Consider the following 121631-nt stretch of genomic DNA (forward strand, 5'->3'; position numbering starts at 1 on the left):
TGTGATGATAGAACTTCCCGCGCTGCTGAAGACCCGTCTCCGAAGGTGAAAGGCTGATCCTGTCACTGCTTCCCCAGTCACAAAAGCTGTAAGGCTGGCTTTCACGGTGGACTGTCCCCAGGCCGAAAATTGGGTGGTGACAAAGGCACGCACAGTAGGTTGTAAACCGAGCACTCCGTTATGCGCTGAGCGCTATCCCCAAACTGCATCCTGTACCAGGAAAGTCCACATCCAGCCACAGTGTGTGGGAGCAGTAGCATCTTCCAGGCAAAACCAGACAGCCTGGCGGAGGGTGGTGACTGCAGAAGCTTATCACTGACCCCGAGGCATAGACTTGCAAAGAATTAACATCCCCCCTACCCCGCCTTGCCCGACTCTGGCCCCATCGCCCCTTTTGATAGCCAATGAGGAAAAAGGCAAAGCAGCTCTTGAATTAAGATGGTAGTGATGTCTGTTCACTCCACATCTGCTTCACCTTCTTTAGAAAGGTCGGGGGAAGTGTCAGAATACTTGCTTTTTTGGGGAAAGAGTCAAAATATAGTAAAATAGGGTCTCTGCCGCCAAGAGCTCTCCGTTCAGGGGACAGACATGCAAACAAAGACTGAGTTACAAGCCGCTCAGAGGGGTAGATTCTAACCATGGTAGTCCGTTCTGAAGCATTATAGGAAACGTATTGCTTTGAGAAAAAGAAAAATGCCCAATTGCTCAGTCTTAATTGTTTCAACAAGCATGGGATGTCCACACACTCCGAAATTCTCTCTCTCTCTCTCTCTCTCTCTCTCTCTCTCTCTCTCTCCCTTTCTTTCTCTGTTTTTAACAAATTGCTATTTTAGGCCAGGTAATGTTTCCTTTTCCTCCATCTCAGCTCAGGGTGAAATTTCTAATACAGACAGCTTCAGTTGAACTTTATTAGATTAAATTACATTTGCTAACAATTTGTGACATTTATTTTCTAGACATGTGCACCAATTTTTGACTTCCTTTAGCGTAAAGCTAATAAAATCCTATATTCAATAACTTAAATCAGATTTATCTCCCAGGGAAAAATTAACAGCTGTGCCACTGGAAACCTCTCTCCTCAGTTCAATGATAAGTTACCTCTAGAAATGCCAAGCGTTTTCAGACCTGGAAATAGTTGCAAGAAAAGGTGGACCCCTGTTCACGTGAGCTGAGCTCCTTTCGTGAAGGTCTAAGAGTTAAACTCAGAGCAGCTCTCAGTTTGGGGGTTCTGATTTGCATATTAATGCCCTTAGTAGTTTTACCTCCATCTCCTTTATTTTACAATAAGTGATTTAGTTACAACACAGGATTCTGATAGCAGGAGCCACTCCCCACCTCCACAAAGCTTGTGGGAGCCTAGTTCCCCGACCAGGGGAGTCCTAACCACTGCACCACCAGGGAATTCCCAGTAGGAGCTTTGAGTGCATCTTGTATTTTGCTGACTTACCACTGAAACATACAGTTGCTCTGAGCCTATGGGACCTGGGCCAGCACAATGCAAATAGAGACGCGAAATGAGTAATGAGAACGGAAGGATAATGCTGCTATTATGCCCGCCTACTTTGTCTGGGGGTGGGGCTGGGGGAGGCGAGAGTAGGCAAGCGGGGAGGAGGGGATAGAGGAGGCCCGTGGCATTTATTGCGCTGCAGTCACCCTCTCGTAGGCCGGGTTTGTCTTGTTTCATAATGATGCGACACGGACTTCCCTGGCGGCGTGGTGGAGAAGACTCCATGCTCCCAATTCAGGAGGCCCAGGCTCGATCCCCAGTCGGAGAACTAGATCCCACCTGCATGCCGCAACTAAGAGTTCACATGCCACAACCGAGGAGCCTGAGTGCCGCAACTAAGGAGCTGGTGAGCCGCAACTAAGGAGCCCGCCTGCTGCAACCAAGACCTGGTGCAACCAAATAAATAAATAAATATTAAACAACAACAACAAAAAATGATGTGACAGGTGAAGTGGCAGAATGAAGGCGCAGGTACCATCCTCACCGTCATTAGCCCTGTGCTGAGGGCACCTGGGCACCTGCAGCATGACGGCTTCTCTCAACGAGCCAAGGAAAAGCAACAGAACGCGTTGGGTACCTTGGGCGGATGTACCAAGCGCACTGGGGTGGGGTCAGGGGAGCGGCAGGGACACAGCTGTGGTCATGGGGCTGCTGAGCAGGGCTGCCACCCAACACAGACGGTTGTAGGATCAGGGATTTAGGTGACAAAACTGCAAACGGAGTTGCTGGCACTTCCCATTCTGCATTTCATGACAATGCTGGAATCCTGTCCCGTGGCTGGAACAGCAAGACAGCTGTGGCTGTCGTTTTCTTGGTCTGAATGCAGCGAGTTCAATCTATTGAAAGTAATGATAGCCTGGGACTTGGCCTGTGGGAATCTGTTCATCCAATAACCTCTGAATCCATGCTGGTGTGGCCCAGAATCCTACGGCAAAGTGTCCTACGACCCACGTGTGCTGGGCCTGAGAGCAGGTTGGGGTCCCTTCTCCAGCAGGGACACAACCCCAGACTCTTTATCGCTCTGGGCAGTGGTTTCAGAGTCAAGCCAAGTGTCTATTTGCTTAAAGCATCTCATGGGTGGACTCACGTCTCTCCCGTTTTTCAGTGGTTGGTGAACCGAAGCAGTCTTAGGACCCGTAATCCCATCACTATCGGCCTCAGACTAAGTACAATAATCAAAGGCTGCCTCTTGCCCGCTCTGGAGAGAGCACTCCTGCTTGGGGCCCTTCCCAGGGGTGTGTTCCGTGGACGTTCTCTCCCCGATGTTCCCTAGCACGTGGTTTAGCATCTACACTTAGGTATACGTGGAAACTTACCATATAGTTCGTGGCAGATTCTGGGGCAAGCAGGTGGGCTTTTAGACGCTTCACCTTGGGCAAAAGAACCTTTCTGGGCGTTGGCTTCCTTATTGGTGAAATGACAACACTAGTTTCTTCCTGATTTGGCTGTCGAGAGGTTGTAAATGAGAAAACACACGTAAAGCACTTAGCACGTTGGTAGCTGGGAAACAGCTCTGTACTCTGACATCCAGTATCGAACTTTTCTTGGGAACCAATGACATCTCTCCTGGCCCTCTCTCTGGGGCCAGTGGACTTGGAGGAACAGAGTGACGACCCCTGGGATCTTGGGACGAAGGGTGGGCGATGGAGGCAGTTTCCTGAGGCTTCATGGAGAACGGCTCAAGGCCACCATGCTCTCAGCTTGTGGCAGCTGAGTTCAAGCCTGACGACACAGCCTTCGCAGAGCAGTTGCCAAGGAACAAAGTAATCCTGTGACAGAAACACTGCCGGGGGTTTCGGTTTGCAGGTGGAAACGGTTTTGGGTGGTGACAAGTTTTATTACGAGCATTCCTGGTCTCCCTGAAACAACCGTGTGAGAAGACAAGTTATGTAGGACAAAACCGCAGACCCAGCCTGGCAACAGAAAACATGCACTGTGTTTCCTTGATATTGATCCACAGATGTATGGGATTAAAAAAAACAGTCCCACCAAGCCCAAGCCTGCACACTTAAGCTGATCCATAGCCTGCCATTCGGCAAGATGACTTTTGCTGATAAGTTGATTTCTTGGGAAGTCCTGGGAGTGGCCCTTGGCTGTACCCCCACTCGCCAGGCGACCACAGATGAGCGAGGTCACCACCACCTTCCTCAGGGGGGGGATGCGAAGTGAATCAACCCACATTAGCACAGAGTCGCCCAGGGACTGCCTGCCCCCCTTCCTTATGGCCGGGAAGGAGCAGCTCCCGTACTGCCCTCTAAGGAGCTGCTGTGTCGGAACGGATAGAGCTCAGGGGTTAGGAGGAGAGGACCGTGCGTTTCACGTGGGTATTCAGTAAAGGGCTGTAGTGTGATGTTAGTAATGTAGTGATTTCTGTACTCAAAAGCCAGTGGCCCTTTGGTTAACAATTTCCGGTGATTATGTGACGCAATAGAGTACCCGTCATGGCCACAGAAAGCATTTAAATCCCATTGGGTCAAAAAGAATTCCTAATGACATGGAAATAGTGATTCTTAAGAAGATCTACTGTGATCACGTGGCTTAACGTTCTCTGCAAGTCAAGTATGGCTGTCATGCACACACATAAACTATGCACTGACAAGGGCGGGCGCTCCTCAAATAAACTCACAGGATCTTATTGCAAACTTTATATCATTCAAGGACGGAAGCTTTCCACAGAGACATGTACAATTATAATGAAAAAAAATAAAGTTACAATGAAAGTTACACCTGAAACGAATATTATGTCAACTCTACTTTGCTAAAAATAAAATAATAATGAAAGTCAAAAAGAAAACAGATGCAAACTTGATTTTACAAAATTTGACAATCGAAAGAATAAGGTACCATCAAGACGTTTAGTCAGTTACAAGCCACTTTAGAAAAATGCTGTTTCGAGGACAGCAGAAATGTTAGCAGGTAGTCAGTGCAGGGGCCCTAAGTAACTTGGAGACTGTGGGGAGATGAGCACAGGCTGCAGAAGGTTCTGGAGAAGAACCTGTGTAGGGTGCTCTCCCGGGGGACTAGTGTCTGCCAGGAGCCACGGCCTCCCCTCGAGGTGAGGGCGCTCTGAGTGGGTCTCGCTGATGTGTGAAGGGCTGGGGGACACATGGAAGGTCCTCACCCTCCAGAGTGCAATGAGGTCTGGGAACCCAGGGTCCCGGCCCCGCTCCCAGCCCCATCCCCGTGGCTGTGCGTGTACGGGGGGCCCCAGCACCGTGGTGGGTAAGGAGCGGTGGGCACAGGGAGACCAGGGCAGGGAGCGTCCTTGTCACTTCACCTTTCCTCAGAGTGAGCATGACGCGTTTCCTCCAACTAGGGGAAGAGTCTTCTACAGACCAAACGTAGCTGGACAAGACATCTAGGCCACTTCTGGCTGCACAATCTGAGAGATGTACTCGAGCTGCTGAAATGTCAGCATTTGCAGAGGTGAAGAGTTGGAGAATTTGAAATCAAAGATGTCCTAGAAAACCAGTCAGGGTGACAGGTGAGCCAGTGTGTCCTGTGGCCAGACGGTCACCGAGCCAACAACGTTTGCATCTGCCAGCCTCGGTACCGAGTTCAGCATGACAAGAGCTGCAGGCTCTTGTGAGCCCATGGGGAGAACCATCGATTACCAGGATCTGCATTTGTTTTCAGGAAAAGCCCAGAAACTACACAAGAATTTGTCCAGTTTCAACGTTAGTCTAGTTTGGCCACCCAACTTCCATCACAGGTGCAGCCTTTACACCTGGAAGACAAGACCAGCCAGGTCTCAACCAGGGGGTGAACTTCACCTTTGAAGCTGGGAGACACAAGGCTACAGTTAGACCCCCTGTCAGTCTCTGAAACAAGATTGAGAATTGGGCCTCTGACAGTTCCACAGGGAGGGCCCAGGAAAAATGTGGGTAAAGAGGTGACGGGCGGCCTCTAGTGGCCACTGACGGCCAAGTTTCACAGCAGATCCCTGGGAGAAAAGGTACTTTGAACCTCCTGCAATACAACAGCTGTTATGAGAATATAAAATAAAGCAATCAGGAAGAAGAAAATGTCTGTAACTATATCTTCACTATTTTGCCAAAGAAAAACCTCAGATTAGTAGATAGTCGTCCTGAAATAAAAACAGTTTAGGCGGATTCTTTTGAGGATGTATTTATTAAGTTCTAAAACCTTGAATAACTTATTTTAAAAATTCAAACTGAAAAAACAACTAGGAAAACCAGAAATTTCAACAACTTTCAAAGAGAGCTGTGGGTGTCCTTTTTAGTTATTATTATTATTTTGCCAAAAGAAAGGCGAGCTAATATTTTAGAAAGCTTCAGCAACTGGTGAACTTCACCTTGGTCTCCACTTTATGTCTTTGACTCCATGAAAATGTCTTTTCAAAGCAGTATTATCTGCCCACGGAGAATTTAAACAGGAATCGTCGTCATTTTCTTCCAGTTTCTGGACACAAACGTGTTTTGCTCAGGGAGGCATTTCAGGAAAGTGTTCTGCAGAGCCCACGACCCACCTCCCTGCTCCCCACGTCCCCAGAAGCGGGACACCTCCAGACCCTAAGGCAGGCGGACACCGAGCGGGGCCCCCGCGGCCCTGGTGAGGCTGAAGTTCAGGAGGTGCCCTCACTACATCCTGCAGAGCCCCCCCCGCCCCCCGAGCTACCCCCGTGCCCAGAGTAAGGCCTGGGGGCGAGGGGGTGAACGCCCCAGGCGCCAGCTGGCCGAGAATCCCTGAGTCACACGGTACCTTGAGCTCCTCCTGTCTCCTGTGATAGAAGAGCATCAGCTGTTTCTGGTCCTCGCTGCTCATGATGGGTTCCCGCGCTGGAGCTCCCTGCCCCCTCTGAAAAGACGGGGGGACAGCAAATTGCGGACTGAGGCGTTCTTAGAAGGATGACCCAGGAAGTTACAGCTCACGCCTTACAATTGCCTTTGCCGACTGCTAAAGATAAACAGGTCATGCATTTCTGATCATCCGCAGTGAAGCATGAGGGGAGTTTCGTTCTGGCCCTGGGCCCTCACGGTGGAGGCTGGGTGGTGCCGTGTTGGTCCCAGCCATTCCCAAGTCAGCCACTGCAGGTCCAGCGAGGGAGAGGTAGAGATAATCGTGGGGGGGACCCTGTTGCCCCCAAACTAGAGAGAGATGATTTAGGAGAGAGCACGTAACAAAGCAGCCTGCAGGTATACGGCTCCACACGGAGTTCTTACGGGTCTCCAGCCCTCCGCCTCATTCACAGACCATCAGCACTTAGAAAAACTTGAGATCAGTGCTCTGGGCTGGATTTTTCATTTCAAGAAACATTTTTAGTTATGTGTAAGTCCCATTTTTAAAGTCGAAATGAACGCAGCATACTCTCCTTTCCCCCCCAGTTAAAACAAACTCCAGATACTGTCAATCGATCCATATTTCCTTCATGTTTTTGTTGCCCCATAAAGAGGACAGTTTGACTTTAAACCTGGACGGGCAGGATTAAAGTGTCTGCACAAGAGTTTAAATCTTTCAGATTTAATGTAAAGTTTTATCAGTTTGCAAGTAAGTAAAAAATAGTGACATGTTAAAGTACTTACCCGCTGAATCTTGACAATAATTTTGGTTTTTTCATTCTTTCCCACGTAGTCCGAAAGCTTCTTGGTTCGTCTTAGCTCCTTCGCTGCCCACCACAACTGTGCCTCTGATTCTGTGATGACACTGAGTGCTGCCTGGGTTCACAGTAAGAACCAGCTTTAACGTAGTCAGGACACGGCCAAGGGTGTGGCCCGGCCCTGGGGGCAGGGAGCCTGGCCAATGCCCCTCCCAGCATAGGAAGTGGGACAGGCTTCCAGCACCCTGCCCTCCCCTGCCCTCCCCCACCCCGGGCAGCACTAACGCCCCCTACTCAAAGCCCTCGCTCATTTCAGCACCTTCCCTGTTAGTTTCAACTCATGCCCTGACTCAGGTAACTTCTGGGAAGTGGCGGGTATCCGATCTCATTTGCACCCTCATCCATGATATAAGGTCCGTCTTAGATGAATTTTTAGGTTACTGCCAGGGAAGAATACGGGGATCCTGCTGGGTGTTTAAATACAAAAGCCTCTGACTTACGATGGGTCGATTTATGACTTTTTGACTATATGATGGTGTGAAAGTGATATGCATTCAGTAGAAACCATACTTTAAACTTTGACTTTTGATTTCTTCTCGGCCTAGTGTTGTAGAGTATGAGACCTTCTCGTGATGCCGGGCAGCGGCAGTAACTTGTGGTCGCCAGAGTAATCAACCGATACAACTGTCCGTACCAGACGACAGTTCTGTTTTTCACTTTCAGTACAGTATTCAATAAATCACACTATTATAAAATGGGCTTTGTGTTAGATGATTTTGCCCAACTGTTGGCTAATGTAAGTGTTCTGAGCACGTTTCAGGTGGGCTAGGCTAAGCTATGATATTTGGTAGGTTAAATGTATTAAATGCATTTTCAACTTATAATATTTTCAACTTACGCTGGGATTGTTGGGACATAACCCCATCATAAATTGAGGAAGAGCTGTATAGGTATAATGGGGCTGTTCGTTTGCTTCTGCATATCCTGCCTATTTAAGATGGCTCAGAGAAAAAGATACTGTGCCATAGGATAAGGAATGAAAAAATGAGAAATGAGAAAATGAGAAAAACAAAGGAAAGTGGAACATAAAGCTAAGAAAATAATAAGGAGCAAGAGGTAAGGCTAGGGGCTTCCCTGGTGGCACAGTGGTTAGGACTCCGCCTGCCAATGCAGGGGACACGGGTTCGAGCCCTGGTCCGGGAGGATCCCACATGCCACGGAGCAACTAAGCCTGTGTGCCACAACTACTGAGCCTGTGCTCTAGAGCCCGCGAACCGCAACTACTGAAGCCCACATGCCTAGAGCCCGTGCTCCACAACAAGAGAAACCACTGCAATGGGAAGCCCGTGCACCACGACAAAGAGTAGCCCCTGCTCGCCACAACTAGAGCAAGCCCACGTGCAGCAACGAAGACCCAACGCAGCCAAGAATGAATGAATGAATGAATGAATGAATGAATGTATTGGGGGAAAAAAAAAGAGATAAGGCTAGAACACAAAATTCCATGCAAAGGGACCAATACGTTTGGGTAGAAATAGGCACAAATTAGGGTTTTGGCTTCCCAGTGGTCAAAGAAAATGGGAATGTTTTCAGTTACTCCCTTGTCTCTTGCCACCCTTGTGTGTGGGGGCCAAGCCCTCAACCAGGAGCACGTCCTCGGGGTCCTCCCCTGAATTCACAACTCTGCTCTGAAGCCTAGTCTAGCAAAATGGAAAGCTGTGTATGAAGCAACAAACTACATCAGCAGAGAAAGGTCAAATCCGAGGGGCTTCTGCTCTTTGGGGGCTGGGGGAGGGAATGACCTCACCTGGAAGAAACCCCAAGAGCCACATACCTGACTCCCCGACAGATCTTCTTTATTTTCAAATTCCATCCGGATAGGATCGTATGGCGGCAACCCCATGGGATAAACGATCATCACTGCACCTCGAAGCTGGTCCAAGGCGTCCTTCACCATCTCCATGGTAACGCAGACATTGGCTTCCACGTGTTTCTGAAAGTGATTACAGGCATTGTTATTTATGATGAGGCTGATCAATTCAACAAATATCAATCAAGTTCTTGTACAAGACTCGTGCCAGATACTCCAGAGCAACAGAAAGAATCAGATGGTGCTCGGCTACCAAAGAGACTACAGTCTATTTCCGGGGCTGAGCCATGGCCACCATGACCTACGTTATAAAGCAGGATATGAGCGACACCAAGAGGGATAGAGTGCAGAGGACACTCTGAGGGGAGGAATCCAGGTCCAGCGGTACAGATGTGAGAGGGCATCAGGAAACAGGGCAGAGGGGACGGCACCTCAGGGAACAGAGTGCTTCAGCACAAGCAATGGCAAAGAAAAGCAAGTAACAGCCAGCAGCCCACGCAGCTCGGGGAAGGGAAGACATGGCTGGCCGGCCAGGCCGGAGCCTGTTTGGGGATGGCCGTGAACGCCAGGCTGAGGAGTTGGCATTGACAGTGAGGCGATGGGCAGCGAGTGGCCTCTCCGGGAAGAAGTGGTGACGCTGCGAGACTCATCTTGCAGTGGTTGTAGAATGGGCCCAGGCGGGGGCAGACCATGTAGCAGGCTCTGAAGAGTGCAGAGAAAGGGGTGACGTGATCGAGAGTGTATCTGGTCTCTGTCCCGTTCCTGGCGCAGAGCTTCAAAAATCCTTGGCATTTCCTGAGTGGTAGGGTTGTCATTATCCTAACCAGCCCTCTTTGACCAGACCTGGGCTCATGCCGACGAGGTGATCCATGTGAACCTGTGGATAGTTTGGGGAGGGGTGGCCGCCCCAGGAAGCCCAAGCTGGACTAGCAGGTTGGAGCTTTCAGACGCCCTCCCCGCGCCCCCATCATCACCACCTCTGGAGAAGGGGATCGGAGAGGAGCTCAGTCACGTGGCCACTGAGTTAACCAATCAGGTCCACACAATGAAACCCTGATAAAAATTCTGGACATTGAAGCTCAGTGGAGCCCCTGGATGGAGAGCACACGGAAGGTGTGTGCCCGGGAAGGTGAGTGCCCGGGGTCCACGGAGGAGGAGAGGCCGTGGAGGTTCTGCACCCCCTGCCCCTGGCTCTACCTTTGCTCTATGGGTCTCTCCCATCCGGCGGTTTCTGAGTTGTATGCTTTGTAACAAAACTTTGTAACAAAGCAGGAAATACACCAGTTGCACCGTGTTCAGTGAGTCATTCAAGCGAATTACTGAACCTGAAGCGGGGGTGGGTGGGAACCTCCAAATCTGCAGCCAAGTCAGACAGAGTGCAGGTCACCTGGTGCCTGAAGTCGGGCAAGTCTGGCTGGGGACCTCACCCTTTAGCTTGCGGGGTCCGTGCCAGCTCTGGGTAGTTGGTGTCAGAGCTGAGTTGCAGGACCCCCCAGCTGGTGTCTGAACACAAAGGCTATCAGGGGAGCCTTAAATAAAGTGGTGACCATGGAAATGAAAGGAGGGGTTGGATTTAAGATGTATCTTAAATCCATGGGAGTGGACGGTACAGGACCAGACTTAAGGCCTACGGGTGACAGAGAGGAAGTGACGAAGGTGACACTGAGCCTGGATAACCGAGCCAGCAGTGGCTCTTAGCAGAAATGGAAAGTCTGCAGGAAGTGCTTCCTCTTGGGTAAAGAACACAGGGCAGAGGAATCAATGAGTTCAGGTCTAGAAAACTGGAGTTTGAAGTGCTGGTTGGACTTTCAGATAGAACCTTCTAGAAACCAGCTGGAAACTCAGGTTGCAAGTAAAGGAGGATGCTGGGGTAGAGGACAGAGATTTGAGAGTTATCTGCGGAGAGTGGAACCTGTATTTGGCAGAGAGGATAAAATGCCGAGGAAAAAAGAACAGAAAGAAAAGAGAAGAGAGTCGGGGTAAAGTACTTTGAATAACACCAAATTTAAGAGGCAAGAGTCAGAGAAAACAGCCACCAGGAAGCCGGGAGGGAACCAGGATAGAGGAGGCTCATGTGTGTGGTCGAAAGACAGAGAGGGGTCCAGGAGTCAGACGGGAAAAGCCCCTGGATTTGCAGGAGGGGGGTCACTGCTGGCCCTGAGGAGGCCAGTTCTGTGGCAGAAGGAAACAGAGGCCAGGTTCTGAGAAACCCGGGGGGATCTGGCCCGAGGATCTGGGGGCCTCTCCTTCGGGAAAGCTCCTAGGGGTGGGAAGATGGGGGAGGCGAGTGTTGGGGGGGCAGGTGGAAGGTTAAGCTGCAGAGGATTGATTTCAGGCTAAGGAAAGAGGCCCGAGTGTGCTTACAGAGTAGATGCTGCCATAGGACGGGAGAGACTAAAGGCATTATGCCTCCTGGGTTTCTAGAAGGGGGGATGCAGACCAGCTGGAGTGGGGGGCGGCAGCGGAAGTGGGAGAGCCCAGGGGCAGGAGACACTGGCCAGAGTTTCGAGAGAAGAACGAGAGAGATGCAGGAAGAGACAGTTTGCAGGGGGGACGGAAACGCGAGGGCTTGTGCCAGACGGCCTCGACCTCACTGCCAAGGCAGGAGGCAGATCTGCCACGGAGGAGGTGAGAGGGCAGGAGCCCAAGGAGAGGAAGCGTCTGAGACAGGCTGGGAGAGGGCCAGCGGGCCCGCAGTCCCCATGAGGTCAGAGCTTGCTCAGCACAGGAGGTCAGGCCAGGAGCACAGGCCACGCAGAGACCCAGAGCCAGGAAGAGGCCACCTCGGGCCCCGCTGGGCTGGGAGGCAAGGTAGGGGAGAGGGGTTATCGGGAACCCTCGGCACGCTGACAAGGGGCTGGGGGGCAATGGAGGGGGCAGGGAAGGATGGATGATCCTGCACTAGGAGGGCGACATCAGGGCTCACACCTGAGACGGAACCGCTCTGGGTAACTGTGAGTTATAACCTGACCGAGCTGTAGGCGAGTGACACGGAAGGGAGATGAAAATCCTTGCTTCCGAGGAAATGCAGGAGTCCCGTGAGCTGGTACAACACGGATCATCAGCGTGGATGCGCAAGGCCGGGGGGACAGGGGGCCAGGCAGCACCCTTGGCCTGAAGCTGATGCACCCCAGGGAGGAAGGCAGAATGCCCTGGAGGCCCAGATTGAAACTCTCTAAACCTACGTTCTCATCTGTAAGGCAGAGGTAATATTCCTGCATTACCTACTCCCAGGGCGGCTTATGAAATTGTTTCCAAGTCATAAATCCCCATAAAATACATCAGGCCTTCCCATGAGGGGCACATGCCGTAGGGACGGTGTGAAGATCTACCGGATCCGGGGTCACCGGAGGGAAGCTGTCCCACTCAGAGGGCTCCACCCCCCACTACCAATATATGCAGAAAGGGGGCGCCACGGGGTCATTTTCTACAAAAACTCCAGTGTCAAGGGCGGCGATTCCCCACCAGATGCCATGGTTGGGTGACAGAGAAACTCACGGTGTGGCCTCAGGATGACAGAGATTCCCCGCTGTCCTGGTCTCCCACTCACAGCAGAGGGTGGGTCCCAGGAAGAGGGGTGGCATGGACACCATCGTCCCAGCCCAAGGAGCCCCAGTTTCGATATTCCACCATCTTCCACTCTCCCTCTGAGGAACCTGAGTGATGGAGGCGGAGTCCCAGGCCCAGGGCCAAGGGACTGGTCACAGTGGGGCTGCTGGGACCTGAACTCTTCCTTCCCTGCTTGCCCAGTGGGTGCTGACCCATAGGGCTAAGTGCCCCCCGCAGGGCAGGGTCTAGGGAGGCGAGAGCGACGCCAGCTGCATTTTGGAAGCAGCGTGGAAGGGCCCCGGGTGAGAAGTGAGGCCTGGCCACCCAGGAGCTCTGCAACTTTGGGCAAATCGCTGCAGCAAAGCGACTGGAGCCCCTGGGAAACCTCTCTCTCTCAACTATGACATGACTATATAAAAATACACACAGGCAAAGGGAGGAAGTGATACAAATGAATAGGAAGGATATCCACAGAAGAGCAGGGAGTGAAGGGGGCGGAGCAGGGTCCAGGCCACTGTTCTCCTAACGTGCTCGGAGATGTGTCCATTTGACTAGATGTTACTAGCTATTATCTATGCTTTTAAAAAAAGGTTCTGCAGTCAAATGCATTTTGCAAACGCTGGATCGAACCGAAGCCTTCCTTGTAGGCTTTCCCAGAGTCTTTCCTATATTAACAGGCAGAAGCACAGCCTTTCCTGAAGCACTTCAAGGACTAGTTAAGAGCTTGAAGAATTGGGGAAATGTTGGTTTGGAAATGACAGTTATGCCCAGTGCATCGAGAGGAACGGAAGAAAAAGCAGTTATCCAGTGAGAAGGCCTGCAGTGGCGGGTGGGAACAACTGGTATCAGCAACACATAAGGAAAAGCGACTGATAAAAACATTCAATTCGTGAAAAATCCTTCAATTATTCTCCTCCAGACTCACAGTATATGCATGTCAATGGTATGTTTCTCCTTCAGTGAAATACTTTTTGTGTCAATACTTAAGACAGTTACAAAAAGCTAATTCGTAATAAACACATGCTGGGTCAGTCAGGTATCTGTAGATCCAGCGTGTGGTTACAATGCTCGCATCTCCCCATTCCACTTTCATTAGTTCTTAAGGGATACAAACTACAACACGTAAAATAGACAAGCAATAAGGATTTACTCTATAGCACAGGAACTTATATTTAATATCCTGCAATAACCTAAAATAGAATATAATCGGAAAAAGCCACAACTGAATCACTACGCGGTGCACCTGACACTAACACAATATTGTAAATCAACTATACTTCAACTCAAAAAAAAAGTTAAGGAAACAAAATCATATATGCATCCATTCATATGTGAACCACATGTACATAAGCCAATGACCATTTCTGTCAGACCTGAAAGAACTGGGAGGATTGAGGACAACTGTCACAGTTATGAGAAGGAAAAGCTAGGGCTCACCCCAAACAGGCTTGTTTCCCCTGCCTCTGGAAGGAGGAAGGAAGGAGGGAGGGAGGGGGAGGGAGGGAGAGAGAAAAGAAAGAAAGAAAGAAAGAAAGAGAGAAAGAAAGAAAGAAAGAGAAAGAGAGAAAGAAAGAGAAAGAAAGAGAAAAGGAAAGAGAGAAAAGGAAAGAGAGAGGGAGAGGGAGGGAGGAAGAGAGAGAGAGAGAGAGAAAAGAAAGAGAGAGAAAGAAAGAGAAAGGAAGAGAAAGAGAGAGAAAGGAAGAAAAAGAAAGAAAAAGAAAGAAGGAAAGAGAGAAAAGGCCCTTGCCTCCGGAAGGAGGGAGGGAGAGAGAGAGAGAGAGAAAAGAAAGAAAGAGAAAGGAAGAAAAGAAAGAAAAAGAAAGAAAGAAAGAAAGAAAGAAAGAAAGAAAGAAAGAAAGAAAGAAAGAAAGAGAGAAAGAGAGAAAGAGAGAAAAGGAAAGAGAGAGGGAGAGGGAGGGAAGGAGGGAGGGAGGAAAGGAAAGGAAAGAAAGGCTTCATTTAAAAAGCTAACCTTAGATATTATTGCTTTGGCTTCTTCTATAGTCTTCTTTAAAACTTGCTTCATCTTTTCATTTGGAGCTATAAAAACAAAAAAGGGAAGGGGGAGAGAGACAGCCATCTTTAAAACTCTTCTTAAACATCTTAATCTCTTCTGTCTGAGTCAGGGAGGAAGTGAGATGAGAGAAAGTACAAGAATGGAATTCAGATGAGCGATACAGGAAAGCTGGCTGTAAGAAATTAGGTAAAAATCTTTCAAGCTTCATATTCTTAATAAATAACATAGCCATTGAAAATACCAGAAATATAAAAGTGTATTAAAATAAGAGTGATTAAGACAATCTTGGTTTAAAGATGAATAATGAACTGGTAAAAATAAACTGTTAACTGTTCTTACGAGTACCATTGTTTTTTTCATTGATGCAATTCCTCCTAAAAGCAAAAGGTCTCTCCAAATTGAGAATGGGTTTAGGTATGAAAAGATGTGGAAGACAACCAGCTATTTTCTAGGTTAAAATTCAAAAGAAATAATACTAGAAATTCCTATTATCTTCAATACTAAAAAAAAAATTTCTGAGCATGCAAAGGCCTTAAAGGGACACTTTATTTCTTTTGCTCCTAAATAGTGTTTTAACGGCATAGTAGATACTTAGGTGTTTGTTAACTGATCAATTATAGTCTTTTATTTTATCTTATTTTTTTTAAAGAATCCATGATAAACTTTATTTATTTATTTATTTGGCTGCATTGGGTCTTCGTTGCTGCGCGCGGGCTTTCTCTAGTTGCAGCGAGTTTGGTCTACTCTTCGTTGTGGTGCGTGGGCTTCTCATTGCAGTGGCTTCTCTTGTTGTAGAGCACGGGCTCTAGGCACGTGGGCTTCAGTAGTTGTGGCACATGGGCTCAGTAGTTGTGGCTCGCAGGCTGTAGAGCGCAGGCTTAGTAGTTGTGGTGCACGGGCTTAGTTGCTCCATGGCACGTGGGATCTTCCAGGATCAGGACTCGAACCCGTGTCCCCTGCATTGGCAGGCGGACTGGTAACCACTGTGTCACCAGGGAAGTCCCAATTATAGCCTTTTTTTGTTGTTGTTGTTGGGTTTTTTTTGCCATACGCGGGCCTCTTACTGTTGTGGCCTCTCCCGTTGCGGAGCACAGGCTCCGGACGCGCAGGCTCAGTGGCCATGGCTCACGGGCCCAGCCGCTCTGCGGCATGTGGGATCTTCCCGGACCGGGGCACGAACCCGTGTCCCCTGCATCGGCAGGCGGACTCTCAACCACTGCGCCACCAGGGAAGCCCCTATAGTCTTTTAAATGGAGGTTTTTATGCAGATTAAAAGGGATAAGAAGCTATGAAAATGGGTTATCATCCCTTTTTCCTTCCAATTCCACACAAACAACCATATACTAAAACAAGAGGAATTTCTTCAGTGTTCTGGTGTGTCCTAAGCTGCTTTGTACAAAAGAGAGACACGTCCTCAATTCGAGTGGAGATAGTTGGGCTGACATTTATTTCCTCCTTCCACACAGAATCTCTAAATAAACCCTGATCTGCAAACTATAACAAAACACACCCTTCAGTACATTATCAATGATTATCCCCTCAAACTATTAGGTCGAACCACATGAAAATGCCAATTTTCAATCACTTGTTGCCTACAAAAATGGTCATTTCTTATGGTTCATCTATCACATTTAAAAGCTAGCTGCAACTTACAGCAAGAAGACAGATGCCTTCTTTTCCACCTAATTCATTCTGGATTAGTGTTTTACAAGTAGTTATATGGTGCAGTATTTTATAAGTTTGTATATAAATACTGAGGTCAATTTTTTAACTTAAAGAACTGCTTTCGTACTTATTGCTATACTCAGGCATGCAGAGAGAAGAAAAATGCTGAATTACCTTGTCCATTCCTTCGTCCAATATCATCCTTTTTAAACACTGAACCCGCACTGGGGACACACTTTTCACCCCATTCATCCTTTAATTTCAAATCTTCAATCTGGTCATCAGTCAGTCCTTGCATATTGGGAGGGAGAAATACGCCATGTTCTGCTAATTCTTCCATTTCTTAAAAACAAGAGAAAGTTAGACAATATGTATGGTAGTCATCATCATAACACCTTACACCTCATTGGAATGTAAGCTCCCCAGTGGTTGGGGGTCTTGCCCATTGGCTATTTAACAAACACTTTGATGCCACGTGCTATGTGCCAGACCTGTCCTTGACCTCTGACAAATGCTCACCAATTTGTCCTAGGTCAACCGAAGCAGAGAGTCTGGGTGTTTACCCACCGTTCACAGGCTACAGGTTCTGTGCTCTAACCCTCTGTGCTACGTTATACTTCCCGGCACTCAGGAGGCACAAATTCAAATTCATTGACAGTCTGAATACGCATCCACATAGGGCGTTATGGTTTTCCAAGCGCGTTCACATAGCTTATCTCATTTAATTTAACCTTGAGAGGCAGGCCAGACCGTTATCAACATCCCCATCTTCCCTAATTCGCAGCTGTATCACCTGAGGCTTGCTCTGGTCACACTTCAACTACTGTATATAAAACTTTATATAAATACTTTATAAAGGATTTATGTACATCTGATCATTGGGGAGGGTATAAGGCAGCTCACGCCCTTCCACAGTGGCAGAGACAAGACCTTGACGTTCTAGTATCATGTTCGCTATTCAAATGCATGCTTTATATTTTTCCTGTTCCATATATATTCACCCCAAAACGAATCCACATTTCAACCTTGAAAAACTGTCTTTCTTTCTTTCTTCTCTTTCCTTCTCTCTCTCCCTTCTTTCTTTCCATGAAAGAGGTACGTGGAGCTAAGTCTTCCCATAGCACTGTGTGAAGACACCAGATGGCCTGTAATAATACAATACTATGGAACAAATGGTGGAACTTAATGGGCTATTTATGGGATACTTATTGTCTCTCTCCCCACCAGACTGTAAGTATCTGGGGGTCAAGGAGCTGGTCTCATTCATCCCTGTCTTCGGTGGGCATAGCACTGGGGCCTGCCTGAACCATGGCTGATAACAAGGACTGTAGACTAAATGAACGGGTTGTTGTTTTTTTTTGGCCATGCCCCATGACATGTAGGATCTTAGTTCCCCAACCAGGGATCGAACCCGCGCCCCCTGCAGTGGAAGCGCAGAATCTTAACTACTGGACCACCATGGAAGTCCCAAATGAATGGGTTTTAAGTTCACTAACATGCCTGAACAATCAGCACCACATTTCAATGGATAATTTCATAGAAAAAGAAGTTGAGGCCCTTTTCTCCCCAAATGCTTTCATTTTAAAATAACACTTAATCGAGCTTGTTTTGGAGTCAGTAAATTTTACTAAGACACTATACGTATGACCCATAAAGGTAGAAACCATGACCCTTAAGGAGTTCTCCATGGTACAAAAATCACGTGGTATAATTACAGACACAATCACACCCTGGACCACACCTGGAGTAGCATCCTGTCAAGTACTGCGCTGCGTAATGTGGCAGTTACTAGCTGCACGTGGCTACTTGGATTTAAGTTGAAATGCAGTGAAATAAAAAACGCACTTTCTTGGTGGTGCTCAACGGCCCCCTGTGCTTAGTGGATACCTTACTGGACAGCACAACCTGGGAACATTTTCCATCGCGGTGGAAAGCTCCCTTGGACGGCACTGCTCCAGAGTGTCGAGGGGACGGTGACCAAAACACTGTAACAGGAGAATCAGGCTTTGCTTCCTGGAGAAGGGAACACCAAGAGAGGCAAGAACACCGAGGCTCTCTCACTGTTTCTCACCTCTGAAGGCCATCCCAAAGCGCGGGGGCGGGGGGGGGGGCTCACCACCGGAAACTGCGCTACCTCCGAAGTCTCAAAATAGGAAATTCACTTGTAAAAAAATGGCCCAGTGGGGCTTCCCTGGTGGCGCAGTGGTTGAGAGTCCGCCTGCCGATGCAGGGGACGCGGGTTCGTGCCCCGGTCCGGGAGGGTCCCAGGTGCCGCAGAGCGGCTGGGCCCGTGAGCCATGACCGCTGAGACTGTGCTCCGCAGCGGGAGAGGCCACAACAGTGAAAGGCCCGCGTACCGCAAAAAAAAAATTAAATTAAAAAAAAAATTTTTAAAAGAGCCCAGTGGTCGTGCCACCTCTCACACTTGTTGAAATCCACTACACCGGCTCTTGGGCCCAAGCTTCCGGCTCCCTCCTGTGCCTCTTGCCTCCTCGGTACAGGGTCTATTTCGGTTTGCTCACAGCGCCCCATTCCCGGCTCCCAGACCCTGGGGTGCGCCCTCCCCGCCGGCTCCGGGAGCCTCTCCTCGCGGTCCACCAGCTCTTGAAGCATCTCTGGCGAGCCCCGCTGTCCCATTTCAAGCCCGGCTGCCGCATATCTTTGCAAATCTTCACAAACTTGACCCTCGGCCCAAGCCTGCCCGAGAAAGTGTCCCGCCCAACTTCGTCCCAGATGGCCCGGTTTCTTCTTCCCTTCCGGGGCCCTCGCGGTCCGGGCCCCCACCCCAACCCAGCCGGCAAACTCGCCGCGCCGCCGGGCCGCACCTGAGCAGACGCGCTGCACCTTGAGCCGCGCGTTGTAGACCCGGGCCACCTGCACCGTGAGCTCCTCCAGCTCCGTGCTCCCCGGCGCCTGCAGCAGGAACTGGCTCTCGTCGCCCCGCTTCACGTGCAGCAGAACCATGGTGGCTCCGGAGGTCCCGCCGAGGCGGCGAGAAGGCCTGGGATGAGCGGCGAACAGCGACGACCGACCGACTAACTGCCGCTGGGGGGCTCCGGGGCTCGCGCTGCTGGGGGAACGGCACTCGCTCCCGGAAGTGGCTGTTGCCAGGAGCAACAAAGAAACTGTCTGAGGGCCGGCGCTCAAGGTCAGACCCCGAGGCTGCGGAAGCTATGGTGCGCGGAGACCCCGCCCTCCACTCCTGGGAGCAGGTGCTGCCGAGCAACGATCCACGCAGTCCGGGAGGGCCTCCGGGGCCCGTCCGCACCCGCCGAGCCGTATTCGCCGAGCCCTGCTCCCGGAAGTGGCGTCGGGGCAACCCTCAAACAGACCAGCCGGCGGAGTGGAGCGCTGGCCGCCCAGTCGGCTCGCCTGGGGCCCAAGATTCCACCCAGGGAGATGGGTGGGTGGGAAAGAGGTTGCTAGGTCGGGAATGGGTGGGGTGGTGCGAACCCACAGGTGCCCAGCCCCGCAGCAGTCTCCCCACCGCAGCTCCGAGCCTCGGTAGCATTTCCGCCGCCCCCAGTCTCCACTTCCGGAAACTCCTCCAGCTGCTTCGGGTCTGGATCGCTCAGAAGAGGCTGTTTCGGATCGCTGATCCCCGGTGTCTGCTGCCCCTGCTCCGGTTTTCAGCACTGAAGGGTCGGGGAAAGTGTCCGTACTCCTTCGTGGGGGCTGATTCGGATTCGCATCTCTAGAGTGGCTCGAGCGGCTGCTGCCGTAGCGACCCTCCCCAAACTATCCAGCAACTCACTGCCCAACAAATTCTTACTAAAGGCAATCGGGTTCGGTGGTTTCTTCCGGGCGCCGGTGACAGGGAGGCAGATTCAGGGTCACTGCTCTCATGGAGCTTATATTCAGTGTAAGTCACAAAGAGAAAACAAAAATAAACGGATAAGGCAAATTCAAATAGATATAAAAACAGAACAGGTTGACTGGCTTTTTAGATTGGATGGTCAAGGAATGCCTTAAGCCTTCAGGCATTCCTTGGGTGACATTTGTACTGAGGCCTTGACAACGAGGCGCTAGCAAAGCTAAAATAGTGCAAGGCCCCGACCCCTGGTTATCTCCTTGGAAGGGCCATTGCCAAATGCAAATTGAATATTACAAGCAGCTGCCACTTTGTGTACCTGAAACTTCGCCTCCCTCCATTGAAACCCTTAAATTCCGGGGCAGAGTGGAGAAAGTGTGTGACTGTAGGCCTTGGAAATGCCCAAAGCCAATCCAGAGCCTCATGTGAAGACCATTAGACTGACACTGGATAGAAGCGGGATGGCGCCCAGGGAGAGATGTGTTTTCATCTCTAGTACTGTTGCGGCAGGGTTCACCCAAGCCCTGGAACATGCAGTACTGGTCAGGTTGGCAAACGTCTCTCTTACCCAGAGGAAGAAAGTGGCCTACTGTGGTCTCTTAGCTCCTGACTGCTGGCTGTAAGATCATACCCCTATTTCTCCTGAATCCAACTGCGTATCCATCAAGCCAACTCCTGCTTAAAAACTTGGTTTATAGTATAGCCTTCTAGGTAGAGAGAACCATTTATCCACACACTCATGTACTACAGGGTCTCTGGGTATAATTTTTAATAATATAATATGAATGAAAAGTATAGAAAACCCATGTTTGTACTGGCCACTCAGTTTTGTTTAAATATGTAGTTATCAACTACATATCTGGTGGAAAATCTGCCAGACTGTCACAGATCGAGCCCTTGCACCATCTTTAATCTTTGTCAGCACTGATATTTGCCTTTGTAGTCCTCTTAACTTTACTTTTTTTTTTTATAAAGAATTGCTGTTTATATAAACACTGTTATAAAGAACAAAACAAACTCAGAAAAAAGTGATCAGGGTATTACTTCTCACCAATAAGGCAACTAATGCCCTAGTATCTCAAAATCCTTTACAAACTTTACTCTTTCGTTGCATTCCTTTCAGTGTTCTCTTTAGGTCTTTTTCTTCTCATACAGGCCATGTCTTACAAATTCTGTGCGTAGCTTTTTCTCAGTGTGGTTCTTTTTTTTTTTAATATAAATTTACTTACTTATTTTTGGCTGCATTGGGTCTTCGTTGCTGCACACAGGCTTTCTCTAGTTGCGGTGAGTGGGGGCTACTCTTCATTGAGGGGCGTGGGCTTCTCATTGCAGTGGCTTCTCTTGCTGTGGAGCATGGGCTCTAGGTGCACAGGCTTTGGTAGTTGTGGCTCGTGGGCTCAGTAGTTGTGGCTCGTGGGCTCCAGAGCGCAAGCTCCAGAGTGTAGGCTCAGTTGTGGTGCACAGGCTTTGTTGCTCTGCGGCATGTGGGATCTTCCTGGGTCAGGGCTCGAGCCCGTGTCCCCTGCATTGGCAGGTGGCTTCTTAACCACCATGCCACCAGGGAAGCCCTCTCAGTGTGGTTTAAGTGATCATAAATCATGCCAAAGCCTGTTGTCTTGTACCACCCAAGTGGGTTCTGAATTTGAAGACAGAGATGACATCTGGGTGGTCTTGTGTACTTTAGCTTATTGTCTCAATATTTTAGGTACTGTTGCCTTTCTAGGGTAAAGGGCATTTTATGATCATTTGTATCTGCTGAAGCACTGCATTAGTGATGAACACTCTGGTACAGATAACTAATGGGGCATTCATGATGGCTGCTAGATATCAGGCAGCCAGGGAGGAAAAGAGCACATTTTTACTGTATTGAAAAAAAAATTGTTTTAATACCATTAACACACATATGTATCCCTAAAGAATTGAGAATATTGTTTTGTATGTTTTAAATTTTATGTAACTAATGTCATACTGTATTATTTTGTACCTTGCTTTATGGCTCCATAATGAGATTTACTAATATTTCATTCACTTCACCACTGTATAGTATTCCACTAGGAATATGTCACTCTATTCCCCTCTTGATGGCTAGTTTCTTTCTAGTTTTCACCATTACAAACGATGCACATCCCGCTCCAACATGTCCTAGAGTTTCTCTCCAAGTCTAATTGGTTGTGACAGAATACAAGAACTTTACTGGATGTTGCTAAATTGTTCTCCAGAACTGATGTGCCAGTTTGCCCTCTCGCCAACAGTGTATGAGTTCCCATATTTCCACATGTTCGTGAAATCTTGATGTGCTCAGACTTACTTTTCTAACATTAATAAATTGGCATTTTGATTTATACATGAGTTTGTGAGTTTGGTTTTCCTGTGTCAGTCACTCATGCTGTAAATGTGGACCTGCGGGGCTCAGGATCTGGCTATGGATCATGTGGAGAGGCTGAAAAGATAAGCTACAGACAGGGAGATATATGTGCAAACCACATATCCAACAGAGGTGGAGTATCTAGCATACAAAAAGGACCCTCAAAACATGATAGTAATAAAGCAATCTATTTAGAAAATGCACAAAAGACACAAATAGATAGTTCACTAAAGAAGATGTTAGATGGCAAATATCGCATGAAAATATGTTCACTACCATTAGCTATTAGGGAAACACAAAGCCACAATGAAATATTTACTACCAAAATGGCTAAAGTAAAAAATAGTAACAACAGCAAATGCAGGCAAGGATGAGGAGAAACTGGATTACTCATAAATTGCCGATGGGAATGTTAAATGGTACAGTCATTCTGGAAGACAATTTGGCAGTTTTAAAAAATCCAAGCATGCAACCACCCTACGACCCAGCAATTGCACTCCTGGGCATTTATCCCAGAGAAATGAAAACTTATGTGCACATAAAAACCTGAGATGAATGTTCATAGCAGCTTCATTTATAATAGCCCCAAACTGGAACAACCCAGATGTCCTTCAATGGGTGGGCAAATGGTTAACCCAATTGTGGTACATCCATACCGTGGAATACTATTGATACACAGCAATAAAAAGAAACAAACTACTGATACATGCAATCCAGATGAATCTCCAGAGAATTATGCCGAGTAAAAAAAGTCAATCCCAAACGGTTACACAGGATTCCATTTACGTAACACTCTTGAAGTGGCAAAATTGTAGAAATGGAGAATAGGTTAGTGGTTGCCAGAAGTTAAGGACACAGGAAAGGGGCATGGGATGGGAGGGAAGCGGGAAAAGGGCAACATGAAGGATCTTTGTGGTGATGGGAAGGTCTTGTGTCAGTGTGAATGTCCTGGTTGTAGTATTGTACTATAGTTTTGCAAAATGTTGCCACTGAAGGAAACTGGGTAAAAGGTAGTTTCCCAGTTTTGGGAAACTGGGATCTCTCCGTATTATTTCTTATAACTGCATACAAATTTACCTTAAAATAAAAAGGTTTTACAAAGCCTATTATTCTGTATCTGTAACTTCTTAATCAGAGGTTAATGAACATAACTGAACGATTTAAGAATCAAGGTTATTGTTTTAATGGCAATCTGAAAAAAGGCAATGCTCACAGGAACTACTGGCCTCGGTCTCTTACTTTGGGTCTCTTCTTTCGCCTGGCTCCCCGTGTGCCTGTTTCCCTTCTGCGCCTCCCCTTGACCCCCCCAGGCTGTTTCTCTTGCTCTGGGTTAGAAAACCATCATTCATGCTTCACGTGTTATTTTCGAGCCAACAAGATTTTGCATGAGGGCCTCTCCTGCAGAATAAGTGCATGGCTTCTTAATGGTGATTAGTAATCTCAGAATAGCTTTCTTCTTACTTTTAGCCGACATATTACATAGAGAAGTGAAATGGATGAAAATAAGATCTTGAATTAAAATACCCGATTATACAACAAGAATTAATCCCCAAATGTCACCGAACCCGTATATATAAAGTTCAAGGAAAATAGCGAGAAAAATTCCTCCCTTTTGAGCAAAGTAGTCAATATGGTAAAGACAGGTATATTTATTTCATATGAGAGCACATTTCACTGGATATGTACAGAGGTTTACATACCACTGACTTTAATACTGTACTTCTATAAAGTATATAGTTATAAATACTGTATGCCACATAAGCAATAAAATTCTTACATATAAACAGCAATCTACTATAGAGAATGAAGAATTCACAAAGAGATCCTTAGTGTCTAGCTTCTGCTCTGCTTTTAACAGAACTGGTAAATATTTTAATAATACACAGAATAGTGGCTAGTTATTTGCAGCAGACCTTCAACTTTCATAACTTTGTGTACTTTTTCAGCAACTTGCCAAGTAGAATTTCCTGATAAAGGCTGAGCTGCTACATGATATGTATATTTTAGACAGTAGTTTATATTCAATAGGAAACATTGCTCACAGAACTGCAATCTGCACTAGTGAAGTTTATGATGAATTATTTTGCTAATGGGGAGCAAATATTGAATACCATATATACTAATCACATAGATGTTAAAGCCACAGTTTCAACAAGTTAATTCAAATTTTGAAGCACACTGCCTATAGTAATACTGCTGTTTAAAATATACTACTGCTGAAATGATTAGAACCCCCCCCCCCCGCAAAAAGCACAATATAAAACTCACGAGTTATTTCTAACAGCAAATCCTGGCTGTTAATAGAGAGAGGGTTACTTTTATAAACATAGTATTCTGATAACATTTGAGTATTTAGAAAAGTGCTTTTTTCCTAACAGTTGCTTTATGCGGTTAAGTGCAATGCAGTTTGCTGTGCTTTTACATGTTACATACTCTTAGCCAGAAACTCTTTTTTCTGATGTTCCGCTAATGCACATCTTTAAAGGTTAAATGCAGACAACGGAATTTAGGTCGACATATACAACTCTTTGTATAAAACGAACGTTAATATAATGGGTAAAGGTAATCTTAAACTGACAACATAACAACTATTGCTCGAGGAGTTTTCTGATTAGGATACTCAATGGTATCAAAATACTACATTCCGTATACATTCTGTGTACGTCTTCATAAAATTAAAGCAGGATCAGCTGCATATTGGCAGTGCAGGAGACGAAATCCACAGCTAACTGGAGGTGTGGCCTCTACAAACGTAAAGCAGCATCACAGACGTGTCGTGTAGTTCGTGAGAGGGAGAGAACACACACAGAGTAGATCCCAGTTCCGCCCCGGGCGGCGCCTGTGGCCCGCTCGCCACTTCCAGGGCGGAGGCGGCCAGAGAAGCGCGCGGGGGCCGTGGGCAGCGGACGCCTTCGCGTACGTTGAGCTCTAACGCTTTTCACTGAGCTTGGTGGCACGTGCTTTCCCGACTTTCTGGGCCAGCGTGTTTTGAAAGGGCCGGGGGTGTCGGTCCACGTGACCGACTGTAACCACACACTACGCCGCTTCCGGCTGCAAGAAGCTCCTCCCCCGGAAAAGTTGGCGGACGTGCTGCAGTGGCACGTAACAAGGGTGTGCGCGGTGTGCGTGTCAGACGGGGGTGGGTGTGGAACGGTGGTCGATTCTGGTTCCCTAGTGAGATCATTCTAGTTTTGGAAAGAAAAGTAATGAAATGTCCAAATTTCATTTTCAGCCATCCTTTAGATAATGAAATATTGAAAGAAGAACTATGTTCGAATTTTTACGTAAAAATTTGCTCTGCTTTAGAATTTAAATTATGTATTTTACAAATATGTAAGTGTATATATTTGTGTGCGCGCGTGTGTGTGTATACACGTATTTTTTTTTTCTTTAAGCAAGGTCCTTCTAAATTCTGTTTCAGTATAAGTTTGACAGCTCTTTGGTAAATACTTATAAATACCAATTTTTAACAAGTACGAAAGGGGCTGGCAGTAATGTCAGCTGGAAGTTGTTTGGGCTTTTTGAGATTCTGTAAAGGAGACTGACAAAGAATTGCTGAAAAAGGACTATTTCCTAAAGTAGTTTCAAGCACTTTTTATGGCTTCTACTCTCTCGTATTTATCCAAACAGAAACACACCAAAATTCCAGTTAATAATGAGAAAGATTTTTCCTTATTTCCAATATACACATATTCCAACTTTGTACACATTAAATAGTGGTATTTCATGACAACATCAGTGCACTTAACAATTACTTATTGCACATAATGAATAACGAATGCCCAATTCTTTTGGCTCTAGTCTGCCAAAACTATAAGAACAACTGCTTTCTACTGTATAACATTTATCTTTCTGTAAAGTCTAGCGTGGGTGATGCCTTAGAGGCCAAGGCTGTGAAAGGGTCTGCTGGAGGGGTGGTGCCAGGTGGGAGGAGAGGGACAGGAGGCGGAGGTGGTCTTCTTGCTGGCAACACACAGAAAGAGACACTGGTACCTTTATTCCAGTCATCACTGAAGGTCACCTTGGAGCCAGAAGACGAACTCGGCTGATCACCCAGTAGGTCTGGACAAGTGGGCCTTGACTTTCCTGTCACACCAAAGTCCTCTTCTTCCTCGAAGGTTACCCATCCTTTTGGGTTGCTGCTTTTTAGTTTAGGTGGGCCCTGCGGACCAAAACTGTCCTCAAAGCCATCCAGTGAAGATGAAGGCTTGCTACTGTTCTGTCTGAGAGGCTGCAGAGAAGGAAAAGGACTCTGAGCAACGGGCTCTTCTTCGGAGAACCACAAAGCGGCCTCTGATTCTTGAGATTCAGCTCTAAAGGGGTTTCTGGGAGCGGCAGTCCTGTCGGTGAAAGGATTTGTGCTGCTCGAGCTCTCAGTGAATGGGTTTGGAGAACATCGCGTGTTTTCCTGGGATTTACTCCGGGCTGGAATTGGAGGTATTGTCGGCATGCGGCTTACAGAACTCAAAGTATTCGTGTTACTTGGGGTTGCAGAAGGCAATGGAATCAACCCCTTTGGGTTTGGGGTTTGAACAGATGGCTGAGCCTTTGATACAGCAAGCAGGTTCAATGACAGGTCTTCAAATGGGTCAGTCTTTAATGGCGAGTCCAGTCTGATGGCGGAGACCCCGTTTGTTTTTACCTAGAGAGAGAGCACTGAATAATCAACCAAAAAGCAATATATTTACTTTGAATACCCCCTATTCTTCCTGTCTCAATTATTCTTCATTTTCGGGGGGGGGGGAAGTATACAAATTTAGAAAATAAAAAGCAGCTTTGTGTGGCTTGTTACTCTGGTGGTTTAAGTAAGATAACACAGCTAAAATATGATTTTTTAAAAACTCCCTACTAAATAAATAAGTCCTTTCATTAAACAGAGCTTATTTTATCCATGCAAGTATTGATATGGTAAAATGGAGAACTGTACAGAATTAGCAGATGAGTTTTGCTCATGCCCAGTTCTATCAGATGTTCACACAAACTGAAGAAATTCATCTTTAGAACTTATGCGAAATCTCTATATATAAACTTCCAGCACCCATCTATGATGATGATGTGGTTTCACTGTTCTTTTAAATATATTTTCATTGAGATTTAAATATGGAAATTCAAGTTTATGGATGAAAATTAATTTTATTAGTATATTTGTATTCACCAGCTGAAAACAACACATCTTTTCCTTTTCTACTTGGATAAATAAATTTCCAAAGCATCCTTTGCTTTTTAATGTAAGTTCTCCTTTGCAGGATAAACTCTGTGAGTAACGTGACAGTATTCCTTAATTGACCTTCCTTCATCTTGTAAAAATGTTCCAAAACGGATACATTTGTTAACAATCAAATGCAATGATTGTTTAAAATGGGGTGGTGGGAGGAGTCCCATTTTCTATTTGGTATATTAATTCTTAAACCAAAATGAAGCTGTGCCCAGAGGGTGCACAGTCCTCTCTACGTGACAGAGTTGGCTGCGAACTGTTACTGGCAAGAGGAGGGGTCGGAATTACTTCACAGTCATGAAAAATCTGCCCTGGGTGCCTACTTCACAAAGAAGCCGGCTGCAGTGGAGCATGGCTGTGGGACTGAGCACGGCCAACTTCCTCTACGGGTAACAGAACTGGGGGCCTGGCCTTATGAGAAACTTGGCTCATCAGGAACTTCATTTTAATAATTTTTAAAAACCTACATAATTATTAAAACTAGGTAGATGACTTGGATATTTATGCCAAATTAAAGGTAAGAAAACAAACCTTTGGGCTGAAAAGGACAGGGGAGGGAGAATTTTAGCTCAAGACTTGCAACATAACAAAACAGAGCATGACCCAAAATGAATTTAGATCGTTGTTAAAGCAAATAACTAAACATTCATGAAATACGTTGAAAAAAAGAGCAGCAGTCCCAATAAAACGTAACTGCATCTTATGAAACAGTAACTTGGGGCTTAAGAATAGGGAAGGCTGTTCATTTGCAAAAGGAAACAGTGTGGATAACTTCATAAGTGAATCACTCTCTAGTATCTGTTTTATTCAACTGATCTAGAACATACTTTATAAATGAATAAACAAATATGTTTTTCTTTAAACTTAATGTGGCAATAAATTTGTACAAGATTGAAGAGTAAACTTGTCACAGATTCTAAACTGTATTCTAAGTGTATTAAAGTACTTGAGAGACAAATTTATTACAGATGTCATAAAATTACTATTAGCTCTAGATTACCAATAATGTCTGGATTATTTATGGTTCATATAACAAAACAGAAGTGCTTGATTGGGCCTGGGCCCCAATTCTCCCATGGTAGATACAAGAGTCCAGGACACAGACATTACAGGTAAGACGTTTATGCTTGCACAGCTTAGAATAGTAGGCCCTTGCCAAATAAATGCTATACATTTAAATATCTTTATTTTCATATATTAAAATTTTTTCTTTCAAAATAAGTTAGAGGGTAATTTGATAGGAACAGGATCCTTTTGCCCAATCAGACTTGAAATTATAATGAGAGCCACACCATCATTCATTACATTAGAATTAATTTATATATATCTAAGCAGGATTTGTGATGACTTGACATTAATGACGATGGTATTTTTACAGAGAAGGGTGTTGGAAAGGCCCTTAAACAATCCTGCTACGTTAACTTGCATCTTTGTAAATCATCAATTCTTCCTTACGAAAAAGAATTGCACTACTAAAATTATTTTTTTTAATTTCCCAAAAGAAATCTCAGGAAAAAAATTGAATTTTGTATTTATGTAATTATGCCATTGTTAAAACCAAGCACCTTTTTGGTTTTGCCAAATACACTTCTATATACCTAAAGCTTACCTTCTTGAAGTTAAACTTCTTAGTCTTGTTAATTTTTGTAAAAAACAAAGCAAAAAAAAATGGGAAAGCATTAGCGAGAACTAAAATGGTTCCTAAAAATTCAAAATACTAAGAAAAAAAGCAGGTTTTATGGTATGATAATAGAATTTATTAATGTGGACAGGTGGTTTTTAAAATGAGTGAAAATTTAGATGTATGAAGCAAAAGATTCATACATCTAATGTGCTAAAAGACAGATGAAAAGCACATATAAGATTGAGAAATAATCCAATACCTGTTACCCTGATGGTTGCTCCTGCTTTGAGAAAGGGAACACAGACATCAAAGGAAAGAGTTAGGAGGACAATCGGAGACCAACCAACAACCCTAACAATTCAGCCTTCAAAATACTTTTATTTCTATATTATACACAAAATCCAAGGGCAGGGATATTTGCAGGTCATAGCATAAGATCAAGAGACAATTCCAGTTTCTTCTGTCATTTTGAATGAAAAATGTATTGTTGAATTAGTGTTCAAACTTTAATTTTGTCTGAGGTTGATTACTAACTAGTTCAAAGTGGTTATTCCAAAAATAATATTCCAAATAGAGTTTGGAAGCTCTAAAATATTTGAAGCGGCCTGTTATGGATGAAATGTTTATGTCGCCCCCCCACCCCAAATTCATATGTTGAAAGCCCTAACCCGCAAAGTGATGGTCTTTGGAGGTGGGGCCTTTGGGAGGTAACTGTGGTTAGATGAGGTCATGGGAGTGGGGCCCTCACGATGGAATTAGCACCCTTAGGCAGAGACGCACCAGAGGGCTTGCTCTTTTTCTCCTCGTGCAAGCACCAAGGAAAGGCCATGTGAGCACACAGCAAGAAGGCAGCTGTCTGCAAGCCAGGAAAACAGCCCAGAACCCAACCATGGTGGCATCTTGATCTGGGACTTCCAGCCTCCAGAACTGTGAGAAAACCAATTTCTACTGTTTGAGCCACCCAGTTTATGGTATTTTGTCATGGCAGCCCAAGAAGAGTAGGACACAGCCTTAAGATAGTCTGTGGGTTTACCATCATTAGAGAAAATGTACAAAATGGCATCACTTTGCAAAAAAGTGAAAAATGGTATTTAACAAATGGTCAGGATCCAGGCTTGTTCTATATTACTCAGCTTTTCTGAAGGGTGATACTACCATTAATTCACTTCATAATTTATGAGCTGGAAGGTACAATAAGGTAAGAAACTGGATCCTCTTTTTGTTGTTTAAAAATGAAATCATAATCTTTTCATAATATAGCAGTACTTTTAAAAATTACAGTATTCTCAAGGAACAGTTTGAGCAAATCTTCCCCAATATTTAAAGCTCACCTTATTTTAAAATACCAAAACTCACTTTGACAATTTAGAGAGACACCATTCTAAAATATATTAAGTATTACTAGAGTTTCCTGCCTACAAAACATGAGACTCCTGAATTTAATGCTTCCCTGATGATCTTGATGTATCAGCTTTGGCACAGGATAGGAAATAGGAATGGGTTTATACTAAGATACACAGGGAGGGTATTCAATTGATCCAGAATGCTGAGATTTTCTACTTGGTCTCTTCCCTCACTGTCAGCAATCACGTTAATAGTATAGCCATGATGCTATTATTTTACTTCTCATTGGATTCCTGACTTCTGGTTTTTAGCTGATAATCAGATGACTAAGATGTTGGAAGTCAAATAGGTGAGGCATTTTCACATTTTGTAAAGGATATATAACATGTTGTATAATCATATGAATTAGAAGAATCTTTTCTATATAGAATTATAGAATCAAAGGACACTTAAATAGTAATAAAAAGTAAAGCTGGGTCATGTGTGTCTTTATGTTTTAAATACCTTGTAGATTTTTGGCAGAATTGATAAAGACTTGTAAAAATTACTAAGTGTTCAATTCTAAGACTATTTCATATCATTACCAAAATATCAAATGTCATATTTTACTATCTCATCCTTTTCAACTTATAGCCACTACAGGAGATTTAAAAATTTTTAAATGTCTATTATTTTTTGAATAGGTATTATTCTTATGGTTCAAAGTTCAAAAGGCACAAAAGGTAAAATACTTCCCTTTCCTTCCGGCCCCTCAGCGTTGTCAGCTCCAAGGAGGAAACTAACCACTTTGTGATCCTTCACAAAGACAGTCACAAAGACATGAACAAGACCCCACTCCCCCAAAAGAAAAGTGTGTCTGTGTATATAATGTGCAGAGGAATTTGGTATCAGTGATTGAGGTAAAAAGAAGGTTTAAAACAAACATCTTTCATAGTTTTGATGAACAGAATACAAGAGTCAAGAACACAATCTACTGAGCCACACACAAAGCATGGGCTTGCTGTCTGTCACCAAATTACCACACCCATTCCAATGAAAATCAGAAAGCAAAACAAGTTGAAAAATGACCTAAGAAAATGATATATGGCGGTCACTGGAATATTCATCCTGTAGTATTTCTGTGTCATAAGATGACTTTCTACTGAGAATCGCAATCTTACTTGAAGTGTGTTCTTCCTGAAATTGTTCAGAGTACCATACCCACTTTCAATACTGAAAACATTTACAGAGTTTTAGGAATCAGGGTTCACTTTTACTATGAAATTCATGATCACTTTCTGTCCTAAAACAGTAATACAAAGCTCTAAGATACGGCTACTTTGAAAGTTTCTTGCCCTCCAATTACATTAAAAAAAAAAATACAATAGTACACCTCACAAGAAAATGAGAAGAAAAATTCATGATGCACCAAAAGCTGATTGGCAGAGAGAAAATAATGGATATTTATCGTTGGAAGGATTTCTACAATTATTATACATCTTCAGCATCCTCAACAGTGCAATGGCACTGTTTTCTGTGTGACACTCATGAGATAACATTATTTTGATGGTTTTCACTTTGGTGAATAAGCCTGCTGCTGCAGGCCCAGAACTTCTACACTGATCCAATAGTGTCTGAGACTGTTAGAGATCCCTGAGGAAGCCCAGTGCCGGCTCCACCCCGGAAAAGAGCTAGCTGTGTGGCATGAGGAGGAATAAGGGGGTTACTGGACATTAACTCTACTGCCAGTGGTCAGGAGTGATCTGACTGCCTCTCTCCAGGAAGTAAAAGCCAAAACTAATGTATTAACTGTGAGCAATAAGAAAATAAATCATTATTGTCCATCCTAATTCATTAACTACCCAAAGTAAATTATGCATAAAAAAACCAGAAAGTCACCAACACTTTAAACATGAACAAAATAAAACAGCCTGGGAGCTGCTTGGAATTCCTTAACGATCCCTAATCTAGGGTCACTCTCTGAGAACCCTTGATCCAGGCCGCAGGTTAGACAAACAGACAAAAACCCCAAACCTCAAACAGCCAAACCACGCATCTGTTGTGTGACTGGTTTGAGATGTCCAATGACATTCGCCCGTTGAAGTCATATCTGAACATGCGATTAAATGTTTGTCTACCAAAAGACAAACATTTGTTAAAAGTGAATCTCATATTTGTTTATTTCTTAAGCTAATAATTAAAATAAGTATGTTCAAAGACTATACCAAAGGCATCAAATATACCTCAGTAAAAAAAGAAAAACAGAAAAACAAAACAAAACAAAAAATAAGCCAAAACCCTCACAGAAGCGTCCAGATGATTTTCTGCCGGCTGGCAGGACTTACCTGAGGCTGCACTGAAGGCTCAGAAGGCAAGCTGTGGGACGACCTGCTCCGAGGGGGCGGCTGCGGGGCAGACTGAGGCATAGGTGTGGCCACCGGGACCAGAGGCTCCCGCATCTGCTGAACCGGCGGGGCCAGAGAAGGCTGCACAGGAGGGGCGGCCTGAGGCTTCAGCGGTTCAGGAAGAAGAGCTGGCCCTAAAAAAAGTCACTTCCAGATGTTAGGTGTTTTCTAGAAAACCACTTTTTATCCTTCCTTTAGTGAAATGTAAGGGATTCTAGTCCCTGTCCCGCCCACCCCTGGCCCCAAGCAGCCTCATTTCTTGTGGCATAAGGAAAGACACAAGGCTATCCCAATTTGATTAAGTTGTAAAAAGCGGGAGACCGCAGAAAGGAAAAGAAAAAGAAAAAGGGAGAGAATACAGAACGGCACTGCTGTTTCTAATACAGGGCCTACCTTTCAGTACTTCTGATGGTTTGCTTTGGCTTTCAGGAGTCAGTCTTCCAGCAGACAACCGAGCATGGCTCTGGGGGGCGCTGATCACTCCAGCACGGGGTGGAATAATCTAAAAATGGAAAACGTAACCATTGAGATATTTAACTTATTTTCAACAGATAAGATTTGGTGAAAATATTTGCTTTTGCATCTCATCTCATTTCCTCAGCCTCCTGTCATTTTAATGGCTCTCTATTTATAGCCACATCGTCATAAGTTTTAAAAATCTTCCTTTTAATTTTCCACTATTTACTGTGTGCCAGGCGCTGTGTTAATTAAGCACTGTGTAGGCATTTCCATTTCATTGTCCAAATGGCCCTCAGAGGTAGGTATTCTTTTATCATCTCTATTATAAATGAAGATGAAGAAATGTATACCACTTTCCCAAAGCCACAGAGCTAGAAAGTAGAGCCAGGAGCCAGACTCAGGTCCGACCCGCTGCAGGGCCGTGCTCTTCATCCTGTGTGATGCTGCCTTAATGGGCGACGGGGACGGTATTACAGGTCATGAGGACGTGGAGAGGGACATACACTGTGTAACTAAGTGGCTTAGGAAAAACCAGGCCGAGGTCTTTTTTTTAAAACACAGATGTAAAACCTCTTGAGTGGCTTACTCGATATGCTAAAATAAATACACTGGAAGACACACTGGTGAAAAATGTCTCTTCTATTTTCACACGTTTGCCGAAGACTTTAAGCCCCCAATACTCCTTATTTTAAGCAAAAGTTATGAATGTTATCTCACAAAATTCTGACTTTCCTTCCTTATTCTTACAGTATTAAATAAAGGAAGTACTTTGTGGGAAGTGGTAGAATCGATGGATAGCAATTTCCCCTTCTTTGGAAAAAAGGAGAGTGGGTAATGGCTACCTTTAGGTATACTCCACAGACATTTTACTTTGGAGTGTGATGTTATATATAGAAAAAGGCCTTTAAGTTGCATGTTAAATAGAAAGCGACAAGAGAAAGAAGGAAGTCTTTCTATCTTATAAATCTTATGAGGATTTCTTAGAAATTAGAAGTAGTTTCATTAGCAGAAGTTTCTTAATTTCCAGTTACAGTCACAGTTCCCACTTCTTACTCTTCAGCTGGAGGCCTCCCAACAGTCCCAGGCTCCACTAGACTGATGCTGGTTTCTGTTTTCTTTCGTTCTTTTTTTTTCCTTTAAGTTACTTGTTCTATCCCAGAGAAAATGCTCACTTAGGTGAATAAGAGGATAATTCTGTGTATAAGAGAACACTGAGAAACATGCAGAAAACCACAGATTCACAACACAGGGAAAAGCACTGCAATGCCGTCTGCTCTCCTGCTTTTAATACCTTTAGAACCAGTTTTAGTTGACCGACTATCATAAATGGGTTTTCTGAAATCTAATTTTAAAATCCTTCTGATTGAAGAGTTACTCAGATAATATAAAAAGTTGCCCCAAAACATCACTTCCTCATATAGAGATCCTAAGATATTTATGCAGCGACTGTAACTACTTAATTGTATCACTTTTATTCAAATAAGGAAGTACGTTGAGTTACTTTTGAAGAGGATGTTAAAATACTCTTAGTGTTGGAAGGTACCTTGGAGAGCGTCAAGTGCAATTCCCCATTTTAGAGTTGAGGAAACTGGGGCCTTAATGGGCCCCATGATTTCTTCAAGATAACACATTTCATCAGCAGCAAACTGGGACCTAGAACCTAGACCTCCTGGCTCCCAGGCGAGGTGCTGCCTACCGGTCTGGCTGTACTGTATCCAGCAGGTCCTGGGCCTGTGAGTCCTGTTTGAGGTGAAGGCTGATTGCGTCCTGGAACAAAGACATCGCACCATGTATTTCAGTTTTTTTAAAAAAGAAAGAAACAAGAAACCATGTACTTATATCCCAAGTGTCTATTCACGGTCCAGTTTTAAGGTTAAGCTGAATTCAAGTGTTTTTACCTATATTATCTTTCCGTGTCGTTCCAGGGCTTTTGGGTGCTTTGAAGCAGGAAGGAAAAAAAAATTAGTCATAAGTAAACAATCAAGCCATATTGCATAACATTGGCTGGCTGTTCTGTTTCATTACCAGCAGAAATGGGGGCATGAGATGGAAACAAAAGTACTTTGCTTTAGATAATGATGAAGGGTATTATCAGCTCTGGAGGAAATATCCCCCAAAAGAGAAAAATTAGGATACTGAGAGTGACATTCATGGGAGCCAGCTTAGCACTTGGTCTGAGACCCCATTCAGAAGGTCACTTTTAAGGTGACTTTCCCAACAGAGCTCTCTCCTGTGAACCTTGAAAACACATGGTCAGCTTAGGGGGATGGTCACAAGATGCAGCCCCGCTGTTTCCCAGAGCTTGGTGGACAAGCAGCTCCGGAGCAAACAGACGGCACTACATTTTCCGAGTCACACAAGAGGCACCTAATGGCACTGTTTCAGGGCTTCACGCTGTAGAGGTCATTATGGATAAAGGAATCTCACGATGGGATCTTTGGGATTTCTATAGCAAAATCCTGCGATGAAGGTAGAAGACAGGCACATCGCATTACCAAATATCTGCCTTATGCAAGACAATGTTAAACTACGGTTCAAACTCATTAGAAAGGTAGTAAAAGGATGAAATGAAATAAACTACTTTTGGGGCCAAAGGGGGTTAGGGGACACTATTGAGGCCTGCATCTCATATTTATTCTTTTTGAAGGGAAATTCAAGTGTGATTGTTGTATGAAATCCATCAGCTTTTTAAGAACTATAATCTTAATGAATGGCTTCTAGTTTTTATAGCCTTTTAAGCAAATTTCGTTCAGCGTCATTATACATTAAAACATTTCTGTTATCTGAAATCATCCAAAAAACACTATATTCTTGGACCTGAATTAATAAGGTTTAATTACAATTATTAATTTTTAAAACTCCAGAGTTAGTATAGTACATTTCTAAACATTTGACTTATTCTGAAAGGAATTTTGAAGGCATTCTTCTTAAAATAACATTGTACAATCACTTCACATCCAAAGGATATATGAAATATATACAACACAGAGTGCAAAACAACAGGAGAACTGTGCAGAAATTAAATGGACACCCATTAGAAACTATATACAACACAGAATGGAAAGAGAAAAAAGATACAAAGTTCCAAGGTATACATAAGGATGGGAGGGGGAGTTTAGAGTTGGACCAAGAAAAGACTCCGTATGCCTTTAAACACTGGAGGGGCTGACATTTAGAAATAAGACGAGGGATCCATTTCTATGATGCAGAAGTCTTGTTACCTTCCATCTCTCGCCTAGCTACCCCAGGACTGGGAGGAGCTCCAATACCTTTTTAGAGAAAGAACAGAAGCTGTATATCGTTCAGGGCCCGTAGCACAGAATGAAAGGCAGGCACACAAAACAATTTCTGAGTTAAGCTTACTTTTGCAAAAAAGTTCTTTCACTGTTTTAAATTTCTTCAAAGATATCAATACAAACCAAAGTGACTTTAGATGCCTGGCCCAAACCTGAGTCTGGCCCTTTCCACAGTTAGAATGAAAGAGAAGGACAGTTTGCTTTGTATATCTGACATTACTAGCAGTAGGGAACTGAAAAATATGTGTAATGAAAGCCTTTGCTTTATGATCATCTCAGTCTTTATATTCAGAGTTAAATCACTAATAAAAGCTCCAATATTTGCCAGTCAAAAAGGAACAAAAATCTTAAAGTTCCGATTTCATATGAAATCTCTGAGACTATATTAGTCTCTTAGAAGTTAGTTTTTGATGCATTATTTAAAAAAAAAAAACCCTAAAAGTACTGTAATTACTTTCTCTCAGCTTATTGCCTTCAAGCAGTTACTGGTTTATAGGGTTAAAAAAAATACACTGCGAACATTGTCTACAAAAGAATTGTGAAGAGAAGCGATTTTTAAAAATTAAATCAGATTTCTAAGTAAGCCACTGAGCTGCTAACATGTACAACTTTTCACAAATTTATTTAGCAACTTATTTTCTATAGATTGTTTTCCTAATTGAAGGAGAAAATAAATAAAAGTCTATTATAACTATAAATAAAAGCACAAGTTTAAAACGGGAAAAATTAATGTTTTCTGTAAGTCAATGGAAAAGTTATACTCCAGCAGTATTTTGCAGAAGCCGCAGTGCTGAAATAACTTTGCTACCCTTATTATACAAAGTCATTAAAATCTACACACAGCAAAGTCAATCTGTAACAACACACGAGTCGGTCCGCAATGTCCTTAGGCAGCTAGACTAGAAAGACCAACTGCGTGTGTATAGTGAGCCTCCATGATATTAAAACTGGATTTGTAAAAGCTCTTCTGTGGGACTGAAATATCTTACCTCAGCCTTTCCTGAGAATTAGATTAAATAAGCTTGTCAAATGTATACCTCCAACTACGCTCAGTGAGAATTTTCATGTAAACCAAGTAAACTACACTTTTAACAAAAAGTGACCCATGTGTTAGTAAGAATTTCCTTATTGAAATATATAAAAGAAAATTGTTCTTACATTTTAAAAATGAGGCATGAATGTTATGACAAGTTATGATAAAGCCATGCAAAATGAAAGCTATATTTCAGATAATTATTTTAACTTTAAATTGCATTTCTAGGACACTTTGCTAATCCACAGGCTACTGGCAAGGGAATGTACTAGAGCTCTAATACAATCTAATATAATCAAATACTTGGGAAACATTCTATATTCATTGTGCCTGAATCACTTTTGAAAGTAGTATGATTTGGGGGAATTAAACCTTTGTAACCAAATTGACAGTATTTGTTAAGAAAAAGTATATCCGGCCTTGATGAGTAATTCACCTCTATCTGGGAAATGGAAGTTCTTGTTAATTCTATTCACTAATGAAACCAAGCTCTAGTCTTTTACTTAACAGGAATATAATGGAAGTTTGGAGCTATTTTTAACTTGGCATATAAATGTCATTCATTTTGACTTTTATCAAACAAACCTAAAATGTCTTTCAGTTATAGGAATCAAACTCCAAAAAACTTAATGAACCAAGATCCATACATTACAACAAATATAAATGGTTACCTCCAAATTCTTTTCTAGCAGGTACAGGACTCCTAGCCCCTTATGGTTCATAAGAGAATGTGCAGCAGAAAGGAAATGACATTAAATAAAGAACTGAAATGTCAAAGATTTACTATAGCATTCATGATGTCAAATATCATGTAGAAACCACATATTCATGTCTCAGTGCTATAAAAAAGCTATTATGTAATGCAAATGCTTCTAAGTAGAAACAACATTATACTTATTTTAAAAGAACATTTAAACAAATATATAAAACTTTATAGTAAATAAGTGTGTGTATATTCTTCAGTTCTAATCATGCATTTTATAGAAATCAGTACAACCCCATTAGCAAAAACAAAACAAACCCTTCTTTCACACTTGTAAAAGGTCAGCTCTGAAAACATGTTACAGGAATCTAGTTGAGAAACAATATTTTTCCCTGTTCTGTCACACCCACCACGTTTTTTCGAGAAAAACTGAGGAAGTAGCACCAGTGAGAGAAAAACAGTAAAATCTAGAAGCTAGAAGTTCGAAACATGCAAAACGTTTTTAAACAGAGTGGAGGGAGATTTTAAATCGAGCAAAAATGGCAATAAAATGGTTTGTTACCTGCAGGCGGAGGCGGTCTTTGTGGGGGCGCTGGACGCGCAGGAGGAGCAGCTGGGCGGGGAGGGGGGGGCCGCTTGGGCTCCAGGGGCTGAGTGTCAACAGGAGAACCTACCAAAAAAGTACCTGAGGTAAGAGGATCACGTTCCAAGTGGATGTGAGCACAAAGGTACCTTCTATACGTGTACGATAAATTATTTTGCTAATTTTCTAAATTTGTACTACAGTGTAATGATACACATTTTTGGTATCAATACATAAGCAGTTCTGCTACTACATTAACCTTTGGTACCATGAGAGCAACCAGGCTAGCTCTCTGTGGACTTCTTACCCAGGCCCCAGGTGCTGAAGGGGATTTATCGAGCGGCCCTATTAAGACAGCACAAAGGGGGCTTCCCTGGTGGTGCAGTGGTTAAGAATCTGCCTGCCAATGCAGGGGACATAGGTTCGAGCCCTGGTCCAGGAAGATCCCATGCGCCGCAGAGCAACTAAGCCCGTGTGCCACAACTACTGAGCCTGCGCTCCAGAGCCCACGAGCCGCAACTACCGAGCCTGCGTGCCACAACTACTGAAGCTCGCGTGTCTAGAGCCTGTGCTGCACAACAAAAGCCACCACAATGAGAAGCCTGCACACCGCAAAGAAGAATAGCCCCTGCTCGCTGCAACTAGAGAAAGCCCGTGCACGACAACAAAGATCCAACGCACCCGAAAAGAAAAAAAAGAGACAGTGGTTATATTATTTAAAAAAAAAAGATGGCATGAAGCACTGTGTGAGTTAAGTCATTTGCAGTCTACTGGCCAATAGAGAGAAGAAAAAGAAAAGGGTGTCTCTTCTCTCTATACCCTGACTTATCTTGAATTTACTGAATGAAGCCAGTCCTCTAAGAGTAGCATGGGCGAGCTAGAGAAGTTTATGAAATGGAAGGTATTTTCTGAAGACATTGGTTAGCATGGAACAGTGACTAAACCATGTAACGTAACAACCTCCAGAGATGAATCTTCCAACTTTGGAGAAGTCATGACTATCAAGTTGAATTCAAAAAATTTGTCTCTTTCGGTTTCATATTATAATTTAGGTAATGTACAGATAGATAGTTAAGCCCGAATAGTTATGGGTTCTGACTATAACGATAGAAAATCATCAATGATAAGACATGGACAAGCCTGGCCACATAGAAAAAGAACTAAGAAAAATTCTCATCTAGTGACAGTGATGAGTATCCTTTCCATTTAGGGCTTACCATCTGCGAAGTTTCCTCTTTTGTATGCACAGAAAACATGCTACACTTTAGCCTATGGATATGAAAGTTAAAACAAAAATGGGTCTCCCAAGGAGAGGCAAAGGCATCAGAGGTTTTTTTTTTTTTTTTTTTTTTTTGCGGTATGCGGGCCTCTCACTGTTGTGGCCTCCCCCGTTGCGGAGCACAGGCTCCGGATGCGCAGGCCCAGCGGCCATGGCTCACGGGCCCAGCCGCTCCGCGGCATATGGGATCCTCCCAGACCGGGGCACGAACCCGTATCCCCTGCATCGGCAGGCGGACTCTCAACCACTGCGCCACCAGGGAGGCCCGGCATCAGAGGTTTAACCGTCTAAAATCAAATGCATTAGCCAGGGAAAGTCATGCAAAACTTTAAGTTAAATACATACTTTGTGAAGCTGGATGCCCAGGTGTTCTTGATGGAGCTCGACTTGGTCTCACGGGAAGGGAAGGCACAGGCCCCTCTGATATGGTAGGTGACTGGCAGGGACTGGTCCGGGGTGAAGAACTCGGGGAAGTGCCAAGGCCAGAACTGGAAGATGGCTGGAGATGCTGAGGAAGGAGTTCCTCTACCTCAGCGCTGTAGTCATCAACATCACCTGAGAAAGTGCAAGGTCAGCCAAGTTACCACCATGTTAACCTTCTCAGAGATTTTTTTTCCACCAATCTAGGCTTTAAGGGGTTATATACATAAAATAAACACGTTTAACATTATGACACTGCAGACATATATAGGTTAAGCACGTGGGCATATATAAAAATTTTATACGTATAAAAGTAGAATTAGCGCAACCGCTCTTACAGGAAATGTAACTGAAGATAGTCTTCTGTTTCAGAGCCACAGGAGGCCAGTGGTGACGAACACCTGCAGCTGGGTTGACTCCAGAGCTTTCACTATTCCATTGGGCAGCTGTCTCAGTGCTGGCTGACTTGGAAGCTTAATGCTCTCCCTCCAAACCTTCCTTCTCGCCAGTGGAACTGCCCACTCCCCCGTGCCCTCAACTCAGGTCCTGCCCTTGCAGTAGACAGGCTCTCACACAGCCACACACCTTCCCCAGAAGTCTCCTCCCTACTCTGTCCCCTGTACTCCCCCAACCTGACATATACACAACAGGGGGGAGTTGGTTCTCCCCTGAGGTCTCCTCACCTCCTCTTTCCTTAGGGTTGGAAAGTGGGGTCAGGGTGCCCCTTGCAACCCAATTCCAATTGCAGAACTCAATCTTCCAACCCTGAACAAAAAAGCCTATTTCTTTGAGGCTGTGCCATCACGAATTTATGTAGCACCCTCAACCCCACCTGCTGCCATAATCTCCAATGTCCATCCTTCTGGTCTCTTGAACCCATTCATTGAGGACTAAGGAGAGAGCAAGCAGGTAAGTTGGCTCCTACCATCTTTCTGGGCGACATCGAAGTCCATGTGGTCAGCCCATCAACAACCTGATGTCTCTTCCCTGATGACACTCTCCTCCACTCCTGACACATATGCCCCTTGGAACTGCAGTGCCTCTGAAACAGTGAACTCGGAACACTGCACTCTGACCACCACTTCCCAGACTTTCGCTCTGGCCCTCAGTTACTCTTTGCTCTTTTGACTTCACCAGGATCCAGCCCTTTGATTTTGCGTCTCTGCATCTGTCTTCACGTCCTCTGGTTCCTCACCTCGGCCGTTTCCCTCCTGCACTATTCTCCCATCGCGCCTGCATCAGTTCCACTGTCTAACCTCTCCATAACTGCGCACCTGGGCTGCTGGGTGCTGCAGCCAGAGACAACCACGTGGCCCCGATGACTGAAGCCACGTTAACTCTGTGGTTTTCAGTCTCATCTGGGCTCCCAGGGCTGCCTGGTAATTCCACCATTTCCTGGCTGGCTCTCCCTCTGACCCCTTCTCAGGAGCTTCATCTTGAACCTTCTCAATTCTCCTGAAACCATGAGTTGCCCCACTCCTTAAACTTCACAGAGAAAAGGGAAGTCTTAAGATGGGACCCCCTCTCTTCAACAACCTGGCCCCCAACTGGAGCCTAACCACGTGGTCGGCACTCAGGTATGTGTGGATGGAAACAGTGGGGCTCTGCCCAGCCCCGTTTTCCCAGGGACGGTGTTCTGCCGCTCATTCCGCCCTGCCCCTCCCCAGGGGCGTCAGCCCTTTCCATCAGCACTAAGCGTTCTCAAGCGTCTGCATTTCAAAATAACACTCCCTGGAGCAGCTGCCTTCCTCTCTCTTTCCCCCGCCTTAGCCAAACTTCTGTAAAGAGTTGCCTACAGACACTCTCTGCACGTCTTCGCCTTGCATCCACACCCCGATTTACCACCATCTGCCTTCTTCAATCCACTGAAATCACTCTCCTGAATGTCACCAACAGCCTCCTCCCCTGGGACTAAACCCAAAGGGCAGGCTGCGGTGCTCACTTCTCCTTCTTGTCACAGACCACTCTCCCTTGTTATCTTTTCTTTCCTTGATTTTTAAGCTGTTATATTCTCCTGGCTCTTTGACATTTCTGGTTCTTTCTTCTCATTTTCCTTTTATGGGCAGCCTCCTTCTGCCTGTCCTTGAAGTCTGCCTTTCTGTTTGATCCCAGGACCAGTCCTCTCCCATCTCTATCTCATCCTCCTGGCCAAGCTAATAAAAATGCATGGCCTTAAACTGTCATCAGAGCTGCCTGGTGGGCCCCGAGCTCTCTGCTGAGAGCCAGGCCCACACCCCCACAGCCTACATCTGGGCCTGATGGACCCTACAGACACCTCAGACTCATATTCAAAACCAAATCCACCTCCCATCCACACCCACTCCTCCTGCACAAGCATACTTGCATCGTCTACTTAGATCCTTTTTGTTCCCTGAGGTCTCTGCACATTCCTTCTTCCTGGTTCACACCTTTCTATCCTCTTTAATCTAATTCTCACTCAGTCCCCAGACTCTCAATTTCAGTTTCTCTGGGAGAACTCTCCCGACTTCCCAACTCTAGGTCAGGCAGCTGCCCCATGAACTACTGCAGCATCGTTCACTAGTGCATTGACGTCACGTGATTACAACTGCCTGCTCACTTGTCTGAAACACCAACTGAGCTGTGAGCTTGGGGAGAGCAAGGATGACATCTGTTGAATTTCCAGCACCTAGCATGTACCTGGCACGTGAAAGGTACTACATAAACATGTGGACCAAGTAAACAAATGAACAGTGAAATGTGAAAATGAGATGATCTTCTGAGGTGTTCAACTCTTAAATGCATTATCTAGACATACAGGGTATCACAATATGATGCCTTGTCACTTTATAAACTAAGGTATGCATTTTAATGGAAAATATGCTAAAATAATATAGCAGATATATAGCATTAAAAAGCAAATGCATTTCTTAATCACATTCAAGGAAATTACTATATCGAGATAATCTGTCCCGAGCTCCAAACTTGAAATGATTATATTTATATGGCTGGGTTCAGTTTCAAATGCATGTGTTCCTAGCCACTTTGAGAATCTTTTAAAATTACTTTGAAAAATATCCTCTTTTGAACAGACTTGTCGTTGCCAAGGAGGAGGGAGGTGGGGGAGGGATGGATTGGGAATTTGGGACTAGCAGATGCAAACTATTATATGTAGAAAGGGTAAACAACAAGGTCCTACTGTAAAGCACAGGGAACTATATTCAATATCGTGACAAACCATAATGGAAAAGAATATGAAAAAGAATGTATGTATGTATATGTGTGTGTGTGTGTGTGTGTGTGTGTGTGTAACTGAATCACTGCTGTACAGTAGAAATTAATACAACACTGTAAGTCAACCATACTTCTTTTTTAAAAAGAAAGCAATGTATCTTCTTTTGTAGTAATTATTTTGAACTCATTTCGGCACACTGAGTTTCTACTTTTCTACCTTAACTACAATTAGGGGGACCAAACCACACACTAAAAATACCACTTTGTGCTCTTATGACACAAGGACATAAACTAACATTTGTAAAGGTCTTGACCTTTGCATGGCAGAATGGCAAATACATTTAAGTCTGGGTCCAAGCAAAAGACACACAATATGATGCAAAACAAAATCTCATTAATATCGCTCTCAGTGTTACAAGAAGGAAGAGAAGGATACACTTGGAGACTGAGACTTTACTGATGGGAAGGAAACATGCTGAAGGACAGCAGTGAATGTGTTCAACAGGCAGACCTTCCATGTCGAAGTCGGCCGCAACCTCCGCGTCTTCACCCAGCAGGGTGGAGCTTGTTGAGGACGGCAAGGGGACGCTGATTTTCTCTAAACTCATTTCTTCTTCCAAAGTTTTGATCCAGTCTGGACTCTTTAAAGTAATAGTTATAGTCCGACCCAATAACTAGTTGAGTAAAAGAGATATAAAATAAAAAGTCACTGCATGAAAATTCACTATCTTGGAATGAAGTGCCTGCCTCAGTCATACTACAACAACAGTATAGGCTTAATTCAGCGAGACTCAATTCAACATAACCATTTCACATATACTCTATTTTTAACTAATTTTTGGTTTGGTTTTGGTTTTGGGTTTTGGGGGGGGGGGTTTGGCCATTCCACGCGGGTGGCAGGATCTTAGTTCCCCGACCAGGGATCGAACCCGGACCCCCCCTGCAGTGGAAGCACGTAGTCCTAACCTGGGAATTTCCTTAACTAGTTTCAGATGTCCCCAATCCTCCCTTTAAAAGCCTGTGTTGCTAAATCTCAGGTCTTCTTTCTTAGGATGCACACAGAGTTAAGTTTCCTTTGCTGCAGTAAGTATCTTTCCCTGGCCAGATATAAATTCACTGACAACTCTACTACATAATTTTATACTTCCTATGATTTTGATTCACAGATTAAATAATTGTTCCTACATGAGACAACTAAAGAAAGGACAGTAGAAGATCCTTAAAATACTTTCCCTGTTCATTTGGACCTTCCTAACTTGGTATAATGGTCTTCAAAGGTGCTATACTGTCAAGGTAGTTTCAGCATTTCAAACGTCAGAAGAATATTGAGAGAATTTAAGACCATTTTAAATCTTCAACAAAAGTTAATCATTCTGAAAACAGAAAGATTGGTATCTGTGAAACTGGCACCCTGCCTTTCCTATAAATTTGAGAAGCTTTTAGACAAAAGTATAATCTAAAACAACCAACATATTATAATTAAGTTACACTGTCCTGTGGGTGTATTAAAAAAAATACTTTCCTTACGTGCTATTGACATTAGAATTCTTCGAAGGCATAGGCTGGAGAGGTTGAAAGCTGCTGGCCTGAACAGCACAGCCATGTTTAATAGGAATTTAGTGTTCATCCTGAGCTTTGAAGTCAGAGTCCTAAGAATTAATAATTCTTTACTCACTTATTAGACCAGATCAATTAAATTTCAGAACTTGGCAACAGGCTTCATATGCCATTTGTTACTTTTTAAAGTCAACAGCATTCTTTATATATTCACCAAAGAATACTAACAAGTATTCTTAAGCCTCAGTCACTATAATGGCCATTTAAGAGGCACTTCATCAAGCATATCCACTTGGCAGAGATCAGAGCCAAATGAAAAGAAAGAAATTTAGACGACAGAAAAGAAAATGCTCAAGAAGGTCATCCTTTAGGTTTGCCCTGCTTACGCTATATACTTTTTCCAGATTCTCCCCTGGATCGGAAGTGCTCCTATTGATCTTGCGTCTAGAAGATTTCGGGCTGAAACAGTGGTACTAACAAAGATAGACTAGAGGTTTGGAAATGTCTAACTTTCAAAAGGATAAATCAAACCTTATTATGCACTTTCCCAAAACATTATTTTTTCAGAATTTTGAAAATCTTTTAAGGGAGCTAAGGGTGGGTCCTTTCTAAGAGCATAACATACATGACTAGACTTGAGGGTGAGGAACAGAGCTGAAAAGAAGGGAGGAAAAAACCAAACAAGGAAAATGATCAGGGGAAAGACAAAAGAAATATTCAGAAAGGGAATAAGAGCTGACAAAGAATGCCAAACTGAGAGCCGCTCTTAAATATTTACAGCACCATGGGAGAAGGAAGGGCTTTTTAAGATATCAAAGGTAGAACTAAATTTAAAGATCAGTAATTTCCATATGGTGAAGACACAACGAAGTCATAAGGCAAACTGGGAAGAATATCTGCAGCATATTATGAAAAGGGATTAACATCAAGGGAGCTTCAAAAGATGAATACCCCAGGGGAAACATGAGCTAAGGTCACAAACAGCTCATCAGAGAAGTACAAAATGACCAATAAATTACAAGAGCTAGCAATCAAAATCTTAACACAGAAGTGACATACTACTTCTAGTTTTTCAGACTGTCAAAGTTAAAAGACATCCAATACTGATTAGAATGTTGGATGTCAGGTAATCCGAAGCATAATACAACTAGACACATTCTTTCTGAAGAGCAGTTAGCCAACAAGTATCAACATTTACTATGTTAATATCTTTGTCCTAGCAAATTTACATGTAAGAATTTATCCTAAGGAATAATAGGATAAGCATGCAAAGTTAGAGCGTACACAGGGGTTCCCTGGAATGTTGGTTTTAGTAATTAAAAGCTGGAAACAACCTAGATGTCTATTAATAGGAGTTTGGTTAAATAAATTTATATATTTATCCACATAATAAAATTAATGCAGTCATTAAAAATGACATATTTGTTCATATAGAAAGATGTCCATGATAATGTATATCTCATTTTTGTTAATATATATGTACATGTATATGTAATCCCATTTGTTTTAATATATATATGCGTATGTGAAGGTTAAGAAAAATTATTTTATAATGGTAGGACCACAAGTGGTCTTTATTATTTCTTCATACTTTTCTGTGTTTCTTAATTTACTTTTGCATGAGCGTATTACTAATGCATTTGGGAAAAACAAGCAAAACGCTACAAAATCTATTTCAAAAGCAATATACACATGGAAATCTTTTTCTCCAAGGAAGTGGAGGTTATGTAACAGAAGAGGAAGCTCAGGTAAATCTTTACCGAGTTGCCTGCTGTTGGAGGAATTAGGCCTGGATTTTAGTCCATCCTATCTAGTGACCATATACTTAGATATACAGGATTTGTCTAAAAGCATTCAGAAAAAACTAATAGACATAGCACTTTACAGGAGTAAAACTATTCCAGGACATTGATGTAAGTTTCCCACAATCAATGACATTTCAAATCACAGGTTAGGAATATCTCCACTAATTACAAATTTCTAAAATGCCTCAATGGAATGGATTTGGTATCTATGGGAATTATTTTACCTGCGCTTGAAAAAGGGACCTGGGTACCACAATCCAAGCCAATAAAACAAGTGCCTTGGAATAACGAGCACATTCCTCCTTTGTTTTCTTGTAAGTGAAGCATTTTCTTCCATTTGCTAGAAATCTTTTCTACTATATAGATGAGCCAGAATATCTATTCCAATTAAAAGTTTTAAAGTTTTATATAAGAAAATATAATAAAATAAAATTTGGTAGTAAACATGTTTTCTTCTTAGTCTATTATCAATGATTAACATCTCTAGGGAGAGACCAAAATAATCCTAAATTAGTCTGCAATCTAGTCTAAATAATAAATATTAAAGCACAACACTAGGTCTTTTATCCTCCTGAACTGGAAATACATTTAGATAATTTGCTGCATGTCTCTAAAAATACAATCTTCAGACACTTAATTACAGAATGGTTTAGACTCAACAAATGCTACCTTACCTCTTTACCATTCAGGCTCAGAACACTCAAGGCAGAGCTTCCCTCCAAAAATGTAACCCACATTTTATCTTCTACAAATCTTTAAGGAAGGGAAAAACAAACAACAAAAAAACCCATAATTAATACCTAAGGTATAACTAGCCCAATGACTAGTCCAATGATTATTGATTAACAAGGGCTTATAGAGGCCAGGAAATAAGAGCGAGAGCAGCAGGGCCAGCGGTGACCTGGAGAGGGCACTCTTTCCCTAAAAGCATTCAAATTCCAATCTCTTTCCAATGCTTCGTTACTAAAACAGCCTGCGGAAGACATGGACCGGTGGACCTCCAAGTGTGATGCCTGCTAATCCAATCCTTCATCTCGTGGACAAGGAGAAAAAGGGCCAGACGTGAAGTGGCTTGTTCAAAGTGACCCTATGAGAATAAAATACAGGGCTAGGACCCAATTCTCCTGACCCTGTAGTCCAGTATTATGTATTTTCACTGTCTCAGTGACTTTCCTGAAGCAAATTTCCTTTGACCAAGAAAGAAGACAGGGAGTTGTCACAAAAAAAAAAAAAAAAAAATTGACATCAGTCAATCAATCAATCAGACTGGTCCCAAGGAGCCTTAGATTATGGTCCTTGTTTTTATTCAATGACAGGCATTTAACTCTCTTGAGACTTCAAAGGCCTGTGCTATAATTCTAAGTTTATAGTTTTGAAATAAGAAACCCCCAAAAGGAAAAATAAAAAGGACACCGGAACAAGCTCTGAAGGAGATGGTCACTGATACGTAGTAATGTTATCATGAAAAAAGAAAACAAATTATAACATTATCAGTCTTATTTACAGAAACAATTTTACCAGTTGAACTACTCCCAACTGTATAAATCAAGTTCAGAAATCCTTGCAGACTTTTCAGATGAGAGACAGTAAAACATGTACATGCGTACATACCCACATACACACAGAACATAGGTAAGAGACTCAGTTTCTTTGGCGTAAAGTTACTAAATTGCAGGATGCTGTCATTTGAAAGACACAGGGACATCATTCCTACCTAAAGACTACGAAGGGGATCTTTTTCAAATCGTTGGCAACGGACCAGCTCCGTCCTCCAAAGGTTATAATCACTACCAAAAGGCTGCATTTACGCTGCATCAGTCTCCCCCACGCCAAACCCCATTTGTTCTCTGATAGTGGTACCAAAGCGTTTGTGGCCATGCGGCAGGGCTAATTTCTTGGTCCTATCCTTACTTGGCAATGTGCCCCCTCTACATTTTGAACTTTAGCAAGAGATTCTGGTTCTGATATCCATGGATTTATGTACGACCTTTTAGAAGCTGTATTTTCCTCCTTTTTTTCACTCACGAGGATAAAAGCTTCTAGACTTTTCCCCCAATTAATATAAGTATCTAAATTTGCCCCATCTACATTTCCAGGGGACCTCTTACTTACATATAAAGACCTCACTCATTCCCAATGGTTGCCTTATTCCAGAGCAAAAAGTGATGATCAGTTTAGCCTACCAGTGACAGGAGTCCTGCCCTTGTTTACTTTCATCGTCTGCTTTTTCTGCTCTAACTTGGTTGTCTAAGGTGTAACAACCAGAATATTCCAGGTGAGGAGGCACAGCATGGTTTTATAATGCTAGGATAATGCCTTGTTTTGTTACCAATACTTTTTCCAATGATAACAAGCATTTTGGGGAAAGTTTTCAGCTCCACTTTAACACCAAGTTCTTTAGAGACTAGGATAAAGGCAGAACTTTGGGTTCTCTCTGGCCCAGTGCAATATTTTAACTTGCTCAAAAGGGCATTTATCTGCTACTGTGCTGCCCACTCACACAGTCCATGTGATGCTCCCGGTGGTTTGGCATTTCTGTACTTGGCAAAGCTTACCGTCATCTGGAGATTTCACCATGTACTTGCTAGAGTCTTAAGATCTCTAGACATTTTTTGTTTCATTTTAAACCTTTGGGGTAGATCTTTGTCAAAAGATTTCAGGTTAAGTCTAAATACAATTTCCTCTCTATTTGCCCATTTACTCTCAGAAAGGAGAGTAAGGTTTCCCAGGCATGCTTCTCACTCCAGAAGAAACTATCCCATCTTCATTCTGTGGAGTATTCTGTTCAGCATCTAGGAAAGCCATTACACACATGCTGATCTTCCCTAGATGCCAAACAGGAATTGGGTCTTCCATTTGTCCTCTGCTCTGCCACAGCACCTAATATAGAGATTTGCCCACTAAATAGCTATAAAACATCCCTAAATAAACAGATGAACAGCACAGAAAGGAATTTGATAGTACCTCTTCCCTATGGAATTCAATACATGTTATTCAGTCTCTCAAGATTGCTGGGCATTTGGAATAGGCCGTTTTTTTTTTAAACCACACAAGAGGCATCTGGTTCTGCAAAAGGCAGATGGTTAAGTCAGTGATGGAAACCAAGATGGGAAAGAATGACTCCTGACTATTCACCTGGCAGGGCTGCTCCTCCATCAGATGGAAATTAAACAACTTAAAATTACAGAAAACATCAAAGGTCTTAAACCAAGGGCAGAAAAGTCACTCCGCTTTACTCCCATCACTCCTTAAAAAAATGAAATATCAATCACATGTTCATTCTTCCGTAGGGCTTACATGTTATAGTGTATAGGAATCCCGAGAGAACACATCTAAATGTGCACCTATTCGTGTCATCAATTGTTCATATAAAGTTTTACTACTCAACTTTAAACTTTCTAAGTAGCAAGTCCAGTTTCAAAACCTATGAGCTCTTTGAATAATATTTCTATAGTATGATTCGCCTTTAGTTCAGAAATACAAATACTCATATGCTATTCAAATACTAAATAAAGTGATTTCTAACACAGAAAATATTATTTACAAATCATGAGCTTCTTTTGGACAATAAATATTTTACTTACCTTATGAGTATAACTTCACCAAAATTTGTAAACTGTTGCAGAAGTTCATCAATCAAAGCATCATCGAAAAAATTATTTTCTGGTAGAGAACTTTTGATTGAGACCAACACCGTACCATCTGGTGGACCCTGAACGGCAATTACTTCTTTATAAATGTTCTGCCTCTCTTCAGCTTCCACTTCAAATATATCGATATCAATCAGGGCAACGACAGGCCTTAGGCATAAAGGAAGGAAGATGTGTTAGGAACGTTTAAGGAAGGATGTATTTCAAACAAATTTCAAGCACGATTAGGAATACAGAGACTGTTTAAACCTATGGTCAGAAGTCTTCAGCTCGGCCCTTCCGTAGTGCAGCAAAGTGCCAGGAGTCCACGTGTAGAGGATTTTGCTTCCATCTTGAAAACTAGCATTTAGGAGATCTAAATCTTCAGCTGCAGTCAGAATAAAACAAAACATAAGAGAAGCCACCTGAGCATGACCAATCATGTGGAGCTCCTTCATTTCACTGGCTTCAGTTGTCTGAGGCTGGGAAGCCAGACACACTTGGTAACAGGCAGGAAGTCTAGACACCGTTAAGTTAAAAAGGTTTCTTGGTGAGGTTATCATATTATGCTTTACTTAGTTAAAATTAAGATGAGCCTTTACTCTGAGGCTACTTAAAGGCCTGTGACCAGATAGTGTTTCAAAAATAATTGAACAGACAAGTAGCAGTTCAAAGTATCTGCAAACCACTTGAGTTATTCAAATTAGAAATCTTAACTAGCATTCAGTTGACAATTCCGTAAAAACGTTTCCCTGCTTCTCTTTGTATGACACTACATCACTGAAAGAAAAGAGATTGAAAAATTAAAGTATTACAAGCAGGTCTGAGAATTTTTTTTAAGTTTTATATTTAAGTTGAATTTACTTTATTCTAGATAACCTGTGTTGAAAAAAAAATAGTAGTCCTCCTCGCCTTATTCGATGTTTATATCATTCCCTTCCTCCTTGTAAAACTTGTACCAGCTCACTTAAATGAAGAAGTCCATTTCCCAACCGTCCCAACCTGATCTATCAAAAGGCCATTTCCTTCTTCTCCAGAGGACACGGTCTGTCCATGCAGGGGTGCGGCACTTTTCACTGGTGTCGTAGTCATCAGAAAACAAATCATATTTATATGTTGGAGCAAAGGTTACTTTTCCTTCTAAAAATCCTCTAAAAATCTAAAATAAACATACATAAAGTAAGTTATTCAAAAAGGCAAAAACGTTCTGTTTTCATTCAGGCAGCATTAAATGTCTATTATGTGCTGGAGACTCATGAAATTTATGTGCCTCTGATGAACACTTCTAACTGAATGGAACAGAGCTTAAGAAAAAATAACCCAAGACGTGGGCTTTATCATGCCACTTGTCTGACATTTGATTAAGCAATTTACAAAAACGTGAACAATGGAATTCCACCAGACTTTTGAGCTACATGACACATTTAGAACTGTATGGGATTTTGGAAATCAGATAGTTTGATGTCTTATTCTCAAATGAGGAACTGGGGCCTAAGAACGTTACATGGTATCCATCAGAATTTAAGTCTGATGACCAGAAAGATACCATATCAAGTGGCTTCCATCACCTCTTCTTAAAAAAATTTTTTTTAAATAAATTCTTCCAACTTTTGTGGTCACAAGTTTTTAGAACTAAGTCTCAAAAAGGCAGATGATATGAGAAACAACATCAAAATAAAGCAAATTACCATAGGATCTTAAAGCCAAAAAGCTCTAGCCCTGACAAGTAAGATTCTAAATTCGCTATTACTGTAAGAAAAAATGTATATTCTTCTACTTGAAAGTGAATCTTATGGAGACACAATATATTTTTCCTCCTGGAAATTATTATGAGTTTTCCTTTCCTTTTCTTTTTTTAAAAGACAAGGCAATTTTCTATCTGTTAAACTACAGATATATATCTACTAAGTATAAAAAGACTCCAAGAGGTTAAAAAAAAAAAAGCAACACTTTAAGGAAAGTATGTTTTCATAATCAAAGGTCCCCTTCTTCCCAATGCAAGTATCTTAAGTATGTATCTACCTGTCCAGCATTTTTCTGGTTGATAAGCTGATCTCCGGCTATAAGAGAATCCCAATTTTGCTGTCTTATGAGCTCTTTCACTTCTTCATTAGGAAGATCGATTCGGTAGTTGAAATCACCACACCAAAATACGTAGTCATGGGAGAACAGCATCCTCCCCTGGAAGCAAAGAGAGAATTTTACACAATCAATTAAAAAAATGTTTTACAACTTTTTCTTTGCCTCACCCCTGCCATGTCCGATTTATTTAACCCCACAGTAATTACACATGAAGTATCTAATATTCAGGTGAACAATGCTGACATTTCTAGGAACTACCTTAAATTTTCAAAAACTGACACAGAATTTGGGGTAAACTGAAACACATTTCAAAGCATCCTCTTCAAAAACAAGCAGCAAGAGTTTACCATTGGAAAACTCAACTTCCGCGCTATTTCCACAAAATCTTCATTTCGTTCTTTGACCTGCGATTGTCCTGCAGCAAAGTGGCTGCAGACAAAGCAGAGGCTTGTGGTGTGGAACAGCATTCGTATTGCGACCGCTCCCTTATTTCCAGTTGCGCCTCCCATTCCAGTCTTCACAGTATCAACTGCAACATCCCTTTAAAAGGAAGAATTCTAAATCAAAGATCAGAAATTCCAATAGTTCCGTGTGCATAAGAAAATAGGAATGTCTGTTACATAATTATAACATTACACATTGTGGGGCACTTTGAGGGCAAGCCTGTGAAAGAGTACAGTGAAACTATTAGTGATTCTTTACTCAAGAACACATTTAAATAGAGTTACGATATGATCCAGGAATCCCACTCCTGGGCATATATTGGGAGAAAACTATAATTCTAAAAGACACATGCACGCCAATGTTCATTGCAGCACTATTTACAATCGCCAAGATATGGAAGCAACCTAAATGTCCATCCACAGATGAATGGATAAAGAAGATGTGGTACAGGGACTTCCCTGGTGGTGCAGTGGTTAAGAATCCGCCTGCCAATGCACGGGACACAGGTTTGAGACCTGGTCCAGGAAGATCCCACATGCCGCAGAGCAACTAAGCCTGTACGCCACAACTAATGAGCCCGCGTGCCACAACTACTGAGGCCCACGCGCCTAGAGCCTGTGCTCCGCAACAAGAGAAGCCACCACATGAGAAGCCCGTGCACCACAACAAAGACCCAACGCAGCCATAAATAAATAAATGATTTTTAAATAAATAAATTTAAATCTTCAGAAAAGTTTAAAAAAAAGAGTAAGTACTACTTTATAAACAAAAAAAAAAAAAGAAAAGAAGATGTGGTATATATATACAATGGAACACTACTACTCAGCCACAAAAAAGAATGAAATAATGCCATTTGTGGCAACATGAATAGACCTAGAGACTGTCATACTAAGTGAAAGAAGTCAGAGAAAGACAAATACCATATCACTTATAAGCAAATGAACTTATTTACAAAACAGAAGTAGACCCACAGACACAGAACACAAATTTATGGTTACCAAAGGAGAAGGGGGGTGGTAGGAGGGATAAATTAAGAGTTTGGGATTAACATATACACACTACTGTATATAAAATAGATAACTAATAAGGGCCTAGTATATAGCACAGGGAACTCTACTCAATACTCTGTAATGGCCTATATGGGAAAAGAACCTAAAAAAGAGTGGATATATGTATATGTATAACTGATTCACTTTTCTGTACACCTGAAACTAACACAACATTGCAAATTATACCCCAATAAAAATTTTTTTAAAATAAAACATAACCAACAAGGACCTACTGTATAGCACAGGAAACTATACTCAACATTTTGTAACAACCTATTAGGGAAAAGAATCTGTAAAAGAATAGATATATATACAAATGTATAACTGAATCACTTTGCTGTACACCTGAAACTAACAAAACATTGTAAATCAACTATATTTCAATTTAAAAAAAAAAGCACATTTAAAAACAAGAACCATGAACAAGTGTTTCTCTGAAGCCACAAACATGACAGGCCTTTTTATTATCTGATGTTAGGAAGCAGCCTTAGGAGAGCGATCTGTTTACTGACCTGATGAATGGAGCATGTTGTGGTCTGATAAAAACAAACAGACAGACGCCCACCAACTGCTCGGAGGCTAGCAGCACATACTTGTTGTCTCTGGAGATGGTCTTCTGAAGTTCCACGGCCCAGAGCTTCTGATTTGTTGTGCTAACAGAAAATATTAAAAAGGGAATCTTCAAAAGGATGGTGACAGTAATATAGCCTGTTTTATAAGCCAGTTGTCAATAATACCTTTATATGCCCACATTTAATAAAACTACCCACGTCACGAAATCCACAACAACAGTGAAGTCTTTATGCAGGCTGGGCTTTTTTGTTTGTTTCCTTTAAAAAGGAAAACCCAAAATTTAGCCAAAAGAACACCCACACTTCAAAGTCTATCCTATTACTCCTTTACAAAGAAAATATGAGCTTACTGATTAAATGAGTGCTCACCATGTGAGTAATCTCAAGCTTGTACACTTTATTTTTTCCTTAGTATTCATTGGGATAACAGAGAAGAACATGCTTCCAGATACATTCCCCACCTTTGTCTTATTTTTATGGGTTATATCTTAAAAAAAACTCATAATGGAAAATTTTAAACATCCACAAAAAAGAGATAATCATAAAATAAACCACCACATACCCATTATCCAGCTTCAACAATTATCAACGTTTTGCCCATCATTCTTCTTCATTATCCCCTCCCATTTTTTTTAAACCTGAAATATTTTAACCCAAATATGAGATATAGGCCATTTCACCCAGAAACACTTTGGTATGCACCTGTAAATGCAACAGGACATTTTCATTTTTGCATAGTCACAATGCCATTATCACACTCAAATATTAATGATTCTTTAATATCATCTAATACTCAGTTCATATTTAAATTTCCCTGATTATCTAAAAAAAACTCTTCTTACAGTTGGTTTCTTTAAAACAGGGTCCAAATAAGGTCCACACATTGCATTTGCTTGTCTCTTAATCTCTCTTAATCTTTAGCAGTCTTTCAGCTCACCCAACCCTCTTTTTAACGCTATTTATTTTTTAAGAAGCTGGGCTATTGGTCTGTAAAATGTTTAACAGTCTGGATTTGTCTGATGTGTCTTCATGGTACCTTGTCCCTCTGTCAGCTTTGTTTTAAACTGGTTACTCTAGAAGCTTGATTAAGAAACATTCAATTTTATTGATTTGTTTTGGCAAAAATAACCTCACAGGTGGTATAGTTACCCTCGCATCATAGCAGGAACTAATCTGTCATATTACACCTGATAGGCTGTTAGGACCGTGACAATTGACTCGTTGTAATAAAAAGTTCCTCCACTGATCCTTCTTCTAAGGTTTTAACATTGACTGATGATCATTGCCTAGATCCATTATTTCATTAGGGGTTAAACATGTTGACTTCATAATTTCAGCATTCCATGGGCATTTGTAATAAGTTGGAATTCTTCTATCAACAACTTCTCTCTTATCAACTATTCAGTTATTCTGAAACACAGTTCGTATAAAGAAGGTAGCAAGAATGCTTGAGTCTTTCTCCTTATATATTTTCAGAGTATTAAGTCTGTGCCCAAGAACCTCCAATGGCGAGCAAAAACAATCTTCTCGTAGTTCCAGGTCATACAAATGATAAACGGTAATTCAGAATACAACCTCACATCCACCCATTTCATCTATCTAACACTATGCCATACCGCCTCCAAAATACAAATTCAGAGCACGGATTCCCTACCAACTCCACCACTAAGACTTGGATTCTGAAAACAGAACGACAGCTTTCATCCCTTTCTTCAGCTCTCTCAATGAACCCTGATCACTCCATTCCAAACCACACACACTTCCCCACCTCCACATGCCCGATCCCCTGACCTCTACCTATCTACTTTCGGTTGCACCTACCGTCTTCTAACATGCTATACAACTTACTTATTCGAGTTGTTTATTGTCTGTCTCCTCCACTAGAAAAGAAGGTCCACACAGGTAGGGATATTTGTCTGTTTTATTCATTGATGTATCTTTAGTACTTAGGGTAGGTGCTCTGTAGATACTGGTTAAACATATGAATGAATAATCACCATTTTCATTAAAGAATAATTTGATTAATCTCTACTTAGACCAACGACTGAACAATGTGTTTGGTACTGGGAGCCCTCAGAATATGTTCTGTTTTAAGACCTGAATCTGTATTTTCAGGAAAGAGTCAAACAGCAAAATGAATGAAGTCGGAGTTCTTTTCTACTTCCCTGTATAAACTGTTATTCACTTTAGCTAAGAAGAAAGTTGTCATTTTCAAGACTGATGACTATAATACCATACTATTTCAGCCCATAATTTTATTCTGAAAATCTTTTTTAAAAAGTCACAAAAGAGGACTTTCCTGGTGGCACAGTGGTTAAGAATCCGCCTGCCAATGCAGGGAACATGGGTTCGAGCCCTGGTCCGGGAAGATCCCACATGCCATGGAGCAACTAAGCCCGTGCGCCACAACTACTGAGCCTGCGCTCTAGAGCCCGCGAGCCACAACTACTGAAGCCTGCACGCCTAGAGCCCGTGCTCCACAACAAGAGAAGCCACCGCAATAAGAAGCCCGCGCACCGCAACGAAGAGTAGCCCCCGCTCACTGCAACTAGAGAAAAGCCCGCGCTCAGCAACAAGGACCCAACACAGCCAAAAATAAAATAAATAAATAAATAAGATTAAAAAAAGAAAAAGATTCTTTAAAAAAAAAAGTCACAAAAGATGGGCAACTACTCAACTTTTAAAGCAAGCATCATTTCTTAAAATAAAACACTGAAGCTTTCAATTTCACTAAAATAATCTGTATTTGTAATAACACTTCAGAACATCAGTTCTCTGCTGTGGTCGGGGAACATCCCTGGGGATCCCTAAAACCCATGAGGTTGAAAACTGTCTCCCTAATATCGCTGAGATTGCCTTTTTCACTGTATTGACATTTGCATGATGGTGCAAAAACAATAAGTAAAAGTGCTGATGTCTTAGCAGGAATCCAGGCACCAAACTGTACGAGTATTCCTTATAATCTTTACCCCCATGCGCTCACAGTTTAAAAAAATGCCATTCCACCTAAGAATATCCTGATGAAGCAGTAAACATTATTAATTAAGTCAAAGCTCAATCCTTGAGCCCCATCTTTATAGTATTCTGTGTGATGAATGGATAATACACATCAAGCACTTCTGCTGCATACTGAATGCATACACCATGGTTGTTTCAGAGAAAAGCACCTGATAGTTTGAGCTCAGAGCTGAAATGCCCCTTTTTTCATAGAATATAAGAAAGAACGAGTGACAGACTATGGTTATTCAGATTTAGATTATTTGGCAAACAGTTTTTCAGCCAAGTCTGTGTTTTCAAGGGAAAAAAAAATAGCATCTATTTCCAATGATAAAATTTATGTTTTCAAGCAAAAATTAGAATCTTGATAAACCTGTATCTGCTACTCTGATCTTGACAGCTTCCACATACTTGAAGAATTTGCTGATGAGATGAGTGATGAAATTAACCAATATAATGTTTAATATTGTATAATGAAATGTGTCAAAATTTGGAAGATCTACATAACTCAATGAACTAGTATGTTCCAAATGACCAACACATGATGTTTCAAAATCATGCAAGGGTAAAAGATAGACCAATGTTTTAATATAACTGAGCACAAAAAGGTCATCGCTATGGTTTCAGATTCCACACTGCAACTAAACTTTGGGAAACTATTTGTTAAGTGGTTTCAGAGAAGAAATGATCTGAAAAGGCTATTAAGATGTTTCGGTTTCCAGCTACATATTTATGTGATTTTCTTCATATAATTCAACCAAAACAACATATTGCAACAGACTAACGCAGAAGTAGATGTGTGAATACAGCCGTCTTAAGCCAGATTCTAAAGACATTTGCAAAACTATCAATGCCATCCTTCTCAGTAAATTTTTGTTTTGGAAAACAGCTACTTTTCAGGAAGAAAATGTGTTACTTATGTTAACACGTAATGAGTTTATTATCACTGTTATTTTTAAATGAATTAAATGTTTTAAAGTTTTCATTTTTAACTTCTAATGTGATACATATCAAGAGATAAAACTCACATAAATAAAAGTTCTTTAAGATTTTCAATACGTTTAAGAGTGTAGAAAGACCTGAAACCAAAATGTTTGAGAACTGCTATTTTATAGTTTAAAAAGCATCTTCACATATATTCTCTCAATCTATCCTTGTAACAAGTTCTTAGTTATCTGCTCCCCATGTCCATCAACTAGAAAGTTTCCCTGTGTGTTACCTGGCTGGCTTACCTTGCATTCACAATGTTTCCAGCATTCAACTCTACCATTTCCTCAAAACCAATGGCAAATATATCAGTTGGTTTACTTCTTTTATCTACAATGAAGCATCCAGGAGAGACTTTTAAGAGATGGCCTTAGTTAAATGGCAACTCCCCTACCCCCCAACACAACTAAGATAACATCAGATCTCATAAAAGTCCATTTTTGTGTTTCAAGTTTAACCAAATTCAAATTAAAGGCAAAACCCCCTGAGGGGGACAAAATTACTTTCCATTTAGTTTCTATTTAGGTGACCTATGTTTGCCTATCTAAGACTGTTATTCTTGAAGATCCTTAAGTCCTTTCAGAAACCATTTGGAAAGAATTCTTGCTAAAGTTTGTACCATGGACAGCAGAGAAACAAGCCACTTCTCAAAGGCTAAAGTGACTCAAAATGGAGAGGGAAAGAAATTTTTCAGAAAGGGTACAAATAATAAAATGGTTGAGTAACGTTCTCAAATTAGAGGAGGGATTAGTTGAGAGGGATTTTTTACACTTAAATTTGAAGATTCCTAAGTGGAAGCAATCTAGGAAAATGAGAAGAGTCAGGGGCTCAGACTAACCCCTCTGTTCTAGCCATTAGCTCTCTCATAGCTGACAAGTCCAAAAGAGAACAGAGCTGCTTTAGATAAGCAACCCCAGGGTACTCTGGGTGTCCTAAGCATTCAGAAATGAGGATAAATAGCTAGAGAAAGAACTTATAAACACTATGAACAAATACTGAGAAAAAAAAATTTACTGACTGCTATTATGTGCAAGGCTGATATACAAATCTTCTCATTTACTACACAAACACCTTAGGAGACAGATTATATTTGCCTTTTATTTACAGACAGGAAACTGAGGCTTTGGAGAACCTAAGCAACTTGCCCAAGTTCACAAATAAAATGCAGTGGCCCAACTCTGGAACCAAACTGCCTGAGTTCAAACCCTGGCTGTGTCACTACTAGCTGAATGACCTTGGGCAGGTCACTTCTCTTACTGTGTCTCAGCTTCTCATCTGTGAAATTGGAATAATAATAGTGACGGTGTATTAGGTCTGTTATAAGGATTAAATGAATAGATGTAAAGTAGTTAGAATTGTAGTATTAGCTGTTATTTTATTATTGTTATTCTCACTACTACAACACCAGTTTCAAGTTAGGTTCAATGTAAATGAAAAGGGGCATTTTAATAAAAGTTTAGGGCAATTCCCGGGGTTTAAGGTGTGACTGATTAAAGACAACTAAAAAAGGAAAATCTGCATCTCACAGTATTTCCTATGTACATCACCTTCATAAATAACACTCGGTAAATGTATACCATTTGAAAAAGGAATTAAAGTTGACTTAAACAAAGAAGGCCTCAAATCCATGATTCTAGTTAAAATCTTAATACAAGCATCCTCAGCTTAATGTTTGGTTCTGGCTATGAAGAGCTTGGTGGCAGAGTAGCCAAACTGAATGACAAGTCTTTACAAGGATGAATCAGTACCGTTTACTATAAAGGGCCAACAAATGTCAAAACAAGTTTTGTAAAACTGCTCATGATCCATCCTATTTCTTATCTTAGCAAATAAAGGACTGTATTTGAAAAATAGAACATATTAAATTTGAAAAATTATCAATCATAAAATAAGCTTGCTTTGTATCAGTCTAAAGAAGAAAAACAGAACTAGTTTTTCTTATACATGTAGTTACCTTAAAGATATTAATTTATGTACGGATCCAATTTCCTGAGAATCAAATAACAAAGAAAAGGATCTTTTATTTTACCATGTTTTCTTATGAAGTAGTAGATAAAGGTCTAGTAATACAAAAGACCTAAGATTTGAACAGATTTATCTATAAGAATGTTGGTCTTCAAATGTATAAATCCCAGTTTCTTTTATAAGGTAATGCATACTGTGAAGTGCCACATTTCTTTTCTAGATTAATAAATCACAGTCAGGGTTAATTAATTAAATCCGTATTATAAAAAGCCAACCTTGAAACTCCTGGATGCCAGCTAACTTGGGTGCATCAAGAAGCCAGTCAGTGAGGGTCTGATTCTTAAAAGCTATGCTGCGAAACTGCTTCCCGCCATTCACATTCCAGGTGCCCACACATACTCGAATTTTCTTGGGCTTTGAATACTTGTAGAAATTCTCACACAGGCTCTTTAGAACTTTAGAAGATGCTAATCGAGAACAAAACACAACAGAATTTTGGCTGCATTTAACCATTTACAAAAATTGATTTTCATGACTAAGAAATGATGGCTGGAAAGTACCATTACCATCATCAGCACAAAGAAGCATCAGATACATGCATAAGCACAAAAAAGACAGCCTTGAACACAGAGCCCAGCACAATGCAATTAACCAACACAACTTTTAAAACATCATACATTAAGTACAATAGCCCAAGTGAAAAAACTATTACAAACTTAATGCATCAACAAAAACATGCAGAACAAACAGTTCTGTTTCACTGAAATGGTACACTATTTTATGAAATACAAAAGCAGAGACTGCACATTTTTAGGAATATAGCAACTGACTTTCATACAGCTTTCATTCGGAGGCTAGTAAAAATATGTTATTTCTTCCCAAACAAAAACATTCAAGAACCATTACATTTAGGATTCTAGCTACTGACAGGTGGTTTGATGAATAATGGCTCCCTGACAAAAACATAAATTATGGACAATGAGAGGATGGAGATGAAGCCATGACTAAATGCCTCCCAGCTCAGAGGAGACACCAAGTCTTACAAACGTTCTGCAAGGCCCCAAACAACCTGCCCTGCCTTTCTGCCCTCACCTGCCACCCAATCCCTGTTCTCTCACTGCTCAGCCACTGGACCCTCACAAGAATGGAAGCTCCATGAGGGCAGAAATGTTGGTCTAATATCCCTAGTGACTAGAAGAGCGCCTGGTACATAGTAAGTGCTCAGTAAGTAATGGTTAAATGAATAAATGTTCAATACATTTTGAATCCTCAATCCTTTCCCCACCTATTTTTTTGACTTCCACCTATCCTTCTTCCTCCTAAACCATGCTTCATTTAGGTTAAGTCAAATCCTTGGCACTTAAATTAACAGAGCCTTAACAGGACTTCAATCTAAAGACAGAGAATATGCCCTTAACGGGCGGTTAACTGGCAAGAGGAAAGGGAAATCACAATGGTGCTCACCTTTCACCACAGGATCTTATTTTATTATGATATTAATCATTATTGTTGGATACCAAGGTACATACAGCAAGCAGTCTTGTGAGAGAACGAGTGAAAGAGGCAAATAACTTTTTCGGATTAGAGTGAAAATAGTTTGACCTGTGAATCCCATGAAAGGACTGCTGATTTAGATGACAAGCACGTCCCCGCTGTTCCCAGGGGCAGACGTACACGTTTCTAGCCCTCTTGCTATTTGATTTGATTACTCATATAGAGGTGTCTGGTGGTAATGAAAGCAGATTATTTGTTCTGGCCTGTTGGTATGGTAAACTGAAAGCCTGCTGAACCTGGATAAAGAATAATTCTCTATTACTACAGATTATCACTGGTCTTTCTAATTGAAGTCATTGCCATTGTTACTGCTATGAAAACAGCTTCTACAATCCTTTCTACATCAAAACACAAGTTCTATAATGATTTAACAGCTTAAAATATCCAGCAAGACAAATAATGAATTGTGTGAACAAAAACATGTTGCCACGTTGAGTGAGCTACTAAAGTCTGTTTACAAATGGAATAAAAAGTTTACAGAAAATTCCTAGTCTATTAACTGGCTGGCACCTTAATGTGCAGAAAGACATGAGTCTATGTTCAAACAGATGTCCATCCCTAAATACCATACCATTTCAGAAAATGGATTCCATGATGTAACTCAAAAATATATCCAAGGGCTCTCTTCCTCCATCCTTCTCAAAAAAATTGCCAATAGTTTCTCAAAACACTCAGCACAATAACTAAGTGAAACAAATCTTAAGGGATACCAAATCTTAAGTGAAATTCTTTTTCAGCTAAATTTCTGGCAAGAGTTTAGCTTTTGCTCACTTCACCACAGATTCAAGTTTAAAGACAAGATCATAAACCTTGTCCAGGGAATGAAGGCGTGAGATTCCTAAGAACAGGAGAGGCAAGAAAAATAATGACCTTTAGGTCTTACACACTTAACTCTTCTAAGTTTGTTAGCAATCTTAATGCTTTTTAAAAGACTTCAGATCATATTTTAGTACACTAAATGCCTTTTAAAATATTATGTGTGAGAAGCACCGTTGAGTAGTCCATACACAGTACTCGGGCATTAATCCGAAAGAGTCACCCCTGGGTTTTTTCCAGTAGCCTATAAAGAGTAAGATATAACACTAATGATGTTTGTTCAATGAAATATAAAAGTAAAATTAAAACTAGAGGACCTATATTTAATTGGAATTAAGCATTTGCTACAGGAATACAAAGAGCATTGCATATTTCCTTCTAAATGAAATACTTAGTTTTCTCAAACCTAAAATTTTTTTCTCAGATTAAAACAAGGTATCAATTTATCATGTTAGATTCGGAGGGCAAAATAAAGTTTCCATTTATTTGCGGCTTTATTTATATACAACATCAACTTTTTTAAAAAAATAGAGAAAAAGTTGCTTTTATTTACAGATTGATTTTCTATACTGTACCTGACTGTAATGTCTGTTCAGAAACTATGGATGCATCAAGAAGAAAACAAAGAATCATTAGTAAAACAGCAAGTTACAGCTGAAGTCTAGAATGTTATGACAAAACATTCTCAGACGGCCTCATTTTTTTCTTTTGATTTAGTTTGATGAGTTAATTTTTTTCTGATGGCTGTAGGACACCAAAGATAAAAATAAATGACAATGATTGATGCAAACCTTCTGCATCTAAGAAAAATCCTATGGGGACTCAGTGATGTCCAGAGTTTCACAATCAGAAGGTTCTAGGCCTGCTTTCCAGGCTACTCCCATATGTAAGTCTAAGTGTGTGCCCGTGCATATACCTGTGAGGGATAATATGAACCTGAAAACCTAAGAGGCTGAAATACTGAAGTTACTGCCCTTACACCTTGTAGTATTCTTTCTGGGACTCACCAGTTGATAAGTACAATCAGTTCAGTTATAACAAAACATACACATTCCAGCAAAATCACCATGCCAGGCAAAATGGTGCAAATTCCCACAGGCACAGGGCTTATGGCAAAAATGGGGTTCGGGCACAACATTCAAACACTTCGGCGATGACGTGCCAAGAAAGATAGGAACCTAATATAAAAACGGTAGCAGAATTTTACGCATGTTAAATGGTTAAGGAATGTACGAATACGTCTAAAATATGGCACTTCATTTTGACAAAGACCTGAGGTTTGCTCACAGAAATGGGCAGCAGGAGGCCTGTGCTTGTAAGTAATTGTGAATCCTGGGAGAAGGGGTCTCTGCAATTGGACGGTAAGTTGTAACACCAGTTATGGATGGATCTGGCCCATCATACGTCTGGTGAACGGAGGGAGAGAGATGTCTCAGGTGTACGCACATGTGTATATGTGTTGTATATATTTCTACCCAACTCAGTTCTGCTGGGCGCAGCTTTCTGCATTTCCTTAGCATTATTACCAGTGAAATCATGCATAAACTACTGCAGAATTGGCATTATACTCAAAATGTTCCCTGATATAGCATCCATGTTGGAACACAATCCCCATTCTCAGAATAAGTGTTAGAGCAGAACTGACTGTACTTTTTTTAAGGGTATATTTTTCATATAGTAAAATGTGCAGGAAACCAAAACAACTGATGATCAAGTCTGGGAATTACTCAGGTCCCTCACTTCTTCTCTTTCCTTCAATGGCTTACTTTCAGTTGTTGCTGATAAATGCCTCCATATCAAAGTAGGCACAGGTGGAAAGAGGTGATAAGACGCAAATCAGTCAGCGTCTACTGCTGGAAGCCAAGAAGAGAGCCTGACGTTAAAAGCAGTAGCTAAGATCAGATTCTGGTTTTCAGAGCTTTAGTAGACTTCAGTCCCCAGCCTACTCACAGATCCCTGAGAAGCTGACTGTAATTAACTACCTTCAGCACCATGCAGAATTCTGAAAGAATCCATGATAACGTATTTGACTAAGTAATGACCCAAGAGTACATAATTTGATGAAGAACAATTTCTCCTACTTGAACAGGGAAAATTGAAAGGTTTGGTTTGGGGGGGGTTAACAGAAGAAATGAAAATGTTCAGAGTGCTAGTGTTAAAATAGAAAAAAATATGAAATTAAGGAAGACTATTAAGTTTTAAAATGTATATTGAGTTTTCCCACGATACTGCTTAATATACGCTCACTGATATGAGCTCAAATTCTTTTGATTTTAATGAAAGACACAGTGAAAGATAAACAGCCATTCTGAAAGCCATATATTTCTGTCAAATATTAAAATTGGGAATGACAGTGTCCAATAATAAGCATTTTTAAATTATTAATATGATTTAATGCTTATTCAAACAATAGCATTTAAAAGGTAGGACCAAGTTATAGAAACTTTTGGGGTGGTGATTAGCAAAATAACCAACAAAAGTGTTGTTTTTTCAATAAAGCAATGTTTTCTACATAATTATTATATACTCTACTGAAAGTACTAGCTGAATATTTTATGAATTCCTGCCTTATATAAAGTTAGCAATACTTAAACCATTTCCCTCCTCAGTCATAATCTATAAAAGAAAACATGCATGGGCCTCGGTTTTAGCTTAATAATTCCACTAATGATATAGACATTTTAGGAGAGATAAACTTCCTTTGGAGAATGCAATTTTAGAAAATTACACGGCCAGAAATTCCTTCCAAAACTATTTTAATCAACTCAATCTAAAAAGTATTTACGTAAATAAGTTTACATTTACCTCCTGGACTTTTAGAAGGAATATAAACAATACAAAGTAAAATATAAAGTAAGTACGCATACCACGCAAACTTCCAGTAGTTAAAAGGGCTCGAGCTTTGTCAGCTAAATCACTATTTAAAGTATTTCCCAGTAGCAAAACATCAATGGCCTCTTGCTTGGAGCTGTCAAAGAAGTTATTCTGAATTGTTCTACTAACAGAACGAGCACCATCTTTTAACTTTCCAGCCTGTTGGGGAAAAAAGCATGGACTTTCATTCTAAATTGTTTTTATTCAATAGGTATTCTGAAACTTTAAATAAGTTTTATATGACTTTACTGTAATAAAAAGGGCCTAATTATTCTATTTTGAATATCAAACCATCACATTAAAATGCCTCAAGATGTCACCGTTTCTTTTCCTCTTTTGGATAACAGCTCTGCACAGAGACAGAAGAAGCTCAGTGCCACAACTGCATCCACTAATGATATCTAGAGCCTTAAAAGTTTAAAATTGTTTACTATAAAGGAAATAAACTGAAATATACTTATTCAAGACAAGGAAATTACTTCTTACACAGTAACTTTTAGACTTGGGGATGGATGGGATAGGTGGAGAGAAGCAGGGGAGATAAAGGAGGATACACTGCCCTTGCATGTTCTCAGGAAAACTTCAAAGTATTCTAATAGTAGGAAAATAAAATTGAAATTGCTCCCAATAACTTACATTAGTTAAAACTAAATTGAATATGAGAACGAAGGTCTAGTCTGTAACATGTAAACTACAGTTTGTATATTTTAGGTCACTTTGCCTATGTAAATATAAGTAATAAAAATAAATATATACCAATTCCTACAGTGAGAGAGCCAATTATAACTTCTAATGAACATATATTTTACTCAGGTGTGTTAGCTACCATAAAGAGATTTTAATCTTACAGATTTTTATGATTGTTTTAAAAAAAAAACAACAAACTCTTGCCTTTTAGAAAAAGAACTTTAGTTTGCAATATGTAATTTATATTCCTTAAAGAAATAACAGGAATTTGAGGCTTAAAATGTTATTTCCTTCCATAAAACATATGCAAATGACATTATTTGAAAAAAGACTCACCATTCACATTATCAGGCAATTAATCAAAAGGAACCCAGAGAAAGGAAAAGAAAGAGCAGTTCAGATGTTAGATTTTAGTTCAATTCAGACTAGAATATTTAATACATAAAATTTCATATCTATTTTGTTAGAGATAAAAGACCACTGAAAATATATGTAACCTCTGTACATAGACAGTCAACTGCAGAAACAAAAAGGCAGAATATAAAAGAATATTTTAAGCGATAGTTGTAGAGAATGAGGTTTAAAAGCAAGAATTATGTTCTTTATTCAAAAGGAATACATGAAAGTTTAACAATCTCGGGTTTTCAAAAATAGGGACCATTTAAGGGGGCTTCCCTGGTGGCGTAGTGGTTGAGAGTCCGCCTGCCGATGCAGGGGACACGGGTTCATGCCCTGGCCCGGGAAGATCCCACATGCCGCCGAGGGCTGGGCCCATGAGCCATGGCCGCTGAGCCTGCGTGTCTGGAGCCTGTGCTCCGCAGCGGGAGAGGCCACAACAGTGAGAGGCCTGCGTACCACAAAAAAAAAAAAAAAACAGGGACCATTTAAGAAGTAAATATTTGTAAATGTCTATACAAATTATTTCTGTGAGTTGAACAAAAGGAACTTTTGCAAGTAGGGCCAATGCCTCTGAACAGAGGCATGACACTTTATGAGACACAGAAGAGGAGGAAGATTTGGAAATTAAAAGAAGACTTTGTGATGATGAACTTCAGCTGCTATATTGAAGCGGCTAAATAAGAAACTATAAAAGTGGTAAATGTCCCTGTTTCTATTTCTGGGATAATTTGAGAAATTGTAGGGATTTAGAATATTAATAAATTCAATGGAGGCCAGGAGCCATAAAAGGTCAATATTTAAGTAAATAAAATAATGAAAAATACCTCAAGTATGCACCCAAAGTCCCTCAATAAGGGCCAAACACTAAAGGAGAAAGTAGTCTGTAGATAAAAGTAATGATGAGGCACAGACGTATAATTACGTCCGTATTTCACACTTCCTTTGCACATTTTGATAGCCTCCTTTTCAAGGTAAGAAAAGAAAAAGAATAAAAACTTAAGCTCTAATAGCATTTGGTTCACAGTGGGTGTGGCATAAATTGCCCATTGATTTACTGGTCCATCCAGCATTTATCACACATCTATCCAACAGAATGCACTGTGTCAAGTGCTGGGGAAACAAAGTCAAATGAGACAAGACTCTTTATTGGGAAGACTATGATTTGGGGGGGAGGGGAGGTTTTGTTTTGTTGTTTTACTTTTTAAAATTAAAAAAAAAATTTATTTTGGCCGTGCCACACAGCAAGCATGTGAAATCTTAGTTCCCCAACCAGGGATCAAACCCATGGCCCCTGTACTGGAAGTGTGGAATCTTAACCACTGGACCACCAGGGAAGTCTCTGATTTTTTTTTTTTTAAAGAAAAACATATTTGGGGGAATTCCCTAGCGGTCCAGTGGTTAGGACTCCGTGCTTCCACTGCAGGGGGCCTGGGTTCGATCCCTAGACCAGGAAACCAAGACCCTGCATGCCGTGCTGTGCGGCCACATACACACACACACACACACACACACACACACACACAAACAAAACCAAAGGTTTAAAAAAACCATATTTTTAATCAAAATAGTATGAAAAGTAAAACAGATATTATGCAGGTGAAAAATCATTTAAAAAAATGTGAGGAACACATATCTAAGCCTAGTGGATTATCACTAAACAACTGAATATGTCACATATACATGTCCCTCAAACCTAGGGAAATAACTATCTGTTCAATCATTAGGATCCACTATAGAAGGAAGTGTTAAAGAGGACATAAAAGCATGATAAAGCAGAATTCTAAAACAGATACCTTATAAAAACCAAACTATTAATTTAAAAAAGAGTCCATTTAAAGCTTTACTAAAGAAGGCAAAAGGATCTTTTATAATGTTACGATAGGTCTAGATCTACCTTAGCCTTTCCTTCAAGAGCTCCAGTTCCTGCATAAATCTTACTGATTGAATCACCATTCATAGACCACATTGATCGAAAAACTTCTTGGAAGCGAGTCACCAGCTGAGGCTTTTCAGCTAAGCCAAGTGCTTCCAATTGTTTAGTTAGCATCTAAAATAGCAAAAGAGAAACTTTTATAAGTATAGTAATACATTCATTATGATGTGACTTTTTAAGAACTACCAGAATCAAACCAAAAATTTACAGTTACAGGACTTTGTGGGTCTGGATTCTGAAAATACAAGTTTACTATTTCCCACCATGTCAATTTCTAAAGTAAATATCGCATCAATGAAACCTAAAAGTAACTCAGTATTCCCTTGCAGTAAGAAATTCTTTCTGGTTAAATGATATTAAGCTTATTAAAATGTCCCTATGGGAAATTCTCTGGCGGTCCAGTGGTTAGGACTCCCCACTTTCACTGCCGAGGGCCCAGGTTCAATCCCTGGTTGGGGAACTAAGTTCCCACAAGCCGCGCAGCCAAAAAAAAGGAAAAAAATGTCCCTATAAATCAGACTAGTTTATCTTGTTCACCTAAAAGAACAATACGCAACAGCATGCATTGGAGCAGAGAAATACATCAATATTTACCTAGTTTATTTAAGTATATGTAGAAATAACTAAGGTTCTTTAATTTCTGGATTTGGTTCTACACATTTGGGTAATTAAGGTCAGGAGATTGTGAGAAAAGTAGAGCTGCTTTTGAATTGTTATCAAAATTTTAAAAGTAAGTCATATCTCTGAATAAAGTCACGACAGCTTCTAATGTATAAAATTCGTATCAGTAAAGCATCTAAGGGAGAACTAGGGGGAACACAGCATGCAAGGAATGCAAGGATCTTTGGGCTCCCACAGTTCCTTCATCATGGTAGAAGCGTTCAGAAAAGTTATTGGTCTTTACTATGAATGACTCTTAGCCTTGAAGTCTGGCAAAGGCAAAGCAACATACAATCCTTATCCAGTCTCTTTCTCTTATGTGGAATCTAGTCAATGCCTTGCATTTTTACTTAACTCCCTCCCATTTGTGTTTTCTTTTATCTTGTCTATAAGTGGACATTATCCATAATTATAGAGAGATTAAACATTAAAATAATATTAAAAACCATATACTGGGTTTATCTGATTGCCTAGAGCCCTACACCAGGGCTACTCTTTGCTGGCATGGAGTATTAACAAAATCAGCCTCCGGCATCTCCTTTATCATTTATACCTCCTTCTTCAAGGAACTGGGCAAAGTGGTCTTCACTACGAGTAGTTTGGTTTTGCCTACATTAGCAGTATATTTTGTAACCAGTCAACCAACTGCTATACTAGGGAGTATTCTCACACCTAACAACAAACAGTGGGTAGTTAACTAAGTCAGATTCTAACACTTGCTCTACTTTTAATGAAGATGTTCAAGTATTTCACTGAGCTTACTCTCAGAATCTAACTAAATGTTTTTAGCCACTTCAGAACAGAACTCAAAACAAACCTGAGCCGTGTGATAAACTCCATCCCTATGACCAAATTCCTGCTTTTACTTTTCTTATTTCTGTTGTAGTTTCTAAGTAAACCACAAGGACAGATTTCAAAAAAGGCAAAGCAGTAATATTTACTTAGTTACATGAAAAATACATTTTTGTAGTAGACAATTCTATACATTGTACTTTCATTTCGAGAAAGAAAGACCCTCAGTTGCAGAGTAACTAATTAACCAATATTCTGGCCAAATTTAAGATCATCTGTTAGAAGAAGTAAGAACCTGTTACTTCCTATTCCTGTTTTTCATAGTATTTGCGAACTATGCTAAGTTCCTATGGAACTAAATGAAGACCCACAATAGCCTTATGAACCTAACTGCTGCAGAACAGGCAAGACTTAGAAATCTCAGCATTGCTACACAGTTTGTCAAATAGTTGAGATTATGACTAAATTAGACTGAATTTGATATATAAATAGTAAAGGAAAAAACTTTTAAACAGAGACTTTGTTACAGAAGTTGGCTCTCATTCACTTTCCTTCTAACAATGACATTTTCATCTGATCCTGTTTTTTGTAGCTACTGATTTGAAAATGCCATGTAAATGGCACTGGATCAGACTCTGTCGAAAATATAATCCTATAGGGTTGTACATGTGAAAACAGATTCTCCCCCATTCCAAAAAGACTTTTAAAAGACAACACAGAGAATGAAGGCCAAATATATACATGTATTTCTTTTTTTTTTTCTTCACACACACTATACGTGTATTTCTTTTCTTTATCCAAAAGACAGGCAGAAGAGGCAATTACTGGAATAATATAAATAGCAGGGGTTTTTTTTTAAGGGAAAGTTAAGGAACAATAGAGGGAAACAGATGCTATCTAAAGAAAGTATTTAGAACAGATAAAGGAAACATTTAAACGAAAAGGGATGTCGCCCCCTCCCCCAAAGAAAAAGACTAGAAGAATGCCTTTAGCATAACTTCATTTTGTGAAAAGTAACTGAGAAACATAAATATTACAAAAGCACTGAAAATGGCATTTGATACAAGTTGCACAGACATATTTTATTCTTTTTACCTCTAAGCCAAGGAATGCCTGAACACTATTTGTTCTATCAAGACAATCCAAGCAGTTTGTTCGCACTGTACCACTCTGGCATCTGTAACAAATTCAGTGAAATTAAACAGACAGTTTAAAACAAAAATAACAAACCTAAAACAAACTGAGAAAAATTAAGCTGATTAAAGTGTAGCATCTACTTTCTACCACCACCCCCAACTTTCTACTGTAACAGTTCTCAAACACACAAAAAAGGTGAAAGAATTTTACAGTGAACACCCATATACCCACCATCCAGATTCTACAACTGTTAACATTCTGCCATACATTCTTTTTTCTTTAGATTTGCAAGATAGATTTTATTATCTCCATTCAATTTGTTGAAAACGCAAAAGACTTTAGAAAGTCACAAGGAATTACACTGAATTGTTTTCTTGTTGCCTGACTTTTGGGAACACAGAGAAAGGGAAAAGTTGAGTACACTATTCAGATGCCCCTAATTATCTGTAAAGTCATTATCTTCAAGAGCTGTAGCATCAGCTTACATTTATTGAGTATTTTAGGCTTTCAAGTCCCTTCATACACGTCATTGAACACCCTCAATAATCTATGAGGGAGAAGATGTCTATTATAGACTGTATCTTCTTCACTAATCCATGAGCTCCTTTAAGGCAGGAAATGCATCTTGTCTTTCTTGGACCTCTCCCTCCTAGCAGCCTCTAGCTCCTAGCAAGCGTTCATTAACTATTGACGGAATCTGGGTCATTTGTAGCATAAGAAATAGAGACTCATAATAGCTAATGACTTATCCAGGCTCACAAAATCAGAAGGGGAACAAACTAGAATCTGAACTCAAGTCACCTAATTGTAAGTCCTCTATACTCCCTCCCTCCATGGCATTGTTCAAGGGGGATTTGTGACCACATCCTAATTGAAATGTGCCATACATTCTTTCTTACATATCTCTCAATTCAACCACATCCACTTATTTTTTTTGTTTCCAAATAAATGATTCATGTAGATTATAATTAAACCATGGGTAATGATCAGTCAAATCCATTTTACCTGCCTTCACTAATCAAGGTCATTTTAAGACTTGCACATCCTCCAAGCAGCAGGCAGCCTAAGCAATAAGATGTTTGTCCAAGTTATTTTCCAGGGACTTGGAGTCAGCTGTGTATAGCTGGAGATGAGCTGGTTAAGACTGGATAGGACCAAGCTGAACTGGTTAACACTGGTTAGGACCACCAACCCTCCAACTGGGCATGTGTGAATGTTGAGTCAGTGACCTTTTGATGTCAGAGGGCCAAAAACTCCACCCTCAGACCATGCTAAGCACCTCCATGTTTGAATGGGCAGAGACCTTCATAGAATGATGACGATTACCACTTATTTCTAATTAGGCCAGTAGTGAGGAGCTAAACACACATTCAGATTTATAACCCCATAGTTCTGTATCAGAGCAGACAATAACCAATGTCTTTTTTTTTTTTTGCATTTAATAATCCTTACTGGGGGCTTCCCTGGTGGGGCAGTGGCTAAGAATTCACCTGCCAATGCAGGGGACACAGGTTCGAGCCCTGGTTCAGGAGGCTCCCACATGCCACGGAGCAACTAAGCCCGTGCGCCACAACTACTGAGCCTGCACTCTAGAGCCCGCGAGCCACAACTACTGAGCCCGCTTGCACAACCACTGAAGCTCGCGTGCCTAGAGCCCGTGCTCCGCAACAAGAGAAACCACCGCAGGGAGAAGCCCGTGCACCACACCGAACAGTAGCCTCTGCTCACTGCAACTAGAGACAGCCCGCATGCAGCAACGAAGACACAACACAGCCAAATAATAATAATAATAATAATAATAATAATAATAATAATAATAATAATAATAATCCTTACTGAGGCCAAGAAATATTAAGACATTAATTTTAAGAGAGAACTGTAATAGCCTCAGAGATAGCAGCATGAGATCTGGAGCCAGATAAATCAAGCTCTACCGTTTCCTAGTTATGTGACCTGGGGCAGATGATAGCTTTATGCCTCCGCTTCCTCAAATGTGAATGGAGATAATAATAGAACTGATCTCTACGATTGTTATTATACTTGTAAAGACTAAGTGTACTGCTTGACCCATGGTATGTCCCCAGTAATGTAAGCTATTACTAGAAAGAAAGGAAAAGAAGCTTAAAATCAAGTATAATAAAGGAAGGTATTTTATTTAATTAAATAAAATTATAGCAAAGTCCCAGTTTAAAGAAAAGAGAAACAGAGCAGTCAAACCTTTGAACTTCACTTCCATTGAAATAAAAAAATCCATAATCCAGAAACTTCTGGACTTGAGGTTTAAGAACACTATGTAATTTTTCTGCCTTTCCTCCTTTAACCATTTGATGATAGTCAAAATTCACCATCTGAATATCAGTTGCATGTTCAGAAGCTTTCAAATGACTCTGAAAATAAAAGGCAAATATTCATCTAAATGTTAGCTAAATATGATCTTATCAATATACTGTTATAAATGGAACTTTACTTTTTGTGTGTGTGTGTGTGTGGTGCGCGGGCCTCTCACTGCTGTGGCCTCTCCCATTGCGGAGCACAGCCTCCGGACGTGCAGGCTCAGCAGCCATGGCTCACGGGCCCAGCTGCTCCGCGGCATGTGGGATCTTCCCGGACCGGGGCATGAACCCGTGTCCCCTGCATCGGCAGGCAGACTCTCAACCACTGAGCCACCAGGGAAGCCCTGGAACTTTACATTTTAAATGAAAATCTCAGCAGGTCCTTGAAATCTTACTAATCTCACAAAGCTTTCATTGCCACTGGCAGTAAAATGGAAAATTACTTGCTGTTATCTTATGGCATCTTTTTCCTAAAACCTCATATACTATCCCAGAGAGACTGGGTATGACATGATTAATAGCAGGGAACTTAAATAACATTCCCATCTGGTTTAGAAAATGAAAAATGATTTCCAGCCACCAGCGTTTCATTTTTTACCATAAAAATATAATGACTGTTTATATCTATTACAGAAACTCAAAATAAAATAGCTTATTTTTTAAGACAAAGCCCATCAAAAATTGAAAAATTCATTTTTTTATACCTTCAATATATACAAACGTATCAAAAGTTTACCATAAAAAGTCATTCTCTAAAGTATAAGTTGTTTATTAACAATATTAAAACAAAATAGCCAAATTAATTTTGTACTTCATTAGCTTAAACTTTAGAAAATGTTTTCTAACCATTTTGTTTAAGTTTATACTCTTATGTAACACTATAATTTATATCAGTTCAGACTCAACAAACATTTATGAAAAATATTTTTCCTTAGAAGTCAGACATTTCTTTAGGTTTTTATTTAATGAAAGTCCTCAAATTTTCTCTAATCAGTACAAGAAGTCTTGTGTGTATACAAATGCATTATTCAACATTTCATAGGTTTAAAACAGTGACTATGGTTTCTAGGAAATAGGCAAGACGATGAACAGATGAAGGAGGAAACTGCCTGGTATCTTTATGCCAGTGACAGACGAGCATTTTTTAGAGGGAGGGTATCCTTCTGCTTCTCTACAACATAAATAAGCAGATTTTCTATAGAAAACAGGGTCAATTGCCTTGAAAGCTTTCCATAATCCCAATTTCAGCAAGATTATCCTGAACTGTTGCCTAATTGCCCCAAAGAATGAATGGTTCCAACAAGTACCCAATCTTTTTCTGGGAAGTAATTTACTCCCTGGAAGAATTTGATTATTATATTATTTAAAAATACCATTCTAGGTGTCCATGGGCCAGAACAGAAGAAAAAAATGATCATACTTACCTGGAAAGCCTTACTTAGCATATGTTCCCCCTCCTTAGATCCAAGCAAATTTACTATTATTTGTTTACCATATAAATTCTTAAGTGTTCTAAAATGCCTATTAAAGAAAGAAAGGAAATAAACATATGTCAAATGACAAGCCAAAAAACTTTTTTCAATAAACAGGAACCCATTATTAAACAGGACCCACGCGGCAGTATTTTATTCTTTCTTTTCTTTTTTTTTGGCTGTGCCTTGTGGCATGTGGGATCTTAGTTCCCCCACCAGGGATGGAATTCAAGCCCCCTGCTGTGGAAGCGTGGAGTCTTAACCACTGGACCACCAGGGAAGCCCCTAAACTCATAGAATTGGCAAAACGGGATACAAATCCATTCCACATGGTCTCAAAACTCTGAATTTATAAAAACCCAGTTAATGCAATTTCCTCTCTGACTTAAACTCCCACCTATGCTAGAGCTGTTGGAATCATCCAGATCCCTCTCCACCCTGAGGCTGAAGCTAGACAGCCATGGAAAACACGAGCCACCCAGCCTGGTTGGGAAAGCAGCGAGGGCAGAGGGCGTAGGGCTGCGCCTCACACATGAGGACATCACACACTCCGTGAGTATTCAGAGAGACCTCCTTGATAGCTCTAGCCTTAAGAAAAAGAGACCCCAAATATAAGCCTTTATTTGTTCCAGCTTCTAACCATTCCAGAAGCTAGAGAGCAATGTTGTCCAAAGGAAATATAATATGAGCCACAGATACACTTTAAAATTTTCTAGAAGGCATATTAAACGAGTAAAAATCAAAAGAGGAAATTAATTTACATACAGTTTATTTAACCCAATACAGCTAAAATATCATTTCTACATGTAATTGATATATAAAACAAATATCAATAAAGTATTTTGCATTTTTTTTGCACTAAGTCTCAAATCCAGTATATATTATATACCTACAGCACATCTCAACCTGGACTAGTCAATTTCAAATGCTCAAGAGTTACAGGCGGCTAGCAGCTACCGTACTGGACAGCGCACTGGTGAGAGGTAGTTTTAAGGCCCAGACAACAAGGCCCACACACCTACTGCTACAACCCCTAGAATTCATAACAGTAAGTGTCACTGTCCTCCAGTTAAATTAGGAGTCAAGAAGAAATTTTCCTTAGAGCCAAAAAAGCTGAAATGAATCAGTAAATACAATTACAACTAGTCTCACTGCTTAGCAATATCAAAACCTACAGCACTATGTAAAAATAATCAGTCTTACCTGTCAAAAGCAGGTGCATTGGCTTCAAACCCCCTTGACATACGAACACGATGAGATCCCACCTAAGATAAGAAAAATATGTTTAACCATACCAAGAGCCAACATGTAGACAAAAGAAATATTGTTTACAGTATGTAACAATGCGTTTGCTAAACACCCAGTAGTGAGCTGAGTGATTGCCATTCATGATATTCTTTAAAAAACAAGTTCTAGGAGGTTCTCATCCCTTTCATTTTTTAAAACACAACCTCACAAAAAAAGAACTAGAAGTTAAACCATTATGAAACACTTGTAAACTAACGAGAATTTTTATTTATGTAAGATTTTTAAGAGTGCTTTCACATACATTACCTTGTTTTAAGCTCAAACTACGTGCCCTTTATATGTCAACCGATATTGCCATTTGGGCACTAAAAAACCAAATACAGCCAAGTGAGTAAACTTGTCCTCTCAGGGCAACAGCATTCGTTTCAAAAAAGATTCGCATGACAATTCAGGCCTCCTGACCAAAATTCCTACTCTTCTGGGCTGCCGACAAGTGCAATGTCTACATATTCTTTTTTTTTCTGTTACGCTGAATACTCTATTCACTCCTCCCTCACCCAGAGATCCTACAAATTAAAAATATTGTTCCTGGAAAAACAGACTTTCCAAGTCAATCTCTCAGGCACACAACTATAGCACATTTTGCAGAATCAGAAAATCTGGGTTAAGAGAATTAAACAAGATGGAAAATAACTACCGATTGTGTTTTTGTTTTTGTTTTTTTGCATACGCGGGCCTCTCACTGTTGTGGCCTCTCCCATTGCGGAGCATAGGCTCCGGAGGCGCAGGCTCAGCGGCCATGGCTCACGGGCCCAGCCACTCGGCAGCATGTGGGATCCTCCCAGACCGGGCGGGGCACGAACCCGTGTCCCCTGCATCGGCAGGCGGATTCTCAACCACTGCGCCACCAGGGAAGCCCCTACCGATTGTGTTTTGTTACAGTTTTTCTTTTCTCCTATAGGAAAGTGACAGAGAGATGAGGCAGAATTGAGAAAGGTGTAACAGATGCCAAGAAGATATACAGCAGTGAGACCTGAATTTCACTTTTAAACATTTCCCTGAGACTTTGGGATCAAAGTTCCCCAGAATTCGTTCTTGCTAATCTGTGAACAAAGTGACTTTAAAGGCGGCGTGGGAGGAGGGCTGCCAAATCAGTCATGCAGTTGGACAAATAAAACTAGAAAATAAGCACTAATATGCCCATCCAAGTTCAAAACTGAATTAACAGTATTATCATTCACTCAGCATTACCCCTCCTGATCTGATGAGACAACTGAATGACTGTCCTGAGAAATCAGTGGATTCTCTCTTTAGTGCTTTTTATTCTTAGTAAAAAATTGATTAGCCAAATGTCACATCTATATTCCATTTCATTTTCTAGTGCTTAATAGACTGTATAAAATCTTAAATTTTGAAAGATGTGTGCTCCAGGACTTTAAGCATTTTAGGCGGCAGAAAACTTTCTCTTTGGAGTCCTCTCAGGTAATTGCCTATAACTCTATAAAAGTTCAAGACTTAGCATTTTGCTTATTCATCAACATTTATCTTGCACAGTACTCTCAACTGTTAAGAAGGTGAAAAAAATACAAGTTTTCTCATGTTTTTTAGGTAACGGCTGTGGTGGTTCCCTACTGTCTGCTCCCCAACGCATATACACAATTAGCTACACATCATAACTCTTACAGCAATCTGTTGGTTAGACTAGACTAGGTTTTATTACTCAATGTTAAAAAAAATCTATAATAAAAAAGTTATGTCAATGGTGATAAAAGTTTTAAGGCTTTAAATAACCATAAATTTACCCAATTAAAAAAAAAGTTACATCAAAGATATTTTTAGGGCCTCCCTGGTGGCGCAGTGGTTGAGAGTCCGCCTGCCGATGCAGGGGATACGGGTTCGTGCCCCGGTCCGGGAGGATCCCATATGCCGCGGAGCGGCTGGGCCCGTGAGCCATGGCCGCTGAGCCTGCGCATCCGGAGCCTGTACTCCGCAACGGGAGAGGCCACAACAGTGAGAGGCCCGCATACCGCAAAAAAAAAAAAAAAAAAAAAAAAGATATTTTTAGAAAACCATTTCATTGGGTGGTATGGAACGTCATCTTCTGACAATAGCATTGCTTCGTGTTCACATATTTCTGAAACTTCAATTCAACCAAAAATTCAATGTGCCACACCACACCAGGCATAAATCCCATGATGCTTACCATCTTTTAAGACTAATATAGGCTATAATATAATGTAATGATATAGTATCATAGGAACACTACAAATTATAAATGCTAAATACCTTCACAAAAAGGAAATCATAAGTAAAATGAGTGAGTTGCCAGCACCTGAAATATCACTCTTACCTGGGCAGCACCTTATGACAACTCTTATGATGCCTCGAACTAATTGATACTGATATTTATCTTTTCCATAAAAGGCCTGTCTCCCCAAACAGATTGCAAGCTCTCTCTGAAGCATCACTACAGTCTTTGAATTTCTCATGGGATACAAGACTATATACACCTAATGTATACAGAATAATACATGCTTAGAAGAACTCAAGGATTTCATGAAGAGATCAGTGTGGAGGAGTGACTGGAACCCATTCCATGAGATCTGAGCCAGCTACTGAAGGACAACAAACCCTCGTTTGGGGAGCAGGGGATTCTTGCTAGAAATAGCCAGGCATGAAGCCAGATAAGTAGAGGAAGCCAGAACACGAAGAAACGGGTGCATAGATCTGATGAGTGTAATAGATCAAAAGTGGTAAGAATAGCCAGAAAGCAGGGAGGAGATCAGTGAGAAAACTGTGAGGATCTTCCAGGCAAGAAGGAATTATGAAGACCTTAACTGAGATGACAGGAGTGGGAATGAAAAGAATGAGAAAGTCCCAAGACCTAGGAGAAAGCTGGGGCTAAGCGTCACAGGGCTGCCTTGCTGGCTCAGGACTGGCCGCTGGAGCAGGCAGGGCTGGATACGCTGCAAGAGCAGCAGGAAAGGATCCAGTACAGCACGTTCTCTAATTTGAGTGGTTAAATTAACCACTCACATTAAAATGCAGATTCCTGGCCCCATTCCAAAAGATTCTATTTTTGAATCTTTTCAAAAAGATTCAAGTTGATTCAAGTTGAATCTTTCAAAAAGATTCAAGTGAAGTTGAGGTCATGAATCTGCATTTTAAAATCACTTCCAAAGATTCCTTTAAAATATTTTAAGAACCTGAGAGGAATTATTCATGGAGGAAAAGAGGTAGAACAAGGGACAACTGCCTGAGGATTCTCTGTCCATGACTTGTGAAGTGCGACATCTCGCTAGGCAACACTGACTTCAAGGACCCCCGATAATAAATTCCAGTCCCGAGAACACACAGGACACCTAACGACCATTTACAGCCATCCTAAGTCAAAAGTCCTTATTTGTCTTCTATGAGAAAATGAACTTGGGGTCTTGATATTTTTATTTTTTTTAAATCAATATCTATTATTTTCATTCCTCTATTACCTACTCGTTTAGAATGGTGGGGAAATGATAAAAGATACTCATGAAACGAATCCATCCCTGTTCAAAGAAAGGCTGGCTTTAAAAACTACTAAGCTAAATAACTGGGAACTACTGACCCAATCCTCAACCCAACCTGAGACAATAGGCCCGCTCAGTGATGATTTGGCAGAATTGCTGGACTGCCTTGATGTCTCAAAAATTACTATCTCGGGCTTCCCTCGTGGCGCAGTGGTTGAGAGTCCGCCTGCCGATGCAGGGGACACGGGTTCGTGCCCCGGTCCGGGAAGATCCCACATGCCGTGGAGCGGCTGGGCCCGTGAGCCATGGCCGCTGAGCCTGCGCGTCCAGAGCCTGTGCTCTGCAATGGGAGAGGCCACAACAGCGAGAGGCCCGCGTACCGCAAAAAAAAAAAAAAAAAAAAAAAATTACTATCTCTATCAAGAAAGGCACGATTTAAAAATCTGTAGTTTTTAGCCCATAATCAAATGACATTATCCAGCCAGACTACTTGTGTGGACAGGCCACAGAACACAGAAGGAAGTCGGAAGGAAGTCCCACCCAAGGAGGACCCCTCAATGTAACTACTCAGGATCCAACCTTACTGAATAACCAAACACCGTAATTCTGAACTTTTTAATAACACAGAAAGCAGTAAAACAGAGGGCTTATAAATAGGCTATTACAATCTCTTATACTAGCCTGTCTCTAAAGCAAAAGCATTTACCTTGCATCAAAGCAGAGTTTTAGAAATTTCTTAAAGCAAATATTCCAAACACCCTCCTCTGGTCACAAAAAGTTAGGAGAAGTGGGGTAGGGTGGGTATTCTTTCCCAAGAGAGACGTGGGGAGGAATGTATCTATTTAAGTTACACTTATATGCCAAAGATAAAACCCACATGAGTTAAACTGGTCTTAACGAGAACTCAGGAATTTTAGCAAAGCAGTACAAGTATTAATCCCAGTTAATTCTTAGCCTGTCTTGAATAAACTGCCTTATTGAAAAGGTTCAAGTGGTCTGCAATTTTTCTCCACAATAACCATCCTAGAATAAGAGAGATCCAACTGTGAACTAAATGGAGGCAAGATTTTTTTTTTTCTGTCTGTTTTCTCAATACTGTAGACTGAGGCACAAAATTTACTACACATTATATATCAGAAGCCTAAAATGAATATAATTTAACACTTTCAGAACTAAACATGTTTGAATAAAAATAAAATGCAAAATCACACTACTATGGGCAATCCAGTATTATAATCTTAGGTGAAAAAAAATCTTACATTTAATCAACAAAGGAAAGTTTCGGAAAAAAAGATCAGAAAGCAAAACAGAGAACATATTCAAGATGACAAGTCACTACAAATTACAAAGTAAAATTTCAGTAGCAGATATATTCTTATTAACAACAATAGCTAACCCTTACCTAGTGCTGACTGTGTGTGCCAGTTACTATTCCAAGCACTTTCCATTTCATCCTCATAAGAACCCTAAGACCTAAGAAGTAGGAACTACTAATATTATTCCCATGTTACAGATAAGAAGCCTGAGACACAAAGGGGTTAAATCACTTGCCCAAGATCACAAAACTAGTAGTGGTGAGTAAGGGTTCAAATTGAGAAGTCTGGTTTCAGAAGCTTTGTTTTAACTACTACATTTTTCTACCTACAGAGACTAAATTGTTATACACTAAGATACTGAGATAGTAAAGCACAGAAACACTCTGAAATCAATGTGCCATGAAAACATCAAAATTTTAATATTAAATATGGGAGCTGAATTTCTATGGATATTTAAAAGAACATTAAAGGAAAAAATAACTAGAACAATTCCAGGACCTCTGTACTTGGATCCTCATTTATGGATCTAGCTAATATTATTAGACTGAGTAGTAGAACTATCCAATGAACTGAAAAACTATCCTGAAACTTGAGAAAATATGGAAAGTTCTCAAGAGAAAAAAAAACGAAATGTCAAAATACATACCTGCAACCCCGGTTGCTCCCAGAACAATGGGACAGACCCCCGGATTTGTATGAAGGAAGAAACACAGTCATCTAAGTACACAACCTACAGAGAAAAATAATGGGTAAAATATTTCCACAGATGAAGTTGTTACCTCTACATCAAAAGACAAATTTCCTAACTTCTAGTGCACGCTAGTTATACCTTATGACCAATCTCTCATATACAAATGATCCTAGGCCACTAAATAAGTTGGATTCTTTTTTCAACTAGTGATAATTCTTCTATATACATTAACCAAGAAAACAGTGACTACAGAAGCATAAGAATTACAACTTTTAAAAAGGAATTCCTTTTGAATTTCAATATTTTATACATATATCTTCAGAGTTCATTTTTTTTTCTTTAGTTTTTTCTATTTTTCAAAAACTAATCTGAAGATCTGAAATGGACCAGGGGCATGGCCTGAATTTACAATTACATAGTTTCACAGTAAAAAATATTATAACTTTTCATTTTAATGGTACTATATACCTAGCTTTAAGAGTTGGGTTTGACTTAATTTCATCAAAATACACTTTTCTTAAGCTGTCTAGCTCTATAATTGAGGATTTTAAATTCAATACTAAAACGTATGACACTGGCAATGCCATGCTGATTAGCAAAAAGTTTTGTTACTTACTTGAAGAGCCATGGCTAAATAAGTTTGTTTTGGGGAATCCTCTCTTAAGGCTAATAAGTAGCCAAGAACAACCATAAAACGACATTACAGATGTCGAAATGAGTTCTGAACCAATAAAAATCTGTTATTCTATTATTCTCTGTGCCCCTCCCCAATACATGAATTAAGCAATATAAACATATACCTGCTCTGTTTCTACAAAATTGGCAACGTGACCGTCATCATTTGTCCCCCGGACATTGAACCTGGTCCCAGCTCGTTCACAGCTTAGCCTGGAAACAAGGCAAGCCTTTGCCTGTTTATGAGCAGCATAAATTGTTCTGACTTCTACTCCCCCACACATGAGGCGTAACAACCAGTCATCGCAATTCACACCATAGTGCTTGAGATGCAAGTGCAAAGACTGATTCCTAACAAAAAAAGAAGTGACTGTATTAGCGTAATGAGCACTGGACAACACACAGCGTACGTTTCAAAATGTTGCTCCTGGAACGTGCACATTAAAAGGCACCAAAAATAAATCAATTCATTTACATTTACTATGGCAGGGATTGGAAGATAGGGCTATAAAATGAGATCCTTGGACATGTGATCTATGGTCCATAGAAAAGAAGCGTACGTTCTATGTTTTTAGAATCTGGTCCCCATTTCTGTTATGACTTTATTCATAATGTATTTATCACTTGTTCCAAAAAAGGGTTTCATACACACATCCCCACCCTACTTTAGAAGGCTCTACTTAAGGCTTGACTTTTATAAGGCTCCATTTTAATTAATTTAAGTTTAAATAGCCAGATGGGCTACTGGTTACCATGTTAATGCATGTCTAGAGTTTTCCACTGCTCCGAATACTTTTACATTCTAGATAACGGATGGGGCCTGGTTGCCAAACTTTTTGGGGGCAAAGAGTTTTGTTCAAACGAACACGCAGAAGCCTGGTGATCAGGAAACATAAAAGCAGAGTTGCTATGGCTAAAGCAGGGATGAGGGGCTGGGGTCCTGCCTCGCCGGCCATCTTCTCATCCTGCTGACCGCCTCAGGGGCTCTGTCCAAACCTTATTCCTCCAACAGCAAACATGTGAAGCTCCTCACCAACCTACCACCAAAGCAAACATACTGTCGGGAAGAAAAACTTTCTATCTGGTACTTTCAGATCAAAAGGTGCCTTACAAAAGTGAAGTTTCTAGAATACTGAAGCTTGGTTCTCTGAGTTTTAAAACTACCAATCTAAGCGGAAATCTTTCTTAAGTGTTTTGCACTATCTTGTTGTCTTAAGAGGTATAAAAACAATGTCACAGCATTTTCTTGACGCCTTAGGGCCATTAAGTACCAAGAACACACAGCAACGCGGCTGGAGCAGTTGTCCCCAACCCCCGCCTCCTCAGGCGACAGCTGTAGGAGAGAGAAAACAGGTGGTGGCCACGTGCAGTCCTGGAAAACCAGCTACAACCCCAGCCCTTCTCATCCACTCAGGAAAGCATACTGGAATGGCGATGAGTAGCAGGATTACTCCTGCGATAACATTAAATCCGATGACCATCTTTAATTTCAAAATAGGACTTAAGCTTCCACGCTTTACTATTATCTACCTTGATCTGAGGCAAAGCTCAAACTGTGACCCAGTCTGTCCAGACACCACAGCTGAGGCCCCTGTCCTAGCAGAGGTCCCCCATTTAAACAGAAGCGGGATCTGTACATTTGTTCAGGTAGAGTTTCTCCCTCTGCTGTCAGTTTTCCTTTTTCTTTGCAGTCAATGCCTTGCTGTTTTCATTCTGTTTAAATTTACACCTGACTATCGACTGGCAGCAGCCTCAAATCTCCTATGGAGTAAAGCTGCCTGGGTTTTTGTGATGGGAAGTTGCTACTCTCTGGCTACAAAAGTTACTTGGCTGTATCCTGGAAAATACTCCTACTAATAAGCTGCAAGGGTAGCACAATGAGTTCTGAGAGCTTTCGTTTTTTTCTGTGCAAAGTGAAGCTCCAGAATCCAATCCTTAGCAAAACTGGAGAAACTGTAAAATGAGCAAGACTCACCTTTGGCATTTCAGCGTCCTCTGCGCTCAGCCTGTCTGCTGCTGGATAAACCCTTCAATCTGTTATCTAAATTTGCCCCAACTCTAGCCATAATTGAATGCAAGGACACATGAATTATTCCCACTGATTAAACGTAGTGATATTCTGGACTGCTAACCATTTAGCCGATGCATCTGCACCTGCCTGGACTTCTAATTATGGCAGGAAGACTTTTCTCTCTCAATCAAAGAAATTTTGGGTAAGGATGAGCAGTGGGGAAAAAGGTAAGGATAGCTGGCCTAAGTCCGGCTGCAACACCGTTACCTTTTGCAGAATCTTCAATGTCTCTTCCGTCAGAAAAGTGTAGGGCTGACACAAGCAGACAGGACTCCGTCCACTCATCCATCCCACTGACCTCCCCACCGCACCCCAGCCCCTGACTACAGTGCTCCAAAGCCCTTTTTTACCCTGCCCTCTCTGCTCCCCCATGCCACTCCTCTGGGCCAAGACACTTCCATGTGAGCTACAAGGTGACCAAGCTATTACTCTGAAGTTAGCTTCCTGTCCTAACGTTGTTGACTTTAAGCCCTCTGACACCCAGGGCCTTCTCCAGAACCATAAAGGCAGACAGTGAAAGTGGGAGGGAAAGTATACAGGAGGAAACATCTTGAATCTGAACTACTGAGGGAGACCGAGAGCAGAGAGTCCCGGACTTTGGCCTTATAACGTAAGTAAACAAATGGAATAAAACTTGTCCGTTGTGTTAAGGAAAAAAGTCAACATCCATGCTGACTGTGGACAAGAGAACAGCTATACTAGAAATCTGGTCCGCTCCAGAAAAGTGATACTCATTACAGTCATGTGGGCCCTGCCCCATTCGTGCTTACTTACAATACAGCACACTTACGCATAATCGTGAAATATGGCACAGTTACATATTTTATTACGGTAAGCTTTATTAAGTCTTATTTTATCACAGTACTAAACTTTATCCCAGCGTACTACTTCCGCGTAGTCGGTTGCTCTTGAATCAAGATCATCTACTTACAGCCTTAAAATTAAAAATAATAAGGGAATGTGGGCTTAGAAAGGCAATGCTGCCTTTCTAAGACAAGACCTCAAAACTAAGAACAGTGGATGTGAGTAACACAACTGTATTACAATTAATTCGTTCCTAATTTTAAAATAAATCTTTTAAATACATGTCTGAAATGGAAGGTCAGTCTAGATCAGGGAGAGTAAATGGGTTTCACATCACGTGACGACTTTAAAAAAATGACGGCGGATGCCTGCTATGCTCTGCTGAGGATCCTGCAGCAGGAAAGAGCGGTGTGCTCAATGGGCAACGCCCACTGCTGCTATCTCGGGAAATAACTGTTCAACCTTCTACGCTGCACAGCACGTGATTACAAAGGGAAAAATGTAATATGAACTCACCAGAAAAATCTATTATCGGTTGTATGTTCTTGCATGCTACGATGGGCATTAAGACTTAGATCCAAACTGACTCCAGATGCGGACCATGCGAAATAGAAGTTTCCTGAATTCAACACTTTTCGCACTTCTGAAACGCGATCCTCATCTGAAGAATCGATTCGTAGTGATATAAATTCAGTGGAAGTAACTCGGAAAACTTCAGATTCTTGAATTTTTCCAACAGACATACATCCAGTGACGAGGACCAGATAATGTAACATAATATCACCTGCAAAAACCAAAGACTTTAATTGGATGAAAAGTCCCAATGTTTTTCAAGCTATTCAAAGTTTCTTCCACCTTCCTTCTCGTGTCTCCATGTTTGAAAATCTGGCCTTGTGGTTATTTTAAGTTTATCATAGACATGTTTAAGTTCACAACTAGATTTTGGCAAAAGTTAGGGGAAAAAATCCTTGTTTAAATACATTCAGTATAATGAAGCATTTAAACACTAACAGAATAATCTCACATTTATGAAACTGTTCCTCTACTTAATTGAAGGGTATGCAAGATTTATCAAATTTAAAAATATATATGCGTTATCTTCCCTACCTTTCCTTTAAGACTGTTAGGAAGTTCAGACAAGATAATGAGTGTGAGAGTTCTGTGTAAATAGTAAGGTTGAAAAAATGACACATAAATGTGAGCTTCTGCTGCTGCTATGTGGACAAAAAAGTTCTTGGAAACAACTTATAAAGCAATTTGGCTTATAAAAAACTCAGGGATTTTTTCATCTAGTTTTGATAAAAATTCTGTGCAATGGGTATGAAGGTAGAATTCAGCAGTGGTGTACTTTGTTTTTGTTGTTTGTTTGTTTTAACTCATTAATTAATCTTATTTTTGGCTGCGTTGGGTCTTTTGTTTCTCCGCACGGGCTTTCTCTAATTGCGGTGAGCGGGGGCTACTCTTAGTTGCGGTGCGCGGGCTTCTCATTGTGGTGGCTTCTCTTGTTGCGGACCATGGGCTCTAGGCACATGGGCTTCAGTAGTTGCGGCTTGCAGGCTCCAGAGCGCAGGCTCAGTAGTTGTGGCACACAGGCTGAGTTGCTCCGCGGCATGTGGGATCTTCCCGGACCAGGGCTCGAACCTGTGTCCCCTGCATTGGCAGGCGGATTCTTAACCACCAGCAGTGGTGTACTTTGAACGTGGGCTTTAACGTAGGCAGAAGCACCCTGCGCCTTGGCTCCTCCACTACTTATTATCCAGACCAACTTCACTGTGTTAACATAACCAACCTGAGATATCCACCCTTAGAAAATAAGATTAAAACAAATCTCACTGGACTGCGAGGATGACCCAAGACAGTATTAGTTAAGCGCTAGGCACAGTACTTTACATGTGATAGATTCATAACATATGGCAAATCTCCACTTGATAGACCAGAGCTCCTCAAAGTATGCCCCATGAACCAGTTCAGTTACCAGTTCATGGTGAGAAAAGGTGCTTCTCCCAGAACAGAAAACGACATCACTAAGTTCACCATTTGGTTTCACTGACTTCTTTTTTTCTCCATAGTAAGACTTTATCAATGAAGGAAGCCATGTGTTGATTTGCACGATGGTGCTGGCTTCTTTTCTCATCCAGACCAATAACAAAACAGTTTATGGAACGTAACCAGTCCTTGGGCCACGCTCCGAGTCACACCGTTATAGAATCATAAAGGTTACTTTGCAGCCCATGTGACACTAAGTAGCAGACACAGGCTCGACTGAGACCTTTTGAATACAAAGCAGATGTCTTTCCCACTATAAACCAGGGAAATCAGTGTGTGGTTCCCACTAAGACATCTTTTCCTAAATGCACTGAAACAAAGAAAAAGGGCAATGCCCTGATTTTCTCTTTTGACAACTGATACCAGTCTCTTCAAGTGTTCAAATAGGACGCTGTCTCTGGAACTTAAAATCACAAGAGCATGAGCATGCAGCATGCCTTTTCGGGCAACAAGCATTATCTCAAGATTAGCTTAATTAAGGTTTAAAAGCTGTTACCACATGTATAGCTCAGATATAGAGTCTGAAATAGATAGTCTCAAATCCTTAGAATTACAAAAACAGAAACGAAAAAAATAGATGAATTATATTGACTACTTACCAAGATTTAATCGTAAAACACCTAAAAGTCCATAGGCATCTAGAACTTTGGAGTATGTACCCTTGATTGCTTCTTTTTCTGCTGATGCTATAAAAATAAATAAATAAATAAATAAATAAGAGTTTTAGGGTAAAAAAAGGACCTGAAACATCAGATTCTATTTAGCTATAAAGCCAGAGTTTCAAGCAAAAATGTCCAAATCTAAATCTGATATTCTTAATATAAATGCATCGCATAAAATATTTTTTCAAACCAGTAAATTAACAGTTTTCCCAAAGAATTAACAAGTTACTCCAGCCCCATCTATTCACTAATCCATACTCTCCTAAAGATCTGAAGTACTACCTTTAACAATATTCATATGTTTTGGAGGTTGCTTTTGAATTTTCTTCTCTGTCCCACTGATCTGTTCACCTACTCTAATACCAGGAAAACTCTCTGTTATGATATCCCCTATAGGACAACACCCAACTCCTTAACAAAGAACCTTCCAGAATCTGGCCTCAACATACCCTTTCTGCTTCATTTTTCATAACTCTCCTCTCCTTCCCACCCCCTGCATCTTAGGCTCCAATCGTATTAAACTATCACTATGGCCCAAGCATGGTCTTTTACATTTCTGTACCTTTGCACAACGATCTGGCTTTCTGCCTGAAAGACTCTATACCCAACCTTTGCCTCTTGGCAAAATTCTATTCGCCCTATAAAAACACAGGCACAAAGTCACTTTCTGGAAACCTTTCTTTACTCCTCCAGGCACAGGTCTTTCACAGAGCTCCCTCTTCACGGTGCCCAAACATTTAAAATACACTCATCGCTTGTCCTTCTCATTAGCCAGCCTGCTCCTTGAAGGCAGGAACTCTGTCCTATTCATCCCTTCATCCCTGACACTTAGAACAGTGCTTGACGCACAGAAGGCTACTAACGTTTAAATAATGAAAGCTAATGGCAATACTTGACCACAGAGTCTAGCAGGGGGGATATCGTCAGTCTGGGCTTTGTCTGGATTTAATTCTTCTGCTATGAAGTTAATGTTATCTGCTAATGAATATAACCCACAGAATAATTTCCCTAGGACAGGCTGTTGTGGTTATTCTATTCAGAAAAAACGAAACAAAACAAACAAAAAAACAAATCCTGAAGCTTTAAAGGAAAATGCCCAGTTCTTAGCAAATACACTTATTAAAAATTGAACACAGAACCAAAGAAGCATAAACCACAGCTAGTAACTCAGTGGATGAGTACAAATACTACATTCTAAGGTCTACAAATCTGGAAAGCTACGAGCCTCTTTCTCATTCTATCCTTTCCCTTCCAGTTCTTTTCTTCTTTACTGCCTTCCCTTATCCACTCCCTATCCACACCCCACCAACTCACCTCTTAGCTGACTGGTTCACTTCTTATTTACCTCTTATCGCTTGCACTTACCCCATTTCCCTTTCCTCATTCCTCTATGATCTGTACATGAACGATAGTATGTTATAAATTCTAATTACATTCTGATTCAGAATTATAGTCCATTTTAAATTTTTATTTATTTATTTATTTATTTTTGGCTGCGTTGGGTCTTCATTGCTGCGTGCAGGCTTTCCTCTAGTTGAGGCAAGCAGGGTCTACTCTTCATTGCAGTGCATGGGCTTCTCATTGCGGTGGCTTCTCTTGTTGCGAAGCACGGGCTCTAGGCACACGGGCTTCAGTAGTTGTGGTCTGCAGGCTCAGCAGTTGTGGCTCGCGGGCTCTAGAGCACAGGCTCAGTAGTTGTGGCGCACGGGCTTAGTTGCTCTGCGGCATGGGGGAATCTTCCCAGACCAGGACTCGAACCCGTGTCCCCTGCATTGGCAGGCGGATTCTTAACTACTGCGCCACCAGGGAAGTCCCTCTCTGTCGATCTTTATTGCCAACAAAATGGCTATCTTCTCAGTCTACTGCTTTCCTAATATCCCATAGTACTCTGCATTAGAGCTCTTTTCCTTTGTTTTGAAGCTCTTCTCCAGGGTTCTACAGACCAGCTCACTTTCCCCGCCTGCCTCACCTCTTTTCAGACCATCTACTCTTATGCTTCTTCCTAGTTATCCCACTTCTGCCTTCGAATGAGCTGTGCTCTGCTAGTTGGCAGCACAGGCTAAGACTGAAGGACTCAGTCACTCAATTAGCTGACACCGTCACAATTTTCTAGTATGTTCATTATTAGAGGCAGGTCTTTATCTGAGGAAGAAGATTTCACCAAGGCACTAAAGTTATGGGGATTTGAATTTCATTCTGCATTCCTAGAGTTCCTATTATTATTACTGCACTATGTATTTAGAGAACAGTTACTCCTAACATTCAGTGACAAGAAACACAGCTAGAAAACATCACAACATAAATTTTAATATTTTATAAAGTAAAACAGGAACTCCTTCCCCTAAATACTGCCTTGTTAAGAGTACCACATGTACAAAAGCAAACCTTAGAGAGGCTTGCTATCTCTGATGATAGAAGGCATGGCTTCCAGGGCAAATACTATTCCAGAGTTTTACAGGTTACATGTTATATGCATTTCAAATACTATCACTAGTAGAGTAATATAGACGTTACTAGATGTATCTATCAGTTTTAGCAGCAACCAGTTGGGTTCCAATACCAGCAGCTAGTAAGGGTTAAAAAGAAAATATATTTTTAATATTAAGTCATCACCTTCCCTTAGAAAAGAGAAAGTCAGTTTATAACAAATTACCCTGCAACAAAATGTTCTCTCTCTAATAATGCATAATAATTAACTTTTCACTAACTGTGCTCCAAACATATGAATCTACCATGTCTTTCAGGCCCAAAGAAGACCCATCTATTAGACTGTCACCTGATACAAACATGCAGACAAATGTCATGTTGCTTAGTTATTTGTGCTTTTGTATTATATTCTGAGACTCAAGAAACAGGACACACACACACAATTTAAACTAAAGTGCATATTCTTAGATAAAAGTATGCTAAAAGAAAGAAAAAAGATTCAGAGAATAGATGAGGTTTCATTTTCCCTGCCAGGAATTTTTTTGGTTTCCCCTCAAAATATTAAATGATTTTTTAGAGTGACGAATATTGCTTTAGCTGAGGTACTTGTATATTGTTTCTGTGATGATCAAGACAGTAGCTAACTAGTTACTGGGCTAGGTATTTTTCATGTGTTATTCAATTTTCACAAGCACCCCACGAGCAGAATTGCGACTATTTCCACTTGACATGAGGAAACAGGCTTAGAGAGATTACTAATTTGCTACTAACCTGTTTAAGCTTAAACAGAGTCAGAGAATGCAGCTTCATGAGGGAAGGGGCTTTGTCTAGCTCACCGTCCTATCCCCGGTGACCTAGCTCAGTGCCTGGCACCCAGGAGGGGTTCAGTAATTTATGTTCAATGAACTGGTGAATGCAATTTCAGAGCCATATGAACGTTTAACTCTAGACACTTCCAATTTCATAAAAGAAAACCAAGTGTTTTCTTCTTAAATATTTTTAATCTAAAGGACTGCAGATGATTACCTATTTTTCCATTTACGCTTCAAAGGTTTGGGGTGGATGGAAGGAGGTCCTTTGCAGGCTGTGAGAGTCTAGGTAGAGTAAGAAGGGTGGCCCTGTTCATGGAATTGAAGCCAGAGGTGGGGAAAGAAAGCATCCACTTGTGGGGAGGAACAGCCAGGCAGGAGATGCTGAAGTCTGAGTGAGGAGGGTGGTGTCCATCCAGAGACAGTAGGAGTGACCTGGCACGGGATGTTGGAGCTTGAGAGGGGTGGAGAAGGCAGGGTACGCTGGAGGGAGCCCCAGGCAGGGTGCTGGAGCCCCACTGGGGTGAAGAAGGCAGCCACGCAGTGGAGGAGACTGCAGGGGCCACAGGAGAGTGGTTATGCACAGGGGAATGATCAAAGACTACAGGAGTAGGTTTCTCACTGTCAGAGAAGGGAACTGCAAACATGGAAAGAGAGGAAACTAGAAAGGACACTGCAGTGCTGATCAGAATTGGAGTTACCAGTATGAACTCACGGTTTTCTAGAGACACAGACTGACAGAGATATAAATGGGTGGGTATAACTATGTATGCATATACTTATACACTTATATGCTCTCCTTAGCTCTAGTCACTGACAGGACCATGACCAGCAATACTCCAATAACAAACGGCACGCCTAGCAGCCAGATCTTGCCTTCTAATTCCATTCTCCACTAAAAGGAACTAGGACCCCTTGGAGAAACAGCTAAGTCCAGGGGAAGGGCAGGGACAAGATGAGCCTATAACACGTTTTCGCACCAGAAAGCAAGGGAGTGTTCAAAGACTGATGGTGGCATGTTACAAAAATGCGGAAGCCGGCTTAAAGGGGCTTCTTTTACTGGTGAAATCTGGGACCATTTGAGCATCAAAATAAATTATAAGAGTAACAGATTACAACCCACTGAATAAACCCATAAACTGAAAGTTTGAAGAGCAATGGGACCATACCTAGTCTCAAAGTACCTCACCTCCAAACACTTATTCATTATAAAGGAAAGAAGAGCCAGCCAGAGACACCTGGCAGACACCACCTTAACCCAAGTAATCCAAGTGAACACCAACAGTAATGGGACAAGTCAAGATTGTGTCAAGGGGCTTCCCTGGTGGCACAGTGGTTGAGAGTCCGCCTGCGGATGCAGGGGACACGGGTTCGTGCCCCGGTCTGGGAAGATCCCACATGCCGCGGAGCAGCTGGGCCCGTGAGCCATGCCACTCAGCCTGCGCATCCGGAGCCTGTGCTCCGCAACGGGAGAGGCCACAACAGTGAGAGGCCCGTGTACCGCAAAAAAAAAAAAAAAAGATTGTGTCAACCGACAGGATACAATGAAAAGAACGCAGCAGCACTTCTGTAATATTCCTGCCAAGATAACCTCAATCTGAGCATGAGGAACCATAAGGCAAACCCAGAGTGAGGGACATTCTACAAAACAACTGGCCTTCATCTTCAAAAGTTTTATGGTCATAAACGTCACAAGACTGAGAAACTTTTCCGCACTTAAGGAGACTAAAGAGACATGATAACTAAATAAAATATACAAAATTCAACTGGATCTTTTTTGCTACGAAATACATTGTTGGGACAATTGATGAACTTAAATGGAGTCTGAGGATTAGACAGCAGTAAGGTACCAATGTTAATTTTTTGATGGTTATATTGTAGTTACGTAGGTGAATACCTTTCTAGGAAATATGTAATAAAGTATTTGGGGGTGACAGGGTAACTTGTTGGCAACTTAGTAGTCTTAAATAGTTCAGAAAAAAAAGTTCTTTTGTACTGAACTTCAACTTTTCCATATATTTGAAATTATTTAAAAATTAAAAAAAATTTTCTTAATGTAGCCAGCAAAAATAACTTTGAAAATACATGTGCATATGCCTAAGTTATGAAGCTTTTTTTCTCTAAATGGCATGAAGATAAACTCTTATAATACCATTTTATTCCCTCCCCATATACATTTTTTTAATTGGGGGAAAAAGATCCCCTTCTTTTATGAAACTCCATGAAATACAGAGAAATATATGATTAGGAGGGATCTAATTAAATTACTGTCCCATTTCTCTGGTAATTTAGTTCTAGAAAATAATTTGAGATTCCTCCACTATAAAAAGATTACTTAAAATAAGAAAGCCATGGGACTTCCCTGGTGGCACAGTGGTTAAGAATCCGCCTGCAGGGCTTCCCTGGTGGCGCAGTGGTTGAGAGTCTGCCTGCCGATGCAGGGGACACGGGTTCGTGCCCTGGTCCGGGAAGATCCCACATGCCGCGGAGCGGCTGGGCCCGTGAGCCATGGCCGCTGAGCCTGTGCGTCCGGAGCCTGTGCTCCGCAATGGGAGAGGCCACAACAGTGAGAGGCCCGTGTATCACAAAAAAAAAAAAAAAAAAAAGTATCCTCCTGCCAATGCAGGGACACAGGTTCGAGCCCTGGTCTGGGATGATCCCACATGCCGTGGAGCAACTAAGCCCGTGCGCCACAACCACTGAGCCTGAGCTCTAGAGCCAGCGAGCCACAACTACTGAAGCCCACGTGCCTAGAGCCTGTGCTCCACAACAAAGTCAAGCCACCGCAATGAGAAGCCAAGGCACCACAATGAAGAGTAGCCCCCCCGCTCAACACAACTAGAGAAAGCCTGCGCGCAGCAACCAAGACCCAACGCAGCCAAAAATAAATTAATTTAAAAAAAGAAAGAAAGCCATAACACTTTAAAATAACATGTATAACCTTTAGATAAAACACAGCATTTGTAACGACTTTACTCAATCCATCCCCATCTTTCTTTTTCCCTTAATACTCTCCCCTTGCATCCCAGGCCTTAGCCAAAATGAGTAACGTGTTCCCCTCCCTCCCCTCTTTCGTTGTTCACCACGTTCTTTCCATCCCAAATACCTGTTAGCCATCTTTGTATTTACAAATATTACCCACCTTTCAACACCTAACAAAAAATGCCGCTTTCTTCCTGAAGTCTCCTCTGATTACTCTGGCTGGAAGGAAATCTCTTTCTTCTCTTTACTTTATACCACAGACACTTGTCTACTAGTAGCAATAGAAACGAAGTCTTATTTCTTTATATCTCAACACGATGTCCACCTAACACAGAGACTCTAAACACTGCAGCTATTGATTAAGTATTCATCTGATAGACAAAAATAAATTGAGAGGTTCTGGCACAAAAGGGATGTTTTGTAAGTTTTAAAATAATACATAAGGGGAATTCCCTGGCAATCCAGTGGTTAGGACTCTGTGCTTTCACTGCAGGGGGCCTGGGTTCAATCCCTGGTTCAGGAACTAAGATCCCACAAGCCGTGCAGCACAGCCAAAAATAGTAGTAATAATAATTTAAAAAAAAAAAAAAAAAAACTTTAAAATAAATAAATAAATAAAATAATACATAAAAAGATAAACATTTTATCTTACCGTTGACAGCATTTGAATGCCTTCATTATTGAAGTTTAACAGCTCCTCACAGTGACGTCATGTCTGCGGTGGGGTGTGAAGGTGAGGATGGGAAAATGGGCACTGTTAAATGACTGCTAACCAGGGTGTAGGCTGTGGAGTGTATAAAATGGCAGGGGTTGTGGAGAGCTCAGAGGAAACAATGAGCAGAAATGAAAGTTCAGGAAACGTGGTGATACGGAAGTTCAGGCTACTCACTCTCTTGTTACTGCTGTCTTTCAAGGTTATCTACTGTGCTTTCCATGAGGGCAACAGACTGCTTTTTGAAAGAGAAGTGGGTTTTTTTCCCTCCTTTTCATGTTGTTATTAAACAAACAAAATGCTAGGAAAAACAAACCTTTCTTTTTACAAGTGACTGATTTCTAACCACGGGTAGGTAGGAATAGCCAAGAAGCCCATTGTTTTAGGAGTCATTCTGAGCCGATCAAGATCTTGAGCAGTTCAGCTGAGGTAAGGAGGGCCACATGTCTCCAGCTCATTTGTTAAGCCCGGAAGGTAAGACAGAGCCTGGCTTCTGAAGTTACGGCTATGACACCTCAGGCATCAACAGTTAACTAACCCCCTCATTTTCCTTATTTTAACTGGAAAAACTTTTCTTCTCATGTCACATTCAACACTATCTTTCATTCGTGCTTTAAATCTTAGTCATCAATCTAGTGCAAATGTGCATTTCCTGAGAACACAGAGCTATCTTAAGCATAAATTTATAATTGTAGCTGTATTTTTAACATATCCTCACGTCATTAGAACTGATCACCTGAAGGCCCTCTGAATCTACTCCTAGTGAATATATGAATATGAATCAGGTCATAGAAAAGAATTTAAAGCAAAATAAAATATGTGCCATAAACATTTATTCTCAAAAAATATTTATGGATGAAATTAAATGATGTCCAGGGTTTACTTCAAAATAAACAGTGATGGCGGAGGGGGGAGATAGCAGATAAGGGATATAGATAAACACAAGCATCCGTGATTGGACTTCCCTGGTGGCGCAGTGGTTAAGAATCCGCCTGCCAATGCAGGGGACACGGGTTCGAGCCCTGGTCCGGGAAGATACAACATGCCGAGGAGCAACTAAGCCCGTGTGCCACAACTACTGAGCCTGAGCTCTAGAGCCCGCAAGCCACAATTACTGAGCCCGCACGCCACAACTACTGAAGCCTGCGCACGTAGAGCCCATGCTCTTCAGCAAGAGAAGCCACCGCAATGAGAAGCCCGCGCACCGCAACGAAGGGTAGCCCCTGCTCACCACAACTAGAGAAAGCCCGCGCGCAGCAAGGAAGACCCAACACAGCCATAAATAAATAACTAAATAAATATATATTTTAAAAAGTGTCTGTGATAATCGCTGAGGTTGGCTGGCAGATACATGGGAATCAATGACATTATTCTCTCTTCTTTGATGTCTGTTTGATACTTCCCCAGATAAAATTTATTCTGACATTCTTTGGTATCCTGGATAAATTCAGAGAGGAGAGAAGACAAGATAACCTGGCCAGTCAGTGGGAGAGGACAGGCTACTGGGATTCTAAGTGATCCGAGAGGTATTTTCCTCCAAGTAGGCAAAAGTTCAATGGGCACTAGGACTTCTACAAACTTGAAAGGTAGCAATAAGTTCCACAGCCTTGAGAATGGCCCCACGGCCTGCTCTTCCCAAGGCTATCATATATTCATCAAATAACAGATATATAACAAATTGGGAAAGAAGCAGACTCGGCAATTATAGAATGGAGAGCCCAGGAAGGGTAAATATTGCTAATACTCTGTCACAAATGTTTTCCTTACATTCATCCTAAATAAATTAGCTTTCATATCCTTCTCTGTCAAACTTGTAGCTGGAAATCATAAGCTTACCTTTACCTGTCATCACAGAAGTAGTTAAGAAGTCTTTAAAACTACATAAAGCCACAAGCTAGTGATATCCCACAACTTAATACAGATAACTTATTCATTATTTTAGCTCTGTGCCTGTTTCAGAGTTTTTTAACTGAACAAATTCATGACTGAAGGCAGGCCTAATCTACGTCTCCTATTTAAACTACAGGAAAGTAATGAAGGTAGAAGGTATAGAGACGATCTATTTATAGACGACAGAAAACAGAGTATAAGTATATCAATTGCTCTCTATCGAAATTTAACACACCTATTGTTCTCTATCACATTGCTCAACCCCTTTGTTTGCTGGATTGGCTTATTTTCCAGCACTCTGTCATCTGACACAGCTGGCATTACTCAGCACTTTCGGTGTTACACCGCCCTTCTCAAATGGGAAGTTAAGGCAACTAAGATAAGAAACATAAGATCAGGCTACAGAAATTCAGATGAAAACATAATCATATACCTACTTCTTGATTTTCATGAGTTGTGTCTCTAAAGTACAGGCTTATTAAACATAGGATAATTGCAACACGATGGTCACACGTGCCTTGCTAACTCTACCATCTGAATGGAAAGAAATAAAATTAACATTATCTAAGACATTCAGATAAATAAAAAGTCATTTCTCTAAAAACTTAAATGGTATTTTGAGGATTAAATTTAAACGCAGATTTCTCTAACTTCTGATGAATTAACAATATTTCAAACTAAATAATTACGCTACCCACTGAAGGTCCTGCCATCCAAGGTCAACATTCTGCTGTGGCTCAAACCTTCCAGGTGGGAACAGACTGTCTTTCCTTAGCTGATGATACAGAAGACCAAGCTGAAGAAAGCCAGTAAGAATATGAACACAGGATTACAAATTAGCACGACCTTCCTAGAAACACAATTTGCCTGTGGTTGCATGCACCGCAGTTTGTGGCCAGCTTATTTGCATGCAGGTACCACTCTGGTGTAGAAGCAGAGAGCCTCTAGCCAGAGGATCCTTGAGATCGTGCAGTCCAAGTTACTCATTTTCAGAAGAAAAAGACTAGAGGTTAGGTGATTCGTCCAAGATCATATAACCAGCTGGTGGTAAAGACGCTTTCCATTTCATCACACATAAAGAGAAAATTATTTTAAAGGAAAAAGGTTTTCTTTGTATTAGTAAATAACTAAAATTCCAGCTGAAAGATACTCAGCTATCCAAATTAGTGTTCTATATAAACTGCACACCCCAATCTTGGCAACATTTCAAAATAAAAATAACCTTTCACTCATTTGTGGATTTACTGAATAGCCTACCATATACCAGGATCCTGGCAAAGTTCTAGGAATAAAAAAAAGTCAGTGCCCCAATACCTTCCACTGGGAAGACAGGCATTATATAATCATACACCTGCAAAATTATAAATTATACTAAGTACAGTGATGGAGTTCCAACAGACTGCAAGAGGAAGACCTAATCTAAAATCGTTTGTGGGGGAAGGCGGTGGTTAGAATAGGCCTGCCTGCCGGCAGAAGTGACCTTTAAGTTGAAACCTGAAGAATAAACAGGAAGTTAGCCAAATTAAGAGTGCAAGTGAAAGTGTTCCAGACAACATCCACATACCCTACGACCAGAAATTCCATTCCTAAGAAAATATCCAACAGAAATATGTATGTATGTGCACCAAAAGACATGTAAAAGGATATTCATACTAGTGTCATTTATAATAGGAAAAATTGGAAATAAAGCAAATGTCAACAGAATAGTGGAATATTCATACAATGGAATACTACATAGCAATGAAAATGAATAAACTACTGCTATACACTACAACATGCATGATCTCCCATATTTAACACTGAATGAAAGAAGCTGGGCACAACCAAATACATACTGAATGATTCCATTTATGTTAAGTTGAAAACCAGATAAAACTAATCTATGAGGTAAGAAGTCAGGACAGTGATTATCTTTGCAGATCATGATGGAGATAATAATTGGAAAGGAACATGAGAGAATCTTCTGGAGAGCCAGCAATAATGTTCTATTCTCGACCTGGTAGTGGTAACGTGAATATGTTCACTCTGTAATAAGTCATCAAGTCGAACATTTATCGTTTATGTACTTTTCCACGTGTGCGAACAAGTTTATCTTTAAAAATAAAATCCTGAGCAGAAGGAACAGCTTTTGGGAAGACCCTGAGACCAGAAAGAATTTGATACATTCAGAACTAAAAAAAAAAAGGGCCAATGTGGCTGGAACACAGAAACCAACAGATAGTAGTACAGTGTAAGACTGAAGAGGGAGACGGACTCGATTTTATTGCAGGTCATTTTAAAGAGTTTGGATTTTAAGTTCAGTGACCAACCACTGAAGGGTATTAAGCAGGGGAATAATAAGATCTAAACTGTGTATTTAAGGACACTGGAGAGTGGGTAGGGGGAGTGGAAGCAGGAAGACCATTTAAGGAGGCTATTATAATGGTCCATGAAAGAGACTGCAGTGGCTTGACTGGTGTAGAACCAGCTGAAACGGTGAACTGCGTGGGTTCTCAATGAAATTAGGAGGTTGAGTTGACTGTACTTGGTAATGGAGTGAATGTGTGAAATGAGAGAGAAGGAGGTGTAAGAGGGTGATTCTTAAGTTCTGGTTTAAGCAGCTAGGTGGATGGAGAGCAATCCTGAGATAAGGAAGACTGAAGGAGAGCAGATCTGAAGGAATGCAGTGGTCAAGGTGACCATCGACCCAGTACCTGTGCCCACCCTCCCTTACTATGTAGCCATGGTACAGGTGGGGTTTTATGGGAACTCAAACAATCATAGAAATTTCTACCTTCTTTTGCCAATCATCTGCCCAACCCAAGTAGCACCTGATATCCCTGTAGTCACAGTAGTTGGTTCAGGAGCGGACACAAAACTCAAACAAGGGGGAGGGCATTTTCATTTTGTAGGTTCTAACCCATTTTCTCAGTTTGAAAAAAAAATGGATCTCAACAGTGCCATCCAAAATAAATAATTATTCTACCCAGCTCTGTATCAGTCCCACACAGCTTTGCAACATCTACAAATCTGATAACAACCTTGCTACCCCATTCTCCAAGAAAATAATCGAATTGTGAAACAAGATAGGCCAAAGTCATATCCCCAATGTTGACGAAGACAGACCACTAACGAGCACTAATGTACAGCCAGCTAGGAATTTACTTAATAATAAGATTCAGGACTTCCCTGATGGTCCAGTGGTTAAGACTCCGCGCTCCCAACGCAGGGGTCCTGGGTTCAATCCCTCGTCAGGGAACTAGATCCCACATGCATGCCGCAACTGAAAGATCCACGTGCCGCAACGAAGAGCCCGTGTGCCGCAACTAAGACCCGGCACAGCCAAATAAAGGAATAAAATATATATTTTTTAATTTAAAAAATAAAATAATAAATAAATAATAAGATTCATCCTGCCTATACTTCGAACGGGGTCCACAGGATATTAAGAGGCTGTTTATCTACCTTTCAGTAAGGTATTCAACAGACAACAGCAATCCTATGGTCGACTAGTGAACAAAATGAAACATAATCCATAATAAATATTTATTGCGAAGACCTAGTTTATATAAGCAAACAAACTTTATAAAGTTATGTAAGAAGACTATAATAAAAGGGAAGAAGAGTATTTTAATAACATTCAATATGTTTTAGTCAATAATTTAATAAGAAGTATTTTGTTTTTAATTTTTTCTTTTAACTAAGTTATCTTAAAATCATCCAGGAGTATAAAGAGCATATAAATTCTTTCAGCCTGAACTGAGGGAGTAATTAAATAGGTGTCCAGTTGACCACGAAGAGTTAATGCATCTCTCCAAATGCCAAATGTACTCACAGTATTTTGATTAGTTCATTAGCTATGAAATGCACTCCAATGTGAATGCATTGCTTATACTTAACATTACAGAGGAATAACAATGGCTTTCACTTGCAAAATCTATTTTAGTGGCAAAAGATAAACACAAATTCTTATTAACAACCGTTAAAAAACTCAAGCAAATTTAAACTGTCACCAGTAAAAACATGATACGCAATTTTTAAATATATACCTCCTTTTGGCACTCTGCTTACAAGACTAACCCCAATTGCACTAATCCATTCCCCTCTTTCTACCTCTTTCAAGCTTAGAGTTAAAACATAACTAAGTAACAAAATGTCACTGATTCAGACTTTACAACCTCAAAATTTCTCAATGTATTGGCGCTAGATGCAAAGAAAAGCAATACTATTTAAATTGCTACTCATATAACTGGCTCCTTTTTTTTAGCTTCTGAACATCTGAAAGTCTTTACATCATCTTTGTTTGTGACTGGGTACAGAATTCTAGGTGGGCAGTTTCAGGGTTGTTGGTTTTTTTTTTTTTTCCATTTCAGTACATTAAAGATCTAACTCTTTCTCATCTGGCTTGGACTGTTTCTGAAGAAGTCTATCATGATTTGGATCTTCCTTCTTCTACATGTATATCTTTTTTTCTTTCTTTCCTGGGCTGTTTTTAGCATTTTTCTCTGTGTCACCGGTTTTAAGCAATTTGATCACATATTTGGGTGTAGTTCTTTCTCTTCATGGTTCTTCTGCTTGGGGTTCATTTAGCTTCTTGGATCCGTGGATTTATAGTTTTCATCAATTTTGGAAACTTGTCAGCCATTATTTCTTCAAATATTTTCCTGCTCCACCCGCTTCCTTCTAGGATTCCAACTGCACATACATATGGGGCCACTTGAAGTTTTCCCACAGCCCTCTGATGCTCTGTTTATCTATTTTAGTCTGCTTTTCTGTGCTTCATTTTGGGTTGTTTCTATTATTTTGTCTTCAAAATTCGCCACTCATTTATCCTGCAGAGTCTAATCTATTAATCCCCATCAGTGTATTTTTTTCATTTCAGACATTGTTTTTTTCAATTCTGGAAGTTTGATTTGGGCCTTTACATTTTTCATGTCTCTCCTTAAGATGCTCATTCTTTCCTGTGTTCCTGAACATATGGACTATATTTATAATAGCTGTTTTAATGTTTTTATTAATTTGAGCATCTTTTTCTACAGATTGACTTTTCTCCTCATTATAGGGTATATTTTCCTGCTTCTTTTCATGCATGGTAATTTTTAACTGAATGTCAGACATTGTGAAATTGACAGGGTTGAACGCTGGATATATGTATATACATTTTGTATTCCTATAAACAGTCTTAATCTTTATTCTGAGATACAGTTGAGTTATTTGGAAATTATTTGGAAACAGTTTGACCCCTTTGGGTCTTGCTTTGAAGCTCTGTCAGGCAGGACCAGAGCAGCATGTGGTCTAGAGCTCCTTGGCTCCACTACTGGAGTAATACACCCTTCTCTGAGTGTTCACCCCAATCCCCCGAGTATTACCAGTTCTCTCCGTTCTGGCTGTTTGGAGCATGAACTATTCCCAGCCCTGAGCTCCAGGAATTTTTCTGCCTGCTCCTCTTTGGTGGTTCTTTCCTGCCTTGATAGCTTCCTCATACACTGGCACCAATCAGAACTCAGGTGATGTCTCAAGTGGAATCCACTACACATCTCAGGAGCTCTGTGCAGTTATACCTTTTCTGGTATTTAGTCCTGAGAATTCTAGATGGTATTTAGTATTTATGGTATTTGGTATTTAGTATTTAGTATGGTATTTGGTATTTAGTATTTTTCTGGTATTTAGTCCTGAGAATTCTAGATGCTCGCGTTTCACCGAAGCCCCTACTCTATCTCCTCAACTCAGGGAGACTACCAGGCTTTGTCTAGGTTCATCCTGCTGCTGCTGTAGCCTGGAAGCTCTCAAGGCAGCGATTGCAAGGCTCCCCTCACTTGTTTCCTTTCTCTCAGGGATCAGTGTCTTGTGCTGCCTATTGTTCAAGGGCTGAAAATTGTTTCACATTTTTTTGTTCGTTTTTTTGTTGTTGTTATTTAAGGTGGGAGGGCAAATACAGATCCTGTTACACCATCATGCTCAGAAGCAAGTATCCTGTTACATTCCTGGCCTAGTTATATTTTAAGGACATTTTAGAACATCTGAGAGACCTGAAATCATATAATAAGAAGTCACATAACAAGGCTTTACTGTTCAGTGAGAGAGAAATTTTTTGCCTTCACCTTTTATTTCCTCATAGCACACTTAAGTGGTAAAGAAATGAAAGCACTTAGGAACTACCACTGGCCCTACGTTATCAGGCTAATCCTGCTGCCCAGGATAGAGGAGTAAGGTTGATTTTTTTTTAAAGTGTTGATATTTAAGTTGCTATTTATTTTCTTTTCTATTAAATATGAACATTCCAAAACTTACAAAAAGAAAATGAATTTTTGCAACCCTAACATAAAGTGATACATAACAAGTCTAAATTTCATTTTTCTGCACAGAAAAAGTCAACTATAAAAAAGGCACTTCCTTCCTCAACTTGAAATTTTTTCTTAAAAAGAGATAAGATACTGCAACTTATCTAAAGGGCAATCGTGCTGACTAGTAGCACTTGGCAATTAAAAAGAACAAACAAAAAACTATGCACACTGCTTGTCATCACCACCTACTACACTCCTCATCTAAAATTCTAAAACCTGACATTTAACTTGGCCCGGCAAAGTTAAAACATAAAGTTTCTAATTACCTAATGCTAAATCAAACCATGTTTCCCTCTTAGATATTAACAGTTTGTAGGTAAAAACACAGCAAGTTTAACACTTCCCTCATTAGAAAATGCTTACCATTTCACTCAATTTTAAAGTCTACTGGCATTCCTTTCTTTTTGCTCTTCATTCCTCAACCCCCCGAAATAATAACCACCACCCTAACAAAAGTATAAATAATAATTACAGCGAAAAAGCAAATGGTAAGACTATGTCATTGGAGAAGTTATTTATTCTCTCCAAGCCTCAGTTTCCACATCTGCGAAATGCGGATAAAAGTACAACCCACAGAATTAAATGAAATAAAGCATGTCTAATGCCAGCTTAAACTGTATGCTGAGATGCTCTGGGACACTTCAGCAAACTCTCAGGAGAGACAAGGGATATTTTAAATGGAAAGAAACATGGAGATATTCAACACATGCTGGACACTGCCCAAACTATTAGCTTGGGGTAGTTCAGAGTTTTAACATTTGATTGCAGTACATTCCTTTATGACATCAGACATCAGATCTTAGTGAAGCTGGGTTTTCAGTGGTTGCTGCGATTAAAAAAAAAAAAACAAGTACTGCTCCAAAATCAACGTGGAACAGGCAATGAGGGCGGTGCTTTTCAATCTGGTGCAAAGGTCTGAAAAGCTGTTCAGTGCTCAACAGGCAATCCCATACCGTAAGTGAAGAACTGTGGCTATTTATGAAAAAAATAAATTATTTTCAATTTCTTTGCAATAGTTTTTCCAAACAGCTACTAAAGGTTGTTAGGACATAAATATTTATTGTTTGGACCTAACTATTTAATGAACAGAACGGTGGCTTAGGGGTGCTGTTCAAAACTTAATAAGCCCCCAAGGGTGCCCTGAAACGAGAAAGCTTAGGCCCCTCTGGCTTAATGTTGTGACTAGCAGAGCAACTTCCAGTAAATGGCACGTATGACTCCTTTACCGTGTGCAGTTTCATAGAAAAGGCAAGACACTTCACATTGTGTGACAAAGAGTTCCAGAATTTTATCCCTCTGTTTTACAGCTCAGGTTTCCATGATAAAAAAAAACAAATTAGGTAGACAAAGACACTTAGACGGACAACTTGGGGTAAAACCAGGTCCAGAGTTAAAGCCTGAAGATAATCTTACCACTAGACAGATAAAAGCAATTAATCCTTCCTACCATACCAGCATGTGACACCCAAAAGAACAAAAGCTCTCATTTGAAGAGTGAGGAATTTACACGAACACCGTACATCCCCGTCTTTTAAACAGGTGATCCATAACTTCACAATACTTAATTTACACACTACTGTAACTCTATGCAACTTCTGAAGACAGGTTAAGGGGTCCAAGAAACTGCTTAGAGCAAGTAAGTCATTTGGTCCAATATTATCTTAATGTAATGGTTATTTGCTCCCTCCCTTTTATGTGACGACATACTATGACATACAACACATGCACAATCATTCACTTATGAACAAATGAGTAAGACGCCACTCAGACTAACACTTGTATACCCAGAGGGTCAACCAACCACACACAACTAGTAAGGCTATGATACAGCTACGCAGCATGAATGGGCAACACTGCTGATCCTAAAAGTGAGCACCATATATACATCTGAATATAAAAAACCATTGAAAATCAAACACACATGGGTTAGTTAAAAGGCGCCATTCCAAGGCTATACATAATCACAGGAAAAAGAATTTACATTACTTGGAAAACAGCTGCAACAAAGAGTTCATTGCCAATGACCTTTATAAACTTCTCTCTTACGTTTAATACAGAAGTTACGCTCACTATCTATGTGACCCGCACATCATCCTCCATTTCCGATGTGCTGACCTTCCCTTTACTCCATCTTCTATTTAGCATACAATTATAAAGCAAATTATTTACCTTTACTAAAGCATGAGATGGGTTGTAAAATAATGAGATAGCCTGTGAATTTAAAGCATGTCTGACTGGCTACTTGTCCGTCCCTTGTGATGGTCTTTTCATGTGTCTAACTGTACAAAGTGGAGGAAAACTGAACTCAACACAAAACTGATAGACGTCTTCCTTTATCTCTTAAAAAATTACTTTCCAAGAAGAAGGGTGCAGTGTTACAACTTGCTGACCATCGCTCTTGTGCTTATGCTGGTTCAGACGCAGTATACCGGTCACAAGAGAGTCCACTTGCTCCACTGAGTCACTGCTCCACAGACATCAAATTTTTGGTTCAACTGAACATTTCTCTGGACTAGTAATTTTCAAAAATGAGTAACACTAAAAATGGGCATGTGACTAAAAAACATATTAACTATTATCTAAGAACGTTTCAGAAGGTTTTTTTATTTTATTTTATTTTTCATTTTTGGCCGTGCCTCGAGGCATGTGGGATCTTAGTTCCCCAACCAGGGATCAAACCCGTGCCCCATGCAGTGGAAATGTGGAGTCTTAACCACTGGACTGCCAGGGAAGTCCAAAGGTTTTTTTTAATAAATAAATGCAATGAAAGAAATCGATAAAATTATTTTCCATCTAAAGAAAAGTAATTTTAAAACAAATTGTTAACAGTACTTATGGCAGTTATGAAGAACGTTCCTCACACACATTTTAATTGGCATTTCAGAAAAACCTTAATGATGTGGTTAATAGTTATTTCCAAGAGAATTTTTCAGTAACAAATCCAAACAATGTGTAACGTATGTGTTTCATATCAGCAGTTCGGTCAAACAGCAATTCTTTAAAAGATAGAAAATATATTTTATATGAAAAGGTACCACACTTTCAAACACAGAATACTGCACTACACACATAGAATACTATAATCTACATTAGGTTAGTCTTCCCCCCATGCCACTTATTTAATAATCATTTATTCTGCAATATGAGTAAGACATTGAACTAAGCACTAGGGATACAAAGATTACTGAGACCTGGGCCTTTTCCTCAAGGAGTGAAGCATCCAGACGCAGAAACCTGAACACAGTTCCCCGTTCTGTGAAAAGCACTAGACTAAACGTGCTACGGGAACATCAGCACTTGGTTCAGGCTGAGGGTTTCAAGGAAACTCATTACGGACCCCACAGTAGACAGTAACAGCACTGAAATTCTGGAAACATGGTTATTTTGGATAGCGTCTGCAAGCCAAAAAAGTTATGCCATAATCTATCATAGAAAGGCCTAGATAAACCATGCTCAGAAATGGTCATCCCAATCTAATTATATCAGGACCTCTGGGGGGCTGGAGCCCAGGCATCAGTATTTGTAAAAACCTTCCCAGATAATTATAATGTGCACACAGGGCTGAAAATCACTGATTCATTGATTGATTAAGTCATAGCATCATGACTTATTTAACATCTTTATCAACATTAAGACAGAATTCTAAGGCTTGATTGATTAGTGGATACTTGGGTCCTAAGAGGATCCATGAGCTGAGTTTATTTTCACTTGCACCCTGTTTTTTAATATGTGCTAATAATAGGAAAAATGACATTTCATATTGGTTATCTCATGGCACTTCTGGCCTAAGCCAAGAAAATTAAGTGATTGTCAATCCTTAACGATATATATTGCCTAAGATGTCTAATTGTTTAAACTTTAAATCCAGGCAACTGAAGCCTGTAGAAGTCACAAACTTTGGGTACATGAAACTGAGTCCTGCTAGGGTCACTCTCACCATATACGTTCAAGAAAAACACCTGCATACAAGCATGTAGGGAACAACAAACGCAGCATATAAAAAGCATTCATCTTGTAATACAGACTAAGTTCCACTAAATGAAGGGAAGGAAGAGACAAGAGTGAGCTGGAGGGGCAGATTCTCATGAAGGAAGAAGACTCAAGCTGGAACTGACAGGCTTCGACTGGAAAGGCAGAAAAAAGCATTCTAGCAGTCTTGGAGGAAGAGGGACAGCGTGATGACGGTTGGAAAAAGCACGCTACTTTGGGAGAGCACTGAGGAAACACCAGTCTCCCTTAAAGGAGATCAACACTGAACCAACAGCGTGGCACCAAATGATGGCAGGCCTTGATTGACAGGCTGAGGAGTCTGAACTTAATCTTACTGAAAAATAGGGTTACATTTGGTTGTAATATCAAAAATGATTTTAGGAGATTCTTCTGGTAGATTAAGATGCAAGATGCATTGAAATTCAAAGGGCTGAGACTGGTGAAGATAAACAGAACACCTCAGTATTTTCCAAGCACAGCTTCCTGAATACAACAGGCACTGAAAAAATGTGAAGGTTTTAAAAATGAACATTCTACAGCACAATACACACCTTGGTATCATTCTGACCTGAATGTCAAATTAATTTTACAAGTCAAATAATTTATAAAAAGCTCTGTTAGCTCTTAAATATTAAAGTTTACAGTAGAAAAGCTACTGACATAGAAAAGCTAATTAGTAGAAAAGCTAATGACATACCCAAGAGATTATATATCCATTTATGAGAGAGAGAGAGGCAACATTCACAGTTTTTTTCTCCTGAAAAGAATTACTTATATAGTCTAAATCTAATGAAAATAAAAAGAGTTAGTAAATAGTTAAGACAATGTTTTTAAGATTATTTTTCTTTTTTGGATTTTTTTTTCTTTTTTTTTTTTTTAATTTTTTGCCTTATAACAAATTTAATCAGTTATACATATACATATGTTTCCATATCCCCTCCCTTTTGCGTCTCCCTCCCACCCTCCCTATCCCACCCCTCCAGGCGGTCACAAAGTACCGAGCTGATCTCCCTGTGCTATGCGGCTGCTTCCCACTAGCTATCTACCTCACGTTTGGTAGTGTATATATGTCCATGCCGCTCTTTCACTTTGTCACAGCTTACCCTTCCCCCTCCCCATATCCTCAAGTCCATTCTCTAGTAGGTCTGTGTCTTTATTCCTGTCTTACCCCTATGTTCTTCATGACTTTTTTTTCCCTTAAATTCCATATATATGTGTTAGCATACAGTATTTGTCTTTCTCTTTCTGACTTACTTCACTCTGTATGACAGACTCTAGGTCTATCCACCTCATTACAAATAGCTCAATTTCATTTCTTTTTATGGCTGAGTAATATTCCATTGTATATATGTGCCACATCTTCTTTATCCATTCATCCGATGATGGACACTTAGGTTGTTTCCATCTCCGGGCTATTGTAAATAGGGCTGCTATGAACATTTTGGTACATGTCTCTTTTTGAATTATGGTTTTCTCAGGGTATATGCCCAGTAGTGGGATTGCTGGGTCATATGGTAGTTCTATTTGAAGATTTTTAAGGAACCTCCATACCGTTCTCCATAGTGGCTGTACCAATTCACATTCCCACCAGCAGTGCAAGAGTGTTCCCTTTTTTCCACACCCTCTCCAGCATTTATTGTTTCTAGATTTTTTGATGATGGCCATTCTGACTGGTGTGAGATGATATCTCATTGTAGTTTTGATTTGCATTTCTCTAATGAGTAAAGATGTTGAGCATCCTTTCATGTGTTTGTTGGCAGTCTGTATATCTTCTGTGGAGAAATGTCTGTTTAGGTCTTCTGCCCATTTTTAGATTGGGTTGTTTGTTTTTTTGTTATTGAGCTGCATGAGCTGCTTATAAATTTTGGAGATTAATCCTTTGTCAGTTGCTTCATTTGCAAATATTTTCTCCCATTCTGAGGGTTGTCTTTTGGTCTTGTTTATGGTTTCCTTTGCTGTGCAAAAGCTTTTCAGTTTCATTAGGTCCCATGTGTTTATTTTTGTCTTTATTTCCATTTCTCTAGGAGGTGGGTCCAAAAGGATCTTGCTGTGATTTATGTCATAGAGTGTTCTGCCTACGTTAAGACAATGTTTTTAAGATTATTTTTCTTAAAATAAATGTTAATGCCAAAATGGATGGTTTGGGGAGTTGTGTTGTTTTGTTTTTTTAAACCATTATTTGGCATAAAAGAGAGGACTGCTGGAGGTTTGGAAGTAGGATTATCCTTAGGCTTCCTGACCTTGGAGTAAAGTATAGCAATAACCCTAATAACTATAGGTAATACAAACTTTGTAGCTGAAAATTTGACTTCCCATTATTACCAGTAATCACAATTAGAGAAACATTTAGAATTTAGACAAATCAGGAAATCACCAAAAAAAGCAAGCAGCTGAAAAGGGTTTCACATGCTAAAACAAACCTTTTCCCCCCACAGATAGTTTCATCTAGATAGAATTCATCAGTATAAGAATAATATTTGTAGCATGAAGAAACATGCTTTGCAACATTAACATTGTAGCAAGTGATATTTTAGTTGATTTAAGCATAAATAACAATGGATCAGTAAACGAATTAAGTCTGACTGAATATAACCCATATCACTAACACTCGTTTCTTAGAACACAGATAGCCTCTTCCTGTTCACTCAAACCATGTTACCATATGTACCAAAAAATACATATTTCTTATACATTGTTCTCTGCTTAAGGCTTTTCATTATGTCACTATCCTTTTCCCCAATCAGGATAAAATTTTGCTATTTCAGAGTATTAAGCTCAATCGGGTTGAACTGATATTAATATTCTGTACGTTAGTCTTCTGTATGCAGAGATTAGGGTCTTCTGTCCTTCACTACTGAATACGGAGAAAGTTTAACAGTTCAAGATATTTAGGGGCTTACAGTTGTTAAGTAGGCCTTTCAAATGGTATTTTTCATTTTAAAAAATATGACCAATAACTAAACTGATCCTACATAACAAAAGCATAATATAGAACCAGTCGTTACCACGAGAGAGCCTCTGACAACAAAGTCACATTTGAAATAATCCCAAATTGAGGTTACCAGACGAAATCTTATATTACCAAGTGTAATGTTCAAATTAATCTTTTTCGTTTTAATTTCATCCATCTGCCCACAAAATAACCCAAGCCTTACTAATCTACTATTTTTCTTGTGCTGCAGCAGTCCTTTTCTTTAAAATAAAGTATCAGAGTAGTTTCTGAAACAATATGAAATCAATCACCTACCTTACATGAAATTTTGAAGGTTGTTTACAATCCTCTTAATGAAAATGTAAGCGCCTCACCATAAAATCCTCCAACAATATTAAATAAATACTCTTATAGTCCATGACTACAACTGACCTATAAGAAATGCTGTTCATTACAGCAAAAATGTCAAGCAAGCCATTTTACAGGTTTATGTGATAGGCTATACATTGCAACCATAATTTTTTGGAAAGAAAGATTTACTTTGAGAAGCAGCAGAAGAACCCAAGAAAGCAAAAATCTGTACCAAAACCTGCATCTTCCCCAGCCCCAACAAAAACCTGCAGTGGGGGAAGAAAAGAAAAGAAAAGTTCGAAAGAAAATAAGGTCTGGTTAAAAGGAAATAAAAGCATATCAGAGTCTTCTTTAAAAAATGGTTGAACCTGAAGTACTTCAAGCAAAACAGACCCTGATCAGCTGGGCTGTGAGAGGTGACTTACAGAGCACAGCTACAGCCCCGGACTCGAACATGAGACATTCTTCCTTATGTCTAGTTTCCACTATGAGGCTGAAAGGTGGAGGATCCAATTTGTGATAGATCCGAAATCCTTTGCTGAACGCCATTCTCCTTTCTTCCGAGGCAGCCCTGTGAAAACCAAGCAAAGCAAAGCAAACGAAGCTAATGTTTCCTTCTGCAGCAAGGCATCCAGAAGTCCCTCCCTGCCAGGTTTTGATGGGGGGTGGGGTGGTAAAAAAAAAAGGAGGGGGGAGCTTGGGGAGAGAATGGTTGATTCCAAAAGATAAGTCGTCACTTAATTTTACTGAAAAGCAAGAGGAAAAAGCCACCAATTCTCACAGCAAGGCAAGACAGGGTTTTATCACTCCAAGTCCATGAACGGTTTGGTGAAGATGAGTTTCCCCTTTACTTAATGTTTACCAAAAGGAAACATTTTGAGCGTATTTCGCTCGGAGTTGTTTATCAGCTTCCTGCTTCAGAATTTGTCAACTACGTTGAAAGGGAAACGATTCGGAAACTTCAAGCCGATGCTCTGCGGGGCAAGAAGAGGTAGGTGCGAAGGAAGGTTAACAAGGCTGATTCAAAGCGCCTTAGGGGGCGAGAGAAGGGAAAGGATTATCCGACACAACGGGCTCTCCCGGGGGCGGCGGTGAAGGGCAAGAGCAGCGGTACAGGTTACCGCCGCCTCCAGCCCAGCGCCAGGGCACCGCCGGCTGAGGGGTCCGCAGGCAGCAGCCAGTAGCCAGTAGATATGAATGGCCACCCGGGAAGAGTCACGAGTCGGGACATGGACCGCACCGAGGCTCCTCGGGGTTTCCCGGCAGTCGACCGCCCGGAAAGCGGCTCCTTCCCAGGGGGACAGAAGTGCGGAGCAGCCCGATCCCTCCATTATACGCCAGAAGAGATGACCAGGCGCCCAAACCGACTCGGTGCCTTTCCCGCGGGCAGGGTGACAGCCGCTGTCACCTCTGCTCCCCGCCCGACGCGGCGCCCCGCACAACCGGTGGTCTCCCAACCACCCCGCCTGCCCTCCAGTACCTGGCTGCCCGCGGTCGCCCCTCACCGCTCCCGCCCAGGCTGCGAAGGTGGAGACTGCTTCAGGAAGCGCCGGCCCGCGCGCCCCACAGCCGGTGCGTCTGGCCGCTGCCGCTCCCCGCCCCCCCACCAGCCGGCCGGCTCACCTCTTCCTCCGGCTCCTCCTCCTCCTTCTTCCGCAGCCTCCACCGCCGCCACAGCCGCACGAAGCGTCACTTCCGCTCCAGCAGGCCCATCTCTTCCGCATGGCGCCGCGGCCGGGGGCGGAAGGCCCGCCCCTCGCGGGGAAGGGCGGGGCGTCGCGGGGAGGTCTCGCCGCCTCTGGGCTTCCCTGCTGGCCAGGTAGCCGTGAGCTGCCCGCCGCCTCCACGCGCAGCGACCTTCTCCTCGGGCGGCGTGTTCCCAAAGCTGCAGCTGCAGGTCCCACCGCTGAGGATGCCGGGAGTGGGAGGATGCCGCCTCCCCGGGCCCCTCGCGTGGGCTTTTCAGAGCTTACCAACCACGGGGAGGGACTCAGGGGAAAAGCTTAGGGGGCTGGGTATTGATAGGTACCCAAGAAGGGTGTCAGGACCACCCCCTGCCTCCCCCGCCTAACTGGCTGGGGGGAGGCTTCGGGACAGTCAGCACGCTGGGCAACAGGGCAGCGCCTGAAGAGCTGTCCATGGTGTCTCACAGCGAACAGCGCAGAGTTCTTATTCTGAGCGTCTGGGTAGGTAGCAGGAAGAAAAACGAATGTCTGCTTTGGAACAACTCTGTTCGCTGCCTTTTCTTCTGTTGTGCTCTGGAGCCCTCAGGAGCACTATTAAAATGAGTGCTCGTAAAATGTATATCTCAGAAATAACTAAATTTCCTTGTCAATTGCATTATTATGAACTTTCATCAAATCTTTAACCGTGGTCATTTTTAAGTCTTTTGTCATTTACAGACAGTTCTGGGTGTACTCTGATGCTTTTGCAAAAATGTTCCTATAAAAGGGTTTCATCTTCAAGGAATTCATGGAAAAGACTCTGACAAGTACAGGTTTCTGGCAACTGACTATACTGCTGAACTGAATGAATAAGCATTTTCAGAACTCTAATGGAAAACTGATGAATTCATAAGTTTTAACGAAAGATCAAGATGAAAAAAACTTAATTGCATGGGACTGAGTGAACTGATGAGGATGATCATAATTCTTGTGACTTTCTGTTTGAATTAAAAAAAAAATCCCACAAGGACTCAAGAGGCAAAAAATACACAAATCAATTTTCACTGCAAAGTAAAGGAGCTGTTACAGTGGAGGATTACTGGACTGAATGTCAATATCATGACATAGTGTGAGTGTGTTTCGTGTTTGGTAATTGCAGTCATTGTTGCTTTTGTTGTGGTCATCCATTTACAATGCTCGGTGTCAGTTTATTTATCTCTTGTCAAAATAAAATACAGTGTGTGTGTGTGTGAAGAAAAAAAAAAAAAAGAGTGCTCGGCTGTATGTACAGCGGAGTGGAAAGTCCCAAGTCAGGATCTCCAGACTCCCAACACGGCTGTACTGAGGCCGAGGCAGCTATGGTCGGCACTGAATGGCGAGTAGCTCCTGCCATCCGTGTTATCTCATAACTAAAGACATCTTATCCTTTCATCCTATCCTCATTTTTCAACAAACCATGCTTCCTGGTTAATATCAGTGTGTCCCACGGACTTCTCATTCCGTTTCCACTTAATAGACCTAAATGTGGGAATGAAGTCAAAACCCAGAGGGTCAAAAGGAATTGAAAACCTGAAGAACTCAGTACCCCGGGAAACTGTTTCCTCTTGCCTTTGCTCTTTCTTTGCCTCTTCCCCTTTTTGCTTTTATTAACAGCAAAAGCAGAATTTAAATTTAGCATATTGCACAAGATCATTTCCCCCTCCAGGCCCTGTCATGTGGCTTGACTTAACATTTCTTCATCCATTTTAGAGAAGCTGGACCCACCCTGGTTTCAGGATACTAAAGTAGCTATAGTTCATTAGAAAAGAAACCACTTCTTTTATAGAAGGAGATATGCAGAAACACAGGTTTAGTTCTGAGAACTGGAGGGGATTTCTCCTTATTATCTCCTTAGAAAAACTGTTTTGCTCTTCGTAGTGGTTACTAACGGCAGCCTCAGAATTAAACTCATTAAGATACTCTACTGGTCCTTGCTTGCTTCCCCCCCGCCCCCCCCCGACCCCGCTCCAGAAGAACCCATTTCAATTGGTGGTTGCACTGGACAGAGAAAAATGAAATGGGAGTGGGTGAGAATGGATTTTTTTCTTATTTGCCTTTTCAGGTATAATACTTGTATAGCCCCGAAGGAATACCAGACAGATATGCACCAGAAAAACACATGTAAGGTTATGGCTCCAGAAGATGTGTTGATGTTATTCAGTATGTTGCTTGGAAGTTGCTTTTTATGACAACTGAGACACAGAAAAGTTAACTTGTTAAAAATTACTCCGTTTGAAGTGAAGTTGGGACCACAAACCAAACTTGCCCACAGCAAAACTTCCAGTGCAACTGTGTCTGCACGCGGCTGCTCTAGGAACCTCTCCTTTCTCAGAGTGGGAAATATCTGTGCTAGGCCCTTTTAGAAGTAGATGTTCTCCCTATTCCTGGTTTCTTTGGATTTCGAACTAAGGCAATTTAGGTCAACGTTTCTTGGCTCTTGGTCTGAATTGCTGCTTTTCTTCAAGTTAAACTGGACTCTTATTAGTAGAGCTGTCAGTAGAAGGCCACAGCTTTACCATACCCTTTCTTTCTTTTTGGTAATGGTTGGATTTTATTTTATTGTTTTTTATACAGCAGGTTCTTATTGGTTATCTATTTTATACATATTAGTGTATATGTATCAATCCCAATCTCCCAATTCATACCACCACCATCACCCACCCCCGCTTTCCCCCCTTGGTGTCCATACATTTGTTCTCTACATCTGTGTCTCTATTTCTGCCTTGCAGACCGGTTCATCTGTACCATTTTTCTAGATTACACATATATGCGTTAATATACGATATTTGTTTTTCTCTTTCTGACTTACTTCGCTCTGTATGACGGTCTCTAGGTCCATCCACATTTCTGCAAATGACCCAATTTCATTCCTTTTTATGGCTGAGTAATATTCCATTGTATATATATACATCTTCTTTATCCATTCATCTGCCAGTGGATACTTAGGCTGCTTCCATGACCTGGCTATTGTAAATAGTGCTGCAATGAACATTGGGGTGCATGTGTCTTTTTGAATTATGGTTTTCTCTGGCCACACCCTTTCAAAATAGATCACTGTAGTCATGAAATAAGCACATGCTCAGGGTTTAAAAACATAAGGGCCATTTTATTAGTGACTTTTAAAAACTTTATTCTTTTTCTTGTCTCTCTTTCTTATTTATGCTTCTTTATTACAGCACATGAAAATAGCTGGACAAATTGTCACCAAATTTGAAGAGTGTCTTTGGGCTTGGCTGACTTAAAATACAAGTTAGGTGGTATACACAAACTTCTTAGTGAGGTCCTAAGGGCCTACAGAGATGGGCTGACACCATCTTGAACCTTGAAAATGAGCAATGAGGCCTGTGGTAGGATGAAAAATACCACCTCCAAAAGATATCCACATCCTAATCCCTAGAACATGTGAATATTAATTTACAGGGAAAACAAGTCTGTAGATACGATTGAGTTAAGAATTTTGAAATTATTTTGGATTATCTGGGTAGGCCCTAAATGCAATCACAAATGTACTTATAAGGAGACGGCAGAGGGAGATTACACACACACACACACACACACACACACACACACAGAGGCAGTGTGAAGACAGAGGTAGAGACTGCAGCAACGTGGCCACTAGCCAAGTGATGTCAGCGGCTACCAAAAGCTGGAAGAGGGCAGGAAGGATTCTTCCCTAGAGCCTTAGAAGGGAGCATAGCTCTGCCAATACCTTCATTTCGAATCTCTGGACTCCAGAACTGTGAAGAATGAATTTCTGCTGTTTTAAACGATCCAGTTTGTGGTAATTTGTTACAGCATCCACAGACAATCAGTAAAACAGCCCAATAGGTGTTTCAGATAACAGCTCCAATAGCTTTGATGAATTGAAGGCAAACATCATGATTTTTAGGCACTTCCCTGGCGGTCCAGTGGTTAAGACTCTGTGCTTCCACTGCACGGGGCATGGGTTTGATCGCTGGTGAGGGAACTGAGAACCCGCATGCCGCAAAAAAAACAAAGAAACAAAAACATGATTTTTAAATGTTGGGTTTTGACCAAATTATTTCTCCTACGGACAATTCCCTGTATCAGGTTGAAACTTGCCGTTTCTTTAGGTCAAAAACACGTATGCACCCGGTAAATGATGGGATTTATTAATTTAGAAATGAATATCCCAATGACAAAAAATATACCATATGTTACAAGGCTATGAATTTTGACAGATTCACCATGTAAATTAGTAATAGGGCCTACTTTTCCTGGATTTCCTTATCAAAAATACTAGAAAGTATTTGGCAAATTTGGGGAATGTTTACAGCCTGATTCAGTTATCTTTAATAGGTTTTTTTCAGGTTACACAGACTAGAGCTAACCATATCAGGATCTGCAGAGATCTATTATACAGGCAGGGATGACTCCTTGTTAAAGAGAAAATGGTCGTCTTGAGAGGTAACACAACAGTAGGTTACAAATAGCGTTAGCTGTTTGCTTTAAGTAAGTTCATAGTAAAGGACAAGATTTTAAACTGGAAAAATAGAAATTTTGTCAGTCAAAAATATAGTAAGTTTGAGAGCAGAATCATTGTGAGAATAAGACAAACAAAAACTTCAAAGACTGAAAAATTGCTCACACATAGCAGAGTTAAGAAAATTGCAATAGGAGCAAACAAGGAACTTGTATGTGACAAAAATCGTTTTCATTTGGAAAAAGAAACCAAGTCAAGAGAGCTAAGATGGTTTTAGTGACACACAGGATTCTTGTGGAAATCAAAGGACCAGAGCCATAACAGGGCTTGGCCTTCCTGAGATCAAGGCTATAGGATGTTCACTCTTCAACATGGCTCTTGGTCCCTAAGCAGCAGGCCCCTCTGGAATTCCAACATCTAAAGGTACATGTAAAAGGTAAGCTTTCATGGTCAAAGTGCTTTTGTAAAGTAGCTTAAAATAGTTTCTACAGGATTTGTCAAACTTTTTATCATTTACCATGTATTTTGAATTATCAAGCATGGGGTATAAGGTACATTTTCCTAAAGATCTTTCTTTTTAAAATTTATTTTATTGAAGTATAGTTGATTTACAATGTTGTGTTAATTTCAAAGTGATTCAGTTATACACATATATACATTCTTTTTCATATTTTTTCCATTATGGTTTATCACAGGATATTGGGTATAGTTCCCTGTGCTATATAGTAGGACCTTGTTGTTTATCCTTTCTACATACATAATGGTTTACATCTGCTAAACCTTAACTTCCAATCCACCCCATCCCCCCGAACTTGGCAACTACAAGTCTATGTTCTCCATGTCTGTGAGTCTGTTTCTGTTTCATAGATAAGTTCATTTGTGTTGTATTTTAGACTCCACATATGTGATATCATATGGTATTTGTCTTTCTCTGACTTACTTCACTGCTGTGAACATTGGGGTGCATGTATCTTTCTCAATTAGAGTTTTGTCCAGATATATGCCCAGGAGTGGGATTGCTGGATCACATGGCAACTCTATTTTTAGTTTTTTGAGGAACCTCCATAATGGCTGCACCAATTTACATTCCCACCAACAGTGTAGTTGGGTTCCCTTCCCTCTACACTTTCTCCAGCACTTGTTATGTGTCGATTTTTTTTAATGATGGCCATTCTGACCAGTTTAAGGTAGTACCTCATTGTAGTTTTGATTTGCATTTCTCTAGTAATTAGCGATGTTAAGCATCTATTCATGTGCCCGCTGGCCATTTGTATGTTTTCTTTGGAGAAATGTCTACGTAGGCCTTCTGCCCATTTTTCAATTGGGTTGTTATTTTTGTTGAGTTGTATGAGCTGCTTGTATATTTTGGAAATAAAGCCCTTGCCAGTCGCATCATTTGCAAATATTTTCTCCCAGTTCGTAGGTTGTCTTTTCATTTTATGGTTTCCTTTGCTGTACAAAAACTTGTAAGTTTGATTAGGTTTCATCTGTTTATTTTTGCTTTTATTTCTATTGCCTTGGGAGATTAACTTCAGAAAATATTGGTATGATTTTGTCAGAGGATGTTTTGTTTACGTTCTCTTTTAGGAGTCTGATGGTGTCGTGTCTTATATCTAAGCCTCATTTTCCTAAAGGTCTTTTAAAGTAAGAGCCCGTGAACTGGTGGACCACAGTATGCATTCTGAGAAACTCTGTGCTAGGCATTCTCATTGTACAGGATGACTCTAACCTCTGAGCCTCTGCTAGAGTGAGCGCTGACAGGGCTGGGAGGAAGCCAGTACAAATTACCGGGGCCCGGAGGTCCAGAAGCAGACCATGGGCCAGTCAACACTGCCTATCAATACCAATTCCATATAACAATTTTTAGCCTGTCTGCCTTTGCTGGGCAATCTGTAGTCACTCTCAGCAGCTGTGAACCTAACACCCATAGATAGTTTAATTGTGCTCATTTTCATTTACTTGACACCACAGACCAAAGTGTTCTTTGCCATAATCAGGGAATGGCAACACTCCCTTTACTATATGGATATTACAATGTTAGAAATTAGAAGAGTTCCTGTAACCGTAAAGAACCACTACAGTGTAGCAACTGACATTTTCATATTGTATTTTGCAGCTCTAAAACATCTGACCATTTTTAGGAGGATTTCATTTCAAGGGAAATTAGCATTTAAAACGGAATTAGGCATTCGTCCACACTCACTGAACTATACATGTTTACAGAGGGTAAACTTTACAGTTTATAACTCATGCCTCAATAAACCTGTCTTTAAACCAATTAGGGAACTCTACATTTTAGTATATTCTCATGAGGAAGGTACTTGCTTGAAGACTTGTGAAATTCTTGGCCAGCTCTGGGTGATGAGGTTATCACTGCAGACAACCATGGTTCAAATCAAATGAAGCCCTCTGGGAGATGATGTGAAACCTGTTTTCCTATGAGGTTAGGAAGCCGGTGTGGTAGACGTGAAACCGTGCCTTAGATTTTCTATAAGATAATCTGGTTGTACAGGCCATGCTCCCCAAGACCTGCTGCTCTCCACCAATTACTGAGCACGGTGGGACCCAAAGGCAGGCCAGCTCCTGGAGACATGAAACTCCTCAGGATCCTAACTTTGTACTGAGGGCCCTGTCAGCCTTGCTGGAACTTTCTTCGAACTGCACCGATGTCTGACACCTTCTTTAATTCCTTCCCTGCCTCACGACCTCTCAGCACTAAGGCTCTCCCAGCCTCCGCCCGCCTCCTCCCCTTTGCCCCCCATTGTCATTCCCCGCCCCAAATCTCTTGTATCAATATACCTAACGCCATCTCAGAGACTGCTCCCCAGATGACACGAACTAACGCACTGGGGGATTTATCGTCCCCCCTCCTTACTTTGGCTGAGGGTTGCTCCCAGGGACATTAGGCAGTAGACAGTCCAGCCTGTAGCACAGGCCAAGAGAAAGCCCTCAGGCGGAGCTGCAGGTCTATGCAGGACGCCATGGCATCAATAAGGATATGGGTCACCATCCTCACCTGGTAGAACAGCAGTTACAGTTCCTTATGCCTATGGTTTATGTTGCCTCAATAAAATAACTTTCCTTTTCAAAAACCTGCCTCGTCTATTTTGGAATTATTTTGGAAGACTGCGCCAAAAGAAAAAGCTGCAAAGACAAAACCTCAGCTTTATTAAAATGTCACCCTCTGAATTTATCTTTTGACAATTTCCTTCCTAAGAAAGAATGTCCTTTAGCTATTTCAGGAATAAAAAACTTCGGGTTGTGAAACGAAAACCACTTGTTTTACGCACAGTTCTATGCTAAATTCACCTTACATCAAGGTCCTAGCGTGGTGTTCAAATTCATTCCTAAAAGTAAAACAGCCTGATGGATTTCACATGATGAAAAATCTGAGTCTACTTCAAGAGTCCTTAAAAGCAGATATAGGAAAAGTAATCGGTTCAATGCGTTTGGAAACACAAACTTAAGGAACAAATGATGTGCATGTCATATATGTATGCAAGTTTATATGTTTTAGTCCATTTAAGTTGAGAGTTTAAGTGTTCTATTTTAATTCTATTTAGTAGGCCACTGAGTTGTAACAAAAAATTCATCCAGAATGAATCTGTAGGGATAAGCAATGATCCTACAGTAAAGATAAAACTGACAGAGCAATTAGAGTGCATGACACTGTTCTAAATACTATTTGACTTGACCAAGGGTACACATGCTAATAGTCTCACTATATTAGTCATTTGAAATGCTCCAACTAAAATTAGTCGCCAGCCAAATACAACAAAGGTTCTATTTAAAAATTAATTTAATGCTTGGCTAAAGCTTAATTACATATATAATTATCAAACAATAGTCCTTAATTTCCAAAAAGTTCCTCTTTTGAAAATCACAGAATCAGAAAGCATAAACTTTAAAACAAGTTCTCTGAATATTTACAACATGGTATAAACATTACAGAAGACCATGGATATTAAACTGCTTGGGTGTAGCTAACCAGCAAGGCGTGTTCTTTATTGCATATCATAACTCACATACGTGAGATTTAAAATATAATGCTAGATTACTAAAATTCAAATGCACGTATTTTTTAAAGCTGGTCAGGGAGTAAAATCATGAATGAGACAGCCCCAAACCATGCATTAGGTTGTGGATCTATTATTTCCAAAAATGAAACTCCTATGTTCTTTTCAGAAACCTATGTTGCATATATTTATCTAGAGCTCACGTTAAACGTACAGTTGACTGTAATGCTAATTCAAGGAAGAAAAGTTCACCATTCACCAATGACTAAGTCCCCACTCGACTCTCAATTTTAAGGCAGCACAGCTACAGTGATAGCAACTGCTAACCAAAAGGTGACAAATACTTAGCCACTTGCCAGCCCTTTTGTTGCAACAGTGTAGTAACTTCCCTAAGACAATCTGCTGTTGAATAAGTT

The 121631-nt window shown here is 41.0% G+C and overlaps 2 protein-coding genes across 5 annotated transcripts; both read right to left on the reverse strand.

The window, feature by feature from the left end:
* Nucleotides 1-5606: 5606 nt before the first annotated feature.
* Nucleotides 5607-19259, reverse strand: LOC309807022 (cilia- and flagella-associated protein 298). 2 transcript variants are annotated; one of them, XM_082626199.1, is made up of 7 exons: nucleotides 18991-19259; nucleotides 16340-16507; nucleotides 14456-14523; nucleotides 8899-9057; nucleotides 7051-7182; nucleotides 6230-6325; nucleotides 5607-5929 (listed from the first exon to the last, which is right to left on the reverse strand). In XM_082626199.1, the coding sequence occupies exons 1-7, from the start codon at nucleotides 19127-19129 to the stop codon at nucleotides 5819-5821; spliced, it is 873 nt and encodes a 290-aa protein (XP_082482325.1). In that variant the 5' UTR covers nucleotides 19130-19259; the 3' UTR covers nucleotides 5607-5818. The 2 variants fall into 2 exon arrangements, with proteins under 2 accessions (XP_082482325.1, XP_082482326.1); XM_082626200.1 differs by lacking the exons at nucleotides 5607-5929; nucleotides 6230-6325 and adding an exon at nucleotides 6337-6601.
* Nucleotides 19260-23985: 4726 nt separating this feature from the next.
* Nucleotides 23986-112803, reverse strand: SYNJ1 (synaptojanin 1; the record flags this gene model as incomplete). 3 transcript variants are annotated; one of them, XM_082624811.1, is made up of 29 exons in its annotated part: nucleotides 23986-26983; nucleotides 32849-33036; nucleotides 33302-33410; nucleotides 35064-35134; nucleotides 35266-35304; nucleotides 38962-39069; nucleotides 40607-40816; nucleotides 44385-44547; nucleotides 47910-47988; nucleotides 50820-51035; nucleotides 51135-51252; nucleotides 51867-52023; nucleotides 52887-53045; nucleotides 53294-53486; nucleotides 54952-55092; nucleotides 59241-59325; nucleotides 61236-61427; nucleotides 66198-66363; nucleotides 69185-69337; nucleotides 71771-71852; nucleotides 74030-74199; nucleotides 75570-75666; nucleotides 76821-76882; nucleotides 82334-82417; nucleotides 83179-83404; nucleotides 86445-86712; nucleotides 88574-88660; nucleotides 111478-111623; nucleotides 112676-112776. In XM_082624811.1, the coding sequence occupies 29 exons, from the start codon at nucleotides 112774-112776 to the stop codon at nucleotides 26186-26188; spliced, it is 4668 nt and encodes a 1555-aa protein (XP_082480937.1). In that variant the 3' UTR covers nucleotides 23986-26185. The 3 variants fall into 3 exon arrangements, with proteins under 3 accessions (XP_082480937.1, XP_082480936.1, XP_082480938.1); XM_082624810.1 differs by having other exon boundaries at nucleotides 32849-33042; XM_082624812.1 differs by lacking the exon at nucleotides 35266-35304 and having other exon boundaries at nucleotides 32849-33042; nucleotides 112676-112803.
* Between the last annotated feature and the right edge of the window lie 8828 nt (nucleotides 112804-121631).

This window comes from Mesoplodon mirus, assembly GCF_964341445.2.
Source record: "Mesoplodon mirus genome assembly, chromosome: 6".
NCBI classification, from domain to species: Eukaryota; Metazoa; Chordata; class Mammalia; order Artiodactyla; family Ziphiidae; genus Mesoplodon; species Mesoplodon mirus.

What these genes read in the sequence shown, in the direction of transcription:
- LOC309807022 (XM_082626199.1), bottom strand. Translation starts at nt 19,129, where the DNA reads ATGGTTCTGCTGCACGTGAAGCGGGGCGACGAGAGCCAGTTCCTGCTG. An exon ending in AAGATCTGTCGGGGAGTCAG is followed by an intron (nt 7,183 to 8,898) that starts GTATGTGGCTCT and finishes CTGTGAACCCAG; the next exon opens with GCAGCACTCAGTGTCATCAC. An exon ending in GGAGACAGGAGGAGCTCAAG is followed by an intron (nt 5,930 to 6,229) that starts GTACCGTGTGAC and finishes GTTTGTGTCCAG; the next exon opens with AAACTGGAAGAAAATGACGA.